Here is a 144,179-nt window from a genome sequence, read left to right on the forward strand (position 1 = left end):
ATCAGTGTATTCCGGGAATTCCTCAACATATTCCTTCTGAGTTTTCTAAAACTTACTCAGGTTAATTTTTATTTAATTTCTCTCTTCTGACATTTTGTTGGATTTGGGAAGAAGGATGAATGCACATATCTAGCCGGCAACCTTTAATGGGAAACCACCCTTTCCTTTCTATGATAAGCAGTTGTTAGAGAGTTCTACTTTGAAATCTCATCAACCTCACCCAGCATGTGGTAACTAGAAGAAAAGTTTTTTTGTTTTTTTAAGTTAAGGCATGCCCATGTCTATTTCTCTTCCACATCTCCCTCCCTCCTCCCTCCCTTCCTTCCTTCCTTCTTTTCTTTTTATTTGTTCTATTTAAATATACATGACAGTAGATTGTACTTTGATATAATATACATACATGGAGTATAACTTATTAGGATCCCATTCTTGTGATTGTACATGATGTGGAGTTTCACTGGTGGTAGATTCATATATGAACATAGGATGTCTGATTCATTCCACTGTCTTTCCTATTCCCATCCTCCCTCCCTTCCCTTCATTCCCCATTGTCTAATCTACTGCATTTCTATTCTCCCCACCCCTTATTGTGTATTATCTCCACATATCAAAGAGAAGTTTCAGCTTTTGGTTTTGGGGAATTGGCTTATTTTGCTTAACATTATAGTCTCCAATTCTGTCCATTTACTGGCAAATGCCATAATTGCATTATTCTTTATGGCTGAATAATAGTTCATTGTGTATATATATAGTACATTCTCTTTATCCATTCATCTGTTTTAGGGCACCTAGGTTGGTTCCATAGCTTAGCAATTGTGAATTGATCTGTTGTAAACATCCATGTGGTCATGTCACTGTAGTATGCTGACTTTAAGTCCTTTGAGTATATCTGAGGAGTGGGATAACTGGGTCAAATGATGGTTCTATTCTGAGTTTTTTCTGAGGAATCTCCATCCTGCTTCAGTGTGGCTGCACCAACCTGAAGTCCCACTAGCAATGTATGGCACCTCTCCAATTTGTTGTAATTTTTCAAAGATTATCAACAGCCGTCTCTCACTGACACGTACAGCTCCTTTTAGTGCTCTGAAAAGTATTCCAAATTGAACAAAGAAAATAACTAAATGGGATTATCATTCCCTCTTCTTAAATATTCTTGTTTTATGTTTTGAGCTGGTGGAGCTTTTCATTGAAGATCTTTTCCTTGTTAGAGAAGAAGAAAGGCAGATGTAGATTGTGTAGTTCTACTTTCTTTTCCTCCAGTTAAATGTTGCGCCGCAATAGCTAGTAAGGATTCCCTTTTGTCTGTTATTCCCAAACTTTAATTGTTCTTCTGAAGACTTGTTTAAAGCTCATGTTAAACTTTGGCATTCCTTGCATTATTCATAGAAGTCTGGCTGGGACTTTCAAGTTGTTCTTGATTTTATACCTCTGCTACTAATTTTTGTATCTGTTCTTTGAAAGTCTCAGCTTTAGAAATTACTCTCTGTGCAATGCTGATAGTTCAGGCAAATTAACATAGAGGGAGAAACTAAAGGTCAGAGAGTAAGTAGTGAATCATTAGTGATGAAATAAGGCAGTATGATAGCAAATTCTGAAGAACCCACTGGTGAAACTTCTCATGTGTAATAGCTCCTCCTGCTAAGGTGGTCAGCTGAGTCAGTCACCCACTGACCATGTTGCTGTTGCTTCTTAGAGGACACTTCTGAGTCATCTAGACCCCTCCCTCCCTCACTTTCATCACGTACACAATGTTTCACTGATTCCAGATCCTTTCAGATGCTATTACACTCAGTACACTCAGATCCTTCCTATTCTCATAACAATTGTTGAAAGGAAGGAGGGAGCCAGTGGCCAGGGAGAACTGTTTTCAGACAGTGGAGGAAGAAACCAGCGGGGAGAAAGAAGTGAGGTCATTGGGTGGAGCAAGTATCTTTATGATTCCATTTATGTTACACATGCTGAATAGGTAAATCAGTAGACATGGGACACAGAATGTTAGTTGCCAGAGACTGGGGGTTGGGGGTGGGGGGAGGAATGAATAGCAACTGCTTAATGGGTACAAGTTTTCCTTTTGGAACAATGAAAATATTTTTAGCACTGGACAGAGGTAGTGGATATACTATCTCATTGTGAATATGCTAAGAGCAACTGAATTGTACACTTTAAAATGGCTCTTGTGAATTTTACCTTAATAAAAAAAAAATGCAGAACATGAGCCCCTTTTCTTCAAAAACATTTATACTACTTTTTTTTTTTTTTTGTACTGGATATTGAACTCGGGGGCACTCAACCACTGAGCCACAACTCCAGCTCTATTTTGTATTTTATTTAGAGACAGGATCTCACTGAGTTGCTTAGCACCTGGCTTTTGCTGAGGCTGGCTTTGAACTCACGATCTTCCCTGTCTCAGCCTCCCAAGCCACTGGGATTACGGGCATGCACCATCATACCCATAACAAAACATTATTTCTAAAATTACTTGACCTGGAGGCAATCTGTATATAAATCTGGAAATTCTTTCTCTGCTGTAGATGAAGGTTCACTCCTGATAGGTGGTTAATGTGATGAGAAAGACAACATCAAGAAGCCTTATTTCTGACCATGATTCAACACATGCAGAATAGAAAATAATTATAAATTTGTTCTAAGTACATTTCTGCTTGGTAACAGATTAATGGCCCTACTAACATGAAATAAATAGAATTAGAGAACAGCTGTTTTAATTTCTTATTCCTTTCACAATGAAATACAAGAAATTATACAAACTGTATTTTTTAAAACTACACAATTTAACACATGTCCAGCAAGTATGACCCACAGATAATAAATCTGATACTCTTTAGGACTGTAGAAATGCATATCTGAATGTTATAGGGCTTGAAATATAAAGGGTATTGCCATAAATCATGAAAAGGAAACAAATTTCACATCAATATGGTACAATTTCTACTAAACCTAAAAGCTTAGCACTTTCGAATAAATCTATTTGTTTCCTTTTTAAATTTATATATAGTACTTGATTTCATTTAGATAAAATTATACATACAAATAATTTGATTTCAATCTCTATCCTTCCTTTTCTCCCTTACTCCCTTTCCTTTTCGCCCTCCTTTATTTATTTCTGATTGGTACTTTCTACATATACATAAAGGTATTCGTTTATAAACCCAGGGTCTCACATGTGCAAGGCGGGCTCTATACCGCTGAGCCACAACCCCAGCCCCAAGCCTATTTTTAAAAAGCATGTATTTATGTATAGGTTTATCTACCTAAAAATCTGGAATAATATGCAGCAAAATATTAATGGTACTTATTTTGTGCTTAAGTAAAGTGAGCTCATTTTGTGATTATCTGAACCTCTTAACTTAAAAAAAAATTGTACCTTTTAACTTTACAACAATGAATTTACATTTTATTTGAATAAAAATCTAGTTTTTTTTTTTTTTCACCATGCTTCCATATTTAACCTTCTCTTCTTCCTATGTAACCTCAGGCATAATCCTCACACATGAATTTTAACTGAAAGTATCAGAGGAATGCCTATTTTCCAGCTTCCTGGATACACTTTGGGTGGTTGTCCTTCTGTCCCTCAATAACCTGTTCTCAAGTCACATCACTCCCAGACATCTCTACCACCCAATGTGGCCTTGGGACAAAGAGAAGCAGTGTAAGGACTCTTTGGCAGCACATTTCATTTTTCCTTTCATTGACAGGGTCAGCCTCAACCAACTTTCTCTTCTCTTGGTTTCCACACTTCACAGTGGAGCTTTCTTCGTCTTCCAGACCCAACAAGACAATGTGTTGTCTGCATAAGCATAGCATAGTAAAAATGTAAATATACAGACGTTGGAGTACTCAGGCCAAAATTTCTGTGCTTAAAAAAAATCAAATTAAATGATTCAGGACTTTGGTATACAATGAGGGTACTATTATCACTTTTAATAGATATTTATTGAGTACTTATTATTTATTTCTAAATAATAAGTGGCTTAGTGGTGATAAGGAGAGGGCACATCTCTGCCTTTAGGGAGCTTACCTGATGGTGCAGTAACATAAAACAGAATCAACATGAAATAATTGCAGATCATTATTAGAATGTTGATGCCCAAGGAGGAGTATTAACGACCAATGAAGAGACTGACATTATCATAGAGTGTTGGGAGCTGCCACATAGGAGCTGAGCGCCCCTTAGCTTTGAGCAATGGAAATGTGGAGACTGGCTGGGAAGCAGGTGGATCCCCGGCTCCGCTCAGGAGAGAAGCAAAGCTTTGGGAGTGGGCATTACCCAATGGAGTGAGCTGCCTTCTTGTTCCTTTGTAATACTACCCTTGACCTTTTTTTTGGAAAGAACATTCCATGCATTCCATGGAACCTCCCTTTGTGTGTCCCCCCCCCCCCCATATAAGAATAAAGAATTCAGGTGGTGCTCTCTTTTTTCCAAGGTCACAATAATGGATAAAGTCACGTCTAGAATCCAGGCTCCAAATCTAGTGCGTATTCCTCTAAACCTCATGCCTTGGATGTGAAGCCTAATTTTAAAACAACCTCCATGGCAATCTCTTGGTTTAGTTAGAGAAGAAAGAAAATATAAAATAGGATTTGTCATTCAGGTCTATTTTAAAGTTCCTCACTTAAAGGATTTGTTGCAGACCAGCTAAAAGTCAAGTTGGGTGAGTCACAAAGATTGTTTATAGTGTTTTTAAAAAAAGAGGCTAAAGATTTTCATAGAAATTTCTACTTTCCTGGAAACCTTTTACTGCTTCATCTTTTTCTTTCTGTTCATATACACATGCAAGTTTTTCTCTTCCCTCTGATTGCACATGAAAAGGATATGTTGAAAGCAAGTCCAAAGGGATAGAATTAAGTGGAAAGGCTCACAGTTGAAGTGAGTCAGGAGTAGATTAGTGAAGTTGAACCCAGTGAAACAATTCCTTTACTGTTAGTATTTGGAGAATACTAGCAAAGGAAATTGGTATTGGTTTATTAAACACTACCAAAATCAACACGCCTCAAATATTTTGAAGGTAATTTATTTACTTATTTATTTTTTACAAGGTTAAGATTATTTACTAACTTTCCTCTAATGAGCTTCATAAGAACATAAGTGAATGCTCTTGATATTAGTTAGATTCCCCTGTCCAAATTATAGATACTGATCGAGTTTTCATATTAAAACAAAACAAAACAAAACAGATATCAGTCCAAAATAATTAATCAATACTTTAAAAATCTTGGTGGTAAAGTAAACCAATTTCAGCAGAGAAAATGTTAAACATCAGAAAAGAAACTAATACAGAATCCAGGCTATAGATAAGACAAGCCCATGCAATTTGAAAATGTGGCACATGGCTGTAGGTATCCATTGAGATTTTTCTTGTTCAACAAGAAAAATTTTCTTGTCCAACCCTTTAGAAAAGAGCAGCAGACCAACCAAAAGTATTTTGTTATTGAAGCTACAATATCTACTCAAAAACAAAAAATGGGAAGTTGCATTACTGACAACCACCCTGGGAAATATTAACTTTCAGTATTGTGAATTCTGATTCCCAGAAGCATTGAAACGAACTTCACACTTTAGGAGATGGAAGATCTTCAATTAAAGACCCCAGTGAAGCTGGGCACAGTGGCACATGCCTGTAATCCCAGCCGCTCAGGAAGCTGAGGCAGGAGGTTTGTGAGTTCAAGGCCAGCTTTAGCAATGGCGAGGTGCTCAGCAACTCAGTGAGAACCCTGTCTCTAAATAAAATACAAAATAGGGCTAGGGATGTAGCTCAGTGGCCAAGTGCTCCCTGAGTTCAATCCCTCGTATAAAAAAAAAAAAAAAAAAACTTCAATGGAAAAAAAAACTATGATTTTCTTTAAAACAAGCAAGCAAGCAAGCAAACAAACAAACAAACAAAACCCCACGATCATATCAGCTTTATTAAAATATCCTCTATTTTTCAAGGTGATTTTTTTCTCCTTTGTCTTTGGCAGTAGAAAGAATTTGATTATTACCTTTTGTAAATGCTGCATTTAATATTGTCTTTAGAAAAGGGGACAACAATGAATAGACTTGCATTCTTGAGCCATGATTCAATGTGATTTTTTCTTTTTAAGAAACATTAAACTGTTTCCTTGTTTTGATTAAGAACATCTGATTTATTATCTTTAATGCTCAGGGGGTGAACTGTCACATTTTCACTTTGAAGATAAGAATCATCCCACACTTTCCTGCACTGAACGAATACTGATATTCATAAGCAAGACTAATGATAGGCATCAAAATAATAAGTAATTATCCCCATGTGTAAGAAGATAGAAACTACTGTTTTCCCCTGTGGTGGTCATCAGCTAGTTTGCATAGCTGTAGAAACTGCAAGTAAAATGTATTTTGTGCTTCATAGGATGGAAAGAACATTTCAAACACAGGATCTTAGGCAAATGTTCACAACATCTCTGCCACAAAAGCATGATCATCCCTTTTCAACCAATTTTTACTGGTGTCTTATAATTATACATAATGGTGAGATTCATTGTTTCAGATTCGCATATGCACGCTATCATCCTTGTTTTTACTGATGAAGGAAAGTCAACCCCAGAGAAGATAAGCAAGTAGTAGAAACAGGGTTCAAACTCTTCATTTTAATTCAAATTATTGACTTTTTTTCCTATAATACTTTTTTCCTTTTCTCCCTTTCAAAGTTTTCTTTCCTTCCTTTCAACTCTTCTCATTTCCAATTCTTAGGCAAACAAACCCTCAGACACTTGTTTATCCATGACAGTTGTTTATAGTCTCTTTTGAGTGTCCCATGGGGTGGGGAGTCGGGAAGATGCTTCTGATTAGGCTTTTCTGTTACACAGATTTACTTTAAGAATTGAAAGTTGTTCTTTGCTTTCTGAATCTTCCTCTTTCTCCTCCCCCTTCTCTATTCTGGGCATTAGAGAGAACTTAACAACCTAAGTTTTGTTTTAGTTTTCCCTATTTAAAAAAATGGTGGTAAAAAACATAATATGAAATTTACTCTGTTAACCATTTTAAGTATACAGTTTAGCACTGTTAACTGTATGCACAATGTTGTGTAACATATCCCTGGAACTTTTTCATCTTGCAAAACTGAAGCTCTTTACCCATCAGAAAACAACTTCCCATTTCACCCTCCAGCAACTCCCTGGAAACCACCTTTCTACTTTCAGTTTCTATGATTTTGACCACTCTAGATATCTTATGTAAATGGAATCAAACAGTATTTGTCCTTTTGTGTCTGGCTTGTTTTGTCCGCATAATGTCTTCAAGTTTTATCCATGTTATAGCATGAGACAAGATCTCCTTTTTTGAAAGGGCTGAATAATTCCATTGTATGTGTATGACACATTGTCTTTATTCATTATCTATTAAAGGACATTTGGGCTGTTTCTTTGAATTGGCTATTGCAAATGCTGCTGCATTGAACATAGGTGTACAAATAGTTCTTTGATATCTTGCTTTATATTTCTTTGGACATATTCCCAGAATTGTGATGCTGAATGCTATGGTAAGGATTACACTCCTCTTCTGAGAAAACTCCATACTGTTTCCTATCACAGCTACACTATTTTATATTCCCTCTAGTAGTACACAGGATTCCAATTTTTCCACATTCTCAACAACACTTGTTATCTCCTTTCTCTCTCTCTCTCTCTCTTTTCTTATCTTTCTGTCCTCCTACTGAATGTGAGGTGATATCGCATTGGTGTTTTGATTTACATTTTTCCTAATGATTAGTGGGTATGTCCTTTGTAAAAAAGATTCAAAAACACATATGTTCTAGGTACTGTGCTAGAAGCTTTGCATAGAATATCTTGTTACTTTTAATAACCATTCAATGGCCTGAGTGGTGCAAGCCTTAGTATGTACAAAGGAAACTGAGAATCAGAAGTGAAGTCATTCTTCTAAGGACAGAAAGCTGTCAAATGATAAAGCTGGTATTCAAAACCGGGTCTGACACCAGAGCTCTCTTTTCCAATCTGAGCTACTCTTTCTGTCTTTTACTTTGCTCGTTAATTCCCTAAGGTTATATTTGGTGGCTTGCACAGTCCTATACAAAGGAAAGGGGAAATAATATTCTGTCTTGTGCTGGACACATTGCTAAATGCTTTCAGACGTGGATGCATGCATGTGTTTTGGAGGAAGTGAAAGGGGGAAGTCCTTTCATTTTATACGAACGAGCATTTACTCCATTCACGTGGTTACAAATGTAAGTCTAATTGTGCAATAGGAAGAAAAGGTGAGCTTGACTTTCTTAAAAAAGATATTTTTAGTTGCATATGGACACAATATCTTTATTTTATTTATTTGTTTTCATGTAGTGCTGATGATCAAATCCAGTGCCTCACATGTGTGAGGCAAGTGCTCCACCACTGAGCTACAACCCCAATCCCTTAAAACTGACTTTTAACTGGTAAATATAGTATCAAGAAATATGCAGGAATTCAGAAGAGAAACTCTGATTCCAATTAGGAAGTTGATTTTATCAATGAAGGGGAGGGGGCACCATCAGGAAGAGGGTTCACAGGCAATGAATGAATCATGAGAAATAAGAGGCTTGGCTTGGGATAAGAGAAAACAAAAGAAATAATTATATAAATACAGGAGGTACCAAGTGGCCTATTCTCTCTGACTCTGATCCTTATTCTACCAGCTATCTTTTTCAACTCCACTATCTTCTTATGTTAGTAATACAAGCAATGGGTCAAAATTCATAAATTTAGTTTTGCTTATGCAACGACAGAATCTGAGCTGATAGTGACATTTAAGATGATCCTAAACCCAGAAGATTTGAGCCATGTGAAGACCTGACTCTTGACGTCTGTGGGAATCCCCTAACACAAAAATCTTAATTCCAATCTTCACTTGGTCTTGAAAAGCATCAAGTAAAAATGAACTTTAAATTATTTTATTCATACATTACAACTAAAAACCATAACAACTCCTACCTCCATTTACCTGGAGGGAAATAGATTAGAATTTACTACTGTAATTTTCCCAGTTTATCATCCCTGATCACAAACAAAAACATTTCTAGGTAAAAAGAACATAAATATCCCAATAAAATTATAAGAGAGGCAACTGAAATGATGGTTGGTATTTACAATAGTCAGCAAATACTGTTAATGATACAGAAACAAATAAGCTAGTCAGCCTTCTATCAATACAGCAAGAAGGCAGTAATACTTTTTGTATTACAGTGACAAATCTGTGAGCCAGGAACAGCAGGTTATATTATCTCAGCATTTCTAAATATTATAGATTTAGAATTGCTGAATTGAAATGAAATGATTGAGTGTATTAGATGATGGTCATAGATATCATACCTGGAATCGTAGCCATCAGTGAAAATTATTCATAGATTCATTATTGTATTTCATTAACCCACTTTATCTGTTCTCTTTACAAATACTCGTTCACTCATTTTTCTTTCATCTTTCATGGGATTTGCTATTATTTATTTCTTTCCTATTTTATGAATAGCTTAGACTCTCCCAAACAAGTTCCCTAATGAAACTTCATTAGCTTTTTCTTCAAAAATGGATCATGATGATGAACTATGAGTACCATGCAAGAAAACAAAATGAGAGCCATAACTTGATATAAAAGTTAAATACAAAATAAAAAAAAAAATGTGCTGCAAAGAAGGTAACAAATGATTTTCAGATAAAATATGGGGGTGGGGGGATGCTGTGCCTGGGGATCTAATGCATGGCTTTCTCTGTGCTAGGCAAGTCCTCTGCCTCTGAGCTACATGCCCAGCCCCATCTGATGAATATATTTTTGCCATATTTTTAAATTTGTTCTTTTTAGTTATTCATGTCAGCAGAATATATTTTGACATTTATACAAACATGGAGTGTTTCTTATTCTAATTAGGATCCTAGTCCTGAGGTTGTACTTGATGGTGAGATTCACTGTAGTGTATTCATATATGTACATAGGAAAATTGTGTCAGACTTATTTCCCTGTCTTTCCTATTCTTGTCCCTCCTTCCTTCCCTTCACCTGCTTTGTCTACTTCATTGAACTTCTATTCTTAGCCTCCTCCTACTCTTGTGTGTTAGCATCCACATATCAGAGAGAACATTCACATGAAAATATATATATATATATATATATATATATATATATATATATATATATATATATATATATATTGTGGTGCTGGGGATTGAACCCAGGGCCTTTTACATGCGAGACAGGCACTCTACCAACTGAGCTATATCCCCAGCCCTTCACATGAATATTTTTAATGGGGGATTCCAATAACATTTTTTTATAATAAATAAATTTCAATTGACAAAAAATTGTTCCTATGGGATAGAATTAATGATATTCATCTTTTTAGTTTGCAAATGAGAAAACATAGCTTTAATAATATTAAGGGACACGCCCAAGGCCATACAATGCATAAATGACTAAATGGGATTTGGATAAAGATTCTCATATTCTAATCTAATCTGACCCAACATATTATACAGTAGTCCTTTCTTATAGTTTTGCTTTTCAAGGGTTCAGTTGCCACTGGCCAATGATGGTTTGAAAATACTAGATGGAAAATTCCAGAAATAAACAATTCCTAAGTTTTAAATTATACACTGTTCTGAGTAGCATGATAATATCTCATGCTGTTCTACTCAATCCTGCCTGGGACATGAATCATCCTTTGTCCAGCATCTCCATGCCCTGTATGTTATCTGCCTAGTAGTCACTCAGTAGTTGGCTGGTTATTAAGTTGACTGAGCTATCAGTGCTAATGTTTGAGTAAGCCTTATTTTACTTAATAATGGCCCTAAAAGTGGAAGAACCAGTGTGATACTTGCAATTCAAGTATCCCCCAAAGAGGCCATGAAGTACTTCTTCTAAGTGAAAAGCTGAAATTTTGTAATTTAATAAAGAAAAAAATGTATATTAAGGTTGCTAAAATCTATGTAAGAAATTATCTATTCAAAAAAGATGAAGAAAGAAAAAGCACATTTTAATAATTGCTCTATTTTATTATTATTGTTGCTATTCTCTTACTGTGCTTAATTTATAAATTAAACTTTATTATAGATATGTATGTATAGAAAAAACATAGCATACATCAGGTTCATTACTATCTGCAGTTTCAGGATCTACATCAAAACTATGGGTTTTAAAACATGTCCTCCAAGGATAAGGGAGGACTGCTGTACTATGAATGCTATTTTAATATTGTTATTTTCATTTAAATATATATTTTATCATGACTTTTTCTGCTTTGTATGGATTTTGTATCATTTTATAAGCTATAGGATGATGTCCTATCAAGTTGCTGCATATTTTGTTATTCTTTATTTTTTTTACAAATACAGGTATAGCTGACCTTGATATACTTTTCTTTTCATGTTGATTAAATTTTACCTTTACAATAAATTACTACATATGTAAATGTTTGGTAAAGAATGACGTGTGTGTGTGTGTGTGTGTGTGTGTGTATGTGTGTTTTACTAGGGAATGACCCCAGGTGCTACACCACTGATCTATAAACCCCCAGCTTTCTTTCTTTTTTTTTTTTTTGAGAAAGGGTCTTACTAAGTTGTCAAGGCTAGTCTTGAATTTGCAGTCCTCTTGACTCAGCCTCCAGGGTAACTGAGATTATAGGCATGTGCCACTGTGCCTAGCAAGAATGATTTCTTTAAAAAACTAACTTTGCTTTTCACAGGTATTTCTTTTATTAAAAAAAAAAAAAACAAGAAGAAACCATGTATAAACATGTGTCGAAAAATCTTCAAGTACTGTAGTGAGATATTTTCAGATTGTGTATATTTTACCTACACTGATTAGCATTGGTCTTTCAGACTGTGTTTTCCTTATGAGTACATCAATCCTGTAACAGAGAGCCCAAAGCAGCATTGGTAGCTGAAGGAATGATAGTTAAACAGTTGAAAGATGTTCTTTATCAGAAGACACATCATGACTACCATGTTTTATGAAACAATATGTTTATGATTTTATACAGATGAAAATTTAAATCCTTTGGCATAAAATTCCAGGATTGCACAAACATTCTCAGTATAAATAATCACACTTACTGTGTTGATCTCTTACAATATAATTACTCATAGATTAATTAATTTTTTTTTTAATTTTTTATTGTTGGTTGTTCAAAACATTACATAGTTCTTGACATATCATATTTCACACTTTGATTCAAGTGGGTTATGAACTCCCTCATAGATTAATTTTTATATCTTCATCAATTTAGTTGTTTAGTTTCCCATCTGGGCTTCTGCTCACCCAGGAAAACCTTTTAATTATATATATATATGTATATATGTATGTGTGTGTGTGTATGAATACATATATGTATGTGTATATATATATCTTTATTTTGTTTATTTATTTTCATGTGGTGCTGAGGATTGAACTCATTGCCTCACATGTACAAGGCAAGTGCTCTGTCATTGAGCCACAACCCCAGCCCCCTTAATCTCATTTCTTATGATCACAAACACTGCTCACCTTACTCGCTTTCGTGGTTATTATTCATTTATTTATCAACAGGCAATTGGCTAGTCTTCTAGATACTGAGGTAAGAGCAGTGTTTAAAAAATAGACGTTTCTGTTTCTGTAGAGTTTTGTTAGAGGGGACAGAACACTCAAATCAAATAAATAGACACTTTTAAGTTTGATTAATAAAAACTGAGATAGCAAAACAAGGAGATGGGTCAGGGATAAGAGTTGGGCAGGGCAGGGCTACCATCTTATGGTAGTAATGAAAGGCTTCTCAAAGTAGTTGAATCATAGCCTGAATGCTGAGGAATAAACATTCCAGGAAATGGTAAATGCAAATTCCAGGGGGAAACAGAAGGGGTTTTCCTGTAAAATAGGAAGAAGGTCAGAGGGATGGAATAAGTGGATGTTGCAAGACAAGAGCTTGTAGAAAAGTGTCAGGGACTAATCATGTTGGATGTTGTGGGTCATGCTGAGAGGACCTGCTACAGTTAATGAGTTTGCAAATGAGACTCACATTTGAAGGTTATTCAGTAAGAGAGTGAGATGAGTGAGATGACGTGATTTATTTTTTATAAGGACTATCAGGCTGCTGTATATCTTATCCAAGATCAATCTTCACTCCATTGCTTCCCATCATACCCAGTGTCTAGCACATAGTAAGTGCCCAATAAGTACACATTATCCTTTGTATCTCCAATATCTCCCCACATGTAGTCTCTCATTAACTGCCCTTTTTGTCCTATTTGCCTGACTTGACGGGAAATTCCTATTCATTAAAATTCAGCTAAAGCATCTCTGTCCCGGGAAGCCTTCCTAATCTGCAGAGCTGAGGGAAGTATCCTCCTCTGTGGACCTTGTATTCTATAATATTCTATTCTTGTATTCTGTAATAATACCAGTCACACATTATTGTACTTGTTGGTTAGGTTGTCTCTCCTTCCATATAATTCTTAACAAAGCTTGTTTCTTTCTTTTTTATTTTGATTTTTTGCAAGGCTTGTTTCTTATTCTTTTATTTATTTATTTTTATGTAGCACTGAGGATTGAGACCAGTGCCTTACATGCACTAGGCAAGTGTTCTATTATTGAGCTACAACTCCAGCCCATTTCTTTTTCTTAATCTTTAGTGACTATGTTAGATGATTTACATATGTTCTGTTCTACCTAAACTGAACTGAAAGAATGTATCATTACTTTTACCTAACTTTAATATTGACTCTAGAGATGGTAATTTCTCTATAGAACCTTTGCATATTATCCCAAACCATCCCTGTGCCCTAATCACACTATTATAGTATCATCATAGGTAATCCTAATTTTGCACTAAAAGTTGGTTTCCAACTATCTCCAAATTGAGTGTGAACTTATTTCTATTATTAGGCCCAAATTCTTTGAGTACAGAATTGTGTCTAACTTATTTCTGTAATCCTGGTCCCTATTACCTCATCTGGTATACAGCAAATATTCAATAAGTGATAATTATTATGAGCCCAAGATTCTTTTTTTTTTATTGTCTACTTGTCAGTGGATCTTTATTTATTTATATGCGGTCCTGAGACTCAAACCCAGTGCCTTACACATGCTAGGCAAGGGCTCTACCACTGTGCCACAATCCCAGCCCCCCCTTTTTGTTTAAAGAAAGAGAGATTGAATTTTTTAATATTTATTTTTTAGTTTTCGGTAGACACAACATCTTTATTTTATTTTTATGTGGTGCTGAGGATCAAACCTAGCGCCCCGCGCATGCCAGGCAAGTGTGCTATTGCTTGAGCCACATCCCCAGCCCCAACCCCCCTTTTTTAATATTTTTTTTTAGTTCTAAATGGATCTTTTATTTTACTTATTTATATGTGGTGCTGAGGACCGAACCCAAGGACTCACACATGCTAGCCAACTGCTCTACTACTGAGTCACAACTCCAGCCCTGAGCCTGAGATTCTTGAAGCCATGATCCATTGATGTTTTCTATAAAAACAAGCTACATCTTTCATTTACATAGTGTTTCCAAGGAATAAATATTTTTCAATAGGAAATATTTTTCATCTTTTCAATTATTCATAGGAACAAATCTTCATATAAAAAAGTAGTTATGACAAAAACTTTAGTCACACATTTTAGGAAAAAAAAACCAAAAAAATCTTTTTCAGTAGTTACTAGTAGCAATCTATCTATCTTGCACTTCATTGATAATGATGTTGAAATATAAATGAATAGAAATCAGTTTTCTTAATTGTGGTAGATAACCCATCTTTCAGACTTGGATGTGCAGGAAGGGATAAATTAACAAAAATGAAAATTAAGATAAGTTTTGTTCTTTATTCTTTTTTTTCCCAAACACTTGGATAGCTAAAATAGAAAATTAGGAATTCAGCCACATGAATGTCTTCAACATCTACTTTTGTGGTTAGAAGAGAGCCAGCTTCATGGCTTTCTGAGCATAGAAGACAGATCAACTTCTCTAAACCCACTTCTCTTTCCTCTGCTCTCAAATTCCTAAAATAACAACAAAAATAACCAAAAAGTATAGTGCTATTAAGATCAGTGTACAGGAAGGGAAAGATGAGATTTTTCTATCACAATTATTTTTTGGAGAAAAACAAATTCTCGTGTGGCTAAATGTAATTAAGTTTACAAACTCAAACTCTTAAAACCTTAATAATTAAAAACTCAAGAAGAACAGAGGAAGGCCTTGTTTTCCTGATTACCCATCAAAGTGGCAAGGGTATAGAGGACTCAAGGGGGGCATGTGTTGTTCAGATTCCAGGTCTTGCTTATCTCTGGCCCAGGCTCCTTGGTCTCTCATAGATTTAAGAAATTCTAATTGAGGTTGAGGATTTAGATCAATGGCAGAGCACATGCCTAGCATGTGCAAGGTCCTGAGTTTAGTCCTCGGCCTAAAAAAAAAAAGAAGCTCTAAGATGCACTTCTCTTATTTTAAAGCTGGGTGGAGATGTATGAATATTCTTAGAAACATAAATATAGAAAATAAGTAAGACAAGAGAGGCTTTCTCATTGATGGCTATTTCTGTGAGGTAGACATCATTTGTCCACATTGAAGAGCAGAGCGGAGACGGGTGTGAATCATTCCACATGGGTGGTGCTTAAACAGTAGTGAGGTGCCCTTCCCTTGAGCCCTCGTACAAGAGCCAAGACAATGGGTGTGAAGGATAAATGGCTTTATCTGCCATCAGTTAGAAGATCTGCTAACCCAGAAGCTGGTGTTTCTATGTAAATTTGGTGGCAAGAAGGGGAGAGAAGTTCAGATGGTGCACATCACAAAGCACTGACGTTTTACTTTCTTACTCTCAAAGTAAGAGAAATCAAAGGTCACACAAGAACAAGATAGTAAAACTGAGATCCACTTGTACTTGACACTTTGGTCACTTTTTAGGAGGGGGAAGGTGGGACAAAGGCAGACAGGACCAAGTGCTGCCAAATACGATTTAACGCAGCTAATAGACAAGATAACCAGGAGGAAATGAAAAACTGAGACAAACCATTTCTCTCACTGGACAGAAGCAGACCTCACTTACCATTAGCAAGAGGGGTCCTGGTATGATGGAAAAGCCACAGAAGCTGGCGTCAGAGACAGGAGAATGAGTCCTGAGTTCTGTCATTTACTGGCGTGTGATCTTGGATAAGGCCCGTCACATTTCCCTGAATGAGTATGTTTACCCACCTCAAAGACAAGGACAGTTATACTCTTAGCAGCAACAATTTCACCAAGTTTGTGACAGTAGATAAGATTAGTAAAGTTAATTGTGAAAACGTTATTATTTAAAGTTAAATTGCTTCATCTTTATTATTCACCATCCCAAACTACAATCATTACCCCAAAACCTTTTTCTAAAGTATGCCCATACGAACGTCCTCTATTCTCTTTGCAATTCATTAGCTGTCTGCTTGCCCCACATTAGTCTATCTAGTAGCAGGGCAGCTGAGATGGCCAACCAGGAACGTACAGTGGGCAGACTGGAGGGGATTTTAAGCGCCTTGAGCAAGGTGTGCATGGATATTGGTTTTTGCACAGCCTGCTTTGCTGTGCTCATCAGTTGGCTCCTTTGTATTCATCCACTCAGCACTTCTCTGCATTAGTGCTTTGCTGAGTAATGATCCTATGCAAGGTGTACGAAATGACTGAGCTGCTGTGTGCTTTCTCACTTCATGGGAGTCGTTTTAAAGGGGCTGTATTTATGCAGAACCTGTGAAAGACAAATGTGACTGAAATAGAGACCCTACTTTAGCATTTTAAATCACTGGAATGGTTCATGGAGAAAACAAGATCAAGATGTACTGGAAGGGTATGGCTGGGGTTATTAGCACCACTGAACCTAGGAAGCTATTGATTTCCCTTAGTTGAGCTTCAAGAACATGAGTAGCTAAATCATTTTCGTTTTTCTTTCCTGGGTGCAATAACAATTGATGAGTTCAGTCCATTGAAACAAAACATGGCCACTATAGTAAGAATTAATCCTAGAACATGACCAAGGACCTTATTACTAAGTATCTGAGAAGGGAGGGGGAATCAGAAAAGAAAATAATTAGTAGAAAGAAAGGTCATTAGTGAGAACCTATGGTTCACTTTCAGGACTCATTTAAGGACACAAAGATTTGGAATCAATTTACATGGATGTAGTGCTACTTAAGAAATTGACAAATCATACCGATAATAGCAAAATTTGGTGTGTGATGATGATCTTTATGTCTTATATAGAGAGATGTCAATGAACTCTTAAGTTATTGTACAGCCTAAAAGGAAACTAATTAATACCCATGTTTCTCTTGGTTCATTTCCTCTCAAAAATCTAAGGTCATATTTATAAAGGCATATTATGCCACAATGTATTGTCCAATTAAGTTCATAATATTTTTCTTTTTTTTCCTTGATTTTACAATGAGTTAAAATATGTATTTTTTAAAACTGTCAAGTTGGGAATTCAGACCTGGGAATATCGCATCTGTTTTCAATTTTTTCAAAGGAGATGTAAAAGTTTTAAAAAGAAAATGAGTGAAATCAGCCTATAACATTAGGATACTGTGAGCACAATTAATCCCTGATGTTGCTCTGGTCAGCCAACCTCCTGGTAAAAATTTGTTGTAGACAGAGGAGTAATTTGTTGGGTAGCATATTGGGAACTTCCCTGAGGTCACAGGTAGAGTAAACAAACATGATTGAGAAACTACTGTGTGTTGACCTGTGACCACCTTGGCTGTAAATAGGTTTCATGACATTAGGAAATCTTATGCCTGATTTTGTGATTCAGTCTTGCCATAAGGAATCAGAATCGCCCTCCTGATATTTCCTGGTATGCAGAATGTGGTCTGTAGTTGATAAGTGTGACAATAGTGAATACTTCTTAATAATCTGAAGAATTTTTATCAGTGAGTTTAGGTTATTATGTGAGGTAGTCATATTTATGTCACTCTAACAAAATAACTGAGATAATCAACCAAAAAAGAGGAAAGGTTTATTTTGGCTCACAGTTTTGGAGATTTTAGTCCATGATAGATTGACTCATTGCTTTGGGCCCGTTGGCAAAACAATCCATCATGGTGGGAGCACAGAGCAGAGGAAGCTGCTCATCTCATGGTAGACAGGAAACAGAGAGGAAGGGGCTGGGGTTCCAGTATCCCTCACCCTGCCCTGTGACCTAACTTCCTCCCCCGGGCTCTGTGTCTTAAAGGTTCCACCATGTCCTGATAGCACCCTGGGTTGTTGACCAAGTTCTTAACACAAGGGCCTTTGAGGACACTTACTCAAACCACACTGCTATGCCAAACTCTGTTGTAAACACTAAATGTAGAACTGATTTAATCTTAATGTATTCCCATACTAGTATTTTCTAATTTGAAAAAAAACCACAGTGGCCGGGCATGGTGACACATACCTGCAATCCCCAAAAGATCTTAAGTTCAACCAACCTGGGCAAATTAGTGAGACCCTGTCTCAAAAGAAAGAGGGATGAGGATGTGGTATAGCACCCCTGGGTTTACTCCCCAGTAGCATAAGAAAAAGAAAAAAAAAAAAAAAAAACAGTTGAGGGAAAGAGCAATAGCTTGTTTCAAACTTATCACAGCAACAGCATCATTTTCCAGGAGAAAAGGCAGCTCTAGGACAGTATAATAAACTACATAGTCAGAAAATAAGTGACAGTCACAATGAGTATGGGCAAAGAAATGGCCAATCGTAAGTTTCTGAGAAGAAAAATGTAAAGGCCAGTACACTACTAGAAAATTTGAAAAGTAGCCCAGGAATATCAGAATTGCATCAAAATGGAAGATTTTTTTTTTTTTTTTTTGTAGGCAGAGATGGATTCTTTTTAGAGAATTTTCTCTGGGATCTGTTTTCTCCTTCTCTGTCTTCTCCATTAAGATATTGCTATCCTGAAATAAAAACTAGCGGTGTGGTCTTTGTTTTTGAAAAAGTCAATTATGTTCACTTCCTCTACAAAAATGTGTATAGTGACAGAGGAGTCATTAAGTTTTCTATTATAGAAAATGAATTTCCTTGTCCTTGCCGGGTGATAAAAGAAATTCTGAGGCAGTAAGTATGTGACAGGCCAGAATGGGGACCCCATGATTTGCATCCTGCTGCTGTGATCATGAATATATCACATTATGGTTAATGTGTTGCATTAGGAAGTTACAGTTGCACAAGCAATTATTTAAAAAGGAGCAGGAAAGGTACAAAGTGTGAGAGTAATTCTACACATTCCTGGGGACTTTGAACCTGGAGGTAGCAAGCCAGGAGCCAACAGGTATGGGCAGCCCTTAGAAGTTGCAAACAACACTTAGCTGTCAGCAGCATGAAAAGGGGACATCAGTCCTATCACTGTAAGGAAACTAAATTCTAGCAATACCTCCAACAAGCAAGACAATGGTGTCTCCCCTAGAGCCTCTGCAAAGGAATGCTGCCCACCACACTTAGATGTTAGCTCTATTACTTGTGTCAGAATCAGACTTTTGACCTATAGAAATGTGAAATAGCAAATGTGGGTTGTTTTAGATGCTAAGTGTGGGTCGTTGGTCCCAAATACCATTCACAAAAGCCGGACTTCATGCATGGATTCTAGGCTCCCTTGCTAAACTGTTCCTGGCAAAGATATCAATTCTCACTATAACCTTGAAGATTCCCAGTCATTGGCTGCATTTAACTTTGCTGAATTTATTCAGAAAATGTTGAGTGACAGCTAAGTGCTGGCATTGCTTTGGGTTCTGTAACAACAAGCAAGAGAAACTTGGGGCTTACCGTTTACATGAAACTTGAGACAAGTAAATGAATACCCACAATATAGAATGATAGAGGTAACACCCAGCTCCATGAGAGCACAAAAGAGGGGCATGGATGGTTCTAAGATGTGGGCTCTGGAAAGGCTTGCTGGAATTGATGATAAACTAAGAACTTGAACCACATGCAGTGGGGTGGGCATGAGTGGTGCAAACAGCAGATAAAGTATGTGCAAATGCTTTAGAATGCCATCAGCCTCTCTGTTTGAGCCACCACCAGCCACCCTCTACATAGCAGTCTTAGGAATATAATTCCTATTCCATTTTATTAAGATAAAAATTAAAGTTTGACAGCCTAGCTTAAGGTTCAGTTTTATTTGAAATAAAATAAATAAATAAAATACCAGATCTACAGGATCGAAAGTTATCTCTGACTTCTAAAGTGCTATGTATTTGAAAGATGTAAAGAGCTATGCATTTGAAAGATGAGCAAAAGTTACATACATATATTGGACATGCTGTTTGGATTTTTAAAGGAAAGCTGTAAGAAATCCCAGAAAGAAAAAGAATACCCCTTAGCCAGGCTCAGTGGTGCAAACCTATTATCCCAGTGCACACCTATAATCCCAGCAACTTGGCAGGCTGAGGCAAAAAAAGTACATACACCTTGCACTCTCTTTCTGTTCAGATAATTGAACAGTTAAGTTGATAGAAACAAACTTCCTTCTCCTGGGGAAAACCCAGTCATGCTCCATCTACCCAACTAATTTAAGTATGCCCTGAGCTGAGTCAGAGAGCAATCTTGTGCCCTCAGCAGAGACCTCTGATTGGCTGAAAAGAACTTGTCCTTTCAAAACATGATCTGAGAAAAGCACAAGTTCTGCCCATGATATGGTTGGAAAGCCCAGAGTACTTTTAATGCACCAGGGCATATAGAATCCTACATCTATATCTAGGGAGAAGGGGTCAGAGAGGGTGGCTGTAGTTTGGGACAGGAAGTAAAAAAAGGAGGCAAAAGAGATGAGATTTTTGTGTATGGAAAGTAGTTATATGGTTAGGGAAGGATTCTACCAGTATGAAGAAGAGTAATAGTCAAATTATTTCCTTGGGAATCTGAAGACTTTTCTGATAAGGCCACTGGCCTTTTTTTTTTCTTTCCCGAGAGCTTTATCAGGTCAGTATTGGTCCTACTAAGTAGACTTCTAGAAGCCAAACTCCTTTGGTGGCTTCTCAATATGCCTGTTATCTATTACTCAAGACCATTTTAGTGTGAAGTGCTCCAGTGCTATTCCCTAGTGATTATTACAGACACACAAGATAAAAGAGATACAAGGAAAGAGGGATGTTTCTTCCTTGCTGGTAAAGAGATCTGAATTCCTAAAGAGTTCATCTAAAGAGATTTGAAATAATAAGTATTGATGATTTCTTACCACAAAGAAGCTACCAATCTTCTATTTGCAGATTACTAACTTAGAAAGGGTGTGTTCAGTCATCATTCATTAACTGTGACCAAGCAACATATTTAAAAGCAACTGAGAAAAGAAAAAGGCATGGGGGGGGTGAAGGTGGGGTGAAAACTAAAAACAAACCAAAGGAAGGGGTGTGTGTGTGTGTGTGTGTGTGTGTGTGTGTGTGTGTGTGTGTCGGGGAGACTCAAAACATAAAGAAGCAAAAAAAGTTCTTCAAGATTCATCTCTTTTGGGGGTACTGGGGATTGAATTCAGGGTCACTCAACCACTGAGCCACATCCCCAGCCCTATTTTGTATTTTATTTAGAGACAGGGTCTCATTGAGTTGCTTAGCATCTCACTGTTGCTGAGGCTGGCTTTGACCCGTGATCTTCCTGCCTCAGACTCCCTATCAAGTTGTATATATTAAATAAATAAAATTGTATGTCCACTCATGCCTCCATAAAAGCATTATAAAAAAACAGGAAAAAAGTATTTTAAAAATTTTGAAATATGTGTGCTCACTTCTGCTTAGAAATGGCTACACTCATATATTTAATACTTTGGGGCAGATATAAAATGTATATGTTAGAAGCATCAACATTTAACAAAATAATTCAATTACTCAAGTTAGAAACTGATATAATTAATCAACATTTGAAATGTATACAATCTACTATTAAAGTTAATTTTATTAACCAGAAAAAAAAGATCTCTTTTTCCAATGAAAATCAACGCCTCCTCCTTACATAGATTTTCTTTTAAAGAGCACATTATTACAGGTAACATCGTTAAAAAAAATTTTTTTTTGTAGTTGTAGATGGACAGCATGTCTTTGTTTTTATTTTTATGTGTTGCTGAGGATCAAACCCAGTGCTTCACATGGGCCAGGCAAGTGCTCTGCCACTGAGCCCCAGTCCCAGCACTAATATCATTGTTTTAAAAATGTACTGATTTAGTTCCAGAATCATCATGAGTAACTTAAAATTTTTAAAACAAATCTAAAGTATATACTAAAAATAAAGAAGTGATAATTTTCTGGTTTGTCTATGTATTAGCATTTGGATAGTAACTATCATTTGCTGTATCTCAATACACTTTTATTTTTCTAGTCTTTTTTATTACCATTCTGGTGATTTCATCCGTATTCATGAAATTAAGTAAAATCTATGTTATTTATATATTGATGACTATCAAATTTATTTATCTGGCTCAGACTTTTCTGATCACAGACTTGTGCTTTGTATTTTTGGACTTATTATTGCATTTTGAAACTTAATACCAAACTCAACTCTTGGTATATTTCACTTCAAACCTTGAGGAATTATAATTTTCTCAGAAAATTGGATTGTTTTCCTTCCATTTCACAGCTAAAACTTTGGGGCTTGTCTTGATTCCTCTTTCCCTTCTTACCCACTATTATCATACCCAATATGTGGGCAAATCATGTTGTTGTATCTCTAAAATAAGCCTAAACTCCAACTCTGCTTTCTGTCCCCACTGTGGAGACCCTGGTCTAAGTCACCACAGTCTCCCACCTAGACCAGCCTCCTAACTGATGCTCCTTCATTCACTCCATATGTGCATGTAGCAGCCTTTGTGATATTTAAAAATTCAAATAATTATGCTTTTACTCTCCCAAAAACCCTCTCTGAAGTTCCTTTTGCACTTGGGATTATATGCAAACTCCTTCCCTGCTCTGTAAAGCCCTGTATGATCTTGATCTTCCCTACCTCCTCTTATGAACTATTCTAGTTACACCAAAAACAAAAATCAAAACAACTTTTTCCATTGCTATTTTGCATTTCTGGTTCTCCCAGATTAACTAGATGGTCATACCCAGGAAAGCTAGCTCCTGACTCCAATTTAAAATTCAGTTTCAATGACACCTCTTTACGGAGGTCTTCCCCAACTACTCTATTTAATGTAAGTTTCTTCATTAGTCATTCTTACTCCTCCTCCTTGTGCATCAACATTTTAATAACAATCTGTAATTATTTGATATTTGATTCCATTTATTATCTCTTTATTTCATAATCATGTGAGCTCATTAAAGGCAGAGATGCCCCCTTTCCTTATTACCATTGAGCCACAGGACTTAGAAATAAATAAAAGTACTCAATAAATATCTATTAAGTGATAATAGCACCCTCACTTTATTCCAAAGTCATTTGATTTTTTTTTCAGCACAGTAATTTTGATCTAGACTACTCCAACATCTGTACATTTACATTTTTACTATGTTATGCTTATACATTTACATTTTTACTATGTTATGCCATCTCTTGATTATGGCACTAAAGAATTTGTAAAATTGTCTAAAAAAGATTTGATAAACACATAGACATTTAATTAGCATTGCAGTCTGATGAGTAATACTATTTTGGGGTTTGAACATACAATCTGCTCCTACTTTCATATCTTAGGCAACAGTAGTCTTGTTTAAAATTGATCAAATTATACTGTTTTATTGTGTGAATGTATGAATATAACAAATGAAAAATAAAAAAAGAGTAGGCTCATTTAGGATGAACACCACTGTAAATGGTACTGAAAATTGAACTACTGAGCTACAATCCCAGTCTTTTTTATTTGTTATTTTGGGAAAGGGTCTTGATAAATTGCTGAAGCTGACCTTGAACTTGGAGATATTCCTGCATCAGCCTTCCGAGTTGCTGGAATTACAAGTATGTGTCACTATGCCTGGAAAATAAAACATATTTCTTGTCCCCAAGGTTTAATGGGGGATTTAGTCCAATAGTAAGCAACTATAAGACAGGAAATTAAAACTGTGAAGAGGCAGGTTTATTAATTTTCTATTGCTGCTGTGACTAAGTACCATGAATTTAGTGGCTTAAAACAACACAGATTTATTCTCTTCTAGTTCTGGAGGCTGTTAGTCCAAAATCAGTTTTACTGGGCTAACGTCAAGGTGTTTGCAGGGCTGGTTCCTCCTGGAGGTTCTGAGTAGAGGGTCAGGGTGTCCTTTCCAGTTTCTACAGCTTCCTTACTTGCATTTCTTTGCTTTTGGTGGCTTCCTCTATTTTAAAGACATATCATCTTCAAATCTCCTTGCTTCCTTGATCACATGCTATATTTCTTTTGTGATGATACCACCTTCCCTCTGTAAGGATGTTTGTGATTAAGTTTAGGGTCCACTCCCACGATCCAGGATAATTTCCCTGTTTTGAGATTCTTCACTTCACCATATCAGTAAAAAATCTCTTTTGCCACACAAGATAATATTCACAGGTTATAGGAATTAGGATTTGGGCATCATTGTTGTTGTCCATTGTTTAGCAGTAGGTAAAGAAAAAGATCTAGGCCTATGGGAAGAGACCAATGACTCAGGATCAGGTAAGGCTCAATGGTAGATTTCAAAGGCAAGACCTTTCAGAAAAGCTTAGAATAGCCTGAAAGGGAAAAGGAAGAAGGGTCTTATTAAAATAGCAGGAGTCAGAGAAGGTAGCTGAGGTTATGTGGACTGCTGACAGCTTGGGTGAATTAAATTCAACAGAAGGATTTGGAGAAAGGAGAGGAAAGAAAGTAAAGCTAAAGCAGAATTTGGAGGCCTCTTATGGTCTGGGACAATGAAAAACCATCAAAGGGTAGAAAAAGGGAAGAAACAGACTACACACCATTATTTTTGGTTCCTATGTTAAAAAAATGTATTGAGGAATGGAGCAATGAATCATTCATTCAAATTCAACAAATACTTTTTTGGACTAGTAGGATATGCTAGGTAATAAGATACTTAGAATAAAATAGCCATGGTTCCCACCTACCCTTATGAGATTTATTTGTTGAAGATAAAGCAAGTAGAAAATAAATAAATGAAATATTTACCCATTGAGATACGGTACAAAAGGAATACATAGGGCTGAGAGTAACTGGGAACCCACTTAGATATAGTGACCAGGGAAGGCCGTTCTGAGAAAATGAGATGTGAGCTGAGATTTTGAAGGACCCAGAAGATTCATGTCAAGAAAGATCCCATTTTGAAAGGGCAAAAGTGAGCTCTAGAGGAGCCTGCAAGGAGAGGGATATGACATGAGATCAAAGACCAGCATGCTCACATCTTGTAGATTTCTTTTCCCTTAAGCATGAAGAGAGTTTAAACATGGGCTGAGGATATAGCTTGGTTGGTAGAGTGCTGGCCTTGCATGCATAAAGAACTCAAAAACTTAACACCAAAATAAATAAATAAAATAACCAAATAAATAACCCAATCAATAAATGGGTTAAGGAACTAAACACTTTTCAGAAGAAGATATATAATTGATCAACAAATGTATGAAAAAATGTTCAACTTCTCTAGTAATTACAGAAATGCAAATTAAAACTACGATTTCATCTCATTCCAGTCAGAATGGCAATTATCAAGAATACAAGCAATAATAAGTGTTGGCAAGAATGTGGGGGGAAAAGGTACACTCATACATTGTTGGTGGCACTGCAAATTGGTGCAACCACTCTGGAAAGCAGTATGGAGATTCCTTAGAAAACTTGGAATGGAACCACCATTTGACTCAGCTATCCCTCCTCAGTCTTTACTCACAGGACTTAAAATCAGCCTACTAAAATGACACAGCCACATCAATATTTTTAGCAGCTCAAATCACAATAGCTGTGGAAGCAACCTAGATGCCCTTCAATAGATGAATGGATAAAGAAACTGTGGTGTATATACACAATGGAATATTACTCAGCAATAAAAGAGAATAAAATTATAGCATTTCAGGTAAATGGGTAGAGTTGGAGAATATCATGCTAAGTGAATTAAGCCAATCCCCAAAAACCAAAGGCTGAATGTTCTGATAAGTGGATGCTGGTCCATAATGGAGGGGGCATAGGAAGAATGGAGGAACTTTAATTGGGCTAAGGGAAGGAAGGGAAGGGGTGGTGGCATGGGGGTTAAAAAGATGGTGGAATGAGATGGACATCATTACTCTAGGTACATGTATGACTGCATATATGATGCAATGCTACATCATGTACAACCAGAGAAAAGTTGTGCTCCATTTTTGTGCAATGAATCAAAATGCATTCTGCTGTCATATATACCTGATTAGAACAACAACAACAAAAAAGGAAGAGTGTAAAAAAAAAAGTTTGGGGCTGGGGTTATGACTCAGTGGTTGAGTGCTTGCCTCAAATGAGTGGGGCACGGGGTTCGATCCTCAGCATCATATAAATAAAAAAATAAAGGTATTGTATCCATCTACAACTGTAAAAAAGGGGGGGGGCAGGTTTTAAGCCAGAAGCTGACTTGGGAGTATTTACTTTTTAACAACCTGATGATAGAGTTGTCTGGGAAAGAGAAGCTGTTGACCTGCAGTATGATATCCATCAATGAGGATGGAAAAAGTGGTCAGGCCGTAGATATATTTTGGAGGTAGAACTCATAGGACTTGAGATTAAGTGAGTATGAATGGTGAGGACCTTGAGAGTAGAGTAAGAAGAAGCAGAGGGAGGGAGGAGCCGGTCTTATCAGTAGAGGATTGTCTTAGTTGCTGAGAGAAGACATAGGAGAAGGAAATCAAGTTTTGTGTGATGTTGCAGAGAGGAATGAGGAGGTCAGGCTTGGAATGCGGAGTTTCCTGTGGAGCAGTCAAGAGGGCTGGGCTGGTAGGAAGTGAATCTCGAGTTTAGGAGAATGAGCTGACTTTGGACTCATGGACATCTAGGTGATAACTAAGACCATGGAGGGGGATGTGGTAGATCAGGGAAGTGGCAAGAGGTAAGTGGGTTAGGAACAGGAGAAGGTCCAGACTGTACCTGGAGTAAGTACAATACTTAAAGTACTTGACTAGAACAGTACCAAGACCTAGTAGAAAAACCAGTGATGTGTGGTTCCATGAAAGGGAAGAGAACTATTTACAAAGGAGAGAATGGCCAGCTACATCAGACAGGGAAGGAACGAATAGTTTTCCCTGGGCTTAGAAACTGGGAAGATGTGTTAGTCATTTTAGGCAAGAACAATTTCAGGGGAGTGGTTCAGATAGAAGCCAGATTTATTTATTTATTTCCTTCCTTCATTTATTTTCCCAACTTTCTGCTATTAGAAACAGTATGAACAGGCATATATATATATATATATATATATATATATATATATATATATACTCTTAGACCCAAGAAGTTAAATTTCTAGACATGTGCCATAATATATATATATATAAACAAAACTTTTTCCTACTGTTTTTCCATCTGCTAAATTACTCAGGTCAGGAGTAATCCTTAGTCCTTTTCTTCTCTCATATCTAGTCCATTGCCATATTGTGCTGCTTCTCACTCTGGACTATATACCAAATCTCTTCACATGTCTAATGGCCTACTCCAGTCTAAACCTTTTAAATGGAGTCTCACAGTCAACCCTTGCCTCCCACCCCACAAAGAATCCCTTTCAAATGAAGCCTTCTGCATGTTACATGATACATTAGAGTAAAATTAAATTTCTTACCAGGCCTAATCATATAATATATATTATGGCACATGTCTTAGAAATTTAACTTCTTGAGTCTAAGAGTATAAAACTTTAAATGTCAATGAATATTGGCAAATTCTCTTTTAAAAGTCTGTATCAATTTATACCTTCAACAGTACCTAAGTGGATTATAGCCAAATAAATAAATAAAGGCTGTGGAATGAGTAGGGATAGTAGGCTGTTAGAAATCAAGAATGACAAGAGACTAAAGAGACATGTCAAATGTCTGCCGTGTCTACTGACATACCTATATACCAAGTTCTTGAAAATCTCTGGTACACAGAGGATGCTCAGTAAATATTGTTCAATGAATGAATGATTTGTCTCCACTGCTGATTGGCAGGCTTATCTCTGTATGATTGTGTATCTCTAGCTCTATCTTCTTAGCTATTCTGTATGTATATTTTCTCCCTATGACTACAGTATGGGCAACTTGAGAATAGAGGTTCACATCATGATTCTTCTTACTAGTCCAGATAGTCTCAATCACAGAAAATTCTACACAAGGGATCTAATAAAGGCAGATCAATTAATGTGATCCATGACTGACTTTTCTATCTTGCTCTGTCAGTGCCACTTTCAAAGCTTCTTTTAACCTGATTAAAATTATATTGTTTCTTTTAGTGTAAAAGAACACAATGCTGGGGGGGGGGCATTATAGTAGCTACTTGAAATGTATCATCTGGGATTCAGCAAATGAAACTAGAATCTATTTAGTAACAGGATATAAGAGCTGGTTTAAAAAGGTTATGGTGGCTAATGGAATCACTGTGGGCTCAGAAGTCTTTCTAGACTCTGCAAATTACTAGCTGGGTCACCTAGGACAAGTCACTAAAACCTCAGTTTTCTCTCATCTATATGATAAGGATAATAAGAATATCACCCACACAATATTGTTTTCAGAAATACATTAGATGATATTTGCAAAAACACTTGAATGGGTTGGTTAGTCTAATACAGAGCAAACATTTAAAAGATGATAGCTACTATATTAAGCAATTCCAGTTATATAAAAACCATCTTTTTGCTAATGACTTACACTTAAATCTCTGATCTGGTGCCCGTCTGTGTTCTTCTTCTGTGATCAACTTGTTCTGATTGGTGTCCGAAAAAGCATCTTGAATATATTGTATCCAAAACAAATCTCTCCAGTTCCCCCAAACCAATCAAAATAAAACAAAACTTTTTCCTACTCTTTTTCCATCTGCTAAATTACTCAGGTCAGGAGTAATCCTTAGTCCTTTTCTTCTCTCATATCTAGTCCATTGCCATATTGTGCTGTTTCTCGCTCTGGACTATATATCAAATCTCTTCACATGTCTAATGGCCTACTCCAGTCTAAACCTTTTAAATGGAGTCTCACAGTCAACTCTTGCCTCTCACCCCACAAAGAATCCCTTTCAAATGAAGCCTTCAGCATGTTACATGATACATTAGAGTAAGATTAAATTTCTTACCAGGCCTAATCATATGTCACCTTTTGGGCTGTGTTTCTTTCTCCTGTCATCTCTCATCATCTCTATTGTCTTCCAACCTCACTGCCCACTAATGTTTTATCACTAAAGTCCTTTCCCCACCCCTCATCATGGCTGTCCCATTCTCCAGTGATGCACTGTAGCATCCCCTTCAGAGAGAGATGTTCCCTACCACCCCATGCAAATTCATTCTTTCCACCTCACAAGCAAATTCTATCAATAGTACTTGTTTGTTTCATTTCTAGCTCTATAATCTATAATTATCTTCTTTTGCTTGTTAATAGATTGCTGTTCCATTCAGCTGTGAAAAGATGATTTTCTTGAGGGTAGAGTCCTCTTCAAGAGGGTAGACTCCTTTCAATACTTAGCGAGGCCTTAAACAACTCAGGAGAACCTGTCCCAAATAAAATATAAAAAAAGGGCTGGGGATGTTGCCCAGTGGTTAAATGCCCCTGGGTTCAATCCCTGGTACCAAAAAAAGATGGTATTAAATTATTAAATGCCCAGTGTGGTGGTGCATGCCTATAACAACATTGGTGTAGGAGGCTGAGGCAGAGGATTGCAAGTTCAAAGCCATCCTCAGAAACTTAGCAAGGCCTTAAAAATAAAATTAAAAATAAAAAGCTGAAGTCCCTGTTAAAAATGTTTTCCTCCTCTTTTTATCGCATTATTTTATTTTGGAGTCAGCATTTTAGAAAACTTTTGGTTGTAAGCATTTTCTCATCTTTTTGCAAAACATATAAATCCTCCTGGAGAAAGGTCTTTAAGCAGCTTTATTACTCAGAAGTGTCTTTCTCAAAACCCAGGAGCCATTTCTTTATAATGTCATCATCCAGGAAGATTCCCCACTCCTAACCCCCCCCCCCCCCCCCGCCCCACTTTGTCCTTGAGGGTTACAGTCTAACTTCAGCAGGCTGCCTGACTTCAAATTGTACTCTTAATTCCTTTAAAAATGATCATCTTTCCTTTGGACAAAGAAAATCAGTTAACACAATAGATCATCCCAATTTCTAGGTAAAGTTATGATAAACTATGCATGATGGAGAAAAATGACGAGCGCCCACTGCATGATATTATTTAAATGCAAGGGAGGAGATATTTCAGTTGTATTGGCAAGCCAACTAGAATTAGGAGCATGATGTTTAGCTAAGGGAACCATGCTTTCAGAGGCATACAGAATCTCTCTTAAATAACCATTGAGGCAGGCAGGGATTATTCTAAAGAAGAGCCAAATAAAACAAAACATCAGGAACAGAAGAGTTGCCTAAAATACACATAAAGGGCTATCATATGGAGAAATTAGATTTACTCCAATACCCCATTCTTTCAATCTTACCTGTTTCTTCGGTATAACTTTTAATACAACCTGGTATTGCTTCTTAGGTTGTTCTTCCTATGTCAACTCAGCTCTCCTGCTGTCATCATTTAAGTGTTCCTTCTGAAGTTCTTCTTAAAAAACTTAGTTTTAGATTCTAATCTGATCTGAGGGTCATGTTAAGCAATCTTTCCAAAATGCAATATATGACTAAAATGCTTTGGGAATTCAGGTTGGATGCAAAAGTAAAAATTTCCAATCAAACCTCAGTTCAGAGACTATACATTCTGAAGACAAACATGGCAATCAGAAGTAAGAAAAATTGATTTGTAAGGCTAAAGAGAAATTATGTTATACACAGTTCTACCTATAGTAGTTCTTAAAACTATGGTCTTGAGATTGCCAGGAGGATTTGTTAAAACAGATTTCTGGACTCCACCTCTATAGAGAAGCCTTAACTTGAATTTCTAACAAGCTTCAGGTGATGCTAATGCAGCTGATGTGTGGACTACACGTCCAGACAGCACAGCTATAAAATACAATGTAAAGAATGCTATTTTCTAGTCTAATTAGGATTATCTGGCTGGGCCTGGTGGCACACACCTGTAATCCCACCAACTCTGGAGGCTGAAACAGGAGGATCACTAGTTCTAGGACAGCCTCAGCAACTTAGCAAGTCCCTGTCTCCAAAAAAAAAAAAAAAAAAAAAATCTGGTGTCAATGTCCTAGAGACTGAATCCAATTCATTGTTCTACTACTTCTGTGTGATTGTTGGCATACTCATGTACCACCTATTTACAATTTCTATTTCAAAGTGTCTTTTTATTTGAATATTATAAAACTTTATATATTACAAACATAAAAACCAGGACTATTTGTCAAACATGATTTGTTTTCAAAGGAAATACAGTTTAAAATAATTACAAAATTCTTGCTATTATTCTTTTCTTAAGTATTTTTAAAGTTGTAGATAGACACAATACCTTTGTTCTATTTATTTTTATGTGATGCTGAGGATCGAACCCAGTGCCTCAAACATGGTAGGCAAGCGCTCTACCACTGAGCTGTAATTTGTAACCCCAGGCCCTTGCTAATATTATTTCTGAAGTTCTGTTAAGGGAGATCAAAAGATGATAGCACAAAATTAAGACATTTCTCTTGATCAGAAGGCTCCAAAATGGACTGAATGAAACTCATTTACTATATGATTCAAATGTTGTTTAGTGTTATATCTGTGTACTTCTTAACCCCATTCACTATTAGCTGTACTTGTACTACATTTTGGGAAATGTGATTAAAGTGAAATGCCCTCTTTTCTTCTCCAGCTTTTATTCCACTGATTAATTATTCATTAAAGAGTTATTTAGAAAGGGGCCACTGTATGTGCCTGACCCTGTTCTGTATTGACTGGCCTTGAGCATACTGTCTCACCTTCTCCCAAAGCATGACTATATTTTTAAATATGGATCATCATGAAAATCAGTTGCGGAGATTCTAACAATTCTATGAAAGGATGCAAGTTCATTGCAGATTCACTCTGATCCTTGACACCATCTTCTTATTAATCAATATGTTGTTATTCATGTAGAGTTTGAAGAGCTGATGATGGATGACTATATCTGTGTCCTTCACACAGTGATCCATGGGAGAAAGTGTGCGGTAAGCACATAGCCGTAGCAGAGAGTTGATGAGGTTTTAGATCTTTGAAGAAAATGGAAAATGCAGGGCAAAGCTCATTTTATCAACTCACATATACCACCCCCAAATCAACATAAGTCAGTTTGAGGCCATCAATATAAAAAAAATTTTAAAAAGAATATATAGAGAAGAAAGGGAAAGCCTCCAAAAGAAATTTTTTTTCTTCTACTTAATGTTTCCCAAATTAAACCTTTACATTATCACTTTTTAGAGTTACTAGGTAGCTGTGCGGTTAATTAACTAATTAGTTTTCATTTTTCCCTATCAACTTCCATACTTCTCAAAGGCACATAAGGAGACAGCAAAGGTTAATGAAATACTACAGGAGATTGAAAGAGTTATTTTAAATAAAAAATTTTTTAATTGCCTTAATGCCATCAAATTTCTTTTATTCGTTTTTCTTCCAGTTAATTTCTTTTATTTTTTTTCAAGTTATGGGTCTGGGGTTTCTTGAAAATTTGTACTTTCAAATTTATTTTGTATCTTACTTTTTACTGATTTTGTTAGATGTTTTTCAGGAAAAGGCTACTATTCCTTGTAGGTTTTCATTTAGTGATATAGCCCATTATTAAAAAAACGTTCACATTGTACCTTTACTGATTGGGCTACAGTTGGGGTGAAGAAGAAAAAAGAAAAAAAGCAGTCTGAATACTGTGCAGCAATTAAATAGTTAGATCTATATTTGATCTGGACAGTTATACATGCTGTTCTACTAAATGCAAAAAGTAGGCTGCAGGATGATGTTTAAAGATAATAATATTAAGAAATGACCTTCTCTCAAATTAGCATATACTTTGTTATGAGCAAGAAGAGGTGCATGAGAATACACATCAGGCTGCTAACCTTAGTGAACTTGGTTGTTATTGACAGTGGGTAGGGCTAAGGTTAAAAGTTGGGGCAGGGGGGTGAGGTTGTAGCTCAGCGGTAGAGCACTTGCTTAGCATGTGTGAGGCTCTGGATTCGATTCTCAGCACCGCGTATAAAATAAAATAAATAAAATAAAGGCCCCCCCCAAAAAAAATTTTAAAAAGTCGGGGCAGATAATGCTATTAAGAGTATTCCTTGAAATAATCCTGTTTTATAGGAAAAATGTAACCTGGAACATGGAGTTTAGAATGAATGATTTTTTAGAGAGAATCTGAATCTGGGAAAACAGAGTAGGAATGCTTTGCTATTTCTGGTTTGTCTATAGAGGGTCTACACTTCATAAAGATCAAATCTTAGATGAGTAATAAATAATCCACAGAGAAAATGAGTGTGCAAATGGCTTCTATCAGAAACACACGATACTTTAAGACAACTTTTAAGTACAAGAACATTATTACACTAAACATAGTTCTAATTAATGAAAGAGACATGCAAAATTGAAACATGTAGCAAAAATGCAGACTTTTTACTTATGATAACTTAAAAAAATACTGCAATATCATGGAAGGAGATAACATTTGCCCTCCAAAAAAAAATCTTCAGTAAAGCTTGTAATACTCATATGGATTTTGTAAAAACAATGTCAATGTAACAGAGATATAAATAATCTTCTATAAACTGACTTTTCTTCTTGAAAAAGACTTACTTATAAACTTTTATTTTGAGGGAAATTTGAAGATGGTAGTCTGGAAACCACTAGTATTTCTGGGTAGGGTTGAAGACCCATTTGTTTGTTATCTTTCAACTTTTGTACTATAACTTTAGCAAATTCTTCTCCTTGGATGTCACTGGTGTCCAATAATTGTCTAACTTTTGAAGTCCTTGTAGGTTTGGTACTAATAAGTTCATAGTCCTCCTTCATGATCAAGTCCCTGGACAGGAGGGCATCTAGTGATTGGTTAAGGCAGGCTTCAGTCATTTGGTTCACAATGTCTTCCCTTTTGCTCTGGATCCACTGTTGGGCTATACCAGGTTGTAGACGCTCTGTAAAGGTAAGGGATGAACAATTAAAAAGGTGAGGATGGATATTTAGCAATGACTAAAATTACTAAAAAAAAAAAAGTAGGCATAAAACCTAATTTTTGTATGATTGTGCTAATGTGGGACACCGTATATTTTTTCAGGAAACATGGAGATCTGGATTATCTTTCCTTCACCTTTCAGAAAAAGCACTACCCTTTTATATGCCACAAATCATGGGGAAAATATTCCTTTATTCTTCGGGTTTTGTTTTTTGATTTCTTTCAAATATACAGGATATATGAATATTTGTTAAATTAAAAAATAGCTTTACCTTTAGTGACATAGTAAGTAATACCTCCTGTTAGCACTTCCTTCTTAATTAGATGTTCATGGGATACTATGTCAGCAGAGTTTGAAAGTGTTTTCCTACTTAAGAGGGTATGTATTTATTTATCTTACTGAGGAAACACAACAAACATATCTTGTCCAGTGCATCTGCTGGATATATACTTATGAGGTAAGATGGCATCATTTACAATATGTCTCATGGTAAACATTTACCTGAATACCTCTCAGTTAAGAATGAATTTATTATTGTTGAAGAGCAAGGGGTGGTCTTGTGATCACAGAATACAGCCCTCTGAGATGCAGCAACAGTACTATCCCAACTGTGATTTACTGACTGATGTAGATTCATAGAAGAGTAGTCTGGAGTTTTTCCTATAAAACACAAGATCTTCATTAGGGCTGAAATATTCCTTAGATATTCCTATTAGCTAAAATATCAACATTCTGGTTGCATAGAAGGTAGGCCCCAATCTCTTAGGTTTTCACTGCTATTAAAGTTGCCTCAGGGGCTGGGGTTGTGGCTCTTGCCTCACTGGGTTCGATTCTCAGCACCACACAAAAATAAACAAACAAAATGAAGATGTTATGTTCATCATCTATAACTAACTAAATAAATAAAGTTGCCTCAGAAAACTAATTCTGCAAATAAACAGGTTTTAGATCAAATAAGGGTATATACCATATGTTCTTACTATACTTCTGTCTGTGCTTGTCTATTCTATATTTATTATGAGCTGTGGAATTTCATTTCTTCTCATAGTCCCATATTTATTCTCTATCTTCTTTTCCTTCCACTTCACTTTAAACATGAGCTCTATACGTGTGTCAATATGTAGTTAATATTATACATTTTTAAATGTATCAATCTATATATGACATTTATCTTCCACCCTTTCCCAATTCTATCCAGCCTCACTCAGTCTCAATTGTCCATCTGTGTTCTCAGATCTGTGTAATTAAATTTTCTGTCATTGTTGAATATGGTTTTACATTTTCAACAGCCCACTGGACATCACCTCCATATGTAATGCTAGAACCTCAAATTTAAAAAAAAAAAAAAGTTAAAAATTTCCATCATCATTCACTAAGACCTGCTTCAACTCTTATTTTTGTGAGTAGCATTAATATTCACCCAGGGACCAGGTTTAACAACTTGTTTATCTTTATCTTTTTTTTTTTTCTTTCTTAACTTCTTCAAGTGAAAAGTTACAACTCCTATCAGTGAGGCCTCCATAATAATTCTCACACCATCTCTGCTTGTTTTCACTCTGGATCAGTTTTCATAATCACTTACCAGTACTTTGGTAAAAGTCTCCTACATTGAAGAATTTTATCATAACACATTCCTGCTCAAAAATTTTCCAACATTACTCCCTCCTCAATTCAACATACCAAGGAGCTGAGCTGAGTGTCAGAATTCTGGACGATATAACTCCCCTGCCTACTTATCTATCTTCTTTCGTTCACCCTCTTCATCAACCAAACCAAAGTACTCACTGTTGTCTGTCTTCTTGGTCTTGGGCCTCTGTGTTGTTCTTTTTGTCTGGAATGCTTCTGCTTTATAACTAGATGTCCAGGCCAGAAACGGTGTCATCATGATAACAATTTGGTGTATCGGAGTGACATAAAAGTCCTCCTTAAAGGACCTGACTTCAGTCCTGTCTTGGGTTTGCCTGCTACTAGCTCTGTGATCCAGAGGGTTCTTAATCTATAAAATGAAGACTACCTCCCTTTCAAAGCTGCTGTTGAAGTACTCTGTAAAGAGTGGTACTCTGTAAAGAGTGGTACTCTTGATGTTAGGTGCAGTGATGCACGTCTATAATATCAGTGATTTGGGAGGCTTAGGTAGAAGGATTGCAAGTTTCAGGGCTTGAGATGTGGCTCAATGGTAAGGTGCTCAGTGTTCAATCCCTAGTTACCAACCCCACATCTGTTTCTATTTCATACTGCGGTAACTTACAAACATTTCTCCTCTCTTGTTAAGAACTTTTTTTTTTTAAGTATCTAACACAACACCTTTAATACTTAAATGTGTGTATTGAACATGCCACTGCTATCTTCACATCTTTAGACCTTGTCATTTAAGAAAATGAGTTATGAATACATATGAAAGTATATTCAATACAAACCATAACTCCCTGCCAAGAATATGACCTTGAAAGAAAATGGAAAACTTGAAATCAATTCTGATTGAAAAATTAATGTACCAGATAAAAAGTCGTTTTCTTGGGGAGTTGACAGGGACCTAGAGGTTCCAGGAGAACTACTGCTTTTATGAAGCTGAGAGGATCCACATGATTCCTAAAGTAAACAAATGATAAATAGGTTTAGGGAGACTACTCCTAATGGGTAATAAAAAATTTTTTTTTTTAAGTTATACAGCTTGAGTTTCTAACAGTTCTTGCTTTTGGTTTACAAAGATTCAGAACTATAAACAGATTGTAACTTAGAGAATTAAAGGAACATATATAAAATACTCAACAAATACAAACTTAATTTTCTTATCAAATGGAGGAGATGGGCAACAATTACTAGAAATATTTTTTTTCAGTATAATCTATATGATCTCAGAGGCTTTGTCCAGTGGCTTGAATAGTGGATAAGAAATTTGGAATCTGGGTTATCTACTGACTTACCCCAATGGCTTATTATTAGGTTCCTTCAATCAGAAGAAGTGGAAACCCTTGAAAACGTAATGGAGAAATTGACTCTACTCCTAGCTCTGTCATGGAATTACTGACTAATTTTTGACAAGGCATTTAACTCTCTGGCTCTCTGATTCTTTGAACTGTCTATCTCAAATATGCATGCATAGGCTCAAGGATCAAATGAGATGGTTTATATAAAGTGACTTAAAAAACCACATATTCTGCTTTAGGTTTTTTTGAAGGCATTATTACTTTCCTGAATCTGTGAAGTGAATATATATATTTTTGAAAAAACAACTCATGAAATAAATCTGGAAGAGTGCTCCAAAAGAAATCTTTCTTCTTGGTGAGGAAAAAAAAAAAAGACTTTCTCTCTTATTAATTACTATAAAAGGCAAGGACTAGGCGGCATAAATAATGTAGTAGAGTTACAATCAATGAGTTGCCCATATAACACACCCTAGATCATTATTAACTGTACAAAATGACAGGGACAGAAGTCAATGCCAAAGAAAAAAATTTTTATGATCTGATGAGATCAGTGATGAAAGAGAATCAGAGAAGCTGATTTCAAGTTTGCCCTGGGCTGCCAAATTCCAAAAGCTTCCAGAGCTTTAGTTCCCTATTGTTAAAAGAAGGGGTTAGACTTAGTGATTTTTCACTTTTGTGTGTGTGTGTGTGTGTGTGTGTATAAAATGTACATTTGCATGTGTGTGTGTGCATTTTTTTTTTTTTTACCTCCTGGGGACCATGATTTACAGGTATGTTCAGAGACACCTCCTTCCTCTTGTCACATGAGTGAACAGTACTCGAGGCACTCTGTAACTGGAATGAACACATACACGCACTTTAATTGGAAGCAATTAGGAAATTAGAAGTAAAATACAACCTACTTAACACATTTTTAAAAAATATTTATTTTTTAGTTTTTTTTTAGGTGGACACAATATCTTTATTTTATTTTTATGTGGTGCTGAGAATCGAACCCAGTGCCTCACACATGCTAAGCGAGCCTGCTACCTCTTGAGCCACATCCCCAGCCCATACTTAACACATTTTATATATGTATACAAAATCAATGGAAACAAACTCTAAATTGGTTGAGAACACAGTATATAACTTATAGGCAGAGGTAGTATAAAAAAATGGAAATATCCTTAGATAGAGAGACCTTGAATTATGTCTCATATTAATTGGTTGCCTTGAGCAGATTATTGATCGATCAGAGTCTCAGGGCTTCATTTTTAAAATAATACCTGCATGCAGGATTGTCCCTAAAAATTGAGATAATAAATATAAAGTGCCTGGTAAGAATTAGGTATTTGGGCTGGGATTGTAGCTCAGTGGTACAGCATTTGCCTTGCATGAGTGAGGCCCTGGGTTCGATCCTCAGCACCACATAAAAAAATAAATAAATAAAAATAGCATGCCCATCTACAACTAAAAAAAAATTATTACTTATTAAATTTTGGTGTGTGTGTGTGTGTAGCACACACATACACACATTTTCTATCAATGATTATTTAGCATTAACTTGTTTCATGCACTGGGTTTGTACTATTATTTTTGTTTTATTGATAAGAAACTAAGGCTTGGACTTAGTAAAGGAACTAATATGTTATAATGGAATGGTGGAGGCCAAGTAGCCAATCAGATGTGGTTCAGAATCCAAGAATGCCTAACTATTTGACCTGGAGCATGAGAATGTATCTCAATTTATCATATCTATAAATTATAGATAATAATATCTGTTTTATACAATTACTATAAGGAGAATTAAATGTAATATATGCAAACAGGACCTATGATTACTTGTAAAAAACAAAAAAGGCTCGGATGTAGCTCAGTGGTAAAGTACCCCTGTGTTCAATACTTAGTACTGCAAAAAACCAGTCAAACAACAGAAAAACAACCTATATGTCTGTTTTCTTCCTCAGACCAACATAATGCCAACTGCTTTTCAGAACTTTAAAAACTGCTGAGTTTTGCACCCAGCTCTCCATTATTCAGTTATGACTACCTGTTCTATTAGAAGTAAAAAATTCCTACTCAATTGTGTATACAACACATTAACTATAATATTTGGTACACAGAAGTTCAATAAACATCCATAAACTTGTTTTTTAAAAAATATTTCTTTTAGTTGTCGATGGACATTTATTAATTAATTAATTTATTTTTATGAGGTGCTGAGGATTGAACTCAGTGCCTCACACTTGCCAGGCAAGTACTCTACACTGAGCCACAACCTTATCCCCTGTAAATTCGTTTTTATATGAAACTTTAAAATTAGTTTTATTCTATGTGTCCATTGTGTAAGGTTTTCTATAACTTGAACAAAACATTTCTTATAAATGTAACCGAATATGCATTAGTAACTGACCAGGTGATAATTCAAATTGCCTATCAAGCAGTAAAATCAGTCCCTAAGAAATGAAATAAATTTTTTTATTCAAGTTTTACTATTCAAGATGTAGGAAGCATTTATCTGTGAAAACATGAATTACAAGAGCTGGTTCAAAAAATTGGAAAAAAAATGTAGGAAATGCAAACAAAATAAGTCACTCTCGATAGTGATCTTCATTTTCAGAAATTTCTTTATGAAAAATCTTATTATATTTGTATTCTGTGGTTGGCCCTGCCATTAACTAGCTATGTGAGGTGTTATTTAAGTGACAACTTCTCTATACCTTAGATATCTAATCTGTAAAAATCAGATGATATTTTCGCTTTAGCAGCTTCACAGAATGATACAAGGGTTTAAAGAGAAAACCAAACCAAACCAAAACACCCCAAACTATAACAACTCTAAGTGAAAGCAATACTGCAACTTAAAAACACTGAAGAAAGCAATGCTATTACTAAATGGTATTAATGTACCTGAAAATATATACTTTACTTTAAAGGCCAAAATTTCTTTAAAACTTAATGTTTTATATATAGAATCCTAGTGCTAGAAACAAAAATGATCTGGAATGGTTCTCGTAACTGTCACGAGCCGTCCAACGGCTGTGTGTGGACTCTTGTGCATAGTAGCCTAATGAGGGGACAGGTCTGGCATTGCTAACTCCCTGTAGCACCCCTCAGGGACTGATCGACTGATGCAGGTGAGCCTCCCCCTCAAGCTCTGCCCAAGATCCCACAGGGCACCTGAGATGGGTGTGACCTGCCAAGATGTCAATAAATCTGCTGACCACAAGACATCAGGAAAGTAAGACTTCATCCTTGAAACTACCCCTGCCTTTGACGTACTCCCTTAAATAAAATACTGGAGCCATTTTGTCTTTGTCTAGTTCAAGAACCCATGTGGACTAGATTTATTAAGGGCTTCACTTTTGTAAATATATATTCTGAGTGTTTGTGTTTTATTATTTGTTAATTATTTGAGATATTAAGATTTAGGTGGCCATTTATGGTGGCTTGGATTCCTCTGGGCAGAAGAATCCCCCAGTGAGACACTGGCCATCATCCTCTTGAAACTTCCCCTTCATAACTAAGACAATAGGCCCTTTCATCCAGCTTTGTTTGGAAGGACAAGAAAAAATTGTAAGGAGAAAAAAAGGAACTGAAATAATTAGGCAGAAAGAGATATTTTCTTAGGTTTGTATCTATCAAATGGAGAAACTGGTATGCTCTGGAAAGGATTTCTCAGAAGTGAGGGAGTCAAGCCCTGCGCACGCCTGTAATCTCAGTGGCTCAGGAGGCTGAAGCAGAAGGATCCTGAGTTCAAAGCCAGCCTCAGCAAAAGCAAGATGCTAAGAAACTCAGTGAGACCCTGTTTCTAAATAAAAAAAAATTGGGCTGGGGATGTGGCTCAGGGGTGGCGTGCCCCTGAGTTCAATCCCTGGTACCCACCCCCAATCCCTGCATAAAAAAGAAGTGAGAGAGTTAGTGAAAAGTTTATCAAAAGATCTCAAAAACAGTAGTTCCTTTTTAAGTTCCTGCCAAAACTCAGGCATGAATATTGCTACCACAACTTTTCAGTTGGATTAGTTGTTTCCTTTGTATTTCCTTTTAAACTAAACTAAAGGTTATGTTAAAAGATGTAGTGAATCACAAGGAGAAAGCAGTCTCATTTAGTAATAAAGTTAACTGCAGACTGTGCTTGTTCCATAACCTAAGAGTTTGGCTAACTGATGTCTTTTTTTTTTAGAGCGAGAGCGAGAGCGAGAGAGAGAGAGAGAGAGAGAGAGAGAGAGATTGATTTCGGTGGACACAACATCTTTATTTTATTTTTATGTGGTGTTGAGGATCGAACCCAGCGCCCCGCGCATGCCAGGCGAGCGCGTTACCGCTTGAGCCACATCCCCGGCCCCAAACTGGTGGTTTTTATTATCAAATATTAAGTGCAATTTAATGAGATCTAGCAAATGCTATTCCATCCTTACTCAGCCCTAAAGGACTACAGCAGCTTTTTAAACAATTTTAAATAATCAGAAAACCCTAGAGTAATAGTCCTTTATGTTCTTCTGATCCACAGGAGCCAGAGTGATCAAACAACTGTCCTAGGTAATTCACATTAACTTCTAGTGCTACTTTTGTCCAAGCAACAAGGACTATTTGAGTGAGAAAATAAAAACAAAACAAAACAAACAAGCAAACAAAACATGTTTAACCCCAAGCAATTAAAGATATATTTTGGGGCTTCAATTATAATAAAATTCTGTAACTTATCTTGACAATAAATCTCAAAAAAACCCAATTATAATGAATAAAATGATAAATCCAAGAACCCAGGTATCTACTACTTTGTAGATATTAAAACTTAAGGAAGGTAAATGTAAATTAAAACACACATACACAACCACCCCTGTGTGATATTCACACTCATTATATATATAGATGGCCTTTCATTACACATTTTAAATTTACAGCTGATATATGAAGATTCTGGACATGTTAAATCTGAAGTTGGTCATTTCTGAAAAAGACAGAAAAACCCTGTGGTGACAGGGAAAGGTAGTATTCAAAGTCTCTGATAAATTCTCCTATCTTAAAACTATAACCCATATCTGTGTAAAGTATATAGATAAAAACTAATCTAAAAACTTCATAAGTCACAGAGAGTTGTTTAAAGTTCCAATTTCTAGCATTTCATAGGGCAATTTACCTTTGTTTTCTTTAGCTGAATAACAGCTTCAAGAAAAGTTATCTCTTCATATGTTCTCAGAACTGGCTCAAGCTCTATTAAACACTCTAGATAAGAAAAAACAAATCATAATTTGAGTTCAGATTGATTGTAATCATTAAGTTAAAATGTGAACATTTAAGTCATAAAGCCCTAAGTTAAACTAATGACAGCCAGCTTTTTTTAAAGAATTTTTATTACTGGCATAAAGTTAGACATAAGGATCAAAGGAATAGAATTGAGAGTCTGAATATAAACTCTTACAATCATGGTCAACTGATTTTCAACAAGGGGGCTAAGTCAATTCAATGGGGGAAAGGTCAGTCTTTTTAAGAAATAGTGATGAGAGAACTGTACAGTCACATGAAAACCAATAATTTAGATCCTTACCTCACCATCACACATAAAAATTAATTTGAAAAGGATCATACACCTAAATGTAAACATAGAAAAAAATCTTCATCACCTTGAGGTTGGGAGATTTCTTAGATACAACATCAAAAACAGGATCTATAAAAAAAACCCTGATCATTGTTCTTCAAAAATATGAACATTTTCGCACTTCAGAAAAATACTGTTAATTAAGGAAAAAAATAAAAAGATAAGCTACTGATTGGGAGAATATATTTGCATGTCACATATCTGCTAAAGGACTTGTACCTAGAATATATAAAGAACTCTGACAGTTCAAAAACAGAACAAATAACAATTTAAAAATGAGTAAAAATCTTATATAAATTTTCCCTATTTCTTTCCAGTTAATTGATTTTTAGATATACATCAGTCTGCTTTCGTATTGCCATTAAAATTATATTTGTTTGGATTTCCAATGATGACAGTGATGGGAAATTGTTTTATTGTTGTTGTTTTGCGATGGGGTGTTGCTATGTTTTCTAGGCTGACCCCTGAACTTGAACTCCTAGGTTCAAGAGAGCCACCTATCTCAGCCTCCCACCACTATACCCAGCTAACCTCTTGCTTATTTTATTTGGATTCTTGACAGATTAAACATGGCTGACTGGTATTTCCTCCCCGAAACTTTTCTTCTTGTGGCTTCTGAGATACAAGAGACTACACTTTCTATTTCTTCTAATTTTTAATTTCTTTTCTTCTTCTTCTACTCATGTTTCTAAGTGCTTGAATGGCTCAGAGGTCTAATATGGGTACTTGACTCTTTATTGTCAATAATCTCTACTCAGTCCAGACTGTCTGTGAATGAAGTTCAATTTTATACAAGGAGCCCTAGTTTCTCCCTTGAGCAACAAATTTGCATATTATTATAGTAGTATCAGTAATTATGATGCTTTCCACTTGTTGGCAATCTGAATAATGCTACAATGATTATTCATATAAAAGTCTTTGTATGAACATGTTTTTATTTCTCTTAGGTAACTACCTGTGAGTGGAATTACAGGGTTGCACAGTAAACTTATTTTTCATTGTTAATAAACTTCCAAACCATTTTCCCCATGGCTGGTTTGGATGTGAGTGTCCCCCAGAAGCTCATGGGTGAGACAATGTGAGAGGTTCAGAGGAGAAATAATTGGATTTTAAGAATCTTAACCCAATTAGTGAATTAATCCCCTGATAGGCATTAACTGAGTGGTAACTGAAGTGGTAGGGTGTGGCTGGAGGAGGTGGGAACTGGGGGAGTGCATTTGGGGTATATATTTGTCTGGCAAGTGGAAACCTCTCTCGCTGCTTCATGATCATTATGTGAGCTGCTTCCCTGTGCCACATGATGTCCTGCCTCACCTTGAGCCCTGAGGAATGGAACCGGCTTTCTATGAACTAAAACCTCTGAAACTGTGAGCCCTTAAATAAACTTTTCCTCCCCTAAAATTGTTCTGGTTGGATCCTTTTAGTCACAGCAGTGAAAAAGCTGACTAAAACAACCACATTACATTCCTATCCACTATCTATGAGTGTTTTGCTTCTTCATGTCACTGTCAACACTTATTATGTATCTTTTTAGTTACAGTTATTTAAGTAGATATGTAATGGTATTTTTATGTAGTTTTTTTTAAAAAAAATTTTTTTAGATGTTGATGGACCTTTATTTCATTCATTTATTTATTTATATGCAGTGCTGAAAATCGAACCCAGTGCCTCACATATGCTAGGCAAGTGCTCTACCTCTGAGCCACAATCCCAGCCCTTGTAGTTTTAATCTGTATTTTCTAATAATGTTAATCACCTTTTCATTTTTTTAATCATTTGTATAATTCCTTTGGTGAAATTCAAATCTTCTATTCATTTTTAAAATTGTGTTATTTGACCAATTATTGAATTGTCAGAGTTCTTTATATTTCTAGATACAAATCCTTTTATCAGATACATGATATACAATATGTTTTCCCTGTCTGTAGCTTGTCTTTTCCTGATTCAGTGTGCATTCTGAAGCGTAAAAGTTTCCAATTTTTTAAAGTCCCATTACTAATTGTTTTTATAAATTCTGTTTTTGATGTCAAACTTCTGAACTCTGCTTAAACCAAGGCCATGAAGATTTTCTCCTACATTCACATTTAGATGTCTTTCATCAGAATTTTGTCACTGTACCTCTGAAATACATCTTAAATCTGTATAATTTTTCTATCTCCAGAATCATCACCTTATTAGACAATTAATGAAAGACTTCCTAGCTGGTCTCTTTGCTTCTACTCTTTCCTTTCTCCAGTTTCCACACAGCAGCAAGAGTAATTTCACCTAGTCTTAAATCAGAACATACTTCCCTGCAAAACACACTATGATGGCTTTCCATCACACTTGAAAAAAAATTTAACCTTCTATGATGGCTAACATCTTTATCACCTCTCTATTCTCACCTCCTTTACTTCATTCCTTGCTCACTAAATTCCAGCTAAATAGACTTTCTTTTTGTTGCCTACAAATAGAAACATTTTCTTCTTTTAGGCTCAGAATCTTGCTGTTTTCTCAGACTAAAACACTCTTCCTTCAGCTTTTGAATAACTAGCTTTTTTTAAGCTTCAAATCTCAATTCAAATTATCAGCTCCTTATAAAGCCCTTTCCTTAACTAGTCTACTATCATGCTTATTGTCTCATTGTTTTCTGCCTTTTTGACTAAATGTGAGCTCTCGGGAAGTTAGTAATTTATATTTTGTTTATTTGTTTTTGGTGCTTATTCCAGTGAGTAGGTGTCAGATGCTAAGTGTTCAACAAATACTTGCTGAATACATGAATGGAACTGTTACTCCTGCCAGAAATTTCTCTTTTCTGTTATAAATTCTCTATTCTTCTCTAGAAACAGTCCCTATATATAAGTGCTAGGAGTAATAAAGGTGAAAATAATTCAGACAACTTTGAGCTACTCAGGTAATTTGCATAATTTCCAATATTTTATTCACACTCTTTCGGTTATTTCTGTAATTCAAAGGGTCCAGATTAAAACTGTATACTCACTTAAGAAAGAAGGTCTTTCATCTGGATTTTGTGCCCATCCACTTTCTATTAGAGAGGTCATGACTGCTCGATGAGGTATATCAAATGGCAAACTTTCTTCAGTAGTGTCAGGTCGATGTCCTTGAGACACACTGTACATAATCTGCAAAGGATTGGTGACTTCTGTCAAAACAAATATGTCATTAAGTAGAAAGATATTATGCTCCAGTATATTAGACACCCAATCTAGCCAAATGAAAATGAGGGAATCTTAAAATTCTAGGAATGATTCATCCTACCCCTTTCTGTAAAAGGAATATGTGCAATTCCCGGGCAGTGTCAGACCTGTCCACCTCCTGTGGGAGGAATTTACTTCCTCATTACATTAATTCTGGGCTTGGCCCTGTTTTGCGATTTTGTCAAGGGGACATGAGTAGAGCAGAGCTGGGCAGAGCTCAGTAGGGCTGAGTGAAACCTAGCAGGGCAAGAGGAGTTACAGTGACTAATATCTAATGTGCATAAGAAATAAATGTTTACTTTGTAAGCCAATGAGATTTCGAAATTGTTACACAGCAAGCTGACCTATATAAACCTCCAAATAAAAACAATATTATCAGAGAATGAAAAAGACATTATTTTTCAAAGTTTAGCAGTCTTTCCAAAAGGAATATTAATTAAATTTTTATAGAATGGATCTTGGAAATAGTTATTCATAACTCTTATAGAAGACAAAAAATGAGAAGTCAAGAAGCTTGATCATGAGCTAATTACTGTCAGATCAAGAATTAGAATCTAGATATTTCTGATCTTTAATCCAGTACACTCTCCAGTATATGGTGAAATCAGAACAGATCTTTAATCCAGTATACTTTGGAGTACACAGATATGCATAATTAATAAACTGCTATATTTTTATAGTGCTTTTTGTATGAAATAAGTTATAGATTTAAAATAAGATAAGCTTTAGATAGTTCTGAGTGTGGCCTAACAACCTGATGCTACCAAGAATAAGGAAGTCAGAGTAAGTTACCTTCAAAAGGCTGTTTTCTGGATAACACTTCCCACATGATAACTGCATAGCTGTTTAAAATAAAAACATTTATTTTAAATTAAATGTGATTTACATATTATATGTTATATGTGAGCTTTGCATAATAAATTAAAACAGCACTAATTTAAAAGCAGACTGTGCAGATAACATTTCTTAAAGTGAAGGTGGTTGAAATGCTGCTTAAAGAATCACCACATGCAACTAAGAGGATGAATGCTCATACAAAGCATTTTATTTTGAATGGGAATTAATCTTAACTTGAAAACATCCAGGAATTTACTGTAATAAAAGTTTAAAGTTACCTTTTTAGAGGACAATTAATTGTCATTCCTGAATACTCAGGTAAGCCATGCTCTCTAATTACATGATTCTACTTTTTACACAAAATAAAGAACATAAAAAATGTCTGTCTTATGTAGCCCTACTCTGTTGACCTTTTATTCTGAAAATATTCTGCTTACAATTAAACTTTGATTGTAAATCACTTAGGGTTCACTAAGCTTATATTTGGGATCAATGATTAAGTAGGATATAGAAATTTTACTGCACTACCAAATTAACTGTGCATCCAAAATGGACGCATTGAATCGATTAGGTACTGACACACAGTCTTAGAGGGAGAGTGAAGATTACAGAGGAAATGCACACTCAAATCAAGAAATAATATTTCCTCATTTTCCCTGACAGGGAATACCAAAATTGAACATAATGGCATAATTCACAAAATGAATAAGTAGATTTAAGTTGGTCTTTTTTTTACAAAATCAAATCAGCTTTCAAGAATTGTTGGCTAGAATATGTAAATATTTTTGTTCCCTTTCCTCAGAATAATATATAAAATCAGCTAAAAATATCAGGGAACAGAATATAAAAAGAATATTTATTCATACAATAGTGTGAATGTACAAGATTTATACCTGGTGTTTTAATGCAGTCACTAATATGGATTGGTTGGCATTGGATTTAATTAGAAGTAACAAAAATTAAAATCTTTTTGGAAAAGATTAATTAACTCTACAGGTTTTTTTTTTGTAGAGCTATAGCATTAATTGCTAAAAAGCATCTTTGTATTTATCAGATAGATTATTTTTTAAAGATAGAAAAAAGTTCTTTTAAAGGGACATAAAATGTGTTCATGGTAAATGTCTGATTTTGCATAAATTATCATGTTAAAAGACACTAGTTTAACTTATACATGAAGTGAATGCACCCACCCCTAATTCTATGCATTAAAAATTATCACTTTCCTTTTCTCCTGTCAAACAACCACTACCAAGAACAATGTATTATACTTATTACTGTATTATGAGATTATAAGTAATTTGCATTGAAACACAAAAACACGATTTTATCAAACAATGATTCCTTTGGCACACATTTACAAACATCAGGGATTCTTAAAATAGAAAAATCCCCAGTACATTTTATAAGCTCATTCATTTTTCTGAAAATATGAACAGATAACAGAGATTAAAAGGTTGAAAAATTTAAAGCTAAGCTATGAGGAATCAGTTTCTCTATGCCTCCCCAGGGCATATGATAAGAACATTTGAGTACATATTACAAATTAATAGAAGAACTTTTAACTTTTTTTTAAAGAATACAAAAGTTTCTTAAAGGACAGCACCTTTAATTTGAATAATATTAATTACTGTGGTTTCTAATTTATGTTCACCACAATTACGGAAGAAGAATAAAAAAATCATACTTTAACGTTTCAAAATTCTGGTTGATTAATCTTATGTTTTAGACAAGATGCAGTACCTATATATATCATGTTTGACACTGGCCCTTGATTTCTGTCCAGGTTCATAGTTTTCAGGTGGCATATAGATAATTGTCCCTCCTTCTGGAGCAGATTTGTTACTTCGTGATTGTGAGAGAGACATCATGCGCCATTTTGATAAACCAAAATCTGCAATCTGCAAAAGAAAAGAGTACATAGCTGAATTTAAGTATTTGCTCTTTAAAAAGCCCAAGAATTGACTCTCTTTGTGTTTAGTCACTGTAGTTAGTTATCACAGGTGTCATATATGTTAATATTTTATTTCTATTTATTCTGCCAGTTTCATACTGAATTAAATTCCAGAGTGCTATGCCCCCAAATTCTTGAAATAATAAATACTGACTTGAAGTTTAGCACACTATTACAAAATTTACAAGGCAATCTAATGGTTTTTGCCTTATATTCTTAATGAATATATACTCAACAGTAATTTTTTATTTTATTTTTTGAACCAGGGATTGAACTCACCCACACACCCAGCCCTATTTTGTATTTTATTTAGAAACAGGGTCTCACTGAGATGCTTAGTGCCTCCCCTTTGCTGAGGCTGGCTTTGAACTCTTGATCCTCCTGTCTCAGCCTCCCGGGCACTGGGATTACAGACATTGTCACCGTGCCTGGCTTAACAGTAATTTTAAGTCAAGTAATTTCATAGCATGTGCTTTCCAAATTCATATATATCTCAGAATTGCTAAGTACATTTCATACAACTGTTATTAGGCATTTTTCACAACTTCGGTTTATATGTTCTCATTCATAATGTCCTAGAAGTCCTTAAATTTTGGAAAAAGTAAAATCTCAATAGTAAAGATTATCATTATATGTCTAATGTTCACTACTAAAAGTGTCATATTTGGTAAAAAATAATATAGCTACCATATAGGCGTATTTAAGACCACAACAATGGGTATTAAGAGAATTATCAATGAATAACATTCTACACATTTTATTTTTATTTTTATTTTTTTTAAAATGGATCAAGCTCCTTGATCCATTTTGAATTAACTTTTGTGCATGGCGAGAGAAAGGGATTCAGTTTCATTTTGTTGCATATGGATTTCCAGTTTTCCCAGCACCATTTGTTGAAGATGCTATCCTTCCTCCATTGCATGCTTTTAGCCCCTTTATCAAATATAAGATAGTTGTAGTTTTGTGGATTGGTTTCTGTGTCCTCTATTCTGTACCATTGGTCCACCTGCCTGTTTTGGTACCAGTACCATGCTGTTTTTGTTACTATTGCTCTGTAGTATAGTTTGAAGTCTGGTATCGCTATACCGCCTGATTCACACTTCCTGCTTAGCATTGTTTTTGCTATTCTGGGTCTCTTATTTTTCCATATGAATTTCATGATTGCTTTCTCTATTTCTACAAGAAATGCCGTTGGGATTTTGATTGGCATTGCATTAAACCTATAGAGAACTTTTGGTAATATCGCCATTTTGATGATGTTAGTTCTGCCTATCCATGAACAGGGTATATTTTTCCATCTTCTAAGATCTTCTTCTATTTCTCTCTTTAGGGTTCTGTAGTTTTCATTGTATAAGTCTTTCACCTCTTTTGTTAGGTTGATTCCCAGGTATTTTATTTTTTTTGAAGATATTGTGAATGGAGTGGTTGTCCTCATTTCCATTTCAGAGGATTTGTCGCTGATATATAGGAATGCCTTTGATTTATGCGTGTTGATTTTATATCCTGCCACTTTGCTGAATTCATTTATTAGCTCTAATAGTTTCTTTGTAGACCCTTTTGGGTCTGCTAGGTATAGAATCATGTCACCTGCAAATAGTGATAATTTAAGTTTTTCTTTTCCTATTTTTATGCCTTTAATTTCTTTCGTCTGTCTAATTGCTCTGGCCAGTGTTTCGAGAACTATGTTGAACAGAAGTGGTGAGAGAGGGCATCCCTGTCTTGTTCCAGATTTTAGAGGGAATGCCTTCAATTTTTCTCAATTCAGAATGATGCTAGCCTGAGGCTTAGCATAGATTGCTTTTATAATATTGAGGTATGTTCCTGTTATCCCTAGTTTTTCTAGAGTTTTGAACATAAAGGGATGCTGTACTTTGTCGAATGCTTTTTCCGCATCTATCGAGATGATCATATGGTTCTTATTTTTAAGTCTATTGATGTGGTGAATAACATTTATTGATTTCCGAATATTGAACCAGCCTTGCATCCCAGGGATGAATCCTACTTGATCATGGAACACAATTTTTTTGATATGTTTTTGTATCCGATTCGCCAGAATTTTATTGAGGATTTTTGCATCTAGGTTCATTAGTGATATTGGTCTGTAGTTTTCTTTCATTGAAGTGTCTTTGTCTGGTTTAGGTATCAGGGTGATGTTGGCCTCGTAGAATGAATTTGGAAGTTCTCCCTCTTTTTCTATTTCCTGAAGTAGCTTGAAAAGTATTGGTATTAGTTCCTCTTTAAAGGTTTTGTAAAACTCTGCTGTATACCCATCCAGTCCTGGGCTTTTCTTAGTTGGTAGTCTTTTGATGGTTTCTTCTATTTCCTCAATTGATATTGGTCTGTTTAGGTTGTCTATATCCTCCTGACTCAATCTGGGCAGATCATATGACTTAAGAAATTTATCGATGCCTTCACTATCTTCTAATTTATTGGAGTATAAGGATTCAAAATAATTTCTGATTATCTTCTGTATTTCTGAAGTGTCTGTTGTGATATTGCCTTTTTCATCCCGTATGCTAGTAATTTGAGTTCTCTCTCTTCTTCTCTTCGCTAGCATGGCTAAGGGTCTGTCGATTTTGTTTATTTTTTCAAAGAACCAACTTTTAGTTTTGTCAATTTTTTCAATTGTTTCTTTTGTTTCGATTTCATTAATTTCAGCTCTGATTTTAATTATTTCTTGCCTTCTACTTCTTTTGCTGTTGTTTTGCTCTTCTTTTTCTAGGATTTTGAGATGAAGTATGAGATCATTTATTTGTTGGTTTTTTCTTTTTTTAAGGAATGAACTCCAAGCAATGAATTTTCCTCTTAGAACTGCTTTCAATGTGTCCCATAGATTCCGATATGTTGTGTCTGTGTTTTCATTTATCTCTAAGAATTTTTTAATTTCCTCCTTGATGTCTTCTATAACCCATTGATCATTCAGTAACCTATTGTTCATTCTCCAAGTGATGTATGCTTTTTCCTTCCTTCTTTTATCGTTGATTTTCAGTTTCATTCCATTATGATCAGATAAGATGCATGGTATTATCTCTACTCCTTTATATTGTCTAAGAGTTGCCCTGTGACATAATATATGATCTATTTTTGAGAAGGATCCATGTGCTGCTGAGAAAAAAGTGTAACTGCTTGATGTTGGGTGGTATATTCTATATATGTCAATTAAGTCTAGGTTATTAATTGTGTTATTGAGTTCTATAGTTTCCTTATTCAACTTTTGTTTGGAAGATCGGTCCAGTGGCGAGAGAGGTGTGTTGAAGTCTCCCATGATTATTGTATGGTGGTCTATTAGACTCTTGAACTTGAGAAGAGTTTGTTTGATGAACATAGCTGCACCACTGTTTGGGGCATATATATTTATGATTGTTATGTCTTGTTGGTGTATGGTTCCCTTAAGCAGTATGTAGTGTCCCTCTTTATCCCTTTTGATTAACTTTGGCTTGAAATCTATTTTATTTGATATGAGTATGGACACTCCTGCTTGTTTCCGAAGTCCATATGAGTGATATGATTTTTCCCAACCTTTCACCTTCAGCCTATGTATGTCTTTTCCTATCAAATGCGTCTCCTGTAGGCAGCATATTGTTGGGTCTTGTTTTGTGATCCATTCTACTAGCCTGTGTCTCTTGATTGGTGAGTTTAAGCCATTAACATTTAGGGTTATTATTGAGATATGGGATGTTCTTCCAGCCATATTTGTTTATTTCTGTTACTAAACATGGTTTGTTTTCCTCTTTGATTATTTTCCCCCCCTTTACTGTCCTACCTCCCACTGTTGGTTTTCATTGTTATTTTCCATTTCCTCTTCCTGTAATGTTTTGGCGAGGATGTTTTGAAGAGATGGTTTTCTAGCTGCGAATTCTTTAAACTTTTGTTTATCGTGGAAGGTTTTAATTTCATCTTCCATCCTGAAGCTTAATTTCGCTGGATACACAATTCTTGGTTGGAACCCATTTTCTTTCAGTGTTTGAAATATGTTATTCCAGGATCTTCTAGCTTTCAGAGTCTGTGTTGAAAGATCAGCTGTTATCCTGATTGGCTTACCCCTAAATGTAATCTGCTTCCTTTCTCTTGTAGCTTTTAAAATTCTCTCCTTATTCTGTATGTTGGGCATCTTCATTATAATGTGTCTAGGTGTGGATCTCTTATGATTTTGCACATTCGGCGTCCTGTAGGCTTCTAGGATTTGGGATTCTGTCTCATTCTTCAAGTCTGGGAAGTTTTCTCGTATTATTTCATTGAATAGACTGCTCATTCCTTTGGTTTGGAGTTCTATACCTTCCCGTATCCCAATGACTCTTATGTTTGGTCTCTTAATGTTATCCCATATTTCTTGGATGTTCTGCTCATGGTTTCTTAACAGTCTTGCTGAGCTGTCTATGTTCTTTTCAAGTTGAAATACTTTGTCTTCATTGTCTGATGTTCTATCTTCTAAGTGTTCTACTCTGCTGGTAGTATTCTCCATTGAGTTTTTAAGCTGGTTTATTGCTTCCTGCATTTCTAGGATTTCTGTTTGTTTGTTTTTTATAACCTCTATCTCCCTGTATAGTTGATCCTTTGCTTCCTGGATTTGTTTGCGTAATTCATTGTCGAAGTGATCTTTCATTGTCTGATTTTGCTGTCTAATGTCTTCCTTCATACTCCAGATCATCTGAAGCATGTATATCCTGAATTCTTTATCTGACATTCCATCTGCTGTAGCTGTTACCTCTTCTAAAGTTGAGTTGACCTGCATTGCTTGTGGTCCTTTCTTTCCTTGTCTTTTCATACTGCTTGCATTTCTTTCTGCTTGGTGAAACTGTTGTGTTTTTGAAATGTTATTTCCCCCTATATATTTATATTGCTCTTGTATAGTTGAAAAGTCTCCCTTGCAGGGTCAGGCAGCGGTCTGCCTACCTTGCAGGCACGGGCAGCGGCTCTGCTCTGCCCCTCCTCCAATTGGTGTGAGGTGTCTACCACGCCTGCGGACCCCTGGGCCTGTTCTGCCGGTCGGTCGCAGGTCTGCCTACCTTGCAGGCGCGGGCAGCGGCTCTGCTCTGCCCTTACTCCAATTGGGGTGACGTGTCTACCACGCCAGCGGGTCGCTGGGCTTATTCCGTGCGCGGAAGGCAGCTCTGCTCTGCCCTTACTCCAATTGGGGTGTCGTGACTACCACGCCGGCAGGTCACTGGGCCTGTTCTGGGCGCGGGCGGCGGATCTGCTCTGCCCCTACTCCAATTGGGGTGACGAGTGTACCACGCCGGCAGGCCACCGGGCCTGATCCGCCGGTCGGTTGCAGGTCTGCCTACCCTGCAGGCGCGGGCGGCGGCTCTGCTCTGCCCTTACTCCAATTGGTGTGACTTGTCTACCACACCCCCGGACCGCTGGGCCTGTTCCGGGCGCGGGCGAAGGCTCTGCTCTGCTTCTACTCCAATTGGGGTGACGTGCCTACCACCCCGGCCGGCCGCTGGGCCTGTTCCACCGGTCGGTCGCAGGTCTGCCTACCTTGCGGGCACGGGCGGCGGCTCTGCTCTGCCCCTACTCCAAATGGGGTGACGTGTCTGTCGCACCGGTAGGCCCCTGGGCCTGTCCCGCTGGTCGGTCGCAGGTCTGCCCACCTTTCGGGCACGGGTGGCGGCTCTGCTCTGCCCCTACTCCAATTGGGGTGTCGTGACTACCACGCCGGCAGGTCGCTGGGCCTGTTCCTGGCGCGGGCGGCGGCTCTGCTCTGCCCCTACTCCAATTGGGGTGACGTGTGTACCACGCCGGCAGGCCACTGGGCCTGATCTGCCGGTCTGTCGCAGGTCTGCCTACCTTGCAGGCGTGGGCGGCGGCTCTGCCCTGCCCCTGCTACCATGCCCGCGGACCGCTGGGCCTGATCTGCAGGTTGGTCGCAGGTCTGCTCACCCTGCGGGCACGTGTGGCGGTTCCGCTCCGCCCCCACTCCAATTGGGGTCACGTGACCACCACACCGGTGGGGCCTGATCCGGGCGTGGGCGAATGCTCTGCTCTGCCTCTACTCCAGTTGGGGTGACGTGTGTACCACCCTGGCAGGCCGCTGGGCCGGACCCGCCAGTCTGTCGCAGGTCTGCTTAACTTGCAGGCGCGGGCGGCGGCTCTGCCCTGCCCCTCCTACCACGCTCGCGTACCACTGGGTCGCAGGTCTGCCCACCTTGTGGGCGCGGGTGGTGGCTCCGCTCCGCCCCCTCTCCAATTGGGGTCACGCGACCACCACGCCGGCGAGCCGCTGGGCCTGCTCCGGACGCGGGCGGCGGCCCGGCTCTTCCCCTCTGGCTCGAAGACAAAGCAAGGGAGACTCGGGTGTCTGTGACTCACCCTCCCTACCAGGAGACCAACTGTTTCTGTCACCGCTGGTATTGATGAAGTTCTCTCCTCCGCTGCTTTCTGATGACATCAGATCTCTGCCATGTTGGTATCCTATGCGAATGGCAGCATTTCGTTCCCTTTGCCGGGTGACCAAAGCAACGGGTGAGTCCCGACTGGCCCTCACAGGCCCCGTCTCAGTCCTGTTGCCACTGCCCACGAAGGCTCGGTTGGTATTTACCTCCACAATACTCAGCAGGACCCGGACGGAGAATCAGTTTCCGCGGGCTCCTTAGCCCTGAGCCAGAGCAGTTCCAGGAGCCGGAACTCGGCCGCTCCGTGCTCGGTGTATGCTCTGACAAGAGCAGGCTCCAAGAAGCAGTTTCCGTGGGTTCTTTAGCACTGAGCCTGAGTAATCTGTCTGCAAGCTGCAGGCGAATGGCAGCCTGAAATTACCTGTTCTATGGCTGAATGAGCTGCGGTCAGTCGAAAACAGGGATGGTGACGTCAGCTCTCCAAGATGGTGGCCGCTGGCCTCCTCTGTGGTCTGACCGGTGTGGAGAACCGAATTGGACCGCTTCCTTCCCCCGTCTCGAACCCAGAATTCAGCACTGAGTACGGTGCTTGCACGGCTGGCAGAAACTGCAGCGCTGTATCCCTGTGTTGCTATCTCCTCGTTTCCCAGCGCGCGCTGCAAACTCTAGCCGCGGGGCAATTTGCTGAATAAGCAGTGTTACCCTCCGTGCGACAAATCTCTCGCGTTTGAGTCCCCGTAGCCGATCCTCATGCGATGGAAATCCTTCCTCCAGGTTCCGGAGCACCCCACTATTGCTGGAAATTCCTAATAAGATAGCCTTTAGCTGTCCTGACTCGTCATTCTCCCACTCAGTGACGCGGCACACGGGGGCAATGCACTCCCCTCGCAGCCATCTTCCACTCTCCTCCTACACATTTTATATATATCCTTTACCGTTTTACTTTAATTGCAAATATTGTGGAGATGTTACATAATACCTTATAATATTTAAAAGGTTCCTTGTTGGTTTTTTTTTTAAAAAAAGGCAAAATGCAAAAAGAAATGATATTTAGTGGACAAAGAATTACGGGAAAACTTTACTTAGAGTTTTATAATGTTTACTTAAGAAATTGACAGGGGGCTGGGGATGTGGCTCAAGCGGTAGCGCGCTCGCCTGGCATGCGTGCGGCCCGGGTTCGATCCTCAGCACCACATACAAACAAAGATGTTGTGTCCGCCTAAAAAAACTAAATAAATAAATAAATAAATAAATATTAAAAAATTCTCTCTCCTCTCTCTCTCTTTAAAGAAAAAAAAAGAAATTGACAGGATGGAATGAGCTGCAACCAGTACATCAGCTGTATTTTGATTATTTAACTCATATATTTACTGGTTTTAAAAGCATTTAGATTTATTTGAGATTAAAAAAAAAGTAGCCTCTCATTACTAGTAGGAAGATAGAATACATGAGTCTTTCATACCTTTAGTATAATAAAAAGGCAAGTATAAGACAAAAAAAGAATAAATTGCAAGAAAACATGGTGTCAACATGTGAAACTCCAACCCTGACTGAGACCTGGGGACTTGGAAGTTCAACTACTAGAGCAGAAAATAAGGACAGAGTTTCCCAACCCCAAACCTGGATCAAGATGGGGAAGGCAAAAGGGGCAACCCAGAGAGAAACACGGAGAAAAAAAGCACAGAAGGCCACTCCCTTAACAACAGCTGGAAAGAAAAGCAGACCAAATTAAAACATGACAGCAGGGTCACTGAGGGAGATCAAAAGTTTAAACAAAATCATAGCCAGAAAGACGTTCAGGACATGACAGCCTTTTTGTGGAGCCCACAACACACTAGTCACCCAAGAAGAAATTAAACATGGCATCTTCCCACCTCTGTACAGCAAAAACTTAAACCAGAGGGAGGGCCTCTGCAGTAGGTTGTCTTAAGAATCCATCTAGAAAGAACTTGTAGAGAAATTGCTACTAGCTGAAGGTGGCTGAAACCCCCTCTCCACTGTGAACATGGTGGAGCAGCAGCATCTGGGGAAAGGCCAGCCTACCCCAGCATACCAGACAGCCTCCACTGGAGCCTTGTTAGTGGGAAAGTAGTGCTGGGAAGCTGATCACAACTGGAAGCTGCCTGTGGGCCAGGCAGCAAAGGAGGAAGAGGTGCCTGAGGCTCCCAACTTGGGGCAGTGGAAGCAGGAATCTAGGCAAACTGACTGAGTCTCTTTACCTAATAGTAGGGACAGTACCCTATGAGTTGTGTTGGCCAGGGTGGATGTTTCTGCACCACAGATTACCCAAAGAGAATCCACAACTACAGGACCTATATTCCAGACAGCCACAGGATCCATGCCATTTTGAGAAGGGTCCTATGGAGGGGAGCAGGTACAAGGTGACCCACAGCAATCAGAGAGAAAGCCCAGAGCCCTGCATCCTGAGTTTCTGCACAGAAAGAGTCAGCAGACACAACATGGCACCCTCTGAACAGCCAGCCTCAGGCCCCAGGGCTGACAAGGAGCACCAGCTAGTGGGAGGTCCATAGCAACTAGCATGGCTCCTGTGTTGCAGCACCCCTGGAGGGATCCAAAGCCAAAGATCATGGATATCTTTTAAAGATCCCAAATCCTGATGAAATCCAAACCAAGACTCAATAAGAATGTCCTTTACCTTGGCATGGTTTACTATAAATAGCTCTAATGTCAACTTTGGTCATACATACATCTCTCATTTTGATAGTTGTTGCCCTAGCAGTCAATACCGTGCTTTCAACCCATTTGACTATATTTCTCGTAATGTTTTAAAGCATTAATTGGAATCATTCTTTGTTTTCCTAGCTCTGGTTTATACTTGCTGTTCTTACCCAGTCCTTTTACCTGCTACTACCTCCAATTCTCCCCTCTATCTTTTTCTTTTATTTATTTTTTAACTTGGTGTGTCTATCATTTCTTTCTTTTTTCTCTCTTTTCCTCAATTTTTCTCTCTTCCCTCATTCAGCCTCTATATAATGTTCTAGCAATTTTACTTTATTTATAAATAAATAATTTTTTTCAACCCATTCCAGAACTTAACTATAAGTTTATACCTGGATTAGAGGACCTGTGGAGCACAATATAAATAAATTTTCATTTTTCATAAGGTTGAATAGTATGTGGCTTTGCTCTGAAGTGACTGTAGTAAATAGGGTTCAGTGTCTTCTCTCAAAGTGGTTCTAATACTGGGAATAGGAGAGTTCACACTCTGAGTTCAAGTATCTATACCTGGATATTCTCCCAGCCTTGGGTTCTTAAGAGAAAGAAGAGCACAAAAAGTCCCTTGTATAAAGGTAGAAGCAATAACCATCCTAATAAATAGATGGGTAGATACGGAAGAAGTATGAAAAACCAAGGGAACAAACCACTTCAAATAGCCCATAACATTTCAACAACTGATTCCACTGACACCACAGTGGAGGAAATGTTAAAGAAAGAAGTAAAAAAGTTCATAGGTAAAATGTTCAATGAGATAAAAGAAAATATGAGAAGTAAAATTAGGGAAAAAATACAGGAGGTGAAAGATCATTTCAATAAAGAGAGAGTCTTTGAAAAAAGACGAACAGTGTCCTATAAATGAAAGATTCAATAAATCAAATTAAAAAATTCAATGCAAAGCATCACCAATAGATAAGACCACTTTGAAGACAGATATTCAGGCCGAGAAGACAAAGTATATAAAAAAGTATATATCCAAATCTTAGGAATGAAATGGAAATCCAAATATAAGACACATACTGAACTCCAGATAGGAAAGACCAAAAGAGATCCTTTCTAAGACTCATCTATACCAAGTAAGGACAGAATTTTAAAAGTCACAAGAGAAAAACAGGAGGTCATATTTGGATTTCAACTGATTTCTCAAATCAAATCCTCAAAGCCAGGAAGGCTTAGACTAATACATACAAAGCTGTGAAAGAAAATGGGTGCCAACCATAATTACTATATCCAACAAAAGCATCCTTCAGAATTTAATATGAAGTAAAAACTTTCCATGATAAGCAGAAACTAAAAGAATTCATAACCACTAAGACTTTATTACAAAACATATTCAATGAAATATTCATGCAAAAGCAATAAAAAATAAAAATGAAAATCAGCGTCTGGGTGAACTGCATTAGAAAAATAGTTAATTAAAGGAAAATTAAGTCCAAATTAAGCATTAGAAATAAATCAAATTGGCAAGAGATAAAAAAAATCACCTCTGTATAGCAACACTGAATGTAAATGGCCTAAACTCTTCAATTAAAAGACATAGATTGGCATACTGGTTTAAAAAGAAGACCCAAAAATATGTTGTTTACAAGAGACTTAAGTTACAGATGAATACATCCACAGACTGGTAAAAGGATGGGAAAATATATACCATGAAAATGTGTCAAAGTGGACATCAAGCCAAAATTATCAGAAGAAATAAAGATGGTCCTGTCATAGGGCTAAGGGAACAAGAAGATACAGTGATTATAGGTCTTTATTCCCTAAAACAATGGTGCATCTATGTACATAAAATAAACTCTTCTCAATATAAAGAATGAAACAGGCCACAATACAATAATACTGGGTGATTTCAACACACCTCTCTTAATACTAGATAGATCATCCATACATAAACCAAATTAAGATTCTTCAGAACTAAAAAAGTACTCTTAATCAAATGAACCTAATTGACATCTACAGAATATTTCATCCATTGACAACTGAATTCACTTTCTTCTCACAGCACGTGAAACGTTCTCTAAAATAGGTCATATTCTAGGATGCAAAGCAAATCTTAGCAAATAATAATAAAAAACCTCCAGATAATCAATCAGATCATAATGCAATGAAATGAGAAATAAGATAAAAACCAGGAACCACTCTTAACACATGGAGATGATACTAATTTTCTAAATGATGAATAGATAGCAGAAAAAATCAGGGGAGAAATAAAAAAAAAATCTTAGAACACAAATGAGAACAGTGATACAACACACCAAAATCTCTGGGGCAATGGTAAAGGCAGTTTTAAGAGGAAGGTTTATAGAACTGAGTTCCTACATTAAATAAATAGGAAGATACCAAAATAAATAATCCAATGTTACATCTCAAGGCCTGGAACAAACTTACACCAAAAGCAGAAGACAGGAAATAATTAAAATCAGAGCCAAAAATCATTGAAATTGAGAATAAAAAAAAAAGGACCAAATAAAAAATTAATGAAGCAGAGTTCTTTTCTTTGAAAGGATGAACAAGATTGATAAACCTTAGTCAAACTAACCAAAAGAAAGACAGAAGACCCAAATTAACAAATTAGAGACAAAAAAGATATATCATTACTACTAAATCCAGAGGATCACTAGAAACTATTTGTAAATTTATATGCCAACAAGTAATGAAATCTAAGACACTGACAAATTCCTAGAGATATATGACCTACCCAGGTTGAACCATGAGGATATAGAAAACTTAAACACATCAATATCAAGTTAAAAAAAAATTGAAGTACTTAGTAAAAGTCTTCCAACAAAGAAAGTCCCAGGACCAAATGAATTCTCAGCTGAGGATGTCTACCAGACATTTAAAGAAGACATAATATCAGTCCTTTTCAAATTATTTCTTTAAATAGAAAAGGAGGGAACACTGTCAGGTTCATTCTTTGATGCCAGTATCTCTCTGATACCCCAAACAGATACATCAAGAAACAAAAACTTCAGGCCAATATCTTTGATGAACATAGATGCAAAAATTCTTAATAAAATACTGGTGAACTGCATTCAAAACCATATTAAGGAGATAGTGCACCATGATCAAGTGGGTTTCATTCCAGAGAAGCAATTTGGTTTAACACAGGCAAATCAATAAATGTAATTCACCACATAATTAACAGTTAATGATAAGAATCACATGATTATCTCAATAGATGATGAAAAAGCATTTCACAAAATACAGCACCCCTTCATGTTTAAAACATTAGAGAAACTGGGGCTAGAAGGAACTTACCTCAACATTGTAAAGTCTACATATGATAAACCCAAGGTCAACATCATACTGAAAAACTGAAACCAATTTCTCCAAAAACAGGAAGAAGACAAGGACATCCACTCACACCACTCCTATTCAACATAGTTCTTAAAATTCTAGCCAGAGCTATTAGGCAAGAGAATGAAATTAAAGGGGGTCTAAATAGGAAAAGAAGAAGTAAAATTATCTCTGTTTGCTGATCAAATAAATAAAATAAAACCAAAAAAACTCCACCAGAGGATATCAAGAGCTGATAAAAAAAATTAGTAATGTAGCAGGATACAAGATCAATTTACATAAATCAATTGCTTTCCTAAACTCCAATAATAAATCTGTTGAAAAAGAAATTAGTAAAACTATCCCATTCACAATAACCTCAAAACAAACAAACAAACAAACTTGGGAATTAATCTAACAAAGGAGATGAAAACCTGTGTAATGGAAACTATAGAAAAATGAAGAAAGAAATTGGAGAAAACCTAACAAGATAGAAAGATCTCCCCTGTTCTTGCATAGGCAGAATTTAATATTGTCAAAATGGCCATACTATCAAAAGTCTCATCCACATTCAGTGTAGTTCCCATCAAATAAAACACCAAAGACATTCGTCATAGAACTAGAAAAAAACAGTTCTAAAATTCATTTGAAAGAATAAGAAACCCTAAATAGCCAAAGTAATCCTGAGCAAGAAGGGTAATTCTGGAGGGATCACAATACCAGACCTCAAATTATACTACAGAGCTACTGTAACAAAACCAGCATGGTACTGGCACCAAAGGAGACACAGAGACCAAAGGAATAGAAGACACACAGATAAATCCACATATTTATAGTCATCTGATACTTGATGAAGGTGCCAAAACCACATACTGGAGAAAAGATAGCTTTCTTAACAAATGGTGCTGGGAAAACTGAATATCCACATGTACAAGAAGGAAACCTGACCCCTATTTCTCACCCTGCACAAAAGTCAACTCAAAGTAGATCAAAGACCTAGGATTTAGACCCCAAACTCTGCAACTGCTTGAAGAAAATGAAGGCTCAACACTGCAACACAATGGCATAGGCAATGATTTCCTTAATAAGACTTAAAACAAAAGAAATAAAATCAAGAATCAATAAGTGGGCCAGTGTCAAATTAAAAAGATTCTGCACAGAAAAGGAAGTGATTAAGTGTGAAGAAAGAGCCAATACAAAGGGAGATAGTCTTTGCCACCTATTCTTTTGGGCATTAATATCAGAATATACAAAGAACTTAAAAGACTTACACACACACACACAAAAAAAAAAAAAAACCCAAATAATATAATTAATAAACAGACAAAATATCTAAATAGATATTTCTCAAAGGAAGAAATATAAATGGCCAATAAATATATGAAAAAATGTTAACCATCTCTAGCAATCAGAGAGATGCAAATCAAACCACATTGAGATTGCACCTCACGCCAGTCAGAACGGCAATCATCAAGAATACAAATAATAAAAAAGCTGGTGGGAAAAAGGCCCACCCATACGTTATTGGTGGGACTGCAAATTATTGCAACCGTCTGGAAAGCAGTATGTAGATTCAACACAAAACAAAAAACCAGGAGTGGACTACCATATGATTCAGCTATCCACTCTTCAGTATATAACCAAAATATCTAAAATCACCAAATAATATAATGGATGCAACCCCATCAATGTTTATAGCAGCACAATTCACAAAAGCCAAGCTATGCAAACAACCCAGGTGCTGACGGAGAGACGAATGGATAAAGGAAATATGGAATATATAAACAATGGAGTCCTAACTCAGCCATAAAAAAGAATGAAATTATGGTATTTTCCAGTTAATGGATGGAACTGGAGATCATTATGCTAAGTGAAATAAGCCAGACCCAGAAAGTCAAAGGCTGAATGTTTTCTCTGATAGGTGGAAGCTAGATCAAAATAAGAGGGAAAGGGGGAAAGAGGAGAAAAGTGGGAGTATGAAATTCCATGAAAAATAGAAGTCAGGGGAGAAGAAGAATAGGATTGATGGGAAGGGAGGAGGGAAGGAAAAAGGAAGAATGGTGGAATCAACCTGACCTAACTTTCCTAGGTACCTATATAAATATACCAAAGTGAATCTCACCTTCATGTATATCGACAAGGATTAATTTAAAAAATTATTAAGTAGAAGAAAGATCAGCAGAGTAGAGGTAAGGGGTCAGGGAGAGAGAGGAAAAGAAGAAAAGGGAAAGTATTGGGGACTGATTCAGAGCAGATTATATTCCATGCTCTTCAATTATATCAAAATGAACCCTAATATTATGTATAACTAAAACGAACTAATAAAAATTAATATGTGTGGGGGTGGTGGGAAAGAGGGAGGAAGGAAGGGAAGGAGAGAGAAAATGTGGGTTCTGGAGCCTAGATTAAATTTTTATTCCCATTCTACTGCTTTATTATTTGTGTGACCTTTAGGAAGTTGTTTGATTTCTCTATGCCTAGAATACCCAACCCTAAACTGGGGATAATTTACCTCATAGGGGTATATTGAGAAAATTAAATGAGTTATTCTAAGTAAAGCATTCAGAATAATATCTGACATATAATATGTGATCTATATATGTTGGTTACCATTATTAATATTTTGAAGTCAGGAAGTTTCTAAATAAAGATTGCTGTCATTCACATAATACCAACAAAATCAGAACAAAGTTTTAGGGCCTTGAATCAAATCACAATTGAGGAGCGAGGACTCTAAATATCACCTTCTCTACTTGCCACTTCTGTACTTGCCCTCTACCTACCATCTAAAAAGTAAAAACCGTTCTCTAGTTGCATATCTGCTAGGATAACAAAGCATTACTATGGCATAGTTTATTTTTGTGCTATAATTAAAATTGCTAAAAAAAAAAAAAATGCAGTATGTGGTCTCACCTTACACCTGAACCGTAATTTCCAAACAACTGGGGGCTAACTTCTCTTGAATGCAATGCTAGAGAAAACACATTCCTGGTCTTGCTTCTGTATGTGCTCCTTTTACTTTACATTGGACATTCATCTTTGTGCTTTCAAATGTGGTTGAGAACCTCCTTAATAAGAATTCTTTCTATTAGATGATTTAGTCTGGTTTTCACATCAACCATACTTTTCCCTTTTCTCTGTTACAAATAATATGTTATAAGTAAGATAAAATTCACTATATCTTGGTCTTCAGTAGACAAGAACATTGGGAAGGGGAGAATGAATGGAAGAAATAATTATATAATTTTTGAAGGACTTGAGAAACAATGAAGATTGAGAATAGGAACTTTCTTATTTGAGACAAGATCTTTACAGGTATTTCAAAGCTAAAGGCTCTTTAATGGAAAAGATGATAGAAAGATTTGAAGATATTAAAATATACTATCCACAAAAATCATCCATGATCCCATCACCCTACTAGAATACTTTCATTTTAGGGAAGGAGAGCATGGGAGAAAGATTATTTCTAGATAGGGAAGAGGGGTGGGAGGGAAAAGGAGGGGGAAGGGGAATAGCAAGGATGATGGAAGGTGATGGTCATCATTATACAAAATACATGTATGAAGATGTGAATGTCAACATACCTTATATACAAACAGAGATATGATAAACTGTGGTATAAAGGTGTATTAAGAATGGTAATACAAAAAAAAAGAGTTCATGTATAATGGCATAATTTGGTGTGAACATACTTTATATACAGAGTCACAAAAAATCGTGCTGTGAATGGATAATTATGAATGTAATACATTCCACTATTGTCATGTATGTAAAAATAAAAAATAAATAAAAATACTATTCATATCTGAATACCTATAAAATTACTGTCTCCAAGAAATTGTGAAGAACAATAAGCACTCTGGTTTCCACACAAGATTGATATGACAGCAGAGAAAGCTGTGAAATGGTACATATAATTATTTTCTTTTCAAGGAAGCTTAACACTGGTTTCTCTCTTTCTGGGATGTATTTGTAGACACTAAGCAGACACAGAGAAGTCTCAACTGCCCTTAAGTGGTTGTAAATGTTTTTCTGTTAGGTACTATGTTTCTACTTAGAATTCCAGTAAGAAAATTTGCTTCAAAAAATGGTAGCAAGGTATTAATTTCAATTTAATTTTATTATCTATCTTAAAGATTTTTTGTAATTCATTTAAAGGCCCTACAAACTGGTAGGTTGATTAAAAAACTATGACTTCTTCATGAGACCCTGATGAACTTTGATTTTTAAAGGATATTCATAAAGAAAAGGTAGAGATACATAGGAATGCATATAAAAGAGTATATGTTCTTTTGTATAAAAGAGAAATTTATAAGAAAAATATTTATAAGAAAAATAATAATTTATGAGAAAAATATCAGAAAGTTCAGAGTACTATTTATGCTAAAACAAAAACTATAAAAAATTCACAAAACCAATAATATTTAAAACACTCATGGCACAGAAGGACCAATGGTACCCTATTGATGGATGAAAAAGAAAAAGTGGAGGACATAAACTTCTGTCTTATCAGGTTTATGGACTATAATAAAGGAAACCAAGTTGCAAGAGGTTGAAAGGTACAAGGATGTTTATAATTTAAAGTTGAGAAAACCTACAAATACTTCCACAGTGCTATTAGTGTTCTTCTGAGACAGAATAAAGAGAAAATATAGCATATTTAAAGTGTTAGCATCAAACACTTGCGTAGAAGAGAGTAAAGGAGAGGTTACTACAGACTAAGAAGAGCAGGGGACAAGGGTAAATAGAGTGCCACAATACAGTCAGACAGAAAAAAATCAGTTCTGTGTTTTAATAGCACAACAGGGTAAACGTAAACTACAATAATTTAGGAAATATTTTAAAATAACTAGAGGATTCTGAAAGTCCTCAACACATAGAAATGATATATGTTTGAGAAGATGGAAATAACCATGACTTGAACATTACACACTATATACATGTACTGAATCATCATCCCATAGATATTAAAAATATTGTCAATTAATAATTAAAAACAAAAAAGAAAAGTAAATGTCAGCCTAACTTTAAAAAAATGATGATTTTACAAATCTACATACCTAGTAGGATATTGTCAGTAAATCTTGGTTTAAAAAAGTTTAGAAAATTTCACAAAAGTTCATCTTCAGGACCAAAATTTAAGGGAGATTCAAACAAACAGATGCATCTAAGTAGCACTAGGGATTAAAACCAATGTAATAAAAAAATTTGCAGGAGGAACTAAGGATATTTAGCAGGAAGAAGGACAAAATCTATGGGCATGTGAGGAGCGGAAGAATCATAGCTATATTCAAATATTGGAAGGGCTGATATATGTAAGTAGATTGGGTTTATTCAGTTTGAACAAAGAGGTAAAGTAGGACAGATGGGTGAAGGTAACAGGGAAGGGATTTTGATTTTTGACTGATAATATAAGAAAATATCAGTCACTAAGTAAGGATGTTAAGTCTCCTTCATAGCATAGTTGTCTTGGGAAACAAGGTCTGCTACAAATGGATTCAGAGAACTGAATGCTGTGTAGAAGCTTTCTTTTCTTTCTCACTTCCCCTACTACTTTATTCCAGAGAAAGGAAGTGTCTTAAATAAAGAATGCTTTGTTCACTTAATTTTTCTCATCATTTTATGTCACATTTCTTTTCTTTTTTCCTGGTACTGGGGATTGCTTTATGGCTAAGCTACATCCTTTTTTTTTTGCACTTTGAGACAAGGTCTAAGTTACCCATGCTGGCCTTGAACTTGTGATCTTTCTGCCTTAGTCAATATAGTCATTGAGATTACAGATATGCACCACCACTCCTGGCCTTGTGTTAATTTTTCTATTGCATCAACTTCTCTATTATTAATTTGTTTGAACATTTTTGATGCTTATGCTAATCTTCTGGTTATGTTATTGAAAAAGTATAGAAAAATAATATGGAAAAATAAATTTTGTTGCATTCAGTATTGGCAACTACTTTTGATTTGCTGTCATTAGTTAGATGTAGGGTAACTAAAATCACTACATGAGTGCTGTTAGTACCTAAGCCTTACACTTCATACGAAAATAAAATAAAAATAGATCATAGATTTTGACGTAAACATAAAACTACAAAATCTTTAGATGATATCTAGAAGGAGAATACCAGTACCTAGAGCTTGGTGAAGAATGCTTTAGATTTGATGCAAAAGCATGATACATACAGGATAAAAGTGATAAACTGGATTAAAAGTTCTACTGTGAAAGGCTCTATTGAAAGGATGAAAAGACAAACCATGGATTAGGAGGAAATTTTTGAAAACTGCAAGGACTTGTATCTAAATCTAAATCTATACAGAATTCTCAACACTGAACAATAAAAGCCAAAAACTCCAATTAGGAAATGGGCGTATGATATGAAAAGACATTACACTAAAGAGGTTAAAGAGGTGGTAAATAAGCAAAAGAAAAAGTGTTCAACATAATTAGCTATTAGGAAAATATAAATTAATATAGACATATGAATAGCTAAATAAAAAACAGTGATAATACCAAGTGCTGGTGAGGATGTGGAAAAGCTGGGTCTCTCACACATTGTTGGTGGAAGGTAAAATGGTACAGCCACTCTGGAAAATAGTTTGATAGTTTCTTAAAATACACACACCCTTACCATATGACTGAGAAGTTGCACTCTTAAGCATTTACCCTTGAGGAATGAAGACCTATTTAGTCGTAAACCTGTAGAGGACTATCCATGGCAGCCTTTTAACTGCCAAAAACATGGTAAAAACTCGATAGTCCCTCATTGAATGTCTAAATACCTGCAGTATATCCACACCACAGTATACCATTAATTAACAGCAATCAACTGCTGATACAAAGAACAGTTTGAATAATACAAGGCTATTATGTTCAGTGAACAAAACCAATCTCAAAGTATAGATACTTTATAATTTCATTTTTACAGTATTTTCAAAATTATGGAAATATAGATGGAAGATAGATTAGGGATTATCAGGAATATGTGATGGTGAGTGGGATGAAGTGGGTATAATTATAAAACGGTAGCTTGACAAATACCTTTGTGGTGATGGAATAAGTGCTACACACCCTGATTCTGTGATGGTTATGCAATTATACACATGATAATGTCACATAAAGACATATACACATTGTATCAATTCCTATCAAATTCTTGGGTCTTGAAGCTGTATATTGTTATGTGTTATGTAACATGGAAACTGGGTGAAAGGTACATGAGATCTCTTTGCAACTTACCATGAATCTACAATTTCAAGATACAAAGTAAAAAATAAGAAGATATTCATCACAGTTTCACTTAAGAAACATGATGAAAGCATTTTGTGCCATAATTCTACTTATTTCTGAAGCTGAGGGATAAATAAGTCACTACAGTAGGAAGAAGGGGAACTCAACATAGGAACTAGGGATATGGAAAAGGTATTAAATTGACTAGGTGGAAGAAATAACTAAAAAGATTTTTAAAACAGATAAACTTAAAAAAAATAATTACCTTAACATGAAATTCACTGTCCAACAAGATATTTTGAGTCTTCAAGTCATGATGAAGTAGAGGAGGATTCATATTATGCAGGTAATTTACACCAAGTGCGATTTCATGCAGGATGCGGAATCTTAATGGCCAAGGAACATCAGGATATTCAATTTTCTTTATATATATATGAAAAGGAAAAAAAAAAGAAAATTAGCATCCAAACTTCTCTCCATTTCACACTTAGGAAATTAAATCCACGAGAAAAAAATACTGTGAACTAAGGTCAAGACATATGCTCATTTTCATATGATAGCATCAATTTGATATTGTTTAATGTTCTTACTTTCCTTACTTTTTAGAGAAAATAATAATCTTATAGCATTTATATTACCTTAATTTATATGCAGTCACATGGTATTGTTTTTTTTTGTTTTTCAAGTAACATGGCTCTCAATTATTTTCTACCACTTATAGCCAGATTCATATTCCTGCACCTATATCCACTATCCCATTCTGATTTAGTAACTTGTGCACTGGCAAGCACACACACAGAAAATTACACTTGATTTGTTTCTGATATATACCAATTCATTCAAAATTTACATTTTTGAGAACTATATTGAATAGAAGTGGTGAGAGAGGGCATCCCTGTCTTGTTCCAGATTTTAGCGGGAATGCCTTCAATTTTTCTCCATTCAGAATGATGCTAGCCTGAGGCTTAGCATAGATAGCTTTTACAATGTCGAGGTAAGTTCCTGTTATCCCTAGTTTTTCTAATGTTTTGAACATAAAGGGATGCTGTACTTTGTCGAATGCTTTTTCTGCATCTATCGAGATGATCATATGGTTCTTATCTTTAAGTCTATTGATGTGGTGAATAACATTTATTGATTTCCGTATATTGAACCATCCTTGCATCCCAGGGATGAATCCTACTTGATCATGGTGCACAATTTTTTTGATGTGCCTTTGTATCCGATTAGCCAGAATTTTATTGAGGATTTGTGCATCTGGGTTCATCAGAGATATTGGTATGTAGTTTTCTTTCTTTGAGGTGTCTTTGTCTGGTTTCGGAATCAGGGTGATGTTGGCCTCATAGAATGAATTTGGCAGAGCTCCCTCTTTTTCTATTTCCTGAAATAACTTGAAAAGTATTGGTATTAATTCTTCTTTAAAGGTTTTGTAAAACTCCACTGTATACCCATCCGGTCCTGGGTTTTTCTTGGTTGGTAGTCTTTTGATTGCTTCTTCTATTTCATCCATTGATATTGGTCTGTTTAAGTTGTGAGTATCCTCCTGACTCAGTCTGGGCAAATCACACTTCTATTCAATATAGTTCTCGAAACACTGGCCAGAGCAATTAGATAGACGAAAGAAATTAAAGGTATAAAAGTAGGAAAAGAAGAACTTAAATTATCACTATTTGCGGACAACAGGATTCTATACCTAGAAGACCCAAAAGGGTCTACAAAAAAACTACTAGAACTAATAAATGAATTCAGCAAAGTGGCAGGATATAAAATCAACATGCATAAATCAAAGGCATTTCTGTATATCAGCAACAAAACTTCTGAAACGGAAATGAGGAAAAACACTCCATTCACAATATCCTCAAAAAAAATAAAATACTTGGGAATCAACCTAACAAAAGAGGTGAAAGATTTATACAATGAAAACTACAGAACCCTAAAAAGAGAAGTAGAAAAAGATCTTAGAAGATGGAAAAATATACCCTGTTCATGGATAGGCAGAACTAACATCATCAAAATGGCGATATTACCAAAAGTTCTCTATAGGTTTAATGCAATGCCAATCAAAATCCCAACGGCATTTCTTGTAGAAATAGAGAAAGCAATCATGAAATTCATATGGAAAAATAAAAGACCCAGAATAGCAAAAGCAATTCTAAGCAGGAAGTGTGAATCAGGCGGTATAGTGATACCAGATTTCAAACTATATTACAGAGCAATAGTAACAAAAACAGCATGGTACTGGTACCAAAACAGGCAGGTGGGCCAATGGTACAGAATAGAGGACACAGAGACTTATCCACAAAGCTACAACTATCTTATATTTGATAAAGGAGCTAAAAGCATGCAATGGAGGAAGGATAGCATCTTCAACAAATGGTGTTGGGAAAACTGGAAATCCATATGCAACAAAATGAAACTGAATCCCCTCCTCTCGCCATGCACAAAAGATAACTCAAAGTGGATCAAGGAGCTAGATATCAAATCAGAGACTCTGCGTCTGATAGAAGAAAAAGCTGGCTCCGATCTACATATTGTGGGGTCAGGCTCCAAATTCCTTAATAGGACACCCATAGCACAAGAGTTAATAACAAGAATCAACAAATGGGACTTACTTAAACTGAAAAGTTTTTTCTCAGCAAGAGAAACAATAAGAGAGGTAAATAGGGAGCCTACATCATGGGAACAAATTTTTACTCCTCACACTTCAGACAGAGCCCTAATATCCAGAGTATACAAAGAACTCAAAAAATTAGACAATAAGATAACAAATAACCCAATCAACAAATGGGCCAAGGACCTGAACAGACACTTCTCAGAGGAGGACATACAATCAATCAACAAGTACATGAAAAAATGCTCACCATCTCTAGCAGTCAGAGAAATGCAAATCAAAACCACCCTAAGATACCATCTCACTCCAGTAAGATTGGCAGCCATTATGAAGTCAAACAACAACAAGTGCTGGAGAGGATGTGGGGAAAAGGGTACTCTTGTACATTGCTGGTGGGACTGCAAACTGGTGCGGCCAATTTGGAAAGCAGTATGGAGATTCTTGGGAAAGCTGGGAATGGAACCACCATTTGACCCAGCTATTCCTCTTCTTGGACTATTCCCTAAAGACCTTAAAAGAGCGTACTACAGGGATACTGCCACATCGATGTTCATAGCAGCACAATTCACAATTGCTATACTGTGGAACCAACCCAGATGCCCTTCAATAGATGAATGGATAAAAAAAATGTGGCATTTATACACAATGGAGTATTACGCAGCACTAAAAAATGACAAAATCATGGAATTTGCAGGGAAATGGATGGCACTAGAGCAGATTATGCTTAGTGAAGCTAGCCAATCCCTAAAAAACAAATACCAAACGTCTTCTTTGATATAATGAGAGCAACTAAGAATAGAGCAGGGAGGAAGAGCAGGAAGAGAAGATTAACATTAAACAGAGACATGAGGTGGGAGGGAAAGGGAGAGAAAAGGGAAATTGCATGGTAATGGAGGGAGACCCTCATTGTTATACAAAATTACATATAAGAGGTTGTGAGGGGAATGGGAAAATAAACAAGGAGAGAAATGAATTATAGTAGATGGGGTAGAGAGAGAAGATGGGAGGGGAGGGGAGGGGGGGATAGTAGAGGATAGGAAAGGTAGCAGAATACAACAGTTACTAATAGGGCATTATGTAAAAATGTGGATGTGTAACCGATGTGATTCTGCAATCTGTATTTGGGGTAAAATTGGGAGTTCATAACCAACTTGAATCTAATGTATGAAATATGATATGTCAAGAGCTTTGTAATGTTTTGAACAACCAATAAAAAAATTACATTTTAATTTTCTACTAGTATAAAACCACACTTCATCATAATAATCTTTGCATCAATTGAAAATTATGACCATGTTATATTTTTTGCATATTAAGCATTAATATCTCATACTTTATATCATAATTTATATTCCCTCTTGAAAAATTAACCTTTGAGAGTTTTCTTTTTGTGAAGGAGACAAAGATCATTTTTGTTTCTAAACCTATGTAAAGACACATTTGGAATTTGTTTTATATTTCCTGATATTTATAACTGCGATATCTATATGAGCTTCCTTAAAATAAGTATTTTCTGAACATACCTGTCTGTCATAAAGTTTCTGAGAAGAATGAACATACTCAGAAAAATCAAATAATTCGGGAAGATTGACAATGAATCATCAGGCACACACTGCTTGGTACACTTTTTCCAAGTGCTATGAAAAAATCTGCTGCTACTGAAAGTTCAAAACTGTTCTTGAGAATTCTTTCTTCGGACCTTTTGTGATCATTAGTTACAATTTAGAAAACTAAAAGACATCTAAAACACTACTTTCTCTGGGATACACATGGCCCTATCCCTTGGAGTAAATGACTTTTAATCTGTAAAAAGGGAAATTTTTCTAAAAATTATGCAGTTTAAAGTAATAACCAGGCCTCCCAACAGCATAGTGTTTGCTGTATGAAGGCTTTTGGGCATGAACACAGGTGGAGGGCACTCATTCTAAATTTATACTCCCCGCCAGGAATTAGCAATACCCAGAATTTATAGGGGGCTCCAAATTTGGGTTCCAGAGTATCTCTAGGGAGTGCAGGAAGAAACCATTAGAATTTCTACTTATATTCATTTCTCAAGGAAAACAATTTTTGCTTTTTTAATATTTATATTTTGTTTCCTGAGGTGGTTACACAGACTGACAACAGTTACTTGACTTGTTTCAGATGTCACAAGTCATGAGCAAAATGCGATATATTCTGAAACAAAGAGGAGGCTACTCCATGAGTGGCTGATGGTGCTGTCCACTTTCCCTTGGTGGCTGACAGAACATGTGATATATCGTAATTAGATTTATCTAACCAGATTTTATAGATTATACAGTTTTAACTAAGCCAACTCTCACAAAATGGACCAAGTGGTTTACAAGATTTCTCAAGAGAAAATGCAGATGGGAGATAATTGTAAGGTAAATTCAAGCAAACAATAATAATTGAATTTTGAGAATGAGGGCTCCCCAAACTGGCTTACTGACAAAACTGTAAGCCAGAAAAACTGAAATCTTGAGAAAAAATATAAATGCCTCAAACTGCTATCTCTTATTGGCAAACTTAGAGTATCTGGTACTCAAATAATTAATTTGGCCTGTTAATTCAGAACTTTATGGTAGGTATATGGTATTAGTAACACTTAATACTAACTCTAAATGTCATTAATATGAAAGGATGGCTTAACTGTGGATTATAGTATATGCAGAGCTTCTCTTTTCTCTTTCCTACTTGTGTGCATTCGCATATGGGAATATTGGAATTCATTATCAACATCAGAAACAGTAACCTAAACAAAATAATCAACATCTCATGGAATACAAGGCTTGACTCTACAGTATATCTTAACACCATGAAGCCACAAAAGTGGAACTTTATCACTGCCACTGTTTTTCAATATTCTTACTTTGATTCACTAATAGATACCCAAATAATCAAAATGAATGTAAAGCCAAAATATAATGTAGTTTGAAAAACAGAAATGGTAACTAATGAAAATGTATAATACTTACCCTATGTAGGAGTTCATTTAATGATCCATTTGGCATGTATTCAGTAACTATTCCCAAAAATTCTGGCTCATTGCAAATTCCCAATATAGGAAGAATGTAACTAAATCTTGCTTTGTGCAAAATTTCAGCTTCTCTTAAGACGTCATTTCTTTCACTAAGAAAAAAAAAAGCATAAATATTTTGGGTAATGAAAAATATACAATTTTCATATCTATAAGATTAATTAACCCTGTATTTTTTCCTTAATTATGTGACCTCAAATAAACCCTGCAAATTTTCTGTCCCTTAGTTCCATTACATTTAAAACAGGTAATATCCACCCTATATATTCCACAGGTCTGCTTACAGACCAAAATGACTTTTAAAAAACCACTGTCAGGGGCAGGGTTGTGATAGAGCACCTGCTGAGCATGCATGAAGCACCACATAAAAATAAACAAAATAAAGGTATTGTGTCCATCCACAATTTAAAAAATATTAAACAAAACAAAACAATAAAACCACTGTCAGGTCAAAGTGCTATACCCAGGTTACTATTATTGTGTTTCCTAGGAAAGGGAAAGAATACAGTGTTTTAGGGAAGTTTATAAAGCCTATCTATGTTAGAATGATTAGTGCTTGAACTAATTATGTTTATTTTGTACCAAACAGATTCAATTAGAATATTACATTAAATGTTATGGTTGCATACAATGTACATTTTCCCAAATATTCTGAATTTTAAAACATTTAAATGTTGTAGATTTAAATGACTAGATGATAATGGCTGCATAAAGGTCAATGATGCTTAGAAGTTAATATACAGGTAAAGAACACTGAGAGCAGGTAAATGCTCATAACACATCCTAAGTATAACTCTGGATACCAGGTTCATTTGCTTATTCATAAACAAAACAAATAAGTATTTTAGTATAAGAAATGTGCTCAGCATTATGAAGCATATAAAAATAAAAAAGATGTATTCTTTGCCTTCAAACTGCCTGAAAATCTTTTAAGAAAAATAAGTAAAAATGTCAGGCAGAATGTGATAAGAGCCACCAAAATACAAACAAAAATAAAAAAATATATATACATAGTAGAATATTTGTATTTAATTTTTAAAGTTAAGTAGAAAGGGAGAAAAGAAAATATAAACATATATAAATAGAAAGAAAAGGAAAAAATAAAAATTATGGGAGCTCCAAGGAAAGAATAATTTTGGTCTGGGGAAGTCACACTGTCTGCAGGGAAGTAGGATTTTGGCTGTACCTTAAGGATGGACAGAATTTCAAAACTGGAGACAGGGCAGTTAAGATGGATGAGGATGGACCATGCTTTTCTAGTTCACATGTGCACCCCTGGATGTGAAGAGTACCTTGGGCATAGTAACATAGATGTCCAGTAGATATGTGTCAACTGATTTCAAGGAGTAAAAATGAAGGTTATGTTTGGGAAACTGCAAACTGTTTAAAATGGATCAGGATATGCAACAGTGTATATAAAAGGATTGAAGGCCAACAAGATAGGCTGGGGCTACCACTGAGTCCTAAAGGCAGGTTAGGTGGTTACTCTTTATTTGATAGTTGTGATTAAAGGTTTTGAGCAGGAGAATGACATCAGTAAAACAAAAGTTTAGGATGGTTAACTTGGCAGCAGGATACAGGATCAATAGAAAGAGGAAGAGTTTGAAAGTCAGGTGTTGGGAGATTTTAATACTGGTCAACTTGTGAATCAAGGGGAGCCCTACACTATATGGGTAGCCATGGAATTGCAAAGGAAAACACGAGCTGAACAGAATGCCTCAGCTGGGCTGTGGTGACTGATTATGGGGGATTAGAAAAATGGAAGGGAAATGAAGACGTCATCAGTTTTTAACCTGGACGAGTGGGTGTTGGTAACAATAACAGAAATAGAAATGCTTCCAGGAGAAGTCTATTAGGTAAGTGGTGATGATTAGTTGGCTCTTAAAACACCCAAGCTCTGGATGAATGGTTGTTGAAAAAAGAATACCAACAGACATTCCTGACCAGACTCATAAAGTCTGTTTAAGAACCCATAAAAATCAAAACAAAGCAAAAATAAAAATCTTATTTTTTGAGTAGGTAATATACTTTGCATGTTTTAAAATTCAATAGTTGCAAGAAGACAAAGTGAAAAGCGTCTCTCCTCCTTCTTGTCCCTCAACCACCTCATACCTTAAGTGTGAGAAAACCAATTTTATCAGTGTATCTGTTTAATTAAACTCATACTCTTTAAGTTCAGAGTGTTCTGTATTTTCCCTAAAGGACATGAGCCATTAAGACTGTTACTGGGTAGTACCTTTCCAGGGAGTCACAGGATGAACCTGACGATTCCTGGATACTAAGAACTACTGAGAGGAAATATTGTGGAAGTTCCAATGGTATCTAATACATTCTTTCCTCCTCTTGTGTGCTATCATCCTAAGATCAATCCTCTAAAGTTCACTTCATTATCTACACTTTATAAATAAGGGCACTGGGGATCAGAAAAAAGGAATAATTTTCTAATGATTATACCACTACAACCAGAAGGGCTGGAAATCAGATTAAAATACAATCATAGTATTCTAAAGTCAATGTTCTTCCAATTGCATTTCTTGATTAGAGAAGTAAGGACAGTTCATGAAGTCTAATTTTAGGAAGACTTTGAGAGTTGGAACATTTTTAAAAAGCCAAGATGTGAAAATTAAAAATGTAAAATGTAGCTTTTTATAGGTGGCTCACTAAAATTTACCCAACTCAAAATTTCAATAGAAAAAACAGTTATGTTACCGATAGGGTACTTAAACAACCAATGGGATTTATCTCCTCAAAGGGGGGAAGATGTTGCAGAATTTCCACTCACTGGATAAAAGGTTATGAGGAATGATCACCAATCACTAAAATAACATGTAACATCTCATAAACTTATTTTTATTCCATGTGATTTCCCAAGAACAATGCAAACATTATCCACACTAGAGCCTAAGAAATATATGGACTGTATTATTCACATTTCTTTTATGTGAGGAAATAAGACACCCTACAAGTCAACTGCATAAGCTTAGTCCTATTCTCAGACTACATAAATACTGCTAAAAGATCTTAAGCAACAAGTGGGAGAAAAGAATGTGATATTGAAATGTTAGGGTTTTCCTGGTCTTATGGCTTCTTTTGAGGATAGAATTAATTTCTTACTCAATTTAGTGACAAATTTTATACTATGAAAGCTGTTAATGAGTATGGGAAGAAAACTCCCTTCTCACTCCTTGGCCCTCAAATGGCGCAAAACTTAGAAAAATTAAAATCTTGAAAAGCAGCATCCAAAATGGCAGGATCAATTGGCTTTAGAATACATAATTGTCCAGCAGTGCTGCATTTGTATATAGCTGGTTCTAAAATATGTCCACCACCATTTAAAGGTCTTTATAGTGTGCTCCACAGACTATAAAGATCCAGGATAAGTACGCATTACACCTGGTACATGGCTGAACTGGATTACAATACAAAAAAAGTGTAAACTATCTTTAGAGGTGTTCCGAATCTAGCCCCCACAGGCAGATTAAAGTCTAGAATTTGGCAGGGGTAAAGCTGAGAGATTTATCTGATATTGATATTAACAGCCTTTGACCAAGCACTCATCTATCATGACATATTCTCACAATAGACACAAAAGAAGAGGATGTCACAGCAAAGGATGTTAATTCACTGAGAACTGAAAGTAAAGTTCTAGTCAAATTCCACAGTACTAGTGACTAGACCATGACTGAAACATCCAGTCACAGTTCCATGGTATGTGATTGTAATGGAAAGAGAAACTAATGCCAGTTTTTTCTTAAAATGTGAACACTGGGGCCTGGGTTTGTAGCTCAGTGGTAGAGGCTTGCCTAGCACCTATGAGGCACTGGGTTCAATCCTCAGCACCACCAAAAAATATAAATAAACAATATAAACAAAAATGTGTCCATCTACAACTAAAAAAAAAATTAAAAATAATGTGAACACTGGGCTAAAATTGTTCCAGGGTATGAGAGATATTCACAATTTTTGACCATTTGATATTTTTCTAATTCAATTTATTGTTAGCAAAAATAATACACATTTCCTCTGTGGGCAGTGTTCCCCTGTGACAGTAAGAGAAACTGAACTTCTGTTAAAGAGTTTGACATTTGAACTTTCATGACCACATGTAATAAACCACAAACAAAACAAAAAACCAAACCCAAACATCTCTAGTGTAGCACTGTCCAGTGAAAATATACAATTTTAGATTTTCTAGTGGCCACATTAAAAAAAAAAGAAGCACGAGATGAGTTTTTAACATCTTACATTTAACCCCCCCCAAATATTCCATTTCAGTATGTAATCAATATAAAACTATTGAGATATTATTATTATTGAGTTCGAAATCCGGTGTGTTGGGAGGATTAGATGAACTCTAGATAGGGCAAAGGAGATGAATGGGAAGGGAGTGGGCACGGGGTTGGAAAGACGGTGGAGGGAGGTGGATATCATTACCCTAAGTACAAGTATGAAGACATGAATGGCGTGACTCTGTGTACAACCAGAGATATGAAATATATATCATATATTCTGCTTTATATAATAACAAATTAAGACATAAATAAAATAAAACTAAAGTTAAAAAAAAATCAGGTGTGTCTTTCACATTTCTTGCCTAACTCCATTCGGAGGGTCACGTTCCAACAATTCAATAGCTCTTGTGTCTAGCTCCAGAGTGAACTGTGCAATCTTAAGAGTCCCATTAAAAAATATAAAACCAAAAGCAAACAAAGCCTACATCCAATACACAAACACATAAGCTTCAATAAACAGCTTTTCGAGTTGGGCTGTCATTGCTGATTTTTGGAGTAGGGAGAAAAGACGACTTGGAGAGTAGGAGGGAAGGCGAGAAAGGACGGCGGAGAGAAGAGTGCAGGAAAGCGACTGACTCATCTCCAGCAGTGCAGTTTCTCCCCACCTTCCATGACGACAGGCTTGGGGGTCTACCTAGAAGTGACGAGGGGTGGGGCCAAACCCAAGGGTCTCTGCCGTTGGGATTCTGAAACCCGCTCGCCTGGGGGGGGGGGGGGGGGTGGTGCAGCAGCGCTTGGGGATCCGCCTGGAATCCGCGCTGGCGCCCTACCTGTCGAGCAGCGGGGTGTGGATGTGCAGGTGCTTCACAGCCACCTGGACGCGCCAGTCTGCGTGTCGGGCGGACGACACGGTGCCAGAGGCGCCGCGGCTCAAGTAGCACAGGTCGGCGAGCTTGCGGTAGGGAATGGTGGGCAGGGCGCTGCAGATGGCCTCTCCGTTCATGGTGGCGGCCGGCGGATTCCGGTGCGCCCGCTGCTCCTCGGCTCCGGACGCCGAGATCCCGGCCTGCCCGAGTGGCCGCGAGCTCCTTCCTGTGTGGGACGCTAGGTCGCCCGGCCGCCCATGCCCCTGGCTACCACCGCTTTCCCGGCCGATCAGACTCCCGCGGACCCTCGCGGGGGGAAACCCGGTCAACTACGCAGCGCCGCGTCGCGCCAAGGAGGAGCTTGCTTTCACGGACCCGGCCCTCCCCGGCGCGCAGCCTGGCCGGCCAGCCGCGCTCCTCCCGCTCCAAACTTCCCAGGCGCGGTCAGCTGGCCGGGCGGGGCGGGGCTAGGCGCCGCCCACTCGCGGCTCTCGGGGCGGGTCTCGCCGAACCTGAGCCCGGGATCCTTCGCCGCCCCCACGGTCCGGGTGACTTCGAGGGGTTCGGCTGGTTTTCCGGGGGAGGTGGGGAGAGGGAGTTCGGGGCGCGCCTTTTGCTTGCTCTCCTCCACCCCCAGGTTTGGAAGAGTTTTCCTTTCGGGAAAGTCCCTCTCGGAGGCCTGCTGACCGGTGTCAGGCTAGTCAGCTGGCCTCCACACGTGGGAGGATTTTCCTCGGGGCTGCGTGCTTTCCTGTAGCCCTGGAATCCCAGGACGGCGGGTGGGGAGTGGGGTCCCCACCCCTGACCCTCTGCCTGCAGAGGAAGCGTTTGAGGCAAGTTTGGTGACTTCTAGGTTCTCCACACTGAATGAAGGCCTCAATTCGCGTACTTACCTGGACTCCAGCCTTCCTCACTTCCTCCCACTTAAGGAGTGAATTTGGAGGAGAATTCCACCTTGGTGGAACACGTTCAGATGTTAAGCTCCCGTGACGTGCGCCTCTACTAGGGAATGTTTTCCCACCTCTTAACTCACATAAGCATATGCAGAGATTGAAAAAATAACCTTGAGAGAATCTATCCCTCTGACTCTAGGTAAGACTGCCAAGATTTCTTACGGACTGGGAAGATGCAGTGATAAATGCCAAAAGAAAAAGACTGCAACCACCATTCCATTTAAACAAACACCTTTCTAATTAGATGCACTTTACAGGGTGTGTGGTGCAAATGCAGTTAGTTCTTGGCATCCCATACTTGTGGGGGCCTCGCTTGTAGGACACTAAAATTTGCAGATGCTTAAGTCCCTTGTATAAATGGTAGAGTATATATAACCTAGGCATATCTCCCCTATCCTTTTCTTTCTTTCCTTTTTATTTTTGTTGTACTGAGGATTAAACCCAGAACCTCACACATGGTAAGCAAACACTCTTGTGCTGAGCTAGATCATGAACCCCTCCCCTATACTTTAAAGCCTCATGGTTTTTGCCTGTATACAATGTTAAAAATATGTGTTCTTGGTTATATATGAAAATGAATTAAACTGTATACTTCCTACTAAGAATACATATTTATATAAATGGAAAAATTTTCTACATGGGGATATATAATGTATAACATATATTGTTTAGTTTCCATAATTAATTGGTTAAAGACAGAAAGCTTAAGGAATACTAATGCATTGATTAAACAAGAAACAAAAATAGAATAGCTATGCAAATTATTCTTAAAACCAAACAGCATATCTATATGTTGGATTCATTTGTTTGAAATTATATGAAATTACATCAAACTGGGCCAGTGGCATGTCCTAGTGACTGGAGAGACTGAAGCAGGAGGATTTCCAAGTCCAAAGCCAGCATCAGCAACTAGGCCAATCCCTAAGCAACTTAGGGAGACTCTGTCTCATAAAAAATAAAAAGGACTGCGAATGTGGCTCAGTGGTTAAGTGCCCCTGGGTTCAGTCCCCTGTGCTAAATAAATTGATAAAATTACATCAAAATTTGTGTTCCATTCACTTTTTAAAAATTTGTACCTGTTTGTGTAATTTTAAGAAGTAGCAATATTAAATATCTCATCTCTTCAATTAGAAACAAGAACAAAAAAATTGAAAAGCCACTTAAAAACACACAAATCCAAGAATTCCCAACATCTCATATTCATAAATGTTCTGTTTTTCAATCTAAAAGTACCTAGAAATTTTAAAAACACAAATGCCAGCAAGTCTGTATAATTGTATGATAATGAATGTTCTACATGAGAAAACTAATGCTTTGGAGTACATTTGGTATCTTTCTGCCCGCCCCCCAAACTAAAAATCAAACCTGCTATATATCTAATGATGTGGAGTTTCTTATGAGCAAAAAAATAACCATTTTTGCAGTTAGAGTACAATTATGTTTCACATTTAGCCATTTCATATTCAATCCTAAAATTGACATAGTGTCGTTTAAAAATGGTTTTTCTAAGATAATTAAGCTGCATTAAACAAAATGTTTCACATGTCAATTGGAAAAAAACTAAACACTTCTCATTTTAGAATTCTTAGTAAAGATTACATTAAAATCATAGTATTTACTAATACTATATTAGTTACATTTTAGTTTTTTTCTATTATTATTATTATTTTGGTACTGGTAATTGAACCCCAGTGCTTAACCACTGAGCCACATCCCCAGCCCTTTTCATTTTTTATTTTGAGACAGGGTCTCACTAAGTTTTTATAGAGTTTCCCTAAGTTGTTGAGGCTGGCTTTGAACTCATGATCTTCCTTCCTCAGCCTCCTGAGCCACTGGGAGGAGACCAAGTACTATGAACTGAATTGTGTATCCTCCCTAAAATGGAAGTCCTAACCCCCAGTTCCTGTGACTAACCATATTTTGAAATAGGGTCGTTGCAAAGATCAAGTTAAAGTCATTGTAGTAGGCCTTAATCCTAGATGACCTAGTCCTTATCAGAAGGAGAAATTTGATCTCAGTGACAAGAATGCATAGAGGGAAGACACTGCAAAGATACAGTGAGAGTGTCATCTCTAAGTCATGGAATGACTGAGGCCACCAAGCCGAGGAAAACTGAAGCTGGGAGTGAGAAGTGGAACAGATTCTCTCTCCCAGTTGTCAGAAGTAACCAACCCTGCCAACATCTAGGAAATGAATACACTCAGGGACAATGTTTAAAAGCTTTTATAAATTCACAGAAGTTCAAAAATAATGCACAGGGCTAGGGTTGTGACTCAGAGGCAGAGCACTTGCCTTGCACATGTGAGGCACTGGGTTCGATCCTCAGCACCACATAAAAATAAATAAAGATATTGTGTTCATGTATAACTAAAAAATAAAAAATAATAATACAGAGAGGCACCATGTATCATCACCCAGTTCCCCTCATGATTGCACCTTATGTAATACAATAGAAAAGCCAGGAAATTTGGTATTCATCCCATGGGAGTTTATGGTCCTGTGCCCTTCTCATCTCTCCTCAAACTGGAAAGTCCTGGATTTAAAATAGAACTGAGGGGATTAACACTCCTTAATCCTTTCTTCATAATAAAAGAAAAAATTTTCATTCAAATGAAATTATATTTTAGTCTACAAAATTAGACATATGGTTTATTATGTGGAAGATGAATAAATAATTCGTCTTAAAATCACCACTTTGAATCCCATGCCCAAAGAAGAAAGGAAGCTGAACAATGTTCAGTGTCCTCTACTCATTATTATATGTTCATTTGCCTATATATATATATATATCCAAGAAACATTTTCTTCTATTCATGTACTCTGATTTTTAGTTAAAAAGAAATATACGTACCCAATAGGCATAGTAAAACATTCAAACATTTTAAAAATACATGCAAATGAAAACTGAGCCCTTTTAGTATTCCAGATCTTTACTCAGTGAGAGAAAGAGACCCTTATTAGATGGAGATCCAGATCTGTGAGCATGACCAGCTACACTTGTGTCTTTTGTTACAAGAGCAAAATCTCCAGTGTATGCATCTACCAGATCAACCAGAACAAAAACATAATCAGTGTAAATGTCACCAAATTCAAAGTGCCTGTGGCTGATTTATGGCTAGACTGCTTAACCAACCCCCCAAAATTCTAAACCCCAAAGATCAAATGATTGATGTGAAATTTGATTTTCACAAAAGCTTGCCTGGGAATCTGCACATTTCTTCACAGGAAAATCATATATGGAATTAGAGAGCTCAGCTTTGGGGGTGTCACTCATTTTCTCTGAAGGTTAAGGGACTTTCACACCCTGCCTTTGGGTATACCTTTATTTTACTCCTTTAATAACTTCTTGCTTTTGTCTTGCTTTCAATGTGGCTTGAAATTCTTTTTAGTGGGAGAAGTCAAGAACCTGTGTAGGCAAACTTGAGGGCCAACTGCCTTCTTGAAGGTACCTCCTTGGATCCCTGTCTGATGACAAACCCACCTACCCTATGCCAATAAGTAAACTTAAGTGACATTTTGTGGACATAAATATTGGTGGTCTCTACCCTCAAAATGCTTTGAGTGTTCTAAGAGGGCTAGACACCAGAACATTTGGTTTTGAAAGAGAAGTCCCAGGGTATTCCCCTGTAACAGAGGACAGAAGCATGTGTTAATTTAATAAAAGCCAGGTTCATAGAGGTTAGGTAAACTGATGGAAGCTACATTTGTAAATTACAAAGACAGTATTCCCCAACAAATGTGTTTGAATCAAAGTCCACATTCTTTATGGGAACTGCTTCAGTTTGATAATAATCAGTGCTGTTTCCACTTTCAGTTTCACTTTATGTGATGTTTAGGAGAGAACTTTAATGAAAAGAGGGAATTTCCCACCTACAAAAATATTGTGCTTGCAAAGATTTTTTTATTAGAGAAATTTCTTGGGAAATTCCATTTTCCTTTGAGATTTAATTGTTAAAAGTTTCTAAGAATGTGGAAAAACGTGTAACTAGTAGCTCGGTGTACATGTAAACATTTCAGCCCTGGAATGTAGCAGAATATTTTGCTTTTTAAATTTTTCTTTTTCAGAAGTCATAATCATTTGTTACTTCCAGGCTGTAAGCAAAATATACTAAGGTATATTAACTTTTTAGGCAACACACATACTTATTTTTGCTTTAGGAAGTTACTTGGTGAAGGTGGTTATAAAAGGTTAACACCCATTTAAGCATCCTGTTTTGGGCAGGCAGACATAGCTGTGGAAAAAGGCAGAACTTTCTCACTGCAGTAGCCTGTATAGTTTAGTTCATAACAGGATAGGCTGGTGCAATTTTCTGAAAGTGGAAACTGTGACTGAATCAGCAATTCAACGTCAGCAGCTGAACAGATTGCTAAGGAAAACGCTAAGGATTATTGAGAAATCAGAAGCAATCCAGAAGCTTCTGTGACCCAATTTTCATAATTGTCAAAAGGAATAGTAATGTCAACCCTCCCAGGGCAGTCTTGTTGCACAACTGCAGGGGGCGTTATTCACATCAAACAAGTATCATTCACATGAAATATATTATGAATGAGGCCCTTGCAGTTGTGTAATGAGGAGGCCTTCTGGCTTACTTATTTTCCAGGATTGTTCTGAGAGGCTCAAGTTACACAGTGAATACAAAAGGACTTTAAAAATTGTAAGCCTGACGATATATATAAATAATAACAATAATAGTTATTTTCCTGGCCGGTTCTTCCTCTTGAACGAAACTGTCTTATCTACTTTGAGAACTAGTAAAGCAACCTCTGCTAGCCTGGAGCTGCCTGGTGCTCACAATGATGTTGCAGTGTTCTCCTGTTGAATATAAATGCTGTCATAGAACACCAACCTTAGATAAGAGCATTTGTGACTGTAGTGGAGCAAGACAAAAATAAGATCATCATGATTATGTCTAAACAGAAAATATAAGATCATTTTCCAAACCATGAAAATGAACAAACACCTCCCTTTCTTGGCTAATAGTGGCTGACTACTGCTTATTTTCCAACTATAGCATCAGCTTTTCTTCATGTCTCTAAGGTTTAGGCAATAATTATTAAGATACTTAATCAGAGAATCATCCATGCTTCTGGACAGCATCCAGTCCAGGGAGGATCCCTATTTTCTTGAATGCACCCAAGGCTCAAATCCTATACAAAGATCTTTCTAACATTGTCTTATTGAGGTGCCCTGTGGTTCCCCATGGTATTTGTTTCTCCTCCTTGCAATGAATAAATACACTCAGTTTAGTAGACCTGCAGATATGTTCCTAGTCATTGACTAAAAGACATATGAGTTCATAGAGTAGTTATTACCCTGTAGGAGCTCTCACTGTGTCTTAGGCAGAGAGCTGGTTCCTCTGGCTTTTCTAGAGATTTGTCTATGGTATTAGTGGTATTTCAGAACCCAGACCTTGTGAGGAAAAGACTGTGGCTAATTGTAAACTCAGACTCCGTGTTGCTTGTGGATTATGGGGACATGAACCCAAGATACTAAATTTCTTAAAAACAATAGCAATAAAACTAATACTTTCAAGATGTTTACCATATGTCAGGCACTCTTCTAGGAATGTTCTTAAAATAGCATTTAATACAACAATAGAGTACGTGTTATTTACTTTCTCGCTTTACAGATGAAGAAACTGAGGCACAGAAAGATTAATTACTTGTGTGAAGTCACACAACTATAAGAATGCCTGGATTTGAATTAAGGAAATCAAATTGTTGCATTCTGAATTTATTCAGCTGTTCTTATAAAATGGTATTAGGTCACTGAGAGATGGGAGTGTGAATTATTTGATATAAATCAACATGCTTTTTTATGAAGAGTTACTTTATCTATGATCAAGGATGTCTTTTAAAGAAGGGCAGTCTAGTAATCTTAGAGTATTAATGTGTCTGTAATAAAAGTTTGTGGTTAGGAATGATTTAAGCTTTATTTAAAGAACTAATTCTATAAGGGACATATAAGCTCTATGTTGCTACCTACACAGGCATAATACCAGATCTTCATATACATCATTTTTCCCTTAAAAATATTTTTCGTTATCATAACAATTTTGACTTGGGATATAATTGACACTATTTGATTAATTTTAGCAGAAAAAATAAGAACTTCAGAATTGAATGGAGGTGAGTTAGTCTCCTTTATCTAATGTGTGTGATATTTTTGGTATTATGTAATCTCAATGAGCCGTTTACCTTCATCTTTTAGTGATAGTAATAACTTTTCTTAAGGATAGTCTAAGAATTAAGATTATGTGCATAAGGTTATATCAAATGAATATTAGCTTCCCTTCTTCAAATAAAATATTTGTGACCTTGTTAATTTTAGTATGAGAATTATCAACTTTGCGAGGTGATTGTCAAAACTGATTTATGAAATGTTATGCTCTTGTTTCAAATGGGAGCCCCATGAAGACAGAACCATATTTATGTGTTTACCAGTGCCTAGGACCATAAACAAAAGTGATAATAATTCACCTTTATTACCTTAGGCTGTAGGAGGATGCTATATGTCATGGCTATTTGAAGACCACAATTCTCAGATTAAAAGCATGCAGATTTATGTAATATGATTATTCTCAGCTTTCTCAGAGTTACCAAGTTCATGTTTAAAAATGATTATAATTCACAGATATAAAATTGTAAAAAAAGTGCCATATTTTAAAAAGTTTTGTTGCCAATATTTAGAGACTATATTCTAAATGCTAGGCTACATCCAAATGCAGTGTATTTTCTATTACCTATTTAGAAAATGAAACTTTACTGCTTGACTGAATGAATAAACACATATTAAAAAATTATTAGGAAGTAAATAGATAAATTAAAGAAGTGATAAAATTGAAATATGAACTCCTTATATATAAAAGATGTTTAATATTCCACCAAATACAATATATTTAAATACAATCTTGTAACTTATCTTTAATGTGATATAATGAGGCTAATAAATGATATCCTTTATCTAAGTTTGGAACCAATGAGGCAAGCAAGAACAGCATGGATGGAGACAAAAATGTGAATTTAATTACTGAAATTTGGGGAACATGATTTAGATGTATTGGGCAAGCCAGCTTGTGAATCCTGTTGCTACCTGACCACAGGAAGGACAAACCCAGGCCTTTCCCTGTGGAAGTCTTCCATTGTCAAGGTCTGGCATTGAGGAGCAAAGCAGAATGCATTCTCTCTGAAGGCAGGAAGATTCCAAAGAAAGAGGGGATGAGCTGCCATGTTTCCAAACTCCCAAGTCAGGTAAGATACTCCTCCTCTTTTAGGAAGGAGCACTGGGTCTAGGGAGGTATGGGGAATGGATGGTGCAGAGAGAGACCAGGAAGTTACTCCAATAAAAAACTCTCCTCCTAGAATGAAATGTCCAGAATGGAGGGATGGTGGTAGGTGTTCTTGTCAACAATTTCCAACTTAAGATAATCCTGAGCCTAAAAGTAGAGTGATTGGCTTCAAGCAGGAAGTGATAGAGCTGTAAGTAAACCTTAGTCTAATTCAGGTTTATCAGAAAGTCCTTGTTAATTTAGTTCATGATATGATATCTTAGAGTTAAGTAAAAAATTTGATCCTAGACATGTAAACATCAGAGCCAAATATTGTAAATTTGCAGCTTTCTATTTGCTTTGTAATAGGAAGTGAACTCATTAGAATAAAGGTATTGTAATATTTCTATTTAGTGAGTACTCAAATCATGCATACGAAGCCAGCCAAGTAGAGCATACCTATAATTCCAGTTACTTGGGAGGTGGAGGCAGGAAGATCACAAGTTTGAGACCAGCCTGGGCAACTTAGGGAGGACCTATTTCAAAAAAGCAAAACCAAAATTAGTTGGGGATGTAATTCAGTGATAGAGTACTTGTCTAGCTTGTGTGAGGTCCTAGGTTCAATCTCTAGTATCCTGCCACCAACCTCATGCACATATTTGGATTAAGTTTTATGAAACATCTTAGTCATTAAGTGCCTTGCCTTCTAGACATACCAGAGTGTATATGTGTATATGCACACAAATATTTAACAGAAACACAATGAAAAGTTTCAGTAGTATTCATGCTAAAGTGAGACAGTTACCAGGGAGGTTATGAATAAAGAATTCAATCAGAAGTATTTTGCAGGATGTAAATGATTAGGATAAAGTTAAGGAAAGAAGGGCAATTTACAAGAGAAAACCATTTTTTTTTTTATTACAGACAAGAAGGAAGTTCATCTGGAGTCTGTATGACGCATTTTAGAGAGGACTATAAAGTCTAAGAGTGAAAACACATTATTCTGTACCACTAGTAGGCCTGCAAGCTACAAGGGGTCAGTAGTCGCAGTTAATCAGGTCCGTACTCTCATGCACTCTGCAGCAATGAAATGTATTAAGAGTTGAGTATTATGACGTAAGTTCTTCTTTACAACTTGTGGGTATATGGGTAAAGGCTCTAAAATTCTATGATACTTGGCTTTACTCAGACATGCAAAAAACATGTTAACAGGACCATGCTTTGTTTCAGGCCCAGTCTTCATTTTGGTACCCACATTGCCTATTTTATGAAACTTATCTTTGTCATTTGTAAGGGTTCCAGGGAGAAGTCAATGAGATAAGGTATGTGCAAGTGCTTCATGAACTCCAACATGTTCATTAAGTTTTGGATCCTGGCCCTGCTCTAAAATTGTCATTATTTTAGTTTAATATTGTTTTGAGGATGAATATTATGTTGGGTGGGCACATATGGGAAAACAGGATATCCTGCTTTCTAGGAGTTCTGGAAGAAGAGTGAACAGTTTTTAGAGGCTTAGCAATTATTCCACCCTGTATGTTTTCTGTTAATATTGTTTCTAAAATTATTCATCTCTGGGAAGCTTACTAAATATTCTTTTACTGACTAACATATTCCAGGTGGATCGGGTACTCAGAAGTAATACGTTCATTGATACGGTATAGCCTGTGATCTTCTATATGGCGATTGGCAAAATGTGGGAAGAGTAATCAAACTGGCTTTTAGGATCTAGCCGTGCCAGTTTGGTTTTGATTTATTATCTCTCCTATGCCTGCTACAACTTGTACTTGTTTATATAATATCATTTAGAAAATATAATCTTTTAGCAAGAACTCTGGCCCTGAATGCAGTTGTACCTCAACTTGAGTAAGGAATTGTTTTCTAATCCAATCCTTCCCCTAAACCTCAAAACATTCAAAGGACTCAGAAGCCCTCTGTTTGCCTCAGTAGCATTTGTGCAACAGTTTGGCAGCCTTGGCATGGTGTTGTGTTTGCTTTGACTGTTGAGCTTTCCAGTCATACAAACATAGGGAAACACATTCAGAAAGTACAAAGGTTCAACATTTTCCTGTAAAACCAATGATTGAGTTATTTTACTAGTTAACTTTTAAAGATAAAAAAAAAAAACTGTTACAATTGACTACCTGTTGATCTATGTGATAAAAACTTTCATTGTTCATTTGAAAAGATAAATATTGATGCCAGTTTACTGGTGAGGAAGTGGGAACTTGGGAATTCTGGTGGGGATGAGACCTGCTGGCAGGCAACGTTGGAGCCGGAACACTGAGCTGGTTTGAGTTGTGTTTGCCTTGTGACTTTATCACTGACCATGATCCTTGGGGTGAATGACTGCATCATATGAGATTTCTGAGTCAGTTACGAAGTATGTTCTCATGCAAGTTAGGCAACCATATAAAAGTACTATAAAATAGCTTGTGCACTGGCCCAGAGTTGAGGTGTAGGATGAGGTAGGTAGACAGAAGCTAAAGGAGACATGTTTACACAAATGAGAAAATGGCCAAAGTAGTTTTACAGGTAGGAGGTTGGGAGGTACAGAATGGGTTGTAGCTTATCCTGAGTTCGTAAGCATGGTAAGAGAAAAAATGCCTGGTTTTACTCAGGGGCACTTTGGATCAGTAAAGAGAGTCTGATATTCGCATGTGTTTATGTATTTCTAGCTCATACATGTGCATTACATAAAGTTTAGAAGAATCAAAAAGGTACATAGTGAAAAGTTAGTTTCTAACCCTTTCATGCCTCCCACTCACCTTTCCCTCCTGGTGACTGCAATTGCCAGTTTCTAACCCCTTTCTTTCTGCTTGTTCTTTATTCTAGTGCTAATTAGCCTCACCAAGTTCAAATATTCCTTTCCAGAAACTTTCTAGGTTAGGTGTTTTCCTGCCTGGTTACACTGGATCTTACTTAACGTTGTTCAAAGCCTCAATGCTTTATTCATCTTTAATTCATCTTCTTTTCCAGTTCTACCTAGTATGCTTTCATTATCCCTACACGAACTGCTCCACTTCCTCAACACTGTTCTCGGTCTTTGTTCTTCTTTGGCCTGCCTTAAATTTATGCTTCTTTGAAACTGAAGCCAGGCCCCCATCTCTTCCCTCTGTTCCATCTGCTATCCATTTCCTTCTTCTCTGAACTCACAAGTCATCAGTATTCCCAAAACTTCAAAGTATATCAAATAAAATTTTAAGTTGCATTTTTTTGGCTGAAACTGTATAAATCCAAAAGATGCAAAGAGATTAGTGAAAAACTATCAGACGTTACAATTAAAAGTTTGTATTTGGTTAATAAAAATTTAAATGATATTGTTCAAGGTAAGGTCTTTGGCAGAAATGAGTAAAAGAAATATGTGATGGAGAAAAGTTTTGAAACATCAAATGTACATATATTCAGTACTTATTTATGTGAAGACAGTTGCTGACAATATGATCTTTGAAGTCAGGCAGCCCAGGTTTTCCACTCAGGCAAACATACTTGTATAACCTTGGACAATTTTTTCTCATAATTTTATTTCTTACCAAGGAAATGACAGAAGGCAAGTAATAGCACTGAACAGAATACCTACCACATAGTAAATGCCACATAGTAAATGTTTAATAAATGTTATGTGCTGTTACTGTTATGCCTTAATTACAATCTTATGATTTGTCCCTGTATTAGGCAGAAAAATTGTGTTACCCATCCCCACCCCCAGTGCCCCACTAACCCCACCAGATGTCTATCTCCTAATCACCAGAACCTCCCATGTTACCTTACTTGCCAAAAGGGACTTTGAGGGTGTGATTACATCAAGGATTTTAAAAAGGAAGATTATCCTGGAGTATTCAGAGGAACTCCACAAAATCACAAAAATGCTTCAGAGATGGAGGGGAGAGGCAGAAGAGTTATAGAAAATGGGACAACTCAGTTAGGGTCAGAGTTAGAATGGCTCTCTGGAGAAGGATTCAACCTGCCTTTGCTGCTTTCCAGGTGGAAGAGGGGGCTGTGAGCCAGGGAGTGTAGGTGGCTTGTAGAAGGGAGCTGGAGAGGGTAAGGAAGTGGATTCTCCCTTCTAAAAAGGAACCCTCCGCTGATACCCTGATTTTACCCCTATGGGAACCCATTCAGGTTCTGACCTCTAGAATGGTCAGATGATAAATTTGTGCTTTTTTTAAATCATTAAGTTTATGGTGATTTGATAAAGCATCCCTAAAAATAGAATATTTCTCCCTAGCAGAACTGCTTCTGAGGACCAACTCTGTACAGATGTAGTGCTGAACAGTAAGTCAGAATTACTACAAGAAAGGAGTTCCCATTTTAATTTCTTCCTTTTTTTTTTTAGTGGAGATGATGAAACCAGAGTTAATCATAAGCCAGTCCTCTTTCTCAATATAGATTTTTCATATCAATACAAGTTAAAAATATAGGGGAAATTCCTCATCTCACTGCCAAGGACAGACCTAATTGACAATAGTTTTATCTATACCCAAATCAGGGTTTTCCCCTTAGTGTCTCTGCTTTCCATAACTATAGCTACTTTGCAAGATAAATAATGGCTACCATGTGTGGAGCACACGGTATGTACCAGGGGTTATGTGAAGTGCTCTGCATATGTTATCTATATGTTATCTTACTTCATCCTCAAAAAACTCCTATAGAAGTAAAAAGAATTGTTTTTCAAATTTCAAGTCATGACTCAGGGGACTTTAAATTCAATTTTGTGGGGAGTGACCAACACAGTTTTTTGTTTTTAATTTTTTTTTTTTTTAGTTGTAGGAGGACACAATACCTTTATTTATTTATTTTTATGTGGTGCTAAGGGTCGGTTCCAGTGCCTCACACACGTGAAGCAATCGGTCTACCACTGAGCCATGAACCCAGCCCCCCAACACAGTTTTTAAACATTGTAATTATAACATATTAGTGCATTGCACTTATGAAGAGTACATTTTAGTTTGAATTATATATGTATATATAATTATAGGGTCTTGATTTAACATTCCAGCAGCCATCTTAAATGTTAACTGCCATCCTATAAGTTTCACTTTCCTGTATTTTCTCTTACCTGAACTCCCCCACACCAATTAGTGACCTACTCCATGGTACCATAACCCTAAGTAATCCCAGCAGGACACAACCCCTTGACTGTGGAAACCCCATGGTGCCATCGACCTAAGCCAATCCCATGCTATTCCCTAGTTCTGATGCAAGCACTGTGAACATATCCCGTAGCACCACAGCTACATCTCCAAACTCCTGCCCCACAAAAGCTGAACATCCGAACATCTCGGGGCCTCTGTCTCCTATAGAGAGATGGCCTTTACTTGTCACCTCTGACAAATAAACTCTTGTGTGTATCTCTGTATGGTCTCTGTCTTTCATTTCTCGCTCACCCGTCTCTCATTCCTTGCTTTCCCTTCAATATTTTATATAAAATTAGATCTATATCTGTATCTATAGCTTGATATCTGTACCTATAACTATCTATCTATATATGTATATCGATATGCATATATCTATATATGTATATATGTGTGTATACACACACACATATATGTTAACTGCCATCATATATATATATATATATATATATATATATATATATATATACACATATATATATATATATATATATATATATACACATATATTTAGAAGGAAAAAACAAAACATTGACAAAGTTACTCTGAATATCAAGAGAAGAATATGTGGGGGACTCCGGGGGGCTGGACATATAGAATACACTGATGACTCACTCAACCTTTTATAGTAGAGGTCACATATGGATTATTACATCTAAAGGAAATCAGACCAAGGAAGAAATTGCGTAAGAATCTGGAGGGGAGTCTGCTGTCTAAAAGCTTAGTAGGTGATGGCTGTTGGCTTTGTCAATGTTGTTGTTATCTTTTGTTTTTTTCTTCTCTATTTCTTCCGTCTCCTCCAGTGAGCAACCCAGGCATTTGTCAATCTTTTAAAATATGTTTTCACCCTACCTGGTGATTGAAATATATAGCCAGGTTGGATTGCGTTTATAAGCTCTGAAAATATAAGAAATTAGGAAGCAAATGTCTCTTAAGTTACATGTAAATCTAATTGAAGATTTCCCTGCTTTTTTAAACTATTGATTTTAGTGTTCAGCTAATATCACATTTAAAATATATTTCACATCACTTCCAGATTCTTGACTCTGAAGTAATTTTGTTTCTAGTTATTGTACTTCTGGAAAATGTGTTTTTAGGCTTTAAGAATTGGGAAGGGTGTGAGTCCAGTTTCTCTAACAGGATCTAGCAAGTAGATAGCAGTGTTTAGAACAACCAGCAGAAGGAAGGAGGTATAACCCTAACCCCCCACATGTCAACACATCCATTTCCTTGTTTTAACAATGGTAATCTTTCATTTGCTAGTTTGGTTTGAATGTTATTTGTGGCATGTGGCCCTACTGCCTTAGAGCTTTAAGGGAAAAAAGAGTGCCAATAATTCCCTGCATAGATGTTTCCCTCTCTTTTTAAGCCTATGAATAATTCTTGAGGTCAGTGGTGGCCTAAATGAATAAGCAGGTCATGTGTGGTCACTCAGTGGTTATAATTTTGCAAGACACTCCATGAAGCTGGTTTTTAACCTCTATGCATAAGATTCTAGCAGCAGAACCCACGTTTCTACACTCTATCTGAGAGGTATTTGTGAAAGTCCTAGGGGAGCTGTGTATCTCATTGGTCTCTAGGGGACAGGTACATGAGAATTGCATGAGGATTGGGGCAGTAACTTTATATTGGATGCATGTGGAGGTTTCTGATGCTCAGAAATAGCTTGGGTGGTCACTATTTCTGTGAAAATGTAGAGAAAGCAGAAATGTATTTGCCTTTTAGTAGGAGTTCATGTTCAATTCTGCCAAACACAGTGCATTCTCACATCAGCCTTCTTGGAGCAGGGAAATTTTGCTGCACCACACTGAGGGGAAAGGAGTTAAGAGAGCCCATGTCGGATGCTCTTTGGGAATAGACACATCCTGTTAGGAGCCTGGAGAGGAGCTTAGTAGGTTTAAGTTGCTATAACAAAATACTATGTACTGGGAAGCTTATAAATGACAGAAACTGATTTCTTACAGTTCTGAGGCCCAGGAAGTCCAAGATGAAGTCATCAGCAGATTCAGTGTCTGATTAAGTCCCTCTGCTCTTTTCAGTTCTGAAGGAGATGTAGAAGGGCTTAGGTAGCCAGGCAAGATGGCAAGAGAGGTGGTCAGGGGCAGAACAAAGGAGTATGAGATCAACTTCCTGCTTGACAACAGCACTTGTGGACACAAGCAGGTACCTAGTCAGATACACTTCCATACTTGTGCTAAGTGGTGGACCTAATAGACAAACTAAAACAGATGCATGGACTGAGGGGGGAACCAATCAATAATAGTGAGGTGTGTGTGTGTGGACAGGAAAGGAGCTAAGAAGAGGAGTAAATTCCAGAAACCACAAAAAGAACAAGCCAAAATTCTGCCATTGGATTCCTAGCTCTGGAGCCTCTTTTCTTTGGAGAAGTCTATCTCTGATGCTTTTGTAATGAACCTACTTTTTGCTTGCCATCGCTATGTGTGCTGTTCTTCAATTCTGGGCTGAGCTGAGACAATGAACCTAGCACTCCTAGACAGTAGCAGTTCATAGAAGACATCTTCTAGCTGCGTCATTACACAGCAAAGGAGCAAAACAGCTCTCTTTTTCCTCTTTAATAAGGGCAGTAAGCCTAGTCATGACAACTCTGCCTTCATGACCCAATCATACTTCAAAGACTCTACCTCTTAACACCATCACATTGGAGATCAGAGTTCAACATATACATTTGGTAGACAGGGACATAGATATTTAGACCATAGCAAAAGGTAAGAAGGCTATGGGGCTTGCAAGCCTCATTGACCACCCATGCCTTTCCATGCATTTGGTAAGGAGTAATTTTGCTTACTGGACCGATGTTTATTACTCAGGCATGTTAGTGAGCAGCAGAAGCGTACGTCAGTCAGCATATCTTGTAAAAAGAAATAGCTTTGTAACAAAAGAAGCCCACTTACAATGAAACATTTTAATGATAAAAACGTATGCTTTGAGAGGACTCAATAAGTAATATCTTCCTTTTCCTCTTAAACTTGGAGCCAAGCGAGAGATAAATTACATAGCCAGCAGATAGAGATCAAATGTGAGTTCCAGTACTGAGGAGAACTGGATTGGAGCAGGTGGCCTAGGAGTACAGACTTAGTGGATTTGTCAGACTTCATCTCTGAATCTCATCAACTGACAGTCCTGGGCATGGCAGGACAGCTGCCAACCTCTTTGAAGGGGCAGACCCTGAAACACATAATATAAAGCAGAGGGGATTTATTAATTTATTAAAAAATAGTTATTTGTAGCGCATCCAGGGTATGCTAGGCATTGTTTGAGATACAACAGTGGATAAAAGGACAAGTCTTACTTTCTGTGTGGTTTTATTTTCTTGTGTGTGTGTGTGTGTTGGGGGGTGGCATTGAGGATGGGGGAGTCACGTGGGTATCACAGACACTAAAGACAATAAAGAAGTTCCCGCCTCAGAACTGACAGATTGGCTCTGAAAAGATTGAGACAGGGCTTGTACAATGCGTGTATTACTTTTCCTAATTTGGATATCACAAAATTCCTGGGGAAGAGCTTGGAAGAATGGGAGAGATGCGTGAAATATCAGTCTAATGTTTTCAAGAGGTAGAGAAATGTGGGTTTTCTTTAACAAAATGTTCTATCTATGCATAACATTTCAACAGATGTGCATAAAGCTTCTCCAAATCTCCCATAGTGTCACTTTTTACACCCCACTGTAAAATAATTGTTGTTACCTTTTCTTGCTTATCAGTATATTTTCTATCAATATAAAGCAAAATATGCATACTTAACCTTTAAAACATGTTTGCTAGATATAAACAATGTGAATATGAAGTGAAAAAGATAAAAGTAAGAAAGTGCAGACTCTCTAGGTATCATAATTAAATACAACTATTAGTAAATAATATTTTCCTTAACTTATTTTTTCCCCTTAATGTTAGGGAGGAAAAAAAACCCAACATTTTAATTTTCTTGCATCTATTATAATCCTAGACCTTGAAAAATCTTGAATCTTTGCCTAATTAATGAAGTATACTCCATTCTCCAGACATTGTGTAAGTTGCAAAAATGGGAAGAATAATAAATGCTGGCATCCTTTCAAAGTGCCGGCCTGTGCTGTTTGTGAGCTGGAAGAACCCTTCAGTTCCTTTTTTTTTTTTAAAGAGAGAGAGAGGAATTTTTTTTTTAATAATTATTTTTTAGTTCTCGGTGGACACAACATCTTTGTTTGTATGTGGTGCTGAGGATAGGACCCTGGCCGCACGCACACCAGGGGAGCACGCTACCACTTGAGCCACATCCCCAGCCCTTCAGTGCCTTTTTTTTGCAATGGGCTCCTACTGAGGGTCTTTCTTCCCAGCATAACATCCTCATGTGTGCAATCCCACTAATCAACAAATTCTCTTGAAGTAGGGGTTCTTAAAGCTTCATGCTGTGTCTCCTGTATCTTGTATCCTGTTTCTTATTTTTCTTAATTTCTCTTACTCTCAGAGACAAAAGGATAGTGACAAAAAGTGCCACTTTATTTCTCTAAGTTTGGAAAGAGTTATGTATTGGAATTATGATGTTAGCTTACCCCTTACACTGCAGTTTTTCACATAAGGTGAAAGGTTATTTTGTGCGGAAAAAAAAAAATCACTCTTGTTTCAAATATAGCATAACCTTTTAGATAGACTGTATTATAATGGCTGGTTGTAGTGACTTCATAAAAGATAATTGAAAGGAAATGCATTAATATCTTGTCCTTTTCTTTGCGATACCAAATATGGGTTTCATTTTAAGAAGAAAACTCAATTTTCCTCTCAATTAAGAAATTACTGTAAGAAACTGGAATGACACACCAGAAAGGGTTTCGTCACATTGGAATGACTAATCACTTTTAGAATGGGGAGATAGACTGGAGGATGGATTATGATTTAGCCAGGGTTATGGATTGCAGTTGAATGTCAAGGACAGAATGGATTTTTTTTTCTTTTTTCTTTTTTTAACTTGTTGGAACTGAGCAGTGTTAGAAATAGGGAAATAACAGGGGCCAAGTGATTCTCAGCAACTCTGGTTTGCTTACTTGGAGCACTTTCAAATGTTAACCAAGAACACTTTCTCTTTCCTTCCCGAAGTTTATTCCTCAAACTCTTTTCTATTCTGCCTTCCTTTTGCTCATAGTTTTCTACTTCCTTTTGTTACTGGTTTGCTACTGCCTCTATTTTTGAAACTTACATTTTTAAAGTCTAATTTCTTATTCCAATTCTCTCTTCTTACCCTTTGTATGGGTGTCTTTTCTTTAGTACAAGGTATTTATGCTTCAATAAAAGATTGAAGATTTCTAAACAGTATATTACATATTATTACATTTATTTTTGGTACTTGGTAGAAACTATGCATGTATATATCTTTATGATGACAAGATCTTTGATTACTTCTTTTTTTTTTTTTTTTTTTTGGTTAATGTGTCCAGGGCTATATGCGATAAGTGCTTATAAGAATACCACATGGAGCAGTTTTACCCAAACCACAGTAGCTGCTGAGATGCTACAGGTCTCCTGCTCATGCTCTTAAAAATCTGTGTGCCTAGGCCAGTGACATCATCTGAGGGGGCTTGTTGGAACTTCAGGATCTGAAGCCCTGCCCATTCTTATTGGAACAGAAGATTCTCAGGGGATTTATATGTACAATACAACTTGAGAAAGACTGTGCTGAAAGACATATAGAAACCTATTTCTGCTAGAGTGTTTTCAATGTCCAGAATCTTATCTGTACCTTTAATTTAGTATATTAGAGCATAGAACCAAAGGCTTTCTTGGTGACTTCAGAGAGTTAATATCATGTAGTATAAAGTGCAATCGAAGAGTGACTTAAGACACTGAGAGAATCAAACTTGTTATATGTTTGGAATGTTTTAATGTGTCTGGGGGTTATGAATATTCTGTCTTAGCCTCAAGAAATGATGGTTACTTTATGTAATAATTGTTATATCCTATACAGGTTATAGTTGTTATCCCTGTGCATAAACAAATAGTATATTTCCATAGTCTTTATTTGAATGCCTAACCAGTTGGAGAAGCTAGACATGTGTAACCAGTTCACTTAACAATCAAGTTCCAAAAATAATACATGGACTTCCTCCTGGTTTCTTCTCTGCTCAAGGCTTCCAATGATTTGGATAATGCTATAGACTTAAGGAAGCTGGTAGGAGTCCAAAATTCTCAGGGTGCTATGTGAATCACTCTACCTGATTCATGTATGTACCTTCATAAGCTTTTAATTTTGAGGGATATTTGGAGATGAAAAGATTAGAGTAATTATAAGCCCATTAAATTATAGGCTGACAACTTTTATGAAGATTTATTTTCCTGGTACACATATTTTCATCACTTTAAAAAAATTGTTCTTAGATTTTGGGCACTCTATTAATGAAAAATCAAATATAGTTCTGTAGATATTCTGCTTCATAATTATGAAGCTCAATGTGAATGGCTATTAGTATCCTCCAACCTTATCCCTATTAGTGAGTAAAAAATAAGTCAGGCCATGATTCATGAAATTAAGGTTTTATTTTCAAATAAATGACTGAAAGTGTTATAGTTTTGAATGACTATGGAAAAATTTTTTTCAAAGGCAGAATTGTTAAAAAATACAATCCTTTGGAACCATGTGCAGTGGTGCATGCCTGTAATCCCAATAACTGGGGAAGCTGAGGTAGGAGGATTGCAAGTTTAAAGCCAGCCTCCGAAATTTAGTGAGACCCTGTCTCAAATGAAGGCCTGGGGACGTGGTTTTGTGGTGAAGTGCTGGGTTCAATCCCTAGTACAAAAAACAAAACAAAACAAAAAACAATCCTTTGGAAAACAGGGTGCAAAAAATGCAGAGGTATTGCCACAACCTTTAAGAAATTTGAATAGAACCAGTAGGCTGCTGATGCTCCTTAAAAGGAAACCTATGGATTTTCTCATTGACCAACACTTTGGTCCTCCATAGCTGGCAGCAGAGTGAAGTTTTGTGGAGGAAGGCCCATAGGACTGCAGGATCTCACTAATCACTGTGGCTACTCCACCTTGGCCCCAGAGAAGACGTTGAGATTTCTGTCTTTAGCACCAGGCCTAGCTAGGGCACACTTCCCCTCCTGAATTCCCCCACAACATGGTGAAGACCACACTGTAACCACTGACAAACATTTACCAGAGATTCAGGGATAACAACAGAGAATATAGTATCGTGTGGCTTCCTTTTCATAGTGTACAAGACCACTGTCACCTCACAGGAAGGAGGGTAGGGAAGAAGAGGGCAGTTTGGGAAGGTGTCTGTTTAATCTTTGCCTTTTTTATCTGTCTTTGGCTTCTATCCTCCTCTCACTGAGGAGGAGGTGGTTCTCAGATGACTGGCCAATCACTTCTTGGAGTCTTGAATGCAGAAGCTGGTCTGATTTGAGGGGAAAGCATAAAAAAAGAAGACATCATGGGAACTCTTAAAATAAAATGCTTTGGGACTTTCAAGGGAGTTCCATTGTTATTGTTGGGATGTCCAGTTGAAGTCCAGGTCCTTGATGTCCTGAATAAGGAATCGAGCAAGACACAGAGAAATAACAAAGTACAGATTTATTGAAGATGAACATAGCCCTCCAGTAGGTAGAGCAGAATATGCCGAGTGAGAGATGAGGATCAAGGCCTCAATGTCTGGAAATTAGGGTCTTAAATCCTGAACAGTAGGGTTTGCTCTTCCCTATATGGACCTGATTGAAGACCCATTTGCTCCCATTGGTTACCTTATGATACCTGATTAGAATATTTTCCAATTTTTCCCCTCATTGGTTACTTCAGAAACCTAAAGAGAATGCTGCTTACTTTAACCCCATTGGCCATCTTAAAATTTCATCCTGTGGCAGCAGTTGTCATGGTGATAAGTCCTCAATGGTGGGAGTTGTCATGGTATTGGGATTTATTGTAAACTCAGACAGGCCTTGTCTCCTTGTCTTGCCCTCCAGCAACTTCTTTCTAATACCCTGTCTCTGCCATCTTGGGGTCCCTGAACTCCTACCTAACACCATCACTGCCATTTTCAAAGAGAAAGCTCAGTGGGATACAGAAATTTAAGAAGAAAGCAAGCAACCAAACAAACCACAAACACCTTAAAAAATTCCAGAGTGACCTTCAAGACATGGTTTCACATGCAGAAATTTCATAATGAAAAGTATTTCTCAGAACATGTTTTATTTCACATGGTTCAGTAATGAGGGTGTTATGGGTAGTTGTGGTGTGGGCTGCCCTGTTCCCTGCTTATTTTCCCCAAACTTTTATTTGGGAAATATGACATTCTCCATTGTGAACTAAAGATACCTATGTTGGAAAACATAACTTTAATTCATATGAAAATATGATTTTCTCTTGATATCCACAGAGGTTTGGGTTCCAGAACCCCTGTGGACACTAAAGTCCACAGATGCTCACTCAAGCCCCTCAAATAAAATCGTCTGGTATTTGCATATAACCTTTACAATCCTCCTATATACTTTAACTTATCTCTAGACTACTTATACTACCTGACACATGTAAATATTTGTAAATAGTTGTTATACTATATTGGTTAAGCAATAATGACAAGAAGAAAAAGACTGTATTTTGTTAAGAACAGACGCTTTCCCCCCCAAATATTTTCATTGGTTGAATCCGTAGATGTGGAACCCAGGGATATGGAGTGCTGACTGTATTTGGTTATGTATTTTTGGAGTTAGGTATTTTGCACGCCACCTTCTGGCCACTATTAAGAAGGTACCTACAATGAAACTGGGGAACAGGAAGATGAGTGAGAGCAATTTGAACTTGGAGCAGTGCTGTCTGAAGGCTGATTCTCTAACCACGCCCTTATAACTGCTTGTAGTTTTTGTTAAATGTGGATTCCTGGACCCTATCCCACTCTTCCAAAATTAGGATCTATGGATGTGTAAAGAGAATAGGAGTTTGTAACAAGCCCAGGTGATTTTCTTGCCCACTAAATTTGGAGATCCATTGGTATAGGGATGTAGCATAAATTTTGAAATTAGAACATTCTCATTCCTAATTAGTTATGTTATAGAAGAAAACATAGGGAAATACTTCTGTAACCTTGATTTAGGCAAATACTTCCTAAGTCATAAAATGCATGAATAATATGGGAAAATCATACTAACAAAAGAATTAATAGAGATGAAAAAATGTTTGCTTTTCAAAACACATTGTTAAGGAATAGGCAAGCTACAGATAGAAATAAGATATTGGCAAAACACATATGACAAAGAATTTGTGTCCATAATATCAAAAGAACTCTTACAACACAATAATAAATAGACATCTGGGAACAAAAATAGCTTTTGAAAAATTTGTGGACACTTCACCAAATAATTTGTATGCATTATATAAACAATATCCTAAATGTTATGAGTTATTAAGAGAATAAAAATCAAAACAATAATGAAATGTCCAAAGAGTGGCATGTGAATATTTATTTTTAATAGTCAAAATCCCAAATGTCCCTCACCTGGGAATGAGCAAACAAATTGAAATTCTACTCAGTAATAATTAAAAGACTACAGAGAGATGCAATGATGTTGATACATCTCAAAAGCATTCTGATAACTGAAAGAAATAATTCTCAAAATATTGCATAATTTATGGGTGCATTTACCTGAGGTTCTAGAAAAGACAAAACTATAATGACAGATAGCAGATTGGTGGTTATGAGGGGCTGGAGTCGGGGTGGGGGAAGGGATTGACTGCAAAAGGGCACAAGAAACATTTTGGATGATGGAAATATTCTATTATCTTGATGTGGCAGTTGTTTCATAACAAATGAATAACTGTATTTATTTGCCAATACTAATAAAATTGTATACTTTTGTTATGGTTTTAATATGGAATGTCCCCCCAAACCTCATGTGTTTGGCAATGTAGCAGTGTTTAGAGATGAAACGATTGGATCATGAGGGATGTGACTTTATCAATGGGTTAATCCATTTGATGGATTAATAATTTGAAGAGACACCCTGGGAAGTGGTAAAAACTACAGGCAGGTGGGGCATAGCTGGAGGAAGTAAGTCACTTGGGGCCTGGTCCTAGGCACTATATCTGTTTTTGGTCCCTCCTGGACTTTCTCTCTGCTTTCCAGCTTCTATGAGCTGAGCCGGCTTTCCTTTACCATCCATTTCTATCATGATGTTTCTGCCTTGGAGCCTGCTGACCGTGGGCTGAATGGTCTGAAACTGTAAGGCCAAACATATTTTTTCTCTTCTAAGTTGATTTTTTCAGACATTTTGGTCACAGCAACACAAAGCTGACTAACACAACTTCAAATTGGTGAATTTTATTGAATGTAAATTAAACTTCAATATAGCTCATTTAAAAATATTCAGGGTAGAGTTGTGGGATAGAAATACAAATTTGAGACTCATGAGCATATAAATGGTATTTAACAGTATGGAACAGGATGATGTCACTGAAGATAAATAGTGAGTTGATGTCTAAATGGAAAAGAAGTAAATGCTTGCAAGCCTGGGAAACAAGATGGAAGTAGCATATACGATTCAGAAGTAGTTAGTGAGGAAAACCAGCTATGTGTGTTGTCCTGGAAGCCAAGTGATAGAAGTTTTTCAAGAGCAAGTGAATGTGTCAAATGCTGTTGATACATCAAAATTTTGAGGACTGAGCATTTCTTATTGAGTTTAGTGATCACCTATGAAGGGAAGTCATGTTTTCTCTTGACAAGCAGTTTTTCTGGGGCTGTTTGGAGTTGGTTCAAAAGAGAATGGATGCATCTAAGTCGCAGCCATTGGATACAGACAGCTACAAATTAGGAGTTTTGTTTAAAGGGAAGGAATGTAATGCAGTGCAGGTGAGAGGGCAAGTAAGCTAATGAGAGAGCTTGTTAGTAATTTTAAATGGGAGCAATATTGCCATGTTTTTATGCTTATGGGAAAGATTCAGCAGAGGAGGAAACATTTATGAAATAGGAAAAAAGGGGACTATTTGCCGGAACGACATCTTTAAGCAGGAAAAAGTTGATGGCATCTGGTGAAGTTGAAGTGTAGGCCTTGGGCAAGAGTATGGACAGTATCATTAACAGGAAAAGAGGTTGGAATGAACAACGCAGGTAGTCACTGTGATGGTAGCTTGTGGGGTTTCTCCTCGCCTTAGGTCTCTCTCCCTCCCCCCCTCTCTCTCTTTCTTTCTTTCTTTTTTTTTTTTTTAAAGATACAGGAAGCAAGACTATCAGCTAAAAAATAAAGATGAACTGATAGACCCAACCTGATCTTTTCTTAAAATTGGGCATCTCGCCACAAAACCATGAAAAGATAATTTCGGCTTTACTATAAATTACTGCAAATTCTGAACCTGCTTGGAATGCCTGCCTGTGCCTTGAACTCACCCATGCCTGGCTCTCTGACCAGATAGCAGCCCCTCTCTGAAACTTAGTGACACCTCATAAATATTGGCCTTCCCTGGCCAGACAACGACCCTCTCTGAGGCTCTAACGGTCCTCATAAATTCTGATGTTGGGGCCAGCAAAAAATGTAAACTACCATTAGTGTGATGCTTGTCAGAGTTCTGTTATCTGTAACCCCCCTTTGTGTAACTTTCTGGGCTATAAAGCTGGGCTGCAGGAAAGCTGGGGTGCTGTCTTGTTCCCGCCGTTTTGGGAGGGAGAGGCAGCCCGGCCGGTTGAAATAATAAGCTTGCTTTAATTTGATTTTAATTGGAGTCAGTGGTCTTTTCTTGCTTCCTGGTCTAACAGAACCACAAATTGTTGGAGGTTTGAGGAGACAAAAGAAGATATGAAGCAGTCACATTGAGTGGGAATGTGAATGAACTAGGAAATGTGGTTTGATTGTTGGGCAGAATTAGGAGTCCAGTTTGACCTAAAATTTAACGTAAGACCAGTCAACATGGTAGAGTGTTTGTCTTCAGTGTGTTTTTCATGCAGCTACAAGGATGCAAGCACAAAGTAGATGGAGAAAAGAATCTTTCCAGGATTAAGGTCATTCCAGGAGAAAATGAGAAGGGAGAGGAGTTGTTAATACATGCCAGAGAATGATTATAATAAATATGGACTGTGGACGTAAGCTGTGGAATGAAGCAACACATGAGGACATAATGGATGATGCCAAGGTGGTAGGATTGGTGGTGTAAGAATGGCTAAGTGCACAGTATGAGAGTAAGTCTGAAAGATGGGTGGAGGGATTTATTAAAATTGTGAGAAGGGAAGGGATTAACAAGATTCATGTTTGGACATGAGAGTTAATATCAAGAGGTCAGGTATAAGATCAATGCAGAACAAAAAGCTGCGGCTGGATTTTTCATGCGGCTGGATTTTTCATGCCCCTGAGTCCCAGCCCTTGGTTTACCTGATTTCAGTAGTACTTTCGGGAGCTCTTCCAGTGTTGGTTGATCCCCTTCCACCTTAAGTACCTGCTCTGTTCTTACTTTTCTGCCTTGGGGCCTTCTCTGAAGCCTAGATAAGGAGGCCTGGACGAGTATAGTTAATATTTCTGGTGACAAATCTGGTGACAAACCAGCTGGGAACAGGAATTGATGAATAAATATCCCAGCTTCCCTTCCAAAGGGAGCATGATTCTTCAGAGGGTCTTCAGTGGAAGTGACTTGATATCGTATATTTTGGTAACTAATACAGCAGCACATGCTTTGATCTCACTCTTCTCATATCGTCACTCTTACATTCTGGGATCATCTCTGAAACTATCTGCATGCAAGTATTTGTCTTGAATTCTGCTTTGGGAAAATTAGATCAAGGAACTGAGATGCTAGGTTATTCAAAGCATCATTCAAGTAGATATTTAGAAGATAATGGTAATGTTGGAATAAATGAAGTAATCTAGGTGGTACAATCTGCAAGAACCAGGGGACCATTACTTATCACATAATGTAGTGCCTGGCACTTAATAATGATTTGGTGTATATTAGTTGAATAAATAATCTCTTCACTTTTGTGAATTTATTTCCTACTGTAGAAGTTTCTTTTTCTTTTTCTTTCTTTCTTTTTTTTTTTATTTTTAGTACCAGGGATTGAACCCAGGGGTGCTTAACCACTGAGCTATATTCCCAGTTCTTTTTACATTTCTTATTTAGAGACAGGGTCTCACTAAGTTGCTTAGGGCCTGACTAAGTTGCTGAGGCTGGCTTTGAACTTGCTATCTTCCTGTCTTGGCTTCCCAGGCTCCTGGGATTATAGGTATGTGCCACTGATCCTAGCTGGGAATTTCTAGAAGAATCATTCTGACAACCATTGTAAGACATCTGTACTACATTAGTCTGACCAGAGAAATCATGAGAGGTCTAATGGCTGGTAAGGCCAGAAACCACTCTTAAGTAGGAAAATCAATCATGGTGCTTTGAATTTTCTATGGAAGGAAATGTCTGGATATTCATTGAAAATGATCTAATGAAACTATTCTGTGAAGCTTGGGGAACTGGAGAAAAATACTTCAAGCCCATTCAAGATGACCCTTCTTCTATTCCTTTTCTTACTGTGCCCAGATAACCTCTTTCTGGGTGCATTTACTTTCACAGGATACTTTAAAAGAATGCAGGGGTCTTTCTATTGCTCTACTTCTTTTGTATCAAACAGCTCTAAACTAATGAAATGTTACTGTAAATTCATTAAGAAATATGTTTACAGCCTTAATATTTGTGTTCCCTAATGAATACCTAAATGGTTTGTGAAAGCTAAACAATGATGTAGGCAGTTGATTAACTTTAAACATTATCTCCAGAAGAAACGTAACATATTTATAGGGTAAGAATTGATTAATGTTGAACAAGAAAATGGGAGGAACTGACGCAAATATTCACATGGAATTACACCTGAGTTGCCGAGTTTCTAAATGTAATGCCTTTTCTTATCTCTATAATGGAAATTGTCATTAGGAGGATGGCAGGAGTAGGTTGTTACTGCTGGTAATGAAGCAAGACATGAAACACTCAAGCGTATACTCGTAAAATTGCATTTATTGGTAGAAAGGAAAATGGGCTCATTTATATCTTAAAGACACTAATGTACATGTTAAAGACAACATTCTGTTATATTATTCCGATACTCATAAACATATATACAGACCAGATCATTTGTTTTTAAATGGCTGAATACTAAGAAAGAATATACTTTGTAGTGAAAATTTAGTTTGTATGATTTTCTAGTCATTAAAATGTTATAGACCCCAAATATATGACTTGGTTTATCTATCATCTATTCACCCATCCAGAAAGAAGTGCTTCTGAAATATCTTGGGTGTGTCACTTGGTTCTTTGTAGTAAACATGGAAAAAAAATGTAGATAATAAAATTTAAACCACCCACTCTTTCACCTCAGATCATTGCTCTGATCAGAATATGATATTTTTGGGAGGACACTTTGAGAATTTGAATCAAAAGTTAGTTTGTATCAAGAGATATATCTTGTTCTTGACTCAGGAAGAGATTTATCTTAAGAAAATAGCTACTGATGGCTGGCTGGTTTACACTGTATGGGCTGCTGTAACAAATTATCAAACTAAGTGACTTATACAAAAATTTATTTGTCACAGTTCTGGAGGTTGGAAGTCCAAGATCAAGGTGCTGGCAGACATGGTGTCTGAGAGGGCCCTCTTCCTGGCTCATAAAAAGCAGCTTCCCCTTTGTCCTCATGCGGTAGAATAGGATCCCTCTGGGGCCTCTTAAATAAGGGCAGGAATCTCATTCATGAGGCTCTGATGCTAGCATTCAGACCATAGCAGGTGTCTAGGGTATTTGTAATAGTATTGTGAATAATAGTTCTAAACCAGAAAGGAAGGACATTATACAAAGCTATTTGCTAGATTCATCATGGCCTGGTTGTATAATTAAACACTAAATGATCAATAAGAATTATATTGTAGAATATTTAATTTAAAAAAGGCTAGGTGCATGCACATACACACATATAAGAATATTTAGTGACATCAAAAAATCTTCTATTTACAGTTAAATTAAAAACAGTAGTGTTGGGAATAGTAACCCACGATGATGCATGTTGTGTGTGTAGGTATGTATACACACCTTTGTGCTTGGATCTATGTATAGAAATGACCATAGGTATGCCCACATTTTCATAGTGAGTCTTTTGTGTCGAGTGCTTCAATTTTCTTTTTGCTTTCTGTTTTTACAGTTTTTCTACAACAAATGAGGGCTTTTAAAAAAATTTTTTATTAGTTCTAATCAGTTTTACATGACAGCAGAAAGCTTTTCGATTCATTGTACACAAGTGGAGCACAACTTTTCATTTCTCTGGTTGTACACAATGTAGAGTCGTATCACATGCGCAAGTCATACATGTACCTAGGGTAATGATGTTCGTCTCATTCCACCATCTTTCCTACTCCCATGCCCCCCCCCCCCTTTCCTCCCTCCTCTTGGCCCAATCAATGTTCCTCTATTCTCCCCTCGACCCCCACTATGGAAACAGCATCCACTTATCATAGAAAACATTTAGCCTTTGGTTTTTTTTTGGGATTGGCTTACTTCGCTTAGCATAATATTCTCCGACTCCATCCATTTACCTGCAAATGCCATGATTTTATTCTCTTTTAATGCTGAGTAATATTCCATTGTATATATATATACCACAGTTTCTTTATCCATTTATCTACTGAAAGGCAACAAGCTTGGTTCCACAGTTTAGCTATTGTGAATTGTGCAGTTATAAACATTGAAGTGGCTGTGTCCCTGTAGTATGCTGATTTTAAGTCCTTTGGGTCTAGACTGAGGAGTGGGATAGCTGCGTCAAATGGTGGTTCCATTCCAAGTTTTTTAAGGAATCTCCATATTGCTTTCCAGTTTGGTAAATGAGGGAATTTAGAAAATAAATTTGAGCAATTGTGGGTAAGAAAAAACTTATATACATATTTTAAACCTTTAAGTGGAATATTAAGATATGGAAATTTGAGAGGACATATTTATCAAAGATTGATATCTTCATCTTATAAAAATTTTAAATATAAAATTTGAATATCTGTATGAAATCTTCACCCAGAAGTTTAAAGAATATATCTGGAGATAGGCAGAGGCCTCAGAAAAGGAGATATGGTGATAAATGAACAAAATTTAATTGAAAATAGTGCTTAAGGCCAGACCTAGTCTCTTATCCTTTTCACAAAATTGAAAGTGACTCCCTTTCAGAAACGGGTCCCCAGAGGGGTGGCTGGTTCTGGCTCACTGTCCACTCCATTATTCATCTCTGGAGAGTCCGTGACAGGAGCTGAGAAGACAGAGACATGGCAGGTGATGCTGCAGACACACATTGGTGTGTTATTCTAATAAGATTTGTTTTATTTAATAAGCTGCGAAGCTCCTCTTTTAAATTACTCCTGAGTGATTGAATCTAATAGTCAAAACTTACCATAAATAAAACCATAAATACTTACATTTTCCTCTAATTGAAGTACACATAATTGAATGTTTTATGGGAGAAAAAAGGGGGTTAGAGAAGCAATGGAGTGGTTATTGGTGATGGTGGGGCTGTCGGGGGACATGATCAACTGGAGGATATTTTGATACCTGAGGTGTTAGCCTGATACTTGATACCTAAAGGGGTGATGCCTGGAAGTGAGTCAGAGTACAGAATGGGTTGTTCACTTTTTCTGTAAAGAGCAAGCTACTTGGCTCCCGTTTTAGCACTTAAATTAACCCTGGACAGTGCTTGAACCATGAGCCTATCTGTGTTGCAGTAAAATTCCACTTACAAAAATAGGTTGCAGGGCTGGGGATGTGGCTCAAGCGGTAGCATGCGCGAGGCCTTGGGTTCGATCCTCAGCACCACATACAAATAAGATAAAGATGTTGTGTCCACTGAAAACTAAAAAATAAATATTAAAAAAAAAAGGTTGCAGGCTGGATTTTACCTACAGGCTGTAATCTGCTGACCCCTGGTCTAGACTTTAACAGTAAGAGAGTGATGGGCAAAATGCTAATGATGCTGAGCAATTGAAAGTGTGTTGTGTATATGGTCTTCTTTTTTTTTTAATATTTTTTTAGTTGTTGATAGACCTTTATTTTACTTATTTATACGCGGTGCTGAGAATGGAATCTGGTGCTTCACATGTGCCCAGCAAGTGTGCTACCACTGAGCCATAATCCCTGCCCTGTGTGTATGGTCTTTCCTGTGAGAACAGCACACAAAACTGAGAAATGTGATTTTAATGTTTAAAAAATATTTAACAAGTGAATTGCTTCCATCGACAAACGAGTCAAGTTCCATCATTTATCTGTATTATTTCCCTTTTTGTATAACTCATTAATGGAAATACAAGGATCAACCAACATTTATATCCAAACTCCAGGAGCAGCTTTACCAGCACACAACTGCTTCCCTCCTGAGGGCCCTGGGGCTCTCATGCCTTCTGTTCCAACCTCTGATGAAGCCTCTGATTACGCTGTAGTGATGGGGATGCTGTTTTCTAAAATGGCACTAGCAAGATCTGCTCCAAGGTGACTATACAGAGCATATTTCAGCTTCTGTTGTTGAGGAAGTAAAACTTAATTCCTGGTAGGTCAACCCATTAGATATAGGTGTGTTTGATTTTTTATCTGACAAGTAAAAATTATTCATGTTTACTATGGCTTGAAATATGTTCAAGGTGTGTTTTAAACGTATCATGTGCAAGGAGTAGGGGAGAGCATTATGGTGACTGAGTTCCTCATTGGAAGAATGTCTTTTTTTTCAATAAGTCACTTGAAGGAGCCACTTGGGTGTGAAAAGTTTGGTCTCAGGAGAGGTAGATGAAAGGGTGACTGGCTATGAATGAGAAAATGAGAGGATGTTGTGCCTCCTACACACCCAGTGCTGTTCTAGACACTGGGGATAGAGTTGTGAACAGGATTAAGAAGGTCTCCTGCTGTCAAGTAGCTTATTTTTAGTCTAGCTGGAAAAGAGTGAAGAAGAACTGCAGGTGCAGAGAAGAAGAGAGAATTCAGCAGAGGCAGGATGTGATTGCAAGAGATGAATAAGATGAATGTAAACCCTGCAAGGATCATTTATGATAGGGATAGGGGTAAGGAATACAAGAGATAGAGCATTTCCTCACCTATGTGGGGCCAAATTTCAAACAGGAAAAGGTGATTTCAGAATAGCTGAGACAGCTGACCTTGGATTACCCTCAGTGATAGAAGACAATCTTTTTTTTTCTTTCTTTCCCCTGTAGTCTTTCTCTTTACTTACTCTCTTTGCCCCCACCAAGTGGCACAGTAAGGAATATTCGGTGAGATCTTGATTTAATTAACGTTGGAAAGATGCCATTAGTGATGGTTATGTTACATGTGCTTGTGACTGAAATGAGACACTCTTGTCTAGGACCACAGTTATCTGATTTAGTGCCACTCTGATGCTAATGCTTTAGAAATGTGATAGGACATTGATACATCTTCTGCAACACCATGCACCAGCGTTTTGTATTTGGGTCAACATAGCTGCTTGCTTCCTGCAGGTTTGGACTGAAGCTGTTCACACTGTAAGAAACACTGTGTAGTGAAATTTCTTTCTGAAGTGAGTGTTTGCAGCAGCCCACTTAAAATCTGCACGTGGCAAGAAACAATGGGACAGGTTCTTCCGGAATACAAACAGTGTCCCGTGACTCTTAACTGTCACTCCCTACCCCCAGAAAATTACATTCATTCTTTGTAGCTAAAGCACTCCGTTAAATATTTTTGTTTCTTCATTTTAAAGGAAAACCACGCTGCGTGGAATCTAAAGTTTAAAATCACATATACATGTAGTAGAAACTCTAAAAAGAACAAAAAAGAAATGATTGGTCAGACATTTATTTGTAATTTAAAAGTGAGTTATTAGGCAATCTTAGATGTTTCAACTTAAATGGAGACTTTACTGACTGCCTCCTGGACAGGCTTCACCTCAAGTTTAGGTTTATGTGTTTAAATTCTCTAGTTTCATACAAATACTCATCATAAACAAATAGAATGAAATTTGATTTTTTTGAAAAGCACAAATCTTTACTTAATGCCACCCTTCTCATGCTGTTATGAAAGTGAGTTACAGAGCTGACTTTTGGAAATGTTAGTCACAGAAACCTTTATTTTTGTAAAAATGTCAGTTTTTTTTTTTCCCCCCGAAGATGCACTTCAAGTGAATTACCACTAGATGGCACCAGTGTAACACTCAGATGGAAACAAATATCTGATTCTTAGAACTGAGTTGACTACTTCAGCTTAGTAGCCACACATCTATTCAAAAAGTAAATTCAAATGAAAGAGATTTCTTAATGTAGCCCAATTATAGTTCTTATATCACTCAAGGAACTTGGGATAAGGCTGGTATATTTTGAGTTTTTTATTTGGGTAATTTTAATTATTTTATTACTCATCCATCTTCTTTAACAATTTAGCTTATGGAATCTAAATACTCTCTTTCAAAAAAAAATCTATTTTACCTATTTTTAAGAAGTAAAAGAAAGTACATATCTATTTAATACTCTTATGTCTCTGTGCCTCCATAGTTTTGACAAACCTGTGATCACAACTCACAAAATTCACAATAGAGGGGAGTAGATATTACCTTCACAATCCGTTGGTCTAGCCCAAAGAGTGCGGTCCCCTGGTAGCAAGATCACAATCATTTATCTTTCTCAGCCATCTGGCTAGTCATAGACCATTAGGGGGAGATTTCTTTGTAGGCTGAGTGGTCAAGGAAGAAATGTGGCATTTCATTGGCATGAAGTAGCCACCTCCCTGTTTCCCCTTTGGTGCTTTTTTAGCAGCATTGATTCTCCCTCTTTGCACACCCTCCTGAGGGCATGGAATAGCCTTTGAGTCTTCATTCCTCTAATCAGCATGTTCAAAAGAATATCTCAGGCAGGATCTCATAGTCTTTAAGAGCTCAGTTCTGAAGTAAGAGGTCCTGGGTCCTATCTAGAGTATGCCATTTGATATAGTCTTTGGTGGTTTATTAACTCTATTTGACTTTTGCTTGCCTTGGGTGCAAAATGGGTTTTGATCTAGAAGATTGTCTGTGAAGATTAAACAAGATAAGGTATAGAATGTGCTCAGCACAGTATTGTTGGTATCACCTGAAACATGCCAAGATTTCAATTTGTTTGAACAGTTTTGAGACAGAATTAAAGAGTGATCATGACAGTTTGTCTCTCCACCCCTGTACTTAAAGAATATATAGAGCAGATATATCAGAAATAATTTGTAAAGGGTTTTTTTTCTTTTTCTTTTTTTGTAAATATTTAAAATAATTCCATAAATAATTTGTAAAGTTTTTTTTTGGTAGATACTAAAAATAATTCCCATAATTGTTAAGAAGTCTCATTTATAACATCTACACTAGATTTGGTATTCAAAATGGAGTAACTTTGGATGGGACAAAGGGGAGAGGGGGAGGGGGAGGGTTTAAGGAGGTACAAAAGATGGTGGAATGAGACAATATCATTACCCTAGGTACATGTATGATTGCACAAATTGTGTGACTCCATGTACAATCAAAGAAGTGAAAAATTCTCCATTTGTGTACAATGAATCAAAGAGCTTTCTACTGTCATGTATAACTGTTTAGAACTAATAAAAAAAAAAGAGGATAAATGAAAAAGAATGCAAATATAGGCTGGGAATGTAGCTCAATGGTAGAGTGCTTTCCCAGCATGCACGAGGCTCTGAATTCTACTCTCAGCATTGAAAAAAAACAAACATATGTACACTATTCATGACTCATGAGCCTTTATGATCTGTTATAGATGAAACATTTTGGCAAATTCAAAGGAAATACATTCAGTTGACAACTCTAGAAATAAATTTACAAAAAGTACTATTCCACAGCACTATTTTTAGTCATTTTTTTTCTGCTGTGACCAAAAGAACTGACAAGAGCAATTTAAGGAGGAAAAGTTTATTTGGCACTTAAGAATTCTAGAGGTCTCAATCCTTAGAAAGCCAGCGAACTCCATTGCTCTAAGCCTGAGATGAGGCAGAATTTTGGCGGAAGGGTGTGGTGGAGGAAAACAGTTCAGGACATGGTCACCAGGAGGCAGAAAGAGACTAAGGTAGTCTCACTGAGGACATAATATAAAGCCCAAAGGCATGCCCCACAGTGACCACCTTCCTCCAGCCACACCCTACCTACCTACAGTTATCTGTATAAGGGGATTAATGCACTGATTTGGTTAAGGCTCTCTTGACCCAATCACTTCACCTCTGAACTTTCTTGCATTGTCTTGCATATGAACTTTTGGGGACATCTCATAATCTAAACCATAACAAGTACCTAGAACACAATGGACACTCAGTAATATTTAAAGATGTAATTAAAACAATAAATTTAGAAATGAACAAATAGATACATTACATATAAATAAGTGATAAAATACTACACATAAATACATTACATATAAATAAGTGATAAAATATTCATTGTATTAATCTGTATCTCTTAAGGATGAATTCTTTATTTTAGTAGAGTCTGTTGTGATGTTGAGGGGGAAGTTGTGCAGAGGTACAGAACTGGATAGTATAGGTGGTTAACTTCACTTTCTCGTATTGGAAGACCATGCTGTTTTGAGTACATGATTTTGAGGGACAGGTGTTTTAAGAGCTTATCAATCAAATTCTGGTGCTGATCAGAATTAATATTAAATAAAAAAACTGATAAAGTTTTGCATTTGTTAAAGTAGTGGATATTTACACGCGTAGAATTCTAAATGTAATTCTTCTCAAAGCACCTATTTATCATTCATTGGGATAAAATATGAAAAGTTTAATTTTTTGTCAAATTAATGTTTTCAACTATATTTTAAGCTCCTTTTCTATCCTTTAATGACATACCAGGCTCTCTAATATTTAGGTCACTTATAGTTATTAAAATTCATTCTAGTACAGCTTAAAATTTCCAAAATTCTATGCTGGTGGTTCTCAAACTTTAGCATGTGTCAAAGTCACCTGGGAAAGGGGATTGTTAAACATACTGATTATTGAGTCCTAGCCCCAGTGTCTCTGGTTCAGGTCTGTGGGAGGGCCTGACAATGTGTTCCTCCTAAGTTCCCAGGTAATGCTGTTGCTGCTCTCTGGGGACCAATAGGTGTGCACCTCATCCCTCCTGCCAGCTTTCTCTAGGTGGTAAATGCTCTAACCCTCATGTTAGAGTAGAGTAGGACAAAGGAGAGGGACAGGGAAGAGCTCTTCTCCTTCACTGGCCATTGCCATGATCCATTGCTGCTCTTGTGCACTGCTACTGGCTACTGATGTCTTCTGACCTTCCAGTGTCCAAAGGCTGTCTCCCTTGGGATGTCTCGTATCCACATGGGGATATCTTACCATTTCTTCAAGGGTCCCTGAGGAGCATGTGTTTCCCCATTGCACAGTTCCCTGATGTGTTAGGCTCTGCTGTCGTTTGAAACTCTTGCCTTTTGTACCTGTGTGCCGTGACCTGCACAGCCATTAATTCAGGTAACTGGACTGGGCAGTGAGGGGATGAAGAAAAGACAAATAGATATACCAATATAGAAAAAGCAGGGTCTCCGTGGGCCACTAAACCTTGATAGGGAAATAGTGACTATATACCAGCTCAGCACATTTATTGTATAGGTTTTACCATTAAAAGGGTTATTGTGAGAAATTTCTTCAAAGCAAGCAGAACCAAGGTCATAAGTATGAGCAGCCTGATTATGATTATCAGCTTGTGTCCATAACTGTCTACCCCTAAGCAGCTGGCATCTGAACCTCAAGGTCGAGAACTGAATAGCTCCCGTGGCTGGCACAGAACCTCCTTTTGAACAGGGTGTCACCATAGCAACTGGGTGGCCTCTACCAGAGCTTTGCGCCTAGAGTTCCCAAGAGAGGCATCACCTCTGTCACAGGACAGGTCAAGACCCATTATTCAGTCGCTGCTCCTGACACCTGTGTTCCCACTACTCCTCTTGTTGCCTTGGGCTCCTCTAAGCCCCTCCATGAGATTGCCAGAGTAGTCTGTAAAGATCCTGAATTGGATCATATTATTTCTAGCCTCTCATATTCCCTCCTCAGCCCCTGCTTCATACCTTCAATGACACCATGAAATCTTAACTCCTTACCATGGCCACTGAGGCCCCAAGTGACTCCTGACTGCCTTGCCAACCAAGGTTCACCACATAAGCCTCCCACTCATGGTGCTTCCGCCCTAAAGCCCACCTTAGTTCAGGCCTTTCCATTTGTCTTTCTGCCTGAACTTCTCTTTCTGAGGTCTTAATATGATTAGTTCATTCTCCTCCTTAGTCCTCAGCTTAAATATCATCTGTCTGAAGGCATTTCCATCCAGTACTGAAATGGCTTCTCATCATACTCTCTCAGAGTATGATGTCTGTTTTTTTTCCTTCATAGGGATTTTTGCATTTTTAACTCCATGTTCATATTTATTTGATGCTCGTTTCCTTCTCAAGATGATAAGCTGCATTAGAGCAGAAACCTTGCTTGCACTGTGTACTCAGGACCTAGGACAATAATTTCCACATAGTAGGTACTCAATAAATTTTGACTGTCTGAAGGAATAAATGAAAGAATGAAGGGATGGTCATCTGGGCTGGTCTCAAGGTTCCAGGCAATCTTCACTCAGGGCGGGAAGGTCAAGTAGACAGCAGTTTAGACAAGTCATCACAAGAGAAAATGAAGTGGTTTTGGGGCAGACCATCACAAGAAAGACTTATTTTTCTGGGAAGCTTATATGTGTGCTAAACAGAGGGACACATTCCCTGGTGTTACAGATTTTCATGATAAGTAGTGGAATGCATCAAGCTTTTCACTCAGTCAGGATGTTACTTAGGGTTCTCTAAAAGCTGACACCAGTGGGAGATCAGAAGTACAAGAGATTGCCCCACCCTCTGCCTGCCCCAGGGAAACACTTTTAAGGGAAATTGGGAGAAGTACCAGGCAGGAGGGAGAGGAAGGTCTTAGACTGCAGTGCAATTCTGAGTTTTGTCAAAGTTAATGTTACTCCTCAAACTTTCATGGCCCCTGCAATGTCATCATTTCAGAGATGGGCCATCTTCAATATCCTGGCTTCATTGAGTAATTGGTTGGTGCCGCTCCTGGGACATGTAGTCTCGGAGCAGACATGGTGGTGGATTCAAAGCATAGTTGCTGATGTCTTCAGTTAATCATGGACAATAATAGGAGATCTGAGAGATGTATTTTGAAGTCCAGTAGATTCTAATATGCGTTTATTTTAAAATGATATTAGTAATATTATTTGGATTATTCTCCTATTTGTTCTAATTTGGAAAGACACTAACCCTGTATTTCTCATTGTTCTGTGGTTATATCTTTAGGTTTCCCAATCTTTTTTCTTTTAAAATTACTGTTAATAGATGCATAATGCTGTTAGCTTTCTGTCACTAAAATGAATACCTGAGAATCACCTTATCAAGAAAAAGTTTTATTTTGGCTCAGTTTGGAGGTTTCTGTCCATGATGGATTGGCTCTGTTGATTTTGGTCCTATTGTGAGGTTGCACACCATGGTGGAAGAACATGGTGGAACTAAACTGCTCATCTCTCAGCCAGGACATGAAAGAGAAAGAAGAAGAAAGCCAGGTTCCACAATCCACTTCAGGAGCACACCCCCATTAACCTGAGAACCTCCCACTAAGCTCCACCTCTTAAAGGTCCTACCATCTCCCAATAGTGCCAGTAATGCACTGGAGACCTAGCCTTTAACGCATGGATCTTTGAAGGACAAGTTATTCAAACCATTGCATGTGCTCATTATAAATAATTCAAATAATAAAGGGTTATATTAAGTGAAAAATAAATTCTCCATTTCTTCTTCTAACACCACCCATCTTTACATGTTCCCTTAAGTAGTAACCACTACTAACATTTGTTGAATAGGTGTCTAGACTTTTGTATAATATTTGCTTGCATTCATATATATGCTTAAAAACATGCACACATTTATATACACAAATATATAAACACTTACACATACATTCATACAGTTTTGTTTTTATAAACACAGGCTTGCATTTTACATATTACTCTGAATCTTCTTTTACTTCTAACCATTTTATGTAGGAAAACTTTCCCTGTTGGAACACATAGTAGTGATTTTCAAACTTTTATGGATAAGAATCAGCTGAGGTTCTAATTAAAGAATATATGTCCGGAGCTCTGAATTTTTTGCCAAGGCTGTAGCTGCTGGTGAAGCCAAGATGGGAGGTAGGCCCTGCCCCACAGGAGCTGCTGCGCACTGGTGTAAGGGCCCCACCCATCGAGAAAGAAGGGGAGTGCAAAGAGCGGAATTTGGCTTGGCATAGGAAAGGGAAGACCTAGTGAAAGACATAGTGAAACCGGCTGAGCTCCTCCTAGAAATGGTGGGAAAGCAAGATACTCTACTCCTCCAGGGCTGAAATCCTTGGTGCTAGGTCCAATGCTACAAGTGGACATAGAGCTCGGTCCGAGGAAGAGGAGCCCACCCACGTGATAAACTAGGACCTACGCTAAGGGGAGGGGGACTTGATCCTATGAAGAAAAATAGGGTTCAGTCTGAGCCTAGATGGTAGGAGGCCAGTTGAACTGGCTTGCGGGCGCAAAACAAAACAAAACAAAACCCTTTAGTTCCTATTCCAAACCCCTTCCCTGGGCTGAGGTTGTGACAGCATCTTTTCTTTCAACCAGTCTCCTTGCTGCCCTTCATGAAAGTGATAACTATTCTATGGCTTTCCTGAAAGCCCCATGATTTCAGTTAATTGGAAACAAAATATACGTGGTTAATGAAAAAAAAAATGTCCAGTGAATTAAATAGGTTTTGGATGAGGTTCAGGAATCTGCTTAACAAAATCCTGGTGTTTCTGATGGAGGTGATCCTTGGAGCATGGTAGGAGAAACGTTTGCAGAAATTTATCTCATTCTTCCTATGACTATATTAATATATATTCAATAGTATGGATGTTTTATGATTTTTCTTTTTAATTATTGATGAACAGCCTGATTTCATTTTTTCAAGTGAAGAGTATAATGAAAATTCACTTTTCTAGTGTCAGTTTAAATTTATATATAAAATATTCCTATGCAGGAGTACATACATTTGTTTCTCTTGCAATTCACACTTAAGATTGAAGAGGTCAATTGTTTACTGTCCCACTTAGCACAAATTAATACATGATTTCCATCATGTTAATTCCAAGTCATACTTTGACTCCATAATCTGACATTTTGAAATCTGATTACCTTAAGATATACATGTCAAATGGTTTCTGTTATTGCCTTGTTCAACATCGTTTGGGAATTCTAGTTTTGCCCTAGTTATTCTAATATTTAATGAAAAAAAACTTTCTCTGAAACTGGGCCTAGGGAGGAAGGAAACGTTTAAGGAAATTTTAAACACAATTGAAGTTTGAATTCAAGGCAATTCCTGGAAATGACTGCTGACAAAGATGGAAGCCAGTGCAACCTTTAAATCAAATCACAGGTTAGTGTTGGTAGGTTTTATGAATGTGTAAAAATCATTTTTTTTTAAATTGGCCATTTTCTTTCCTGCTTTAACCCCCCAAATTCAAGTTCTGTGGAAGTAGGCAAAATAAGATTTTATTTCCTTACCTTTATCAAAAATAAATTCTGATGCTCCGGAGCCTGCTTTTTTAGGTAGTATTATATATAGAAGTATGGGTGTTCCCTGAGGTCTCTGATTCCCCCAAAGCCTTCTTAACTGGTGGCTGTCCTCTCTTCCACCCTACCTCACATCACTGGGACGGTAAGTGGGGTGGGGTGACATTCCTGGTCATCATTTCTGCTTTTAGGCCATTCTCCCATTCTCTGGTCCTCTCCCCCAAACCCCCTCCAGCTCTCGACTTCACATACTGGACGGCAATGCCCATGATTTTTCCAACAGCAGTTATCTACAGTCTCCTGGACTGGATCTCCTCATTCCTTAGAGATGCTCTGTCCTTGCCCACTGCATCCTCCCTATCCTACCACAGTTATAATTCTTGTTTATTTCAAGTGTTTTCAAAGACAAGCTCTCACATAACCTGGTGTACTCCAGTGATGTTCTCATTCTGCCTTAGCTACTTAACCCTTGGTCATATCCCAAGCTTTGTCAGTAACTTTTTTTTTTTTTTTTTTTTAACATGACCATTATCTCAATGTAAATTTTCCATCTTTACTGTCAGTTTCTGTCTCTCCAGTTTTTTCCCTTTAGTAACATGAGTCCAGCAATCCTTCAACACCATCTGGGTCAGGGGTGAAGACAACTTAGATATTAAAAAGAAAGGTTTCACACAAGGCATGATAATCCCAGCCGTGGGGATCATGGAAGCCCCCTGTGATCTGCCTGCTACAGACCTATTGCTCATCTGTCTTTGTTATTCCTACTCATGTGGATATGGAAGGACACTGGTACATAATTGCCAAGCAAAACTGACAGCATTCTGAAGTTAGGGACTATTTGGTCGTAAGCATGCTGGATCAATCACAATACTATCAGATTCTTTAAATAAATGAGGTATTGCAGGTATTGCTGTCTTAGGGTTTTTAAAACTTTTTAAATTAAAACTTTTTCTGGAATATCCATATGAAGATATATAAACACACACAATAGTTTAATAATGATAATGAAATGAATATCCACTCATCCACCACCAAGTTAAGAATTACTGCTTGGCCAGTGCTATAGAAGCCCTGTGAGTGCCCTACTCTGAACATTTCCTCTCTTTTCTCTCAATGCTTATCAATTCTGAATTTCCTGCTATTACTGCATGATTATTTACTATTTTACCAGGGTATTTTTCTATGCCTAAAATACAAATTATTTGTTTTAGTTCTTCTTGAATTTGGTGCATAGTGTGATTCTCTTCTTTCATTCAATATTATGATTTAATATTCTTGTTCATTGATGTCTGACTGCAGTTATGCTCACTGTATATTATTATAATACCCATTGTTTGAATATATTGTAATTTATGGATCCATCCTACTGTTGATGGATTTTGAGATTCTAACTTTTTTTTTTCTTTTCTGCCATAAGTAACGATGCTGTGAGCTTCCCTGTTGATGTCCACAGGTGTACATGCTCAAGAGTTCTCTCTGCCACTTAGGAGTGGAATGACTGGATTGAAGGGGATATGCCTATTCAGCTCTCCCCAATAATGTCTAACTGTTACACAAATGGTTGTACCAGTTTACTCACATCTGCAGTGGAAGAGGCTGTTTCTTTTAATAGGTGAAGCTTCCCCAAGAGTCAGCTTTAAAAGACTGCCTCATCAGAGGGACGATGATTGGAATCAGTCATGTCTAAATTAAATGCTTGAGAGTAGAAAAATGACAGCTTGAGTAAATCTTGTTGGCAAGTGGGTACATTTAAAATAAGTTTTAAAATTATAAACCTTGAGAGAGTTTAATTAAAGTTTAGAGGAGATTACAGCACAAATGCTTAGGAACTAAAATTCCCCTTTCATGTCCATTACCAATTAATTATTTTTCTCTTCCATTTCTAATTTGTCAACTTGTTTCTCTTGCATTGATAGCACTACTACAATTTTATATACTTAGTAAGTGGATACATCTACCAATCAGTGAATTTAGGATAGTGAAGCCTGGTTGGCATATATATGTGTATATGTGTATACACACACACACACACACACACACATTTGATTAGATTACTTAGAACATTTCTGGAAAGGTCATCTGAAATACCTTTATCTTAAAAAAAAAAATCCTGAGATTGCAGGAGAGGCCAGAAAGGAATTTATCTGCCATCTCCTTATCATATTTGTCCTCCGGGACATTGATCAGCCAATTGTATTAGTTTTGTGTTACTACAACAAAATACTTGAGATACCTAATTTATAAAGAGAAAAGGCTTACTGCTCACAGTTTAAGAGGTTCAAAGTCCAAGATTGAGCAGGGGATTCCATTTGTTTGTTCTACAGAAAGGGCAGAGGATAGTGGCACATCATGGCAGGAGAATGTATAGGAGAGGGGGGAGGGAAGAGAGAGAAAAGAAAGAAGAGAGAGGGAGAGGAAGTAAGAGAAGAGAGAGACAAACATGGGTCCCTCAATCCCCTTTGAAAGTATGTCCCTAATTACCCAAGGACCCCGCATTAAGCTCCTCCTCTTAAAGGTCTACAGCATCTCCCAACACCACGAACCTGGAGACCAAACTTTACATGTGGACTTTTGGGGTCCATTCAAAGTCTGAACCATAGCACCATCCCCTATGATCAGCCTTTGGAAACTCAGGTCCCATGCTCCATAGTGAATGTTTCGTCTAAACCAGGAAGTAATGGGAAATGCCAGCATCTCTGTGGGCAGATTAACTTATGCTTGGAATTAGCCTCTGTCTCCCACCAGGAAGAGGTTGAAAACAGCTAAGAGTTTTACTCAAGAGGCTGGTTGTGTAGCCTGGGGCCAGCTGTATGTGTGGGTTGCTTCAATGGCTGACCTGGCTCAGCTACTATCCTATAGGTCACCTCTGTGGGGGAGGCTTTAGTAGCTCCTCAAGTGGCTTTGAGATTGCCCTCGATAACTCACTGTCCTACTTGCCTCAGGAAAATTGGGATCAGAATCGGAATGCTTCTTTTCTGTACAACCATCACTTAGGAATGTGTTTGTGCAAGTTTTTAATGAGCCGATTCCCTTTTCTGCAGAAGAGAGCAAGGGTTGGAATAATGGAACCAGAAGAAAGATGGCCATTGAGAGCATAAATTTAATTTTTAATTAAAGTAAAGGTCTTTCATATTGGAGATATGCTTGGATTGGAGGGAACATTCAGAAGTCAAAGGGACAGGAATAGAATTAAGATCGGGTAAGTCTCAAAATTGACTCTTAAAATATCAATAAAATATCAACCAGCATGGCTTAAATTACTTGTACAGTCAGGAAACTCATTGGGTGGGAGGCTTGCACAGTGGGATTTGGCTGAATGAAATTCTTGGTGCTGGTGTGAAGTTTGGCAGGATTGTGCATGATTTCTTCATGGTAGACATCGTGGACGTGAAAGCAGGATCTAGCCCTCAGTACCATATGCAAGTGAGAGAAAACTTTAGGAAAGATTCAAATATTTAGTTGAGTACAAGGCTATGCCAGCAGAGAAATAAAACAATGAAGGTTTCCATGAACTGAGCCAAATATTAGGCTAAAGATTGAGGGGAAAGGAGAGAGCAAGACTGTCCCTCAGTGGTGTCCTGGATACCCTGCTCATTGAGTATGCTGCACACTAGATGTGCTTAGAAAATTAGGTTTTCTAACCAAATAGCAGTAGAAACAAAACAGGGGAATGATTAAAAATGTGAATATTATCTTTTGTTGTTTGAAAATTCTCTCAACTATGTTATAGGAAGTTGGCATTTGTTTTGCAGAAGGTGTTCTCTGAAGATCTTTAAAAAGTCAGTGTGACAGATCTCAAAAGTACTTGGAATTCCTGTTTGGATTCTGTGCAACTGAAGTTCATTTATTTTTTTAAATAACTCAACTTATTCTTCTTAAATTTTGCTTATAGAATGAAAAGGTGATTTTTCTCATCTGCTCTGAAAATATTTGATATGAGTAACCTCATCCCTTCAATCAGCTATTTTCATTTTACTCTGAAATAACGAAATGAAATAATGAAAATAAAATACTTCTCAGAGGCGAGAATTCTGTTTGCATATAGACCTCATGGAAACAGAGGGCCAAATATTTTTTAAAGCCCTTTTAACCAATTATAAAACACATTACTTACTATTTTTTTTGTTCCTGATTTTATTGGTTGAATTTTATTCATTTTAATGAAGACATTAAAAATTTTCTTTAAAAGACAAGAACAATTCCTTGAAAAAAGTATTGTTGGGGGCTGGGGTTGTAGCTCAGCGGGCGGTAGAGCGCTTGCCTAGCACATGCAAGACCCTGGGTTCGATCCTCAGTACCATGTAACAATAAATAAAATAAAGATATTGTGTCCTACTACAACTAAAAAAAAATATATTTTTTAAAAAAGTATTGTTACTCTTGTTGCTTTAAGGAATTATTTCTCTTCTGACTAAATTGGAATGGAATGGCTGAATTTGTGACCCTGGACTTGCCTATTTGTTTCTATTTCCCCCTCCCCCTCCCCCACATGCTCCCTATTTTTGTTCTAGCTGAAGTCTCTTTTAAAAGTTTTCCATCTCTAGTGTCTGCTTCTGTGCACTTCGCAGTGACACATCTTCGTTTGGCAGCTGTTTTGCTCTGCTCTGGTGCCTTCTTCATCTTCTGTCTATTCTCCCTCTTCTCAGATTTCAGCCACTCACAGGCAGAGCCGCTTAGAAACCAACAGGGTGGCAAAACCCAGCAGCTGTCAGGGGGATGGTGCTTGACATTGGGGAGACGAAGGGGGGAACTCAAACCAACCAGTGGATGTGCCTCTGCAGGGGAGAACATTTGACCCAGAAATGGTTAGGTGTGCAAGTGATTCTTGAGATTGACAAGTCTATCTAGCCTGATAGGACAGACTCAGACATTCTTCTCTCCCCTACTCACCTTCATGTACATTAGTGAAGGAAATACTGCCAGGTGTTGGCCAAGAAAGAATAATTGGCAGGACTTGGAGATGATTTATAATCAGAATATTTTGTAATTATCCATTATGTCAAATTAGAAGGGGAATGAAGGAAAGTTTCAAGGAGGTCTTTTTAAACCTTGGTCTTTAAGCTGCTGAACATTTTGCCTGACTGTGGCATTTGGTTGCTTCCTATGAGGTTCACATTCCTTAATATATCTTCAGGCTTCAACAATCTCATTTTGTGTCTTTTCTCCTGTGCACACTTAGAACAGTTGTATCTATTTGTTGGGATTTCAGCCAGAATACCTTAGCATAATTTAAGTTTCTTTCTCCAGTGTTCTTGCTTCTGTGTAGACACATTTGCTTTAGTCAAGGATGCCACTGGTGAGTTCCCTCTGACTGTAGCTTTTGTATTCATTTTTGTGAATTGGTGGCATTTCTGGCAATTCCATGGTTTATTATATATTATTGATTATGAAGACCATCCTGTTCAGATTGCAGATGTATCTGAGTCTTAGGAAAAATGCCACATTGAGCACTTCCAGCTTTCTGGGGCAGAGACGGACAAGTTAGGGAAGGCCAGCACACATTTCACTACACTATTGGCCTTTATCATTCTGAAAGACGTCTTTTGTCTTCCACCTGCAATTTATTGCTTTATGGAGTGTTATGCAAAAAAATACATATTAATTTATTCTTTCAGTTGATGGAATAAACCTTTTTAATAACGATAAACAAATTGTTAACATTCAGTCATGCCATAAACCTTAGATAAAAGTTGACAGAAATTATAAACTAAATAATCAAAAGACCCAATGTTCATATCTCTTGTTTTTGCTTCTGAGTCAGGAGTAAGGAAGATGGAAATAATTCTTCCTTTTACCTTTTATTCATTTATTCATTACCATTAACAAGTTTTTTATTGTCTACCATGTAGCAGCATGCTAAATTCTGTGCAGTCATAGGATAAGTAAGTCTACCCTGGAAGAGTCCACTGTCAAATGGGCTAAGAGACCCATGTATAGACACAGTTATATTTTAGTGCAATCAATATTATAATAGAAGCAGGGCCAGAGTCCTATGAAAACACAGAGGAGAGAGAGAGAGAGAGAGAGAGAGAGAGAGAGAGAGAGAGAAGGGGAAGAAGGAGAGGGAGACTTGTCTCACCAGATACAAAATATATACCCCAAAAGCACATCCCAGTGACCCATCTCTTTCAGCCACTACCTGCCTTCAGTTACCACTCAGTTAATCCCTCTCAGGAAGTTAATTTACTAATTGGGTTAAGGCTCTCATAACACAATCATTCCACCTCTAAGCCTTCTAGCATTGTCTCACATATGAACATTTGGGAGATAGGAGACACCTAATATCTAAACCATAACAAGTTCTTTATAACAAAGTACCATTGACTGAGGGAGGAGTTTATATAAGAAGCCTCATAGTTCTATCTGTTGGGCGCTGACAGATTTTGAGTCTGGTGAGGGCCTGTTCCTCATAGGTAGCTCCTTCCAGCCGTGCCCTCATAAGCTCTCTTAGGCCTCTTTAATATGTGCATTAATCTCAATTATGAGGGCTCTGCCTTCGTGGATTAATCATTTTTCAAAACTCCACCTCTTAAACCAGCATCTTGTTGGTTAGGATTTCAACATATGAATTTGGGAGACATATTCAGACCTTACCAGTGGAGATGAAGGACTTAAAAGAATGCCAGGATCGGGCATCTGACCGGACAAGGTTGGTGCTGGTGGAGGAGGCATCAAGGAAAATTCCAAGGTCTTTAACATGAGAATACAGGTAAAGATGATTCTGTGAACTAGAGCAGGAGAAAGAGAAGAAAAGGAAGGGTAGGTAAAGAGTGGTTAAGGGATAAGAATCCAAGTGACAATGTTCAGTAATAGAAAATGCATTTCTGGAGTTAGGTAAGTTAGGTACGAATTTGGGAGTCATGAACAGTCAAACAGAAATGTGACTACTGAAGTCATGGGAATGACAGGTAGGCTACTTGGAATAAAAAGAAGAGACCTTGAGATGATTCTGGATGACATTTATATAGAGTATGATAAATATCAGGATAAAATATGTCATAAACTAAACCTATTTAATGGCTGTTACTCATCTGTTCAACAGGTAGTACATTCTAAATTCCAGATACTCTATTGGGCACTAGAGATTAGAAGAGGAAAAAGATAAGACTTGTTCTTTCAAAGGGATTATAGACTAGGGGAATAGGTTAGAGAAATAGGCAGAATGTGTGTGGTAGGTGCTGCTGAGTTATGACAGAGGTGGGCTAAGGGAGAAGTGGAAATGGACATGTAATACAGAGTTTAGGAATGGTTTAAATTAGGAGTGGAGTTGGGGAGTTTCCTAGAGAGTGAAGAGATTGCTGAGCTGAGTCCTAAAGGACAATTAAATGATAATCAGGTAAGAAAGGTGTGTGTGTGTGCACGCTCACGTAGGAGGTGGAGGGTCTATTCTAGGGTCCTTTTTCCTTTTCCTTTTTCATTACCTAACTCTTCCGGACAAGAAGGAAAAATGTCCCTTTTCTGGTTGCCTATGATTTGGCCTCTCTCTATATCTGATTCCCAGTAGGGAAGCTTTGCTTCTCTAATTGATACCTGCTGGGCACCATCGGCTTCTTCTCTGTGGTAGACATCTGAATGCTGATTCTCTCAAGCAGCATATGACTTGAGGTTCTAGAAGAGTCTCACTGGACTTCTTTTTCTGTACAGAACCCCTTTCTTGGGATTCTCTTCAAGGACCTCACTGCTGAGGGTGTTCATGACAGTGTGCATGGCAAAGGTTGCTCATCAGACATGAATTGTGCCACGAAAATTAAGACTCATATGTTCTTCATTTGGCTCAAACTGTATCTTTATTATTGTTATTCTGTTCCATAATGCAAAAAATAATTGGCATGATTTGCAGGTTAAACTTATTATTCAATACAACTCTTTAAAAAGGTGAAAAATCTTGAGTTGGTTAAAATTACTCAGAAAGTACTTTCAGGTATCCATAGGCCACCAAATCTTATTGAAACATAAACATGTACTCTCTTAAGTAAAAATCATCCATAAAAGTATTGAAAAATATAAACAAGGAAGGAAGTGATGGCTCAGTTTTAGTACTTGCAGCATCATGTTTATATGAATTCATATATGAGAAAAAGTTGCAGTTCCAGTCAAAGTGGCACCAACATATGTCATTAAATGTTTGTGGGTGAAGCATTTTCTTACAGAAAAAATATGCAGTGAAAATCATAAGTTTATGTTTTCATAAGATATCCAACCACTGGAGGTCAAGCTTACTGCAAAACTGATAAAACTTATGTGGTGGAGTGGCAGTTGTAAACTCTGAAGTATTACTAAGACACAGTAATGGTTATCAGATGGGCTGTGGTGGGGGGCACAGTCAGAGGACCTTGGTGTGATCTCAGATCTGTATTCTGCTAATGGAGTGAAATTACTCAACTCAACTTTGAACTCAAATTTCTTTTAAAATAATTTTTAAAATTTTCTCTAATTAGTTATACATGACAGTAGAATGCATTTTGACACATTGTACACAAATGGAGCCCGGCTTCTCATTCCTCTGGCTGTACATAGTGCACAGGCATACTGGTCAGGTAATCATAAATGTATATAGGGTAATAATGTTTGTCTCATTATACTGTCCTTACCACCCTACACCTCCTCCCCTCCCCTTATTCCCCTGTCCAATCCAAAGTTCATTCATTCTTCCTTACCCCACCTCCCATTTTGGATCAGCATCGCTTATCAAAGAAAACATTTGGCCTTTGTCTTTTGGGATTGGCTTATTTTGCTTAGCATAATATTCTTCAGCTCCATCTATTTACTGGCAAATACCATAATTTCATTCTTCTTTAAGACTGATAAATATTCCATTGTGTAGATATACCACATTTTCCTTATTTATTCATCTGTTGAAGGGCATCTAGGTTGGTTCCATGATTTAGCTATTGTGAATTGAGCTGCTAGAAACATTTATGTGGCTACGTCACTGTAGTATGCTGATTTTAGGTCCTTTGGGTATAAACCAAGGAGTGGGATAGCTGGGTCACATGGTAGTTCCATTCCAAGTTTTCTGAGGAATTTCCATAGTGCTTGCCCCAATTTATAATCCCACCAGCAATGTATGAGTGTTCCTTTTCCCCTACATCCGCACTAAGATTTATTATTGCTTGTGTTCTTGATGATTGCCATTCTGACTGGAGTGAGATCCATGAAATCTTAGAGAAGTTTTGATTTGCATTTCTCTAATTGCTAGAGATATTGGACATTTCTTCATGTGTTTGTTGATGGATTGTATTTTTGAACTCAAATTTCTAATCTTTAAAATGAGGGAGTGATACGGGTCCCTCATAGAGTTGTTATGAGGGATTAAATGAGGCCATACAATGTTTAACATAGAGCCTGGTACATACTAAGCATTCAATTAAAGTTAACTATTACTGATACAACTTAAAGTAGTTGTCATCACAAAGTATTACAATCATGGGACAGATTTTGATTTTATGTAGTTTTATGATAGATAACCCACTTGAGCAATTTTTTTTTTTAAATCTACAAAGCTGGTCAAGTTGGTTCAAATAGGAAAGAACAAATGTACCACTAAAAGTATAAACACTTCATTTTGTTATTGAAAGCATGGAAATAGTGGTACAAAGTTTTCTCAGTTTTTTGAGTGATAGATCTTGTACAAAGGGGAAAATTTCAGCTGATGAGTAAGATGAGGCTTACTAGTCACCTAGTCACCTCTAGTTTGGAGATAATGAATGGAAAAAAGAGGCATCAGAGAGTGGGAATGAATTAATAAGACCTCACAATTTCTGCAAGGGTCAGCCATTATCACTTATACATGAAAAATATCATTCATGTTGCCTTTCTGATAGCACCTGTGCATATAAATGCATGTGAATGCTGTTGTATGTAGCTTTTTTTTCATGACACCATTACTATAATAATCTTACAGTGAGTAATGTGTACCATTTCCAATGAAGAGATGAGGAGAAATCCCTAGAGATTATGAGCCAATACATTGAAGGTGCAAAACACAAAGGGAGAGGACTTGAAATCCCCCACATTTTAATAGAGCTGCTTCTTTGAATAGGCTAAAACTAACGAGGTGGCATATAACCTACCATTGGTTTCTGGGGTAGTATTCAAATATGGTCAAGATTAATCAAATGACACTGAAGCAGAAATATTTTTTGTGCTTTGTTTAAGGTAAAGGAGAGATTTGTAGATAAAAGGGAAGGGGAATGTACCTTTGGCTCATTAAGTGTTTTCACAAAACAAGTGCTCAGTAAATGATCATGAAGGAACCATGAGATTAAAGGAAAATGACTTTGAAGTCGTAGGACTGGGGCACAGTTTCAAATGCTGGGCATAATTGAAATATAACTCTTCTTCTTTACTTTCTTAAATGTCACAAAATCTACTGCTTTTTCTGGGCTTTGTCAGGGTAGACCAGAATATAAACTGCAGGGATTGTATAGGGTCATATCATTGATTTCTCCTCATCTCTTCATTGGAAATGGTGCAATATCAATACAATATATTTCACTGTATCATTGAAAAAGCTCAAAAGACTGCACAAAGGTTGATTTTATGAGGCCTTAACCTAGGTGACACAGAACAGCAGAAAGAGAAAGCAAAGGCAAACACTGGGGATATTTGAGACATCCTGATGCAGCTTTAAAGTTCTCTCTTGGTCGGATAAGTCACACTTACCAGTTTCTGGATTATAATCCACTAAGATATGTGGAACCAATTGCTATGGCTTGGATCTGGAATGTACCCCAAGGCCATGTATTAAAGACTCAGTTCCTAACTTGGTGCTTTGGGGAGGTGGTGGAAGCTTTAAGAAGTGGGGCCCAGTGAGAAGTCTTCTAGTCATTGGGGCTATATTCTTGAAGAGGTTGTTGGAACTTCAGACTCTTTGTGTCTTTCTCTCTTTTGCTTCCTGGCTGTTAGGTGAACAATATTACGTTACTGTGCACTTCCGCCATGATGTGATGCTCCATCACTGTCTTCAAAAGCAACAGGGCTTAATTGATCATGGACCGAAGCCTCCAAAACTGTGAACCAAATTTTTTTTTTTTAAATAAATCCATTGTCTTAGTGTTTGTTACAGTGACATCTGACTGATGGAACATGGTAAAAGCTTACTGAGGGATCTTTATATTTCACTGGTGGCATAGCTCAAATGAGGATGTGTTACCAAGTACACCGAATATGCACTGTTAATCTACACATTTTCAGTTAACAGTGTAGACAATTGGTATAAAGTGATTTTAGGGGTATTTGAACTTGTAAAGAGCACATTATAAGCATCAGCTAGTGTGTCTTACCTTTCTCTTGGTTAGGGGGTCAAATCCATGCTTTCAAAAGTCCTTGAAAATAAGCTTGGAGCTGTCACGGATTAGCTGCAAGTTAACTCTATCTCTGCCTATATGCTAGAAAGGGAAAAGGCTAAAAGAAAATGGGTAAAATAGAGCATGGTTTGTTCAACTCAGCTAGTCCCCAGAAAAGTCCAAGCAGAATGAATCCATTTGCTGGTAAGTTTTTATTCTTCTTTCAAAGTTTAACTGTGGAACAGTGGAAAGAGCTTTCCATCTAATTAAATGTCTGGCAAGTTAATGTGGATAGAGAAATCTGCAGTCTTTGACACTTTGGAGTGAAACTCTGCAATTCTAGGCAGAAGTCCAATTTCATTTTGTTCTATATAGGTACTATAGAGATAGAGCACGAGAGAAGTCAGTCCCCAGGCAGCCAATGATATAGCGGGAAGCAGGACAAAGCAATTCTTCCTTATTGCTCTCAGCTTGATCTGCAGGAGCCTTCATGATTCCATAGCCAAATTGCTACCAAAAGCCTGGTCTCCAGCCATGGCCTTTCCACTTAGACATGTGTTTCACCTTGGGCAAGTGACTTGATTCCTCCAAACAATAGTTTTCTTATATGTAAAATGGGGACAATGATACTAACCACATCAGGATATTGCAAGAATTGAATGAGACAATCTACAAAAAACATGAACTGCAACACATGGAGGCTCTAATTATAATTCCAAAATGTCTTTGCCCGAGATGTAGGGATTAATATTTGTCTTTTCAGTTATTTTCTAACAACATCAAAGTTCTAAGCAGTCAGTCCTTGTAAAGTTATGTAGTTTAGTACTTGGTACCTTCCCTTTTGAACATAGGGATCCCTTTACACTGTTCCCTCAGACATGAAACCCTAATACATTATTTTCATATACCACTTCACAGCTAAACCAACTTGACACACTGTATTAGTTTCTAATTGCTGTTATTACCACATACCCAGCGTCTCAAAACAATACAGATTTATTCTCTTACAGTTCTGGAGGGTAGAAGTCTGAAGTGGGCTTCACTGGGCTTAAGTCACGGTGTCAGAGGCTGGTTCCTTCTGGTGAAACCTTCTGTCTCTCAAGGTGGAATCCATTTCCTAGTCTTCAGCTTCAATGGCTGCCTGTATTCCTTGACTCCTTCCTGTACCCTCAAAGGGCATCTCTCTGGTTTGTGCTCCCATCATCCATTGACTTCCCTCACTTGGCTTTCTCCTCTCATAAGGACCTTTGTGATTATCTAGAACCCACCTGGATAAGCCAGGGTAATTTTTCTATTTTAGAATCCTTCACATGGTCTTATTTGCAAAGTTCCTTTGGCCATGTAAGACAGTTTACAGTTCCAGGCTTTAGGACATGAAGGATGATTAATGAGCCTACCTACGCATACACATTATTTTGTTTGACTCTCATATCAGGATGAGATAGGCTGTCTCATTTTTAGGATGTCCAGCTGTGACATAAAGAGGTTAAGTGACTTATTGGGTACTAGGGTAGCATTGTAACTATTTACAGCACAGAGCTAGTAAGATTGCATTTTGTAAATTAAGAAGACTTGATTAAAACATGACTGGTTAATAGCAATATTACTTTACAGGATAGCTGGTAACAAACCACTTATTTAGTTCTTATGAGTTAGGTTTTATTTATAAGACTTAAGTCTTCTTTTTTTTTTTTTTTTCAGTATTTGTACTGAGCTTCTATAATAGGCCAGATCCTGTGCTAGGAGGTGGGAGTACATGCACTAGAGACTTATAAAGGCATGATCCTTACTGTCATGTAGTTTATATTCTAGTAAGAGAGATTCATAAAACATAATCAATTAAACAATTATAAATCGTGATTAAATGATGCAGGTTTGGGGCTGGGGATGTGGCTCAAGCGGTAGCGTGCTTGCCTGGCATGCGTGTGGCCCGGGTTCGATCCTCAGCACCACATACAAACAAAGATGTTGTGTCCGCCGAAAACTAAAAAATAAATATTAAAATTCTCTCTCTCTCTTAAAAAAAATGCTGCAGGATAATGGGTGAGAGTGGTAATGGAAGCTAAGAATGATGGAACGACTCTCACAGTGTTATCCAATAGTAAAGGGAAAAACCAGGTCTTGAGTTCACCTTTTAAAAAACTTTTATGTCATGATTATATATTTTTGCATATGTAAGATAAACTCTGCATACACAGCATTTTTTAAAAGCTGAAGTTATCCTAAGATTTAAGTTTGTTCAATGAGAACCATTGTTCTCATGGTTGATGATTCAGACAATTTATGTTAATAAACAGTGTACTTGGTTCCCTGGTGATGACTGTGCTGCTAGTGAATTTTCTGTTCTGTTTAATGCTGAGCAGACTCAGTGAGTATTAGGGTAAGTCTTTTTATTTATTTTTTAGACTCATGCACTCAATAGTATCTACCTGACAAGAAGAAGAGCCAAAGCTAAATTACTGACATAATGCTCACATAAGCAAATTTTTATGAATTGTGCTTTCAGAATGATTTATTGCAGCTTATAGTTTTTGCTGTGGCATGTTTTATCTACATTTAAAATTTTTGTTTAAAATAAGACGAAGCTGGAAAGCAACTCTGGTAAAAGCTGCAGTGCACTTGACTAAGATGCTAATTTTTAGTAAGTTCTCAATATGCATTCATCTTGTTTTTAAAACAGATCTGAGGGTATGTGCTGGGTGAGTTTTTGGTGCTTGGGGAGGATGCTGTCGGTGGTCACTAACTGCTTCCAATGAGTTGGAGTTGCACATAGTTAAATACAACTCATTACAGAGCAAGACCCACCTGTGGAGCTGAAGTGACTGCAGGGGTCTGTGACTGGTTCTTTGGGACCCCCTAGGAGGGATTTCAAATGAGTCACACATAATAGCAGGCAGGAATTTATTAGAAGGGAAAGGAAAAGGTTGAAAAAGGGACACTTTTAAGGGAAAATGAGAGAGAGAGAGAGTGGGTCCTCTCAGAAAAGAGAGGGGCAACATGCACCCAGTTGTTCTTCAGTTTTATTGGGGGTCCTGGGAAGTCTCTTGAGAATCCTACCCAGGTCCACCTTTTTGACTGACAGCAGGATCACATCAGACTTTTAACTCCCCACTGTGCATGGGCCTATCCCATGGAGGGGAAATTTTATTATTATAATTATATGTTAAAGATCCAAAGACAACTTTGGGTCACCTTGGCCAATGCTGAGGGGTTCTAATTGGAGCTGTTCTTACAGATTTTTATGATGGGTGGGCTTTGCTTCTAATTATCCTGTCTTTCTGAGTCCTGGAATTTGATCCAAGTACAGGTCCCCCAAGTACAAAGTCCCCCTTCAGGATAACTTGTGCTTTTATCAGCAGGGAGGAGACTTTGAACCAGCATTTTTCCTGAAGATAACAGGTAGTGTGCTGTGGAATTTATCATATCCTATTGATTTAATCCAGGGCAGAGCCAGCATGGCCATAGGTAAGTGACTTTTTAAAAGAAAGCATGTAGGGTATCATCACAGTAAGCTCAGTCGATAGAATTATCTCCTTAACTTCATGTATCCCCCACTCATTTCTGTCTGTTAAACTGAAGGTTCTCTCCACACTGTGTGCACAGCTCTGGTGGTCTTAGGTATGTGGTCAGTACTCACTGTTTGCAGCATTTTGCTTTGTCTGTTATACCGTCTTTTCTTTTTTGTATTTTTGTTTGCAAAGAGCTGCCATTTTTCTGAGGGTTTCTCTCTGTCCTGCTCTGTTTAAAACCTAGGCTCAGTAAATATATGCTGAGAACAGGCAGATGCAGTCTGACATATATGACTTTAGGCAAAAAGACAACTACTTATGTAATGCAACATCAGAACCCCAGGGCAAGTCCTCACCCCACTAAAATATCCTTCCTCATGCTCAGCGAAGCCTGATATTATTAAATAAATATTATATTTAATTTCACAAGGAGAAGAGGTATCTCAGGAATGCTTTAGCCTTTAAGAAACTGCTTTACTAACCAGGTGTTACATAATAGGATTTTCTTTTTCTTATTTATTAAAATATAGGGCTAGTGGCTTAACAATGTCTGGGTGCTAAGTCAGTGTCCCTGTTCCTTGTGTCTTTCATGGTGGAAGACAGCTACCATAGTTCCGGGAGCATTGGCAAAGGCAAGAAACTCCTCTACATGTCATATGATAGAGGACAAAGCCATCTTCCCTTCCTCCATAAGACTTCCTCTTATATCTTATTGTCCAGAACTTGTTGTCTACTTACTTTAGACAAAGGGCCAGGTCTACCTGCTCTGAGATGAGGGGCTACCTTTATTCCTGAACAGAATCCTGATGCTAGTAGCAAAGGAGTGGGGGAAGGAGGGACCTTTGGGGAGACAACAGACTGCTATAGAAGTATGTAGAACATACACAGCCAGTCTTTGTTGAATGAACGGTCATAAATGCAAGTTATCTTAGAACATCTACTGACTAAAATATATTTAACAATGTAAAAATGTGATTCCTTAGTGAAATCTAAGGGTAGGTGTAAAGAGTCATACTCCCTGACTTAATATAAAATGAAACGTATTTGTGAGTCTGTGTGCATGTGTGTAGTGGCAACAGAGAAAGGAGACAGACAACAGGCAATGGAAAAATAAGAGAAAGGAGAAACTTAAAAATGTTTTTAAAAAGTGTTGATTTTGCTCATGATAACAATAGATGAAGAACAGCAGACGTGAGGGGCATGAATTCTGACATTACTACAGTCAGAAATATATTGGTTGAATGATTTCTGATGGTACTCTTTGTGTAATTTTCTCTGCAAATGCCGCCCTCTGGAGTTGTGCAGTGCAGACTGTAATGACTGTTCACTGACTGGAGAAGGGGACGATTTTGCAAGTCCAGCCTAGGCCTAAATTTGTCCTACCCTGGTGGTCTCAATATGTAATCTAATCATTGTTTAGTATATTCCTTGATTAGGGAATGTAAAGATGAAAATTTTTACTTAAATTTGCCTTGTCTTAAAATGTGCTACTCTTCTGTGACACAACCTCATGAATTACAGTTTCTGAACTTTTTCTTTTATATTGTCTCCTTGTTCTCTAAGTCTTCTAAGTATCCCCTTTTCAATTAAGTGGCAAGCTCTCTAGAGGCAGCCGATAAGTTTTCTACTTCATTTGTGTCTTTCATATTACTTAGGAGAGTGTTACATACCTCATTAGTATTTTTCTTTTGGATTTATTAGCTCTTTATTTTAAGATACTAAGAAAGTGATTAATTTCCTCATTCTTGGATGTTGGGAATGATTAATATAATTGATTTTTCCTGAAGAAATGTTTGGAAACAAACACAAGCAAAACAAACCCCTTAAAAACGTTTATATTTTATGCTATTTTTATAGGTGTACACAGAAATATCTAACACATAAAGAAAAAAGATTTCTGCAGAAGTTGACATACTTCTTAGGAAAAAGTTATGTTCAAAGTGTGAACTAAACATTTTAGATGAATGGAGTACCATTTACTGCATTATTAAATGCTATAACATTATTCATTAGGAAAGAATATTTCTTCCTTGAATATTCCACTTTCTTTCAAGGAGTGATTTGCACATTGGGCAATTTGTTTCGATAAAACCTAGACTGCAAATGCTTGGACTAGAGCCTGAAAGCATAGAAAAGGGTCAGCAATGTAGTGGGGAAAGTCTATTTAGATTCCAAAAGGGAATTACAAATTATTTACTGTATTCCAGTTTTGCTTAAGAGGAAGTTTAAAATTAATAATCAGGCATTTCTATTCTCTGAGAATAATTAGAAGAGGGAATAGACAATCAGGAGGGGTGATTGAAGGAGGCAATATGTGTAAATTAACGCAGGAGTCACACCGTGTGCTGAATACCCTGGGTAGACACGCCGACTTGTCAGCAATTCTTGCCAAGTGTCATGAGGACAGACAAAGCATATGGGAAGTAATTTTCATATGTTTCTAAGCATTGGGGAGAAATTAAGAACATTATTTCCCTAACAGAGCTTGAAAGTGGCTATTGACCAACACGTACTAAAACTTAATCTTCACCATTAATTGGGAACATTCTTATTATATACATAACTTTTTCAGTGCTTCCATAATATACCTCACAGTATCTCAGAAATCGCACCCCTCCTGCCATGATGAAATTATATGTACATGATATTTATTTAAAAAATAATGTCAGTAATCATGTGAGTAATAAAACAAGCCATAAGGTCTCCTGGAAACCATTTTCAGAAGATAATAGAACTTCTTAGAAGTCAGCAAAGCTTTTATTCAGCATCAGGAATGCCAAGAAAATGCTGGAAGATTTCAAATAGAACAACACCTACAGCATTCCTAAGAAGACATATAGCAATGCAATCTTCAGGGCACTTTAGGGCTCCTGTTGCTGACAGCACCTTGGCCAGAGGCCTCTGAATTGCTGTGCTGCCACAGTGAGTTCTGAGAAAGGTGTCAGTCTTCAGGAGACAATGGGGGAAATTGTATCTGACCCCTCCCGTGGGAGGGAAAGGGAGGGAGAATGGGAATTGCATGGAAGAGGGAAGGAGACCCCCTTCGTTATACAGAATACAGGTATGACGATGTGAGGGAAAAAAAAAAAAGAAGTGGGTCACATTAGATTGGGTAGAGAGAAGTGATGGCAGGGAAGGGGAGAGGGAGGGGGGAATGGAAGGTCAGCAGAATAAAATAGACATTATTATTGCTGTGGGTATATATGTGACTGTATGACCAATGTAATTCTGCAACCTGTACACTCAGAAAAATGAGAAATTATATCTCATCTGATTCAAATGTATGATATGTCAAGATCATTGTACTGTCATGTGTAACTAATTAAAACAAATTAAAAAAAAGAAAAAAAAAAGAAAAGTTAATCAGCTTGGCTTTCAGAATTTTCCCAGTGTTCCATAAGTTGTTTCTCAAAAGGAATATTCAATGTATGGTCTTTTGGGTTTGGGAATGTGTGGAATGGCACACTGCAATGCATATTAGATACTGAAAAACAATTTGATTTCACATAGTATGAGGTCTTCCAAACTTAAACCCCAGTGAAAGGTTCCTCACCAGTAAAACTAGAGTTTTCTGTCTGGAACAATCTCGGAGAGATGCCTCTCCAGTCCACTTGCATCTTTACTGTAATTCCCTTCGTAGAATTGGCCCCTAAGACCTTCTGAACAAATTGAAAGTCTTAAGAAGCCAGGCCCGGTGGCGCACACCTGTAATCCCAACAGCTCAGGAGGCGGAGGCAGGAGGATTGCAAGTTCAAAGCCAGCCTCAGCAAAAGTGAGGCACTAAGCAATTCAGTGAGACCCTGTCTCTAAAAAAAAAAAATATTCCAAAATTGGGATGGGAATGTGTCTCAGTGGTCAAGTGCCCCTGAGTTTAATCCTTGATACCTGCCCCTCCCACCCCCCAAAAAAGTCTTAAGAATATCTTAAAGTCTTGAGAAACTCCTTTAAACTCCAAAGTTTCTATATAAGGAATACTGATGTTGGTGTGAGATTTATATTCTAAATCATATTTAATAGACTCCCCTTTATTTCTAGTTTACAAAGATATTTTGAATGGAACTATTTGTTTTACAAAAGAATTTTTGATTGCACCGTTACATTTGATTTATATTGTTAGTTACTGGATTATTACAGCATGCTGCATTTTGGGGTAATACTTTCTTGGTTGATTATGTTTATTCATCAGTTTATTAGTATTTTTCTTAGGATTTCAACGTCCAAATTTCTAAATGAGTTGGGACTGTAGTAGTGGCTCACTATGATGTGGATACTATGTTAGGGATCAGAAATCATTCTGCTGAGAACATTCCTGTCTTGTCAGATTTATGAATTGGCCTCCCATGTAAGATAACATGACTGTGAATGGTTGAATCACACTTGCAGGCTCATGGGTTCTTTCTTTTTGCTTTTTTTTTTTTCTAATTTATTAATTCAGGGTTTTGCTAGATTCCAATGCACTGGACACTTTCCTACATTTTTTTTTAAGATAGAGAGAAGAAAAGAGAGAGAGAGAGAGAGAGAGAGAGAATTTTTTAATATTTATTTTTCAGTTTTTAGTGGACACAACATCTTTATTTTATTTTATGTGGTGCTGAGGATCGAACCCAGCGCCCCGCGCATGCCAGGCGAGTGTGTTACCACTTGAGCCACATCCCCAGCCCTTCCTACATTTTTTAATGCTCAGAATTTTTTGCCTTGACTTTGGGATTATCTGTTTCTTAGTAGATTTAAATAATTCAACAGGAAGATTCTCTATCTTAAGAAGCATTTATTTTTACTTTTTATCTTTTTATTTGTTCTTTTTAGTTACACATGCCAGTAGAATGTATTTTGACATATTATACTTACATAGAATGTAACTTCCCATTCTTGTGGTTGTACATGATGTCGAGTTACACTGGTTGTGTATTCATATATGAACACAGGAAAATTATGTTAGATTCATTCTATTGTCTTTCCTATTCCCATCTTCTCTTCATTCCCCTTTGTCTAATCCAGTGAACTTCTATTCACTCATATTTGTTTTCTTCTTTTAGTGTGTTAGTATCTGCATATCAGAGAGGATATTTGGCCTTTGGTTTTGGGGGATTGACCTATTTTACTTAGCATGATATTCTCCAGTTCCATCCATTTACCGGCAAATGCCATTATTTCATTCTTCTTTATGGCATTCTTCCATTGTGTATATGTACCACATTTTCCTTATCCATTCATCTGTTGAAGGGCACTTAGGTTTTTTCCATAGTTTAGCTATTGTGAGTGCAGCTTCTATGAACACTGATGTGGCTGCATCTCTATAGTATGCTGATTTTAAGTCCTTTGGGTATATGCAAAGGAGTGGGATAACTGTGTCAAATGGTGGTTCCTTTCATAGTTTTCTGAGGAATCTCCATATTTAGAAAGTATTTTTAAAAATACTATCTCAATAATTTTTTGAAATTTTTTTTAGGCTTCTCATTTCTTGAGTCATTTGTTAATTATTTCCCCCAACTCCACTTTACCTAAATTAGAGGTTCTCAAAGTACAGTGTTCAGGCCAGTGTTTAATCCTTGATAAAACACTGCTGTAGCATCAGCATCACCTGGGAACTTGTTAGAAATAAGAATTTGGGATATAATACCCCAGACCTAGTGAGTCAGAAACTCTTATCTACATTAACTCTGTAGATGATTGGAATACTAGTTCTAGATCTTCAAATTTATTAGGTTAAATTTTATATCTTTGCCTTATGCTTTAAAAATGATGTTTTCCCCACATATTTAATTATATCCTCTTTCTAATTTATATTTTTGAGTCTTTTAAATCATTAGCTTAGTAAGAGTTTACTCTATTTTTCTTGGCTTTTCAAAAGGTTTGGATTTATTTATCAACTGGTTATATTACCAAATGCTACACATGAGAATCACTAATACTAACATTAAATAAAGTTTAATTTAAAAAATGGTTCTTACAATAATTTTCTATAATTATAGTAATTAATTCAGGTCTGGAAAATTTCTAGCTTTGAAATGAAGGTTTTTCTATCTCATATATTTAGTTTTAATATGTGAGGCATAGGTGAATATATTCTGATACCCTGGAGCATGCTACATAGAATTACACACTTGGGAAACAACTTAATTGCAAAGTCACTGCTACTGTTTGGAGTTCTTCTCTCATATTCAATTTGGGCTTATATTTCTGAATTGTTATTATTTTTTAGTGTCAACTGCATCTTAAGTCAAATGGCAGTTACCCAGGCTTGCTACAGTGTCTCATTTCTGCTGCCATTGTTAATGTCTGCATTTTTTGGGTGTCCCCGAACCCACTCACACACCAGTGCATTTAGGGTATGGAGAATGGCTTGCATTTTAAGTCAGACCATCCCCAAAGCACCTCTTTTAAAATTTGGTGAAAATGAATTTAGCTTTTTGCATGTAATATTGCTGGAGGAGGAGTGATCAATACTTAGAAACTTAACTTTATAGCCTTTTGTATTTGTTTTTGAATTAATTGACTGTTGCTTTTATTTTATTGTTTCCACTCTCTGATTTTCCTTATGAGTCTTTATATTCATTTTCTCACTTAATTAGGTGAACACCCAGTTTCCAAATTTCCTTCTCTCCTTATATTATTAGGCATCTTTCTTTTATCCATCTATTGTCATTGTATTTCAGTATTTTTACTCTTTTAATATTTATATTTGTTTTTGGAATCTAAGTTACATTGCATTTTAGGATTTTTTTTTAAGAAAAAAGCACAACTTTATTTAGATATAATGCACATACTCTATAGTTTTCTTATTTAAAGTTAATTCACTGATTTTTTTTTATATGCTCACAGAGTTGTTGCAACCTAAGATTTCTGGATACTCAGCATAATATTACTTATGTCACATTTTGCAGCATTTTTACCAAACTTTTTTGCTGCTGTGACTTCTGATTTGTTTTTCTTGAAATGGTGAGGGATTTATTTAGATGCATTGTTACCAGTAATAATATTGGATTCTCTGTTTATATGTGTACTGGAAAAATACTCTTGCCAGGTAAAGACTGGAATGACAGGTTTGTACGCAAGGCTGTCAGCTCTATTGTTATTGCTTGGAAATAATTCATGTAGCATGGCTCTTCTGGACTGTGGCAAGAACTTCAGCATATCCTGCCTTCATCTTAACCATTTGAACCATGGAATACAGGACAATCCATATCTTCTCCCAGCATATACTGACTATTGCCATCATGATCCCATTTGTGTGGGATGGGTTTGATCCTTATCTTTGAGCAGACAGGGATCACAAAAGCATTCCTTTTTAAGTTTTGTTTGCTTTCTCTTGATCCCCACCCTCAAGAGGGAGGCAAACTTAGGTGTTTTTTTTTGCCATGGTGATTTTATAGGATTTAGGGTGACTAAGGATCTTGTTTTTTTTTTTTTTTTAGAAATTTTATTGCTAAAATCAGAAAAATTCCAGACAAACCTGGGTGAGTTGGTCACCCAAAGGGTATCCACCCCAGGTAATGATCCAAGAAGGGGGACTGATCCTCTATAACATCACTCTATGCAGATGCAAGAGCTTCTGTCATTGCCACTCTGCTATTAGACATGGCTGCTTCCTAATACCATGGCTCACAACGTGGCTGTAACAGAGCTCGCTAAAACTGGGAAGCGGGCAAGGATTTTGTACCACCTGTGCAGACTATCCCCTCTTTGATAGAGGCCATGAAAACACTACCATCTTCTTGCACAGTAGAAACATGCAGGAGCAGTACCACTGGCTCCTTCTTCAAGGTGTAGAGCCAGGCAGCAAGGGCTGGAATGTCTGCTCTGCCATGTGGTGGTGCTGTAATGAAGGACAATTCACTTACTGGCTTCCTGCACCAGTTTCCTCACCTATAATTGGGAACTATAACAGCTCCTTCCTGTAAAGCGATTAGAATAGTGCAGGGCACATAGTCAGTACTCAATACATGTAAGCCATTAGTATTCATGATTTTTTCCTGCTTATATCATATATGTAGAGCTGTTTGTTTTGATGTTCCATGTGTTCTTTGACCCCATGGTACCTTGATTCTGAACCAAATAATGACATTAAAGTTTGTAGCTTTTGTTTAGATGAGCATGGCATGATTATAACTAGACATGAATTTGCCTGCATTTAAAAAATTGTTTGAGCATCTCAGAGTTTTCTTATTGCTTTGCTATGGATATTGGTCAGGAGTTCACAGAAATTCTTTCTGTCATGGACTCTCCTCTGAAATCTTGCCTTTTTAAAGCTTCTGCTTTCCATGGGTCTTGGGTAATCTATGCTACTTTGATGTCAGTATCTTTTCCCAGCACCTTTGTCTAAGATGCCTTTTTCTATAAAACCCGTATGCTAGTCTCGCATCTTTGAGTGAAGCAGAGAACAAACAGAAAAGAAAAGAAGAAGGGCTGGACAAGACACTTCTACATCTGAAAAATACCTGAAATAAACTACACTGAAAACCTTTAAACAGAGACTCTTCCTGCTTCCAGACCAGCTTTCCCTTTCCCTAGAAGTGAATTATTGCTGGAACCAATTTGTGCTTGTTTCACAAGGGTTTCCAAAAGATCTGGAGCTTCCCTCTTAGCTTTAGGCTCCTTGGTGAACTTGCTCTGACTTTAAGGACAGATCTTCTTTCCTTTTAATTCTAGAAGACTACTATAGGCAGCTATCAAAACCTGCTTCAGTTCAGGAGCTTTGCCCTGCACGTGGGATTTTGCTCACAGGAAGGACAGTTTCTGTTTGCGGATCCCATCGTTAGTGTGACATTTCCAAGCACAAATTCTCACTATGTTCTTTTGATCTACATGGGATGTTAGTCATCTCCAAAGAGGGAGAGAACAGTGGTGTTCCTGAATCTCTACATCACGAATCCTGTCCTGCCATTTTCTGCAGCACAGGGACCTGAGGAAGAGGTTAGCTACAGCTCCACTTTACTGATTTGGCAATGTATCAAGACTGAAGACATCCCCATTGAATTTTGAGGGTTATTTAAATAGAGGAAAGGTTAGACAAAATTATTATTATTATTATTATTATTATTATTATTATTATTATTTTAACATGCAAAATCTTTGGCCTCAAATCCTTGTTCTCTCCCCTGGAGAAACATGAGCTGCAGTGGATCCTTTTGCTAACTTAGAGGTAAATTATGGTAGATTCTATGCTGCAACAAGGGCTTCTGAACTTCATTATTCCTTCCATTGACAACTCCCTTTCCTAATAAGATGGTACAATATTTTTTTAGATGCTATATACAACAGAAATTTATTTTCCCACAGTTATAGAGATTGGCAGTCCAAGATGAAGGTGCTACCAGGGTTGGTGGGTGGTGAGGCCTCTCTTCTTGGTTTGTGGATGGCTGCCCATTCTCAATGTCTTCATATGGCCTTTTCTCTACCCATTCACATGCATACACTCAGAGATGTGTGGTGTCTCTTCCTCTTATAAGAGCCCCAGTCCTATTCTTCATTATGATCTCATTTAACCTTAATTACCTCCCTAAAGATCCTTCCTCTCAATATTTTTAATATTAAATAAGATCAATCTTGAATTTACTCTAGAGAATGTTTCACAAAACATGTTCAGAAGAACACTAATTTTGAGAGATCCTTAGAAATGAGTTCCATGCTGTCATGTGTAGGAGATGTAGAACTATGGTTTGTATCTTAGATGTCCCCCAAAGTCTTATGCATTGAAGGCTTGCTCCCCAGATGATTGTGCTATGGAAGGTAGTGGAACTTTCAGAGGTAAGGCCTGGTGGAAGGAAGTTAGGTCACTGGGGGTGTGCCCTTCAAGGGGGGAAATTATGACTCTTTCTCACTTTGCTTCCCAGTCTCCATTAGTTAAGCAGCTGTGCTCCATCGTAAGTTTCATGACATGATATTCTTTCTACTTGGCCAAGGCCCCAAAGCAAGAGGGCTAAGTGTTCATGCACTGAAACTTCTGAAACTCTGAGCCAAAATAAATCTTTCATCCTTCAAGTCATTTATCTCATACATTTTGTCATAGAGATAGAAAACTGACTAAAACATGTAGCATTCCCTAACTCTCTTGATGCACTTAAATTACATCCTGTAGAAACAGTGTTTCACATAAGATACTTTAGGGAATGTGAAATAAGCAAATTAAGATAGACACATGAATTGGCATGCTGGGCAGCCTTTTGAAAAATGAGTTACCTGTATATTTCTTGGGATGAAAAGGTGTTTATTATGGAGAAAAAAAAGGTTATCAAATAGTATGCACGATCTCATCCCATCTTGTCAAAATATTTTGTTAAAAAAGTTTTGATGAGGACATCTGCTTATATCCAGATGTCATTTTTTTTGGCATTTTAATCTTTTGTTAAGCCAAATTTTCTACAACAAATGCATATTGCCTGACAATAAAATAATATTCAATTTTTCAAAAGAATGCTCTGCTTAGTTGCAATAGCTTTATTTCCATTTCATTTTTAGGTTATAGTTAAATTATTATCTCTCCTATGAATTCTTAATACTGAGAAATTTGAATTCTCAAAGAGAAGAAATAGACTTCTCTTTGCTTTTCTTGCAGCTTCTGGGCATCAACTCTTGCATATCTCTC

The 144,179-nt window shown here is 37.1% G+C and overlaps 1 protein-coding gene across 1 annotated transcript; it reads right to left on the reverse strand.

Annotated features, from left to right (window-relative positions):
• Window positions 1-32,511: 32,511 nt before the first annotated feature.
• Ripk2 (receptor interacting serine/threonine kinase 2) lies at window positions 32,512-79,297 on the reverse strand. The gene is made up of 11 exons (XM_027950826.2): window positions 78,865-79,297; window positions 73,741-73,894; window positions 68,420-68,575; window positions 48,369-48,526; window positions 46,584-46,633; window positions 45,575-45,736; window positions 42,136-42,221; window positions 37,764-37,850; window positions 36,585-36,678; window positions 34,591-34,749; window positions 32,512-34,050 (listed from the first exon to the last, which is right to left on the reverse strand). Exons 1-11 carry the CDS (start codon window positions 79,035-79,037, stop codon window positions 33,713-33,715), a joined length of 1,617 nt encoding a protein of 538 aa, XP_027806627.1. The 5' UTR covers window positions 79,038-79,297; the 3' UTR covers window positions 32,512-33,712.
• Window positions 79,298-144,179: the final 64,882 nt, after the last annotated feature.

Source organism: Marmota flaviventris, chromosome 15 (assembly GCF_047511675.1).
Source record: "Marmota flaviventris isolate mMarFla1 chromosome 15, mMarFla1.hap1, whole genome shotgun sequence".
Classification (NCBI taxonomy): Eukaryota; Metazoa; Chordata; class Mammalia; order Rodentia; family Sciuridae; genus Marmota; species Marmota flaviventris.

Excerpts from the sequence above, each read along its gene's own strand:
- Ripk2 (XM_027950826.2), bottom strand. The coding sequence starts at position 79,037 with ATGAACGGAGAGGCCATCTGCAGCGCCCTGCCCACCATTCCCTACCGC. Across the intron at positions 36,679-37,763 it reads TAAATCATGGTCCCCAGGAG|GAATCATGTGGATCCTCTCA; the intron begins GTAAAAAAAAAA and ends TGTTTACTTTAG. Across the intron at positions 34,750-36,584 it reads AGAAAACGACTTTTTATCTG|GAAAAACTCCAGACTACTCT; the intron begins GTACATTAATTT and ends TGTGTTTTATAG.